The following is a 136,679-nucleotide window of genomic DNA, read 5'->3' as shown; positions in this document are numbered from 1 at the left end:
TTCCTTTGATTCAGCATATAGGATCATGCATCAGAATTAAACCAAATTCAGCATACAGGACCATGCATGAGGATTAAATTCTTCAGTTTGTTTATCTTAAATTTGCTGTTGTCAGGGAGTCAAAACCTATGATTGCCAGTTTGGCACCATGGGCTTCAGGTAACTGCTGCAACAGCAATAGCAGCTGGTTGAATCAACTAACAGCTGCAGTTGTCCAATCCTAGACAACGGGGTAAGATCATTTGGTTGCTAGGATAAGATTTAGTTACATCCTCTCAAAGATGGTTGCTTTCGTTATCTTTAGATCTTTCTGTTTATAAAGAGAGGTGATCACATTAGAAGTAAAGGGCAAGGAAGAACAAAGTTGGTTTCTTATCTTCTCCCTTCTTCTGCAATAGGGTTTAAAATACCCCCTCTACTATCGCAGGCAACAGCTCTGCTGGGTTGCTAGATGGGAATGAGCATCCTACCTTGGTCTCAGACCCATACCAGACCATGCCCAGAACAAAAATTGAGTAATCAACAGTGGTAAATTTAGCCCACCTGCAAGATTTTCTGCCTGGTCCTCTGTTAGCATTGCTGCAAAGCCTGAGAAGCCATGCTTGTAGCTGTATGCAATGGAGTCCAGTGCCTCTTCTTTGCTGAAACAAAAAATTGGCAATGGACAGGAAAAAAAATGCTGAAAGTGCTTCGAGATAGTTCTAAAATACATGTTCAAATTTGTTGAAGCAAGGTAGGCGGTTAATTTGAGAAGAATATACTCTTGGGATGTTACAACCAAAACCCCAAAAGCAAACAAACTCCTTGCTTCCTTTGGTTACCTTCCAAGAACTTTGGCAAGCATGTCATGGTGCGAAGCAATGACCATAGTAGGATCATCATGTTTCTTCTCACCCAGATACGCAATGTAGAGCTATGATGCATAGAGAAGCACAGAAATCATCTTTTACCATCAAACAGAATCCATGTATGAAATAAGATGTAGGGCGATGCACTGGGAATACTTTGCGAGATCCATATGTTCCTCTGATCATCACAAAGCACAAGCAGAACAGAAGGCAAGCTGGAAAACACCGAGGTGAAGGGTGGAGAGTCATGTTGGTATATGGTAGAATACGTCAGTTTGATCCAGTAGGTATTGGTATTTGTAGGTCAGTATGTCTTGCTTGGTGGCTTTTGTATATGCCAGAAAGAAATCCCACACTTAGATCTGTTTAAATAATATATCATCTTTGAAAAATGATGCGCTGCGATCACAGGCTCACAGCGTAAAACAAAAAAAAGCATATGTTCGCAGTTCGTTTTCTTTCTGACCAAGTGTCCTCGCCGGAATTTTCTACTGAACTTGCAACATGGATAGTATGTCCCCCTGTTCCAGCCTACAGCTTATCTTATCTTGCATGATTACTTCTGGCTTATCTTGTTTAAGCTAGGTTTTTTCTCCTTTTCATAAGCAGTGTGAGAAGCACAGACTAGAATTCTATCACCTATATGGCTATATGTCAAAGAAATTTGGGATTTGCCGTTGTGGTCTTGTGAGGGGAATTTGCAGCCTGGCGTTTTAGTCCGCGGGGAATCTTGACTATCCTGTCTTATGTCATTGAACATCTTCCGCTGGTTAACTGGTGGCCCATGTATTTCGCTGGTGCTTATGCTTATAAATCAAATTTAAATTTTAAAATTTAACTTTGGTGTTAATTTTAGAGTTTTACAGCATAGTTTATTTTCCAACTCTGTTTTTTATAGTTAAGATACACGTTATTTTTTGGTCCTTACACCGTTTTGCTTATGTTTATGAAAAGCAACAAGACGAGGGGAGAATTGGGGCATGTTCTTTTCAGCTTTTTTTTAAAAACTAGACCACCAGTCTCATGCAAAACGAAAAATGTGATTAGCGTATGATCATTTAAAAATTAAATATTAAAAGTTTGAAAAATGGATGACATACGTTTTCTAAACTACTAAATATTATTTTTATTTGGTAAAAAAACATATAGACTTTTATCATTTCTAATATAATTTTTAATTTATAGTAGTTAATTTTATCATTTATACCAATTAAATAGATATAACAAAATAAGAAAATCTTGCCACGTTAGTTTGTTGCAAGACTTCACTGCAATTTTATCTTTCGTTGCCTTGGAACAATAATGCTTTTGGATAAGATGGAGATGATTCTATATTTGTTGACAATTGGTGTATTGCCGCTTTTGTTTGGTGCTGGCTTTCTAAAGACATTTTTCTTCGGGATAATTAGATACATGTCATTATAAATTTGATAGTTTTGAAATATGCCATTACAATTCGACTAAATATGGTACTATAATTTTAGAACTATTTAAGATATGTTATTTTTAGATCAAATTGCTCTTTGCATGTGCCAAAGGCGCAGTAAACAACATCTGAGCAATATGATCCAAATTTTTTTAAAAAATACACCAAAAGAGTATGGAGTAGCATATTTCTAATAGTTTTGAAATTATAATGACATCCTTACAATTAGTCGAACTAAAACTAGCAAATTTATAATTAGCAAATTTATAATGGCATGTATCTAATTAACCTTTTTTATTAAGGCGTGCTAAAATTCGACTTTGGTTACGGGGATGGCTTGGTTTTGCCCTAGCCTGTAGGCCCATTTGTTTCAGATTAGACTTTTAAGTTGATTTTTTTTATTTCATATGATCCATAAGTTGGTGGCCTTTAAATCTTAAGTTAGATGGAGCACTACTTTTACTTCAAATAAAAAGAAATATTTTTTTGAAGATATAAAAAGAAATATTTTTACTTAACAAGATAAGAGTGGCTTATGACTTTAAGTAAGTTAAACAGAAAACTCTACTATCTATTAAGGCTTAGGTTTTTGCCTTATAAGCCGGCTCGTAAACCCAAATAAAGATGCATAATAGATACAATCAAATTTTGCAGAGAAAAGATCAAATAACTCGTAGAGCAAAATGGGCTGGGAAATCGGAGGTACGTGTCGTATGAAAAAAAAAAAACTCAAATTACGATTAAAGTTCGATTTTTTTTAGAGAGAGAGAGAGAGAGAGAGCACGAGCATTCAATTTACGATTTGGGCCCGTCCAAAGCAACAACCCACAAAAGAAGCCCAGAACGGTAGATAAATCAACCATCAGGGAGCCCACATAAGGCTGTCTGCTACCGTGCCTCGCATCGGCGGCGGCGGCCGGCGGGCAAGACCGCAAGGAGGAAACTAGCGGGCCGCAGCACATGCCAACACGCCGCCAGCCAGCCAGGTTCCGCGCCGGCGGCCGCCAACCACGCCGTGTTTGTTCCCTCCCCAACCGACGGGGCGACGCCTCGTCCCCGCCGACCGGTTTGGCCACCACGCCCCTTTGCCACCTGCGCCATCAGGTTAGCTGCCTGCTCTGCTCCTACCTTTTGTCTTGCTGGCTTCTTCCCTTTGTGTTATAGTTAATTCTTTGTAAATATAACTCCTACGAACACGAAAGCAAATTGTTCCTTATTGTGTACATCACAGTATATATTCATTAGTACTAACTGCTGCTACTAAGCAACATCAGCGTAGAAATCTCGAATTGTGATCCGGACCGCAATTGGGATTCTTGCAGTGTGGTGCTCATTGTACCAAGTCAGGCTTCCGAATGTGTAGTCTCCCTGCACTTCCCACAAAGGTGTGATGCTAACCTTGAAGGCATTCACTTTCTTCCTAGCATTGAAGACTAGGACAGACGGTTCAATAGTCATCTTAACTCCAAGGGGTGATTCTATAAAAGATTTGTAAACTGCATCCACTTCCCCGACATTAGTGACTGATCTCCGTATTTTTATTGTATGCCTCAGGTCCGGTATGGATATAGAGGGTAGGTTTAGGTGATAGGCTGGCAATGTTGTAATGTTACATATCTCATATTTCTTGATCTGGCAGGCAAAGAATTTGTTGTAATCCTTTGGATCAATGTCGTAAATCAGGCCAGGATCAGCAGCACCAATAGGATTTATGTTCCCTCCTCCGTAGTCGAAAGGGTCAGCGACTTTCCGAGGAAGCGCTTCTGCTAACATCGGCATGCCATGTTTGTCCTTTGTCGATGCTTTTTGCATGCAAAAAAGAGTAATTCATAGTTAAGAGTGGATTGATCAATATAGTTGCCTCATATGGATAGAGCAGTACCCACAGCCACACTAGAAATTTACCGGTGGTGACAATTGCTGATTTGAGAGCAGCGTGAGACCAGTGAGGATGTAGAGCCTTAAGCAATGCCACAACGCCCGCTACATGTGGGGTTGCCATTGATGTCCCCGAGTTAAATACATACGCATCTTTTTTGGCAGCTAAGATGTTGACTCCAGGAGCTGCTATGTCAGGCTGTTTCAGTAAAGATAGTAGTTATAATGAGGTTAGGAAATGCTGGTAACCTATGGAATAAATTCATTTAAAGAATCTTCTTACTAAAATGAAGACTGCCTAGACCAACTTCCTTTCAGCTTGTATACCTTAAGAACAGTAGGGTATTTGATGGATGGGCCTCTTGAGGAGAATATTGCCACCTTTGGAGCTGGGACTTGATTTCCTGTAATGCTACTTGCTGGTTCAATCTTAACAGTTGATAAGCTGCTTAAAAAATAAGAGCAAAATTATTTGGGAGTTCAAATAATTGTAGAGAAAATATACATGAAGCTTGGTGGTTCATTGAACATTTTCATGCCTTTCACTACCAATGTATGTTGCAACTTGAAATCCAATCTCAATGTCTACAAGAACACAGGCTTTGCCTTGGCAATCTTCTGTGCTCAAAAGAACATCTGTGGTATAAAGAGCGAAGATAAGACCAGACGCACCACCCTGAAAAACGCCTGCAAATACATCTTTGAAATATTTTCCTATCGGGCCAAAAGTTAATTCAGTGCATAGAACAACTTTTCCATTGATGCTTGTGCCATTTAACGCTTCCCTTGAACAACTGTAGACACAGACAGAAAGCTTCAACACTTAAACATGAGTTGGTATCTAATACTGTTAATCAGGAACTGGTATTAAACATACTTGCCGCCATTTACAAGCGATTCAAATCTGCTTTCAGTTTCGTTCTCTAACTTGTAATAGAATGATTGGCCCTGCAAATATGAAAGCATGTACTTTTGAATAGTAAATTCTTGAGGATGATTAGTGGAGCAAAAGGGCCCAAAATTCTAGCATAGATCATGTGTCTCTAATATGTAGTATGTACCACTAATGTTTGCTTGTTTCCCAGGGTGATGACGGTCGGAAAAGACCGATCAATCTTGCTCGCTGCGACTGTAATGACCCAAGGAGCTGTGTTAAAAAGGACTTGAGGTCGAGGGCCACTATTTCCCCCAGCATAAACAACAGTAATCCCATTCTGCACTGCATGGAGGGCACCAAATGAATCCTCGTCAACAACAAGTGAGAGGGATAGGATATCGACTCCATCGTGGATTGCATCATCAAGAGCTGCTAGTACTGCAGCAGTAGGAAGGTAGATCCCACCAGCATCACCCTCCTCCCACCCAACCTTATAAACTGCAAGCCGGGCTCGGGGTGCACCTCCACGTGCTACCCCAGCTCCCAGGCCATGGAGGTTTACTCCCTCTACCACTGCACCTGCTGCTGTGGATGCTGTGTGTGTTCCATGGCCATTGTGGTCCCGGGCAGACATGTAATTCTTCTTGAAATTGGCTTTGTCCAGGCCGGCTGCGTAGTACCGTGCACCAATGATTTTCCTGCTGCAGTTGGAGGGTCCCCAGGCCTGTCCTAGTTGACAGATGCCCTTCCATCGTGATGGTACTTCATCATATCCATGGTCGCTGAAGCTTTTTGATTCAGGCCAGATTCCTGCATCAATAGCATGTGTTGTCCTACTTAACGAATTGTTCTTTTCAAATTGATTCCATGAAAATGATGGACTTACCACTGTCAATTATCCCAATAATTATGTCTTCTCCATATTTGCTCCTCTGCAGAAGCTCACTGGGTGGTTCATAGTTCAGCCCGAGGAAATCCCAACTTCTGGTGGTCATTAGCTCATGCTTCTGATTTGGAGTAATACTGATAACTTCAGGTAATTCTGAAATTGAAAAAAGCATATCCTCAAAAGTAAAGCTCACAGTAAACATTCCATGTATTGGAATTGAATATTTGGGCCTTTCATCATAACTGATAGTGGAAGGTTTTTAACATGAACTATTTACATATAAGTTTGGTCAGCTAAAACTCTTCTGACCTGCCAGATGCTCAGCTTGGTCTTCTGTTAACATTGCTGCAAAGCCTGAAAACCCATGCTTGTAGCTGTAGGTGATGGAAGCCAAGACCTCCTCCTTGCTGAAATCCAACTAGTTCTATCATAAACAATTATAGATATATTTGATAATGTTAAAACAAGAAAGTGGCTCAAAGTTTTTTTTTTTTGAACGAATCTAAAAGGAAAAAAAAATCTCTAGAACCAAACTCCAAAACCTTATGAGGAACTTCTAAGGTTACCTTCCGATAATACTGCCGAGCATATCATGGTGTGAAGCAGTCACAAGAGTAGGATCATCATGTTTCTTCTCACCAAGGTACACGATGTACAGCTATATTAGACAGTCACAGAAAACATATTTTACCATTTGACAATCAGTTTTACGAAATCAAATATAGTACAGTGTATCATCCATACTCTGCGAGATCCGTGTGCTCTGACTAGAATAAGGCAAAAGCTAAACAGGAGGCAACATGAAAAGAGTTGAGAAGATAAGTGAAAAGCCATGTTGTGATTACTAGTTCATTTCAGTAGGTGGTGTTATTTATAGTCAAGCTAGGATGCACTATTTATTTCAGAAAGAAAGGTCAGAGATAGGTCCTGTTCGATGAATCCAATATCTGCAAACTCCATTATCTTTATCAATCACAGTGCAAGACATAAAGGATATTGGTTATGCTTTGTGGCTTAGTTTCCTCGTACCATCACAGTACAAGACAAAAGGATATATGTTATGCTTTGTGATTTTTTTGCTGGGCCGGCCCCAAGCCGGGGTGGCCTGATTTTTCATTAAGTAAGGAGGATTTACAAAGTTCTGTACAGAAAGCATTGACATGAGGCTGTCAATGGCAACCTAGTTCATCACATGACAAACCGGGTTGCAAGGCTCTAACATAAGACAAAAGGCGATTATATGTTATGCTTTGTGATTTAGTTCCCTCATATACCATCAGAGTGCAAGACAAAAGGATATATGGTATGCTTTGTGGCTTAGTTTCCTCGTACTAGTTTAACGGGTACGCCTTGGCGCCTTGCAATTGAAGCATGGGTTTTAACCACCATTTTGTCTCGTACCATACGAATAATAGGCTAAAATATATATATTTCATTTGTATGTTGAGAGGATAAGGACATTGCTCAATCTCCTAGAAGGCAAATTTCTTGATGTGCAATCCATTGGTGTGGTACATTTCTGACCAAGTTACATCATCAGGCATTTATTCTAAACAGTTGGTCAAACGTTCCAATCAGCAGAGATATTTTGCAATATATGATCATGCTTATGTGTCACCTGTTTTCCTCGACATTATTGAATAGAGTACAATGTTTCACCGTTTTACTAGTCAGTGCAGTGATTAGGCATTGAACAAATGGACTAATGGAGTACAATCTTTTGCTTTCTTGAAAGAGAAGTAGAGGGGGATAAGATATGAGAGATACAGAAACTGTTTCTTCAATGAAAGTCTTGCGTTGATGATTCTTCTTGATGGGTGTGGCTGAAACGTTGGCTCATCTGTATATTTTCTTCTTGGACAGTGAACATTTGTTTTGGCGAGTGGATAGTGAACCTTTCATGAAAGGTTGCATGAAGCAGACATATCAAGTTTCTCTATCTTCGAAGTCACGTGACTTTATCGCTGACATATGGTCCCGATGAACCCTGGGCATATATCAGTGATAAAAGGTACGATGTCTTTGTATGTGTATGAAGAGGATCACAATCTGAGGCAGACTAGCGTTTCTGTCTGTGAGCGTTTGCAGGGACGTTGCACGAAAGAAGCCACGGAGAATTGAAATGTCGTAACTGGCAGCAGAGCGGGTTAGGACTTCCAGTGTCGAATAGCTCTCGTTACAAGAAGTGTTGAGACAATATAGTGTGGTCAATTTTCATTAATTTTGACCGCTATTATCCACCGAAATATATAGGTTGTCTTAATGAAATTTCACATTTATTTTTTCGTCAACGTCAATTTTGCAAGGGAGAAGTTGGTATAATCCCTTGGATCAACTTCGAAGTTGCCAGGAGCCTAGGATTTTCTATATATATATTTTGCTAAGACAGCAGAAAAAAAGGAGGCAGTTCCATTTCATGAAGAAAGGTAGGGAGCAATTAGCAAACTCCCTACGTTCTAAAATATAAGCAAGTCTCTATTTTAAAATATAAGTATTTATAGATTATTTAATAGGGATTAAGGTTAGGAAGAAAAGTATATGGTGTCCAAGGGGGAGTTGGTGAGGATAAAATGGAAAAAAAATTCAATAAGAGGTGAGCGATGGGACAATCGGTGTCGCGAATAATTTTAAGAAACGCTTATATTGTAGGAGAATATACTATTGTCTGTATTTTAAAATGGTGTGAGGGAGACATAACATCGATAATAGTATTTTTCAAAGAGAAAACATATACATAATCTATAATCATGTAAGAGTAGTGGTGGTGGTGGTTGTAAGTGATGAATCTGCCACCTACCTCGTCATCAACTCTTTATTTTTTTTTGAAAGAAAAAATGGTTGTGGGACCATAGAGCTAACATATCAAAACTCCCACCAACTCTGTATAGAAATGGAATATGTGGCCTATATGTTAGTAACGAATTTATGCAATAATGAATGATTATATATGCAACAAATGATGATGATGTGTTAATGACATTTTTAATTAAAATCATGTTGCGATACATAGGGAATATGCTAGCAGAAGGGGAAAAAAGAGAGGGAGAGGGTGTTACTCCTTGTTCGAAACACCCTTGCCTCTTCGATATGGCTATCTTATTTTTTATGATACCAAATAATTTGGCTTCTTGTGTATAGGGTAACCACAATCATGTAGATACAGCAAATCCCGTGTGGTAACCGTGCTATAGTGTGGGTAACACTAATAATACGGTAATCACCCTAAATTCAAATATAATTTGAAAATAATTTGATTTTTTTAATCAAATTTGGTGTGCTTTTGCACGGTTCAACCACAGTTATTGTAACGGGCCGTTTTTTTAATAGTTGTGAATTAAGTAAATAATGAACAAAGTGTGCTTTCTATGTGCTTGTGTGTTCACTTGTTTGTTTAATGTAATGTTTGGAGAGATTGTAAACTTTTCATGCGTGTGTGTTGAAATCTGTCAACTAATAATTTTAAAACCAAATTGGTGAAACGTAAAATCATGAGAAAATTCTCAAAAGTAACATACCTCACAAATAGGCTACTGGATTTTTTTATTAATTTTATGAAATAATCTAGGTTATATCCAATTGGTTGATGAAAGATGAAAGATTATCTATCTTTTAATATTATAAATAATGAAATTAACTATTATAAAATAAAAAAAACTGTTTAGTAATTTAGAAAGCACATGTACAAAAGCTGAGGAATAATCTAGGGTAAAAGAACGCAGCCCTATTACCTCAATTAAAATTTTCAACTTAGACAAATTCAGAAAAGAGCTGTTCCGTTAAACAACTTTGGGCACCCACCAAATTCAGACCATTCTAGATCTAGCATTTCCGTTTCAGAGACGTGTTAACCATAGTACCATCTACCATCAAGAGGAAGAGAAAACCCTAGAACTCATTTAGCCACATGAAATGTCCACGAAAACATAGCTCTCTAATTCTGCTTGTAATAACCATCCTCTTAAGCCTACTTTGGAGCTTCACCATTTGAAAACCCTATCTAGTATAACTTTTCCATTTCTCCAGCTGAAAGACCACATTATAAACTAACCATATTGTTGATACCCCAATTTTAGCTAATATCTAACTCAACTAAACCATGCATGCAAGACAACTTCAAAATATGGTCATGATTTCGTCTCCAACAGGGAAATCAGAAACAATATCATTTATACTACTTTGCAATTTCACCACAATTTGACCACACCTCCTATGCTTTTTCATGTTGGACAACAAGTTGAACACCATCGCTTATACTCACTAGAATTTTGACATAATTTTATCTCAATCAAAATACTATCAAACCAGCCATCCAAAACCCCTAAACAATCACTGTTTCACATCCTACAAATTAATTTTATTCAACATTCATACAACCTAATGAGCCCAGAGGAAATGGGTCCCCCTGCACCATGTTCGTGTCTTCCTCGGTACAATGCACCGGTATAATAACTCTTTTCACCAAATTGGTTTTCAGCCCGGTATCAGCACCAAACAGATCCAGAATTGCGTTGATTGCCCTCACCTCTTCCTGAACTGGCTTGAAGAAGATGATCGCATCATCAGCGTAGAAGGATGCATTGGATAGCAGAGCAGTATTACTGAATGATCCCAGAACACCATTGTCACATGTAACAGAGAGCATAGCTCTCAACGTGTCCATCACAAGGATAAACAGCCGCGGTGACAGAGGGCCTCACCCCTTTGCCAGGTTTGATTGGTTGACCTAGGCCTCCATTGATGGTTACAATCCACTCAATCCATCTGTGGCCAAAACCTCTTGTTCTCAACAGGCTGATCAAGAATTCCCAGGACACTAAGTCAAAAGCTCTGGTGATGTCGAGTTTAACAACAATAGTCGGTTTCTTTAGCCTATGCTGACGCAAAATGAGCCTCTTCACAAACAGGAAATTTTCGTGTATCGATCGACCCGTGACAAAAGCTGATTGAGAACAGTTAGTCAATTAGTCACTTTTCAATCCATTTCAATTGGATGATCAGGGATAGATATACAAGGCAGGCATACGTCGCAAGCTGATAAACAGGGTAGATTCACAATTTTGTCCAACCCACTAGAAAATAGTACAATTTATAGATCCAAGTTTTTCTTCTGGGCAGCTTGAGAAATGACAGAAACATAGCATGCAAATGGAAGAACAGTTCTTTTGGATAAGTCACGTTTTCCGCATATAAAATCCATGTGCCTATATATATATCCAGTGTATTGGTTAACTGATGATATGCTGCAATCTTCCTGTGATTTAGACTTTGAATCCACTATGCCCATTTTTTAAAAAATATTTTGACTGAGATGAAACTGTTTTGTATTTTGCATTAATGCCTTTGTTTCCCTATTCAATTGTGCCGTAAATATCATTTTAAATATGTTAGACTTCCATTTCATTTTTTTTATTTTCAATGATCAGTTCCAAGCTATAGGGGTAATAACTTCGGGCTCATTCATTTTGGATGAAAATCAAATGATTTGGATTCCTAAGGAATAATTCCTATGAGTGTCATTCAGTTTGTAGAAATAAAGTGTAGAAAAAAAATTCTTTCCTATAAGTTGTACAGAAAAAACATAGAATGTTTTTGATCCACTCAAACCTCTTAGAAGAATTCTTATGGATTGATGTGTGCATGCATTCCTATTCCTACACATTTTCTGTTTCTATGGATTGAAATTCCTCCGAACCATACAAATCCTAAAATCACTGTCTCACTATACACAGTGTGCAAAAAGTCCATCTCCATAAGTTTTTACTCATCCTGTTTTAACATGCAATGCTATCCTTTGTTCATAAGTCATATGTTCGAGCCTTCGAGGCAAACTCTTTTAAACAATTTGTTTTATCATTATCTTCATTGTGGATATTAATTCCATTGTCTTATTATGTTATGCTCCATATGTGCATAGTCCTTATCTTTCTGTTATTTTATCAAAATACATCATACTGTGAGCTCATCTTGGATACTTTGTACTAACCAATCTGGGTTTTCTTAGGTAGGATGACATTGACTTTTTGTATGACAACTAATTGTTGTTAACACTTTGGATACAATACATTAATATTTAACATGAAGGGATAGGAAATGAAGCCCTGAACATTTCAATGGACTTTTTTGTCCTAGAAATAGTCTTCTGCCTAGAAATGGTCTTCTGCTTTGATGAGAAGTAATGTGTACACTCTTACTGTTGCAACTTGTTGACATGGAGAAAACTAAACATGATACTGTAGAACTTTACTTGTTGTCATCTCTGTCACCTTCTTTTGTAGCTAACTGCTCAAATACCTGAAGTTTCCGTCAAGTAAAATCGTGTGCGAGACTCTCTTACTATTGATTGCAAATAAACTTACAAAGCATGTTCGTATCATCTTGTGACTTGTTATCGCCCCTCTTGATCGTGTATTGCATGTGAGCATCTTAAGACCAAAATTGAACTTAACTGTAGTCATGGTCATGCTGCGTTAGGTGGGAAGAAAAACTGCATGATATTTCAACACATGGTATGGTGTAGACCTGGACTTTTTTATGTTTCTTGTAACCAACAGAACATGGTATGAAATTGGCCATCCATACAAATTAAAGTCATATCTGTGACAGAAACAAAATACATTGGCCAGCCAGTATTCTGGTGATAACGATTTACATAAAACCGTATTTCTGTGAAATTGATAGATCTTGTAGTTTTCTTTTATTGTTTCTTAGAGCACTGAGTTATTGCTTGCATGTTTCCCAGGTTATGCAACATCTGCATAGAAATCTTGAATGGTAATCCGGACTGCTATTTGGATTCTCACTGACTTCTTGTCGTTGTGCCAAGTAAGGCTGCCAAATGTATAGTCCCCTTGCAATTTCCACAGAGGTGAAAAACTAACCTTGAAGGTATGAACTTTGTTTGCAGCATCAAAGACAAGGACAGATGGCTCAACAACCATTTTAACTCCAGGCGGGCTCTGGATTTCGGCATAGTAAGCTGCATTTACCTCGCCTACATTTGTAACTGTTCTAGATACAGTGGTTTGGTCCCTGAGATCAGGAACTGCGATTGATGGTAGGTTCAGGTGATACCCAGGTAGAGTTGTTGCATTGCAGCTGACGGATGTCTTGATGGTGCACCCAAAGAACTTGTTATAATCGCTTGGATCAATGTCATAAATAAGGCCAGGATCAGCTGCCCTGTTTGGGTTAATGTTTCCACCTCCATAGTCAAATGGATCAGCGATCTTCCGAGGCACTCCTTCTGCCAGTATTGGCATGCCTCGTTCATCAGTTACAGACGCTTCAGTATGCAAAATGTAACAGGGGTTAGATAAATTCCGAAACGATTTAGAGGCCATGCTTCAAATTTATGCAAGCTAGCATGGTTACCAGTGGTGACAATGGCAGATTTTATTGCAGCTGGAGACCAATCTGGATGGATGGCTTTCAGCAGGGCGACAACCCCTGCTACATGTGGCGTTGCCATCGATGTTCCTGTGCCAAGTTGGTAATGGTCTTTGATGGCTGCTAAGATGTTGGATCCTGGTGCAGCTATGTCAGGCTGTTATAGAAGCAACAAGACCACTGGTAAGATCAGGAAACACCATGGCTTTCTACCGGAGTGCTAAATTGGAGTTAAGTACCTTGATAATTACAGGATAATCAATCGATGGACCTCTCGAGGAGAATGCTGCCACTTTTGGCGCTAATACTCCACCTGTGACAGTGCGTGCTGGCTCGATCTTTGCCACTGGTGAGCTGCTTTAAACGATCATGAATTTTATTGTAGGAAGTTTCGAACTTATCGTTGGGTAACTTTACTTTGCAGTTTGTTTTACCTTGCATCTCTGATATATGAGCCGATCCGATTTGCAGCGTCAAGGTCCACAAGAACACAGGCTGTGCCGTTGCAGGCTGTCGTGATGCCCAGGATATCAGTCGTGTACTGAGCAAAGATTAGACCAGATGCCCCGGCATCCAGGACGTTTTCCAGTGCTAGTTGAAAAAGGGTAACCGGTGTCTCGAGGGAGATGCACAGCACAATTCTCCCCGTCAAGTCCGTGCCGTTCAGATCATCCTTGGCGCATCTATCCACAAGAAAAACGACGCCAGCCACTTGGCTTCATATTCCCTAATTTGTTGATGGAAATTAAGCAGAAAAAAAAAACATTGGGGGTGTGAAAGTTCTTTTTATCATACAGGCCTCCATATTCCAGAAGTGCGAAGCTGCTTTCTGATGAGTTTTTCCCTTCGTAGTACATGGACTGTCCCTGCAAAATAGCCAGTGTTGCACAAGATCAGCAGCAGCTCAGCGCACACCATGAGGTTACTTATGCCTCGTACCACTATCTGACGCTTGTCCCCCAGCGTGATCACGGTCGGGAACGAGCGATCGAGCTTGCTTGCTCCGACGGTGATGACCCAGGGAGCAGTGTTCCTCACCACCTGCGGCGCAGGGCCATTGTTACCTGCGCCGTACACGACGGTGATCCCCTTCTGGACGGCGTGCAGCGCGCCGAAGGAGTTCTCGTCAAGCACCACCAGGGACAGCGACAGCACGTCCACGCCGTCGTGGATCGCGTCGTCGATGGCGGCGAGCACGGTGGCGGTGTTCCCGGACCCTGCGCCCCGGCCGCTGCCCCAGACGGACTTGTACACCGCGAGGCGCGCCCTGGGCGCGCCGCCGCGGGCGGTGCCCGCGGCCAGGCCGTGGAAGCTGACGGCCTCCACCGCGGAGCCCGCCGCGGTGGACGCCGTGTGCGTGCCGTGGCCGTTCGCGTCGCGCGGCGAGAGGTAGTCCATCCCGAGCTCTTTCTCGTCCACCCCGGCGTGGTAGAACCGCGCGCCGATGACCTTGCGGCTGCAGTTGCTGCTGCCCCATCCTTCCCCGACCTGGCACACGCCCTTCCACCGTGCCGGCACCGGGCCGTACCCTTCGTCGCTGAAGCTTCTTGACTCCGGCCATATCCCTGTGGCAAATGCAGCAGCTGCTGCCTTAGTACTGCGGTTGCAGCAGCAGAAATGGCGCCACCCACCAGAAACATTTTAGCGTCCGCTCTAAACTAACCGGTGTCAATAATCCCGATGATTATGTCTTCTCCGTAGTTGCTACTTCGGAGTAGTTCACTGGGCTTCTGGTAGTTCAGCCCAAGGAAGTCCCAGCTCCGTGTGGTCGTCGTCTTGTACCTCCTACTTCGCTGCACGCTGACGACTTCCGGTAATTCTGCAAACCACGCATGGTGAGCTTACTGGATACTCGTTACTGCTCGAACAAAACCAGAATTTGTGATATGTATGATACGAGAGCATTTTCCCAGATAGGTAGAAAACAGTGTTACCTCCTGCTACCTTTTAAAAGATGGTAAAATTGCTCTGATCATTATATTAAACCAAGAGCATTATTTTCCTTCTCGGGATGGGTATATCAGTTTTTATTTTATTTTATTTTATTTGTCCCCGGGGATGGGTATATCAGTTATTGGTAGGATCATCTGACCTGCGAGTTGCTCTGCCTGCTCTTCCGTTAGCATTGCAGCAAAGCCTGAGAAACCATGCTTGTAGTTATAGATGATGGAAGATAAGGATTCCTCTTTGCTGAAAGTTCAACATGGTCAATGGTCGGTTAAGCTCTTGAATTTCGAGTTTCCAAGTACAGATGGTTCATCAAAGAACCTTTGATGTAAAACCATAATGGTGAGAGGTGCAAAATATCATGTGATCGAACGGAGTAACTGACAGAGGTCACCTTCCAAGAATGCTCGAGAGCGTATCATGGTGGGATGCAACAACATCGTCTGGGTGTGCATGCTTTCTGTCACCTAGATACGTTATGTAGAGCTAATAACAAAGTGTGTTTAGAACATTTCTGAGTTAGTTTAATCATCTTTGAAAAGCAAATCGTAAAAGGAAGCATGCTAACCTTGCGCGAGCCGTGCGCTCTGATGATCAGCATCCAAAAGCAAAGTAGCAGCAGTGGAGCCAAACGTTGGCGACAAGTGTGGAATTCCATCTTTTTCCTGATGAGTAACTGTGGATTGAAAGGGCCAATTTATAGATGTCTGAATTGGAGGGGTCATATTCTTCAGGTCAACGAAGAATGTTTTTTTTTTTCTAAAGCGCTCCTTTTCTTTGGAATTTCCTAACTCTAATTCCCCCCATAATCTTCCCACCTTTTCACATCTTATGCGAATTTTGTTAAATAGTCTTTTCACATCTTATGCGAATTTTGTTAAATAGTAGGTTTTTTTTTATCATCCTCGAAAAGTACTTGGAGATACCAAAAATCTTAGTATAAACTTTTGATATCTCAAGATACTAAATTTTTACATTAAAAATATGATATCTTGAGTTATTTTTTCAATGATGATAAAGAAGTTCTAAATAGTATTGTATGATATTACTTTGTAGTTTTTTTTAACCCCATACCATTTAAAGACGTGAAAAATGTGTCCATGACAATGCAGCAATAAGTATTCACTTTGTCCCCAAAATATAACTACATTTGGATTTTAACACGGTATTTAAGATGTTAATTTGATAAATAATATTTATAAAAATGAGTTATATTAAATAAAAAGAGTTGCATATAATGATTTTTATTTTTGTTATTAATAGTCAAAGTTTGACCTATTTAATTTATCATTGTTATATGGGACTTCTATTGGGTAAAAATAGGCTAAACCAATTTACTCACATAAAACAAGATACATAAAACGAGGTAAGTCATTAGCCCATGATTAATTATGCATTTGTAAAAAAATTATATAGAAAAATTACTTTAAACTCACAAATAAATCCATTTCTATGTTTAAAGTAATTAACATTACATTTGTTTCACACTATAAGATGTTTTTGACTCTTTCTAAATTTATACGATACTAATATATTTATTGATGTAGGAACGAATCTAAGTAGGTATCTTATAATATAAAACACAATCATACGCTAATGATTTCTTCATTTTGCATTAGCAAATTGGTTTAATCCGTTTTAGCCTAAAAGAACTCGTTCTAAAAGTAGTTACTGCCTTTGTCCAAAAAAATTCATTTTTTAGTTTATTTGTCCAACATTTGACAATCTGTCCTATTTAAAAAAATTTATAAAAGCAAACTAAAAAAATTAGTCATGTTAAAATACTATTCATGCTTTCGCATCTAATAACAATATAAATATTAATCACAAAATATTTCTAAATAAGACAAAGTGTCTAACGTTGTATTAAAAACTGAAAAATAAATTTATTTAAAACAGACTGAGTATTCTTAGGGACGGATAATAACTACCTCCGTTTCATAATATAAGATTTTCTAGCGTATCCTAAATTCATATAGATATTAATAAATCTAGACATATATATATATATATATGAACAATATATATTGATTAATAGATAAATCTAAACATAGCTAAAACCTCTTACATCGTAAAACGGAGGAAGGAAGCTAAAAACAACATACCAAGTCCAATCCGCATTTTTATCAGCTTGCGCAATGACATCATGACGTGACAATACGAAACGGATTATATGCGACGACATACACTACCAGGCTGCAACCGCGTTTGACTAACCGGAGCATCAAACCTTAAAGTCAGCTAAATTACATCATCTAAGGCACAGATGGGTTCTGGAAGTTCACCACCAACCCAAGTGAAACTTCATTTTGTACTTTTCTTTTGCCGAAATTGATGACAGTTCCTAATTAAAAACTCTCATCATTCAGTTGGTGCAACAAGTAGCCTTTCTGAGGCCCCTTTTCTTTCTTATACGGATTTTGGATGCTTACTACAGCCTGGTAATCTGCTTTAATCCAATGCAAATCTACTTCGATCCCCCTCTTCACAAAGCATTCCATCAAACCAACTCGCATCAATTATTTTTTTTCTCATAACCCAAACCAAATCAATCCATTGACTTTAGCCCCCAATCTGCATCAAACCATTTTGCTAAAATGAGTCAGGGCCTATTCGGAGAAGGCGGTTAGTTATTCGGCGCGGAAAACGTAGTAATAGATTAGTATATGATTAATTAATTATTAATTATTAAAAAATATAAAATATATTAATATGATCTTTAAAAACAATTTTCCTATAGAAATTTTCCAAAAAATATATCGTTTAGCAGTTCGGTAAGCATGCACATGAAGAAAAAGAGGGTTAGATAACTTATCTAGGGTGGCCGAACATGGCCTCAATCCGTTCTTGTAGAATGGATATACGCATTTAGTACGTATAAACTTAGACCTAAATTTTTAAACTCGTGCTTACCGTAAAAAAATTAAATTTAATGGGATGATTTATTATGTATAAGGGCAACTTTATGCAAATTTTGATTAATTTTTACATGTGGGTCCACATATGTCTCTTCTCTTATGTGTTGGTTATCTAATTAAAGGGATTCATTTGCTCTTCACGGGCCAAATCCATTTAGAAACTAAAATCACCTAACTAAATTCAATTCATACCAATCCATTTGTCCCTATGACTTGACCAATCTATTTAAAGTAGCAACTCATTTACACCTAATCAAAGGCAATCCGAATTACAAACCAGCCCATTAGCAGACCTAATGCTTATGGACACTCCTTTCGAGAAAATAATATGTTTTGCGTAAATATTTTCTATATAAAATTTCACTATTTGGTTTTTTTGGATAAAAAATGTTAACTTTACCGTACATAATTCATTCATTTGTAACATCAAGTAGTTATAAAAGGTCAGATAATTCAAAAATCCAAAATCTCTACCCGATTCCAACCAGACCTGACCGCCTGAGTTTTGTCAGATTAAACAGGTCCGACAAAGAGCTAGTCCCTATTGCTCCAGAATAACAAATACTCCCATTCCCAAGAACTACTTAAGAAGAATGTTAGAAGATCAAAATACCTATTATTAATTAAAAATAGTATTGGTATGGGTGTAAATAAAATGTATTGGAATAAAATTCCTGATTTACATAACAATGGTTGCTATATTTACTTCATAAAATATTTCAGTTCTCCCTATATTCATTCAGATGCTAATGAATTTAAATATAATATAGAACATATTTATTGTTCTATATATTAATCTAAGATAGTTCTAAACATTTTATTATATGAAACCGGGAGAGTAAGAAGGTATAAAATACTCTATTTTGAAATAATATTCAAATAAATAGGAAGTCAGATTTATCTTGGGAGGGAGAGTATCTTGGTTCCACGATGAATGATCGAACGATGATCTGCATGCACGGTCCTTTTCCTTCCCAGCCCACACCAGAAAATTACGGGCCTTGCCAAACCCACCTGGAAACCAGAAACCAGGTGGGCCCAAGGGGCCCAATTAGGTAGGCCCAATCGGGTGAACCAAGCAGTCCGAAACGCCCACGAGGCCCAAGTGGAAGCTTGTGATGCCTAAATTTAACGCGACCTTGGACGAACTACTGCACGCGTCGTGATTCGCGGCTCGTCGTCGTGTCTCTTTCCTAAAAATTTCTTTGTTTTATTTAAGCCACCGGCGGTCGTGGATTGCGGCTGGAAGCGCCCAGAAGAGAGCTCTCTGCCCCGTGGTCAAGCCTCGCCGCGTCGTCGTCACCCTCGCCTTTCCCCTAGGCTTCCGCCGACCAAAGGTAAAACCTCCCCTTCCCCGACCGATCGATCTGGTTTTGCTGAGCTTGAAGCTCGACAGATCGTTCCCTGGTGGGGTTTCCCCACGCGTTTCGTGTGATCTCTCCCCGAACGAAGCGGATCTCGGAGGGATTGGGGTTATTGAATTTGTCGTGTCGTTGGAGATCGTTTGGCCCGATCGGCTGCTGGTGTTGAGGGTTATGGAGAGGGTTCGTTTGTTCTTGCTTCGACGGTAGATGGTTTGATTTTTTTTCCCCTTTTTAGGCGGATTCGCCAATTCGGGCGTCTGATTTTGGGGAAATTTTAGGTTAATAGGCATTACCTGTTTTGTGTTGGTCTAATCTGTTCATATATGAACCTATGATCCCGCTATTTTAGTTAGTCTTTGTAAAAGAGGCATTCGATCGATTTTGCGAGAAATTTTGCGAATTGAGAGTTTAATCTGTTCATATATAAACTATGATCCCGCTATTTTAGTTAGTCTTCGTAAAAGAGGCATTCGATTGATTTTGCGAGAAATTTTGCGAATTGAGACTTTAAATTTTAAATTGCGGATTGTGAGATGTGTTAATGATTATGCTTGATTCGTGTCAGGACGTTTTGATAATTCCATGTTTTGAGGAATTGCCAAATTATTGGTACTTATTGCAATAGCATCTCTGCTTTGCTTTGTAATACAACGTTGACATAGACTGCCGTGTTTTTTTTTTTTTGATTTCTCGCACATCTTTGTGGATGGATGCCATTAGCGCCTATCATGATATGATAAGAACTAGTTTTCTTTTGGTGACGCACTTCACTGTTTCTTTTGGTGATGCACTTCACTGGTTGTTTTCTCGCACATCTTTGTGCATGGATGCCATTAGCGCCTATCATGATAAGAACTAGTTTTCTTTTGGTGATGCACGTCTTGCTGGCTGCTGCTCCTATCATTTTGTGATGTGTGTTTGATGGAATGTTTGCAGCTCATACTGAGACAAAGGAATCAGCTTTGATCTGTTTAGACCAGTCAACCTCAACTAGCAAATTTCATGTCTGATCTCGACGTCCAGCTTCCATCTGCTTTTGGTATGCACACATTTCTTGGATATTTAATCATCATAATATTACCTGTAAACTTTAACGATTTGATCATTCTTCAATAGGTTCTACTTCTACAGAGAACAAATATCTATCTTTATTTTCTGAATTAACTTAGATTGCTCTTAGTTGTATGTGTCAACTACAGAATATTGATACCCAGCTGCAAGTTATAGTTTAGCATTGGATGTATGAGTAACTGGTAGTCTATTCTGATATCTGAGCATGCCCTGAAACCATCATTTGATAATATTGAAATCTTCCTTGTAGATCCGTTTGCGGAAGCCAATGCGGAGGACTCCAGCGTTGGTACTGGATCAAAGGACTATGTGCATGTGCGCATTCAGCAGCGCAACGGAAGAAAGAGTTTGACTACTGTTCAGGGCTTGAAGAAGGAATACAGCTACAACAAAATCCTTAAGGATCTGAAAAAGGAATTCTGCTGTAATGGCACTGTAGTTCAAGATCCAGAGCTGGGCCAGGTACAAAATAACAGTTCTGTTCTGCTGGATCTAAGTTGTTAGGTGTGGATGTGTATAATGATGGATGATCTGCTATCTTTGTAGGTCATTCAACTTCAAGGTGATCAGCGTAAAAATGTTGCGACATTCCTAGATAAGGTAATTTATATGATACCAATGCTTATCCTCATATTTGTTCAAATTGCCTTTATCTGATGAGGTTCTGTTCTGGCTAGGCTGGAATTGCAAAGAAAGAGAGCATCAAAATACACGGGTTTTAGGCCACACACAATGCCTGTGTGCTATTATATGATATAAGATATTGAAGTGCCTGAAGCCTTGTGATAATTCCACAGTTTTTACTACATATAAGACATTTGCATTAGTGTTGGTGTGAGCTCTTGGTTATTGATGCAACCTGTCGTTTCAATATGGTTTGTACCCGTAGCCTGTATGAAAAATCGGTTCTGTTACATCGTTTTCTGAATAATAGTACATTGTGTTTATCTAGTATTTGGCTTCTCATGCAGTCTCCATTTTCTTACACTATCGATTAGTAGAACTACTGCAACTGGGTAAATAGCTATTAGTAGTAATTAACCGGCTACAGCAGACAAAACTTTGTTGAGAACAATATACACACACCACACCATGTTCCATTTGTTCATAGGTGCCTCTGCTAATTAACCAGTTAACCGATACTCCCCGCGCTGCCGCCTTCCATGTCACGGCCGCACCGGAGGTGTATCTCGTAGCCGCAGGCGATGCACTGGTACGCCCAGCCGAGCCCCTGCTCCTCGCACTCGCAGCAGATGTACGGCCCTCCTCCCGACTTGTCGGAAACAATGCTCAGCTCGTGGCGATGGCCGGTGTGGCGCAGCGACGTCGGGTACCCCTTGGCGGCCTCGTCCTCCATCTCCTGCAGCAGCCTGATCTGCTCGTCGGTGAACGGGAACGCCATATCGAAGTAGAGGTTCACCAGGTTCCTGCCCTCCCTCGTCACCGTCTTGCCGTCGGGCCCTACCACCACCAGCATCGGGATCTCCCGAACGTCGAAGTACCTGGCCAGCGCCCCCGACGATGCTCCGTCGTCGTACGGCAGCGCCAGCCACGGCATGTCGCTGCAAGACTGCAGGTAGCCGTCCTCCTCCTTGTCCATGGGGATGTAGATTATCTCGAAGTCCTGGGCCTTGCCCTTCAGGTTGATGTATATGGCGGCCAGCTTCGCGGTGAACTTTATGCATGGCGCACACCGGTGAGCCGAGAAGTAGAGCCCTACCGTCTTCCCGACTAGGCTCGAGATGGGAACCTGCAGCCCTTAGCCACGGTGAGGCCAACAGCTGGATGCATGCTTTGGATCAACGGCAATGGCAAGTGCAAGCTCGATCTTGTGTCATGTGCACCGACACACAGCTGAGCTCTAGAACGACGCTCAAAACTTACCTGTTGCTGGCTACCGTTCACGTAGCCCTTCCCGTTGATAGAGAAGATCTTCTCCAGCGTCTGAGACGCGAACTTGCGCTGCTCGTCGGCCTCCAGCTCCGCCACCCTCGCCAACGTGAAGGGGAAGGCCCGGTCTCCGTAGCGGTGCACGAGCTCGACGGCGTCAGGCTGTATGACCTCGCCGTCCGGAGCGAGCACCACCAGCCGCGGGATGCCCTCCACTTGGAACCGCTCGCTGAGGCGCTTCTTGCACCCGATGTCGCCGAAGGGTACGGCGGGCCACGGCATGGCGCGGTGGAACCTCTCGAAGGACGGCCGGCTCTCGTCGCACGACACGAAGACGACCTCGAAGCCGGCGCCGTGCTCCTTGAGCCGGTGGTAGGCGGCGGTCAGCGCCGGGGTGAAGGCCTCGCACTTGGGGTACCAGTTTGCAGCGAAGTACAGCCCTATGATCTTGCCCTCTAGCTCAGAAAGCTGCACCTGTGAAGAACAGACCGCCATTCGTTTTTTTGAGTTTTGATCAGACTGTTCATTGTTAACAGAAATGGGAAACAAGATAGCAAAAGGTATGTAGCAGACAAAGGGATGCTGCACAGTACAGTAGAAGGAACCATACGAGGAGATTTGGGTTAGAGCAGGTACCACAGTAGACTATAAGCAAGCTACAGCACGAGTTCCAAGACATAGTATGTGTATGACATGTGAGACTATGTATTAATATTTTATAGATAACTATTATATAAATTGAGTATTAGATTGACTATTGATGAATTAGAGATAGTAGTTAGCTATACTATTAAACTTGCTCTTAGAAAGATGTCAAAACAATGGAGACAACAAGCACATTCTTCAAACAACAACTATTCTGATTATTTCAGAATACCAAATTGTCCTAGAAGCTGAAACCTGATTGGCTATTCATCTTCCATTTCACATACAGCTGGGAGACCGGCATAAACAACTGGGTTACTGAAAGATCGATGCTGTCTAAATGATAAAAACGCATCTCGTATTAATATTAGAACCTTGTTTTTGGTTTTACCTTTTTAGTTCTCAAAATAAAATAAAAAATCTCTAGATTTTTTATTTTATTTTGAGAACTAAAAAGGTAAAAAAATCTTAGTATAACACTATAACCTTGAGAGTTGGAAGTTGAGGCTCCTTAGAACTACCGCAAATATGTGAGGATCGGAATTAATTCTTTGGCAGCCTTCTTAGCTAACTTGTTTGAGATAGAGGTTAATACTGAAAACAATCGATGGGATCAGAGGACTTAACAACATCATCGTGAAAAGCTGATCATTAATCTATTGAGGCTAACCAAACATTCTTGAGGAGTTGCTTTGATCATACATATATTGATTTTTGTAATATCCATTCAATTCACCCTTTGATTTATATCCACCATAGCAGGTTCAAATCCACTCTAGAGCTAAAGGTGTTCTTACGGCAGTCTTTAAAACCGAGGAACAACAAACGAACTTTAACCGACAACAGCCGAGTAGAGACTAGAGAGTAGCTAGAGACGCAGAGGCAAAGCATGAACCGGACAAGCACAGCACCTCGTTCCCAGACGGAGAGATGAGCGAGGCCATAGGCAGCACAGAGTCTACGCCTCCATTCTCCCGCGCTTCTTCCTCCATCTCCGTCTCCCGGCCCATGTCCAGTGTTCCTCTTGTCCGCTTTCCCGTGTGCTCGATTTTGCTGGGCGCCAGCGGCAGCAGCAGCTGACCACCTCACCTCCTGCAAGACTGCGAGTAGTGGAGCGGTCTATGCAGGCGGACGCCCCGAATCACACCACATATTTTCTCCAAAAATAAATCAATCTCGCCGGTTTCATTCCTTTTTGACAGGGCCGTTCACGTCATTTCGGCCGGCCGTGACGACGTCCGTCCGTCGCTGTAAGCGCGCGGTGTGGCGACCTGCCGTTCGAGCAGCTGGCAGGGGCGGAGAGGCGACGGCGCGGAGCACGTCTTTTGCCGCGCGCGGGCCACCCGGGAGTACGTGGGGGGCTCGCGCGCGGAAGCGGGACACGCGGGGGCGGGGGGGGGGGGGGGGGGGGGGGGGCGGCGGCATAGTGCGCTGCGACTCCGAGACCGATCGGCCAGCTGCAATTTTAACGTGTTCCTTGGCTCGCGCAACGTTGGCCTCGTCCGGGCGTCACGGCGGTTGTTTTGCATTGCCAATCGCCGTGCGTTCGTTAGCCCACGCGCATGGAATCGTACTATCCGTGACGATCGTCTCCAAAGGTCTGGATCATGTATTGGACTGGACAGTTGAGGGAGCAAAAGGGACCGTATATATAGAAGATAATCATCATTCGAGATGGCAGGATTTTGCAAAGGCGATCCATCACAATTGGTGGATGAGGATTAACGACAGAGATGCTCAAAGTTGAGTCATATATCGTCATTGTTAATTAGTAATGCGCTACAGAATTAACCAAAACGCCTAACGTCTTCGGACACGTCGCGCGCTCTGGAAAACGCGGAACGGCCGTAGATGCGCCCGTCCACGAGATTACGAAAAGAGAGGCGCTTGTTCTGTCACCACCCCAACATCGAAAGAGACATGCACATCTTCCCACTGGCAGCCATGAGTACAGCGGCCATGATGCTTATAAGGATGCGGTTGCTCACTTGCTACAGACCACAGGAGCATGATTAACCGTAACCTTCTCCCCTTTTTATCTTCCAAGATACTGGGCTCCGCACGAACACGGCAGCTAGCTAGCCGTGCAGCTAGATGGTTCATCTCGCGTATGAATCGGATAACCAGTGGGACCGGCTCGCGCCTGTCACGCATGTACATGAGCTCACTCCTGTAGGCTGTAGCTGTAGCAGAGGCAATCAGCCAGGAGGCCAGGAGGGATGTGGTAATTGGTGGAGCTCCCCCAACCCACCTGGCCACCTGCCGCCGCAACTAGAAGGGGCACGTGGTGGTGGAGGATCTCGATCCTCTCTAATAGTGTACGCGCAGTGCTACTCAGTGACAGCTAAGCCGAATAGTTTGTGGGGCTCACCTGTCAATATGCAGGACTGCAGAGAATCCCAATAGATGTATGAAGGGGATATTAGTACAAAATGGATGGCCAGGTCACCGGCGTGACGTTGCGCTCGGCGCGGCTCGCATCACGTCAGGGTTGAGTCACATTGAACACCCATGCCGCGCACGGCATCGATCCTTTCCGGAGTCCGTGAAGTGATGGGGAATTTAACTATTTACCACTATTAAAAATGTCACCTCTTTAAATGTCATTTTTACAATTATTGTTACACATTTGCCACTAGAGAGAATATTTCTTAATAATTTGTCATTTCTGCTGACGTGGCATGCCAACTCGCACTACCAACATAGATTGGGATGTAAATGCCCATTTTACCCCTCGTGGGCCTCACATATGTGTGGATAAATTATGTAAGTCCTTGCTTGTGTACAATTAATATAGCAAATCTTGGACATACAATATTATGATATGAATTAATTAATAGTTGTTTACATATTAATATGCTTTTACAATATCGTAAATTTAGCAAAAAAAATTCTCAGATAATGATATAGCAGTAACAATCAATTAATTGTGGTGTGGTTAGGCATTATTTTTCATCTAAGCAATATTGATTTGCTCTGACTTGTGGGACCATAAGGGGTAAAATGGACATTTTAAGTCCTAATCCATTTTGGTAGTACAAGTTGGCAAGCCACGTCAGCAGATATGGCAAATTGTTAAGAAGTATTCTCTCCGATGGCAAATATGTAAGAAGAATTATAAAAATGGCATTTAGAGAGTTGTCATTCTTAGGAGTGACAAATAGTTAAATTCTCCGTGAAGCGACACGTACAATGCAACCAGCCGACGCACGTTTTGTCCTTGTTCCTTTCGTCACGCATCGGGAGGCTACAACCTACTGTACTGCCTACAGGGAGGCAACGGCAGGCGGGGGCAAAGGGGCAGAGGGAGGCAGGGAGCGAACGGGATTCTCTGCCGTCGAGTAAAAAAGTCAGGCATGTACAGTGTTTGTGACTTTGGTGTGGTTTCAGCCGTCCGATCTGCAACGAGCGCACAAGATCGTCGCTATAGTACCTATGAGCAGTGCATGTGCTATGGTGTATTCACTGTATTTTACTGTATCTACAGTGTTCGACGTCAGGATACCGTAGACCAAGACACATATCACTGTGCGGTTTGGTGACTTTTGTTTACAACGGTAGAGAATCCGGATTGGGCAGGGAGGGGGTCATTTGCCCATTTCCTCCTTCGCCACGAAGGTCTGTGAGCCTTTTTCACAGGGGAGCGGCACGCGGTGCTCGCGAGTCGTCATGGGCCACGACTACTCTGCTGCACGGCAAGTGTATCAACTACAACGGGCGCTTCTTTCGCCCTTCTTTTGTGCTCTTCTGTCTATCGTTTCGCGGGGACAGGTGTGAAGCGTTCGTAACAGGGATCAGGATTCTCTACAGTCAAAGGCACCATGCCTTTGTCACTGACAGGTGGGCCCAAGGTCCTCTGGGCCCACCTATGAGTGACAAAGGCACCATGCTCCTGACTGCAGAGAATCCCAATCCTCGTAACAGATGGTGGGGATGGGCGGAATGAACGGATGCAGCCTACGTCTATGGAAGATCTACTGATCAACGGGATGAAAACGTTCCAATTTTTTTCGAATTCCGGACCAGTTTTTAAACAAAAATCATCGATCAAAATTTTTCTAAAAATTATTGGAAACAAAAACAGATTTGGATTTTTTTTTCAAAAACAGTTACGGATACAACACTATCGGTCAAAAAACAGAATTGGTCAGAAATTTTCTGAAATTTTTCTCGAAATTTCTGAAAGCTCATATGGCATTGTAATGATAAAAAGTGGTATCCTCAGTTGCTAATATTTAGAATTTTGATGTACTGTTTTAAGAAAAAAATAAAAGCTTGATTTGTGGGTTTCTATAATGTGATTAATTTCCATTAGCATATTTCTCCGATTCATATCCGTCTCGTTTTGGTCTTCAATTCCGTTTTTATATCCAAGATTTGACATGGTTTTCGTCTGTTTTTATGCACACTGGTCAAGCACGTAGAAAAAGATTAGCGGCAATTAAACGCAAAATCGCCCAGGCCGTCGTTTAGAGCCGTCCCTCGTGGCTGACGGTTGTTTGCCACGTAGGCTTTTTGTTCTCCCAGAAGACGACAGGAGGTTAGATCTATGATTTTTTAAAATACAAAATTAAATTTACAAATTATTTAATAAATAAATCCAAAAATTTCTTAAATCTACCCCCACATTGTCATGACATGCCAACAACGAAGCCCATACACAGCACGCTAGGCCAGAAGCTGCTTGAGTGCTTGATAAAACGAGAAGGAAAAAGGCCATTACGAGTCCTGCAACTATAGGCCGTGTCCAATTATGACCGGGTAATAATAGACTCCCTCAAGCACCAATAACGCTTTAACTTACCTCTTTCTTGGTGGTTTGGATAAGGTATCGTCCTACATGTCATTGCGGTCAACAAAGCGCGGTGATTTGTACTACCAGCAGCATGGTAGATGTCTAGTCAGCAAAAATAATCTTAAAATAAATAGGGCGGTAAAAGAGGAGAAATAACATGTGAGTCCGACCTTTTAATTTTTTCCCTAATAACAAGTGGGTCTCATTAGCTTTTAAATTGTTTTGGGTGGCTGAACTGCCATTTGTACTGCTATACAGGAGTCACGTAGGATAGAACTCATCCTTTGCTAACTTTATTTCCATGTAGATGACATGTAAAACAAAACCACCGTGGATGGTAAGTTGATCCTGAATCGAAATTTGACTAGGGTTGCGTTCGGTAGGAGGAGGAAAGTGGTTAGTTATCCTTCGCGAAAAACGTATTAATAGATTAGTACATGACAAATTAATTATTAATTATTAAAAATACTAAATAGATTAATATGATTTTTTTTAAAAACAACTATTTTATAGAAAATTTTCATAAAAATATACTGTTTAATGGTTCGAAAAACGTACGCGTGAAAAACGGAGGTCAGATAACTCGCTGGGTAGCCGAGTGCGTCCTAGGTCATTCTTTCTATCTAGTTTTACGGTTGGGGAATACAACCAGACTCAGCCTGGAGGAGTCATGATGGAATTTTTCTAATCGAGGACGTGGGACTGTGGGAGTCGTGAATGGGCTAGAAGTGAAAGCATGGGCTGATTTCGATCTGTTTTGGTGGAATCATCCAGCAACTGTTCGGCATTAGAGTTCGTCTACTGTACAGGCCTGGTCTTTAGCTCTCCTACCACATCGGCCCTATTGGTATTGGTCCCTCGTACAGTCAAAAGTGTAACTCTTAAGGCCACAATGACATGCAAACAAAAATTGGTGAAACAATCCGACATTTCAACTGCTTTTTTTTAAGATAATGGATAGAACCCAGCCTTTTCTTTAATAGAAATTGTTGCATCCACTTATTACAGAGTTCTTTACTCATGACCAAAGATAATAAAGAAGTACTCCGTATAACTGTTAAATGACATGCATTACAGAGTAGCTCACAAAGGATGAAAAGACGACAAATTATAAGTCCACCAATAATGAAGATGGGGAGCAATTCAGACTGCTAATCCTCTAATTAAATCTCCACCCAAAGTTGAGAAATATTCGCATGACTGTTAACTACACATTCCTGCATGTAAGTTGAATGAACATCATACTTTTTGTAGGCGGGTCTAAAACTGAAATCAATGCATGTCACCCTGAAAAGTGCCTCCATATATAAGATTTAGTTAGACTTCTACCAAAATAAATAAACACATGATTACTGCTAAAATATAAAGCCCAACGTAAAAAGATACTCCCTCATTTGTTTAAACTGGTGTCATGAGGTTAATCGAGCGTACGCAGTCTTTGGGGCGATCTCTGACCTGGCAAGGATACGAGATTTCATTGATGCCACACTTTGTTCACATCATAAAAGAGGATTCAGCATTTCTTTCTGGTCACCTTTTCCCCATGCATGGTTCCACGTTTGTGGAAGTGTTCAAGATTGATGTTCTAGCGTGACACTGGCACCCAATAAATTTAATCAGGTTTACACACGAGTATTCAACCAATATTGCGGTTAGGTCAAGCATGCACATCATCAAACCTGCCGCTCCAATTTTGGGTCCCAGACAACGAGTTGCCTTCCAAGAACCTTTGAGTTCCTTTGGGCCGGAAAGTATTCTAAACTCTCGAGGGAATATCCCCTCATCTATTGTATGCTATCTAAATAGTCATTAAAATTTTTTTAAAAAATTATGAAGATAGATTAATATAAGATATAACATTACACAAACATTCAAGTTCAAATATGACTTCTACGATCCACAACAAAAATAACAAATTAAACTCTAAATAGTATACGTATAATCACAATCATATTTGTTATTTTTGTTATGGATTGTAAAAGTCATATTTGGACTTGCATGTTTGTATAGTGATATATCTTATATTAATCTATTTTCATAATTTTTCTTAAATTTTTTAATAACTATTTAGATAGTACACAATAAACGAGGGATGTCCCCTCACGAGTTTAAAATCCACTCCCTGTTTGGGCCTTAGGCCGCTGCACCATGAAAGTCGTTCTCCGTTTCCTGGGAAAAAAAAACATGGTTCTCATGAAACTGCCGCTTCTTTTTGCTCATGTTCCTTGATGTGTGTTGCGCGAGTGTTGAAACTTGGAAGAGTTGTTAGAGTTCTAACCGTAGATGTGATATATCTTTGCCTCTAATCTATTAGGAGTATGTTATCATTCCAAAACAAGCTTAATATTAAGCAGACTATAAATTCTCGCGCTAATTGAAGTGAATGAGAAAAATATTAACCATTTGATCAAGATAGATTTTAAGGCCCCATTCTTTTCAACCACTTTCTCCATTGCAAATAAGTGATAATTTTGGCTAATTTTAGATAAACTAGTACTCAATTGAAGCATCATTTGTGCCCCTATCTATTTACATTTGCCCCCATCTATTTACATTTTGCAGATAGAAGGATGTGTAATAAGAAAAATGCTACCGAACAGTAGCACGTTCCCTCTTTTTACGAACGGGCCCCACGCCGCCGCGCCTCCCACGCCCCTCCCCTCTTCCTCCCGACCTCCCCGTCGGTGCCCCTGCACCCACGCCGTCGCCCCTTCCCTTTTTCTCCCTACCTCCCCACCGGCGACAACCTCGACGACGGAGATGGTGGGTGGCGGCGGCTCGATGGTGAGCGACGGGGCGACCGTCCAGCCGTTCGCTGCGGAGACGGCGACGAGCCAGCGAAGGTGGCGCGGCGAGCTCGACGGGAACAGCGGGGCGACAGACAGCTGGATCCAAGCCGGTCGGATCTAGAGCGGCCGGACAAGCTCGGCGATGGCGACGGCGGCATGACGTGCTCGACGACGGTGGCATGACGTGCTCGGTGACGGCGGCGCGGTGAGCTTGGTGACGGCGACGACGACGGTGGCGACAATGACGAGGAGTCGCTACGTGTGATATGGTACTGTTCATGATACCACTACTACCAGATATAATATTGTTTAAGTATCATACATGGTACATATGAGATATCATGTTACTTGAAAGGTACCATACCTAATACATTTGAAGTATCATGTTACCTGAGAAGTACCATGTTACTTAGACAAGGTAACATGTCCCGTCTCAACGGTATACCATACCGTAGCGACCTCCGTGTAATAATTGTGCATGTTTCTTAGTCTGGTTTCTTTCTTTCTAATCCCCAAGGTAGTCGTTTATTTTGGGATACTTTTTTATTTTATCAAAATTGTCACTTATTTTGGGATGAAAGTAGCACTAGCTAGGTTATCGATGTTAGTTTTCTATATATGAAATAACTTTTATATATGGAATACATGTTCCGGGGATACATACATACGTACGCCCGTACACATACATACGTATGTCTCACGTACACGTGCAGTCGTAGCCCTTCATGCATCTTTAAGATCTGTGCTGGGTTAGAAGCTAATTATAATTTGTACCAACTAAATTGACTAATCCCTCTCTCTCCAATGATTGGTGCACATGCTACCTTCTCTTCCTTTATTTGTCTGTCCTGCTGCACCTATTCGAATTTTTTTTAATGTTTGGACTGCACAGTACAAGGATATGGGTGCTGCCATGAGCCCTTTTTTAATCACAATATATGCCCGTTAAGGCGTTAAAGGCATATCTCAAATTTCTTTTTTTGCATGTTTGCCACATATTCTCAAATTGTTTTATACAAAATCAAGACATCTCAAATTGGGTGGTACACATTAGGGCATGGCTGGATCTGCAATGCACAGTTATATATATGTATAACAAAGTAATTATCCACTGTTGAGCTATGCTAACAAATTTGTTGCCGTTGCATCTGCAATGCACATATGTTTTCCATTGGAATTGCATATCAATTAGGTTGAAATCGATTTGTTGTTTTAAGCTTAGAAGTTTTCATGCAATTAAATTATTCTGCACTTAAATACTGACAAGCTACCACTTTAATAAGAAAACCCCACCGTTAATTAGGTGGATCATATCTAAAGTTTATGTTAAGCAAAATATGTTATTGGAAATACCATTGGACTATTTAGTTTTTAATAGCATGGACTCTTTGGTTTTAGTTTCTTTTAAAGTTTTATTACTGCTAACTTTGGAATTAATATTTATGAATATTTAAAACTCTTGGACTCTTATTTTAGTATTAAGTTATTTCAAATTCAAGCTTAAAGTGATAAGTAGATGATTGTGATTAGAGTAGACCTTTCTTTCAATACAAACCACTGTAACATGATAAATACATTCAATATATTGTTGAAAATTTTAAGATTGAATGTACCAATAAAAATAGCTGTGAAACGCTCCGGGTGGAGACAAGTATACCTAATCGGTCATATTATCTAAAACTTTATTTGAGTTATACTTGGAGAAGAGTGCATATACCAGTACAAACTGAATATCCTTCCAAGAGGGGGCATCGAATATAAGTCAAACACAAGCCATATCGAGTCTAAGATCTACGAACCCATCTCGTTGATAGTCACCAACTCCATATTGCAACATAGTTTGATGCATACTAGTTGATAGGCTAGGCACAATATATTGTGGTTTAGGTTGCCGAACACACATAAACCGGAATAGAGTTATTACTCTTATTGAGACCCTAATGTTGTATAAACATTATTTGTATCTTATTCTCATTACTATCTCATGAATATCTTGGCATCATCTGAACCCCTGCATCTACAAATGCGATATCTCACCGGTCAACAACCGCAGTCACACTTCTCAAGTTATTAAATAATCTAGTTTTTTGAAGAAAAACTTTTGTCTTAAATTCCTTAAATATTCAAATAAATCCATCTATTAAGTTTGTTGGAAAAACAATGAGTATACTAGTGGATTTCTTGTGCAGTTTTGTGCAAACCTAGTTAAAATTAGAATTGAATTTGATATATAACTGTTGTCTTAAAACTGAAAATAGAATCAGATTTCCATACAACTATTAACTTCTTATCTATTGTCGTACATATAGTTATAGTTTCATAACATACTTTAAAAATAAAATTAGATTTGATATACAACTCTTGGATTTTTTAATAGATACATACAACTACATAAAGCAATTTACACCGCTAAAATTTGGACCCAATGTAATCCAACGGTCAAAGTTCTTTCATTTGCTCTAATTAATATCATAATTTCTATGTTTGAGAATGACCGTTGTGTTTTTAGCTATACTTTAAATATAACAGATAGATGGATTTTTCTGCACAAAAATAGACGGATTTAGCTGTCCACAGCACGAGTGAGCAGCAGTATGACACAGTTGTATGTCATTTTGTACCATTTCTTTCATCTAATTTGATCGGCAGAGCTTCTACCGTTGCTTTTAAAAGAACATGTAAAATAAGCTCAAATATAATTCTCCCACACGTGCGTCTCTAAAAGGAACTTTATCATATTGAAAAAAAATCAAACTTAAAGAATAAGAGAAAATAACCCACGTTTGCATGATCGATAGTGAAATAGGTGTACGTGTGCTTGTTGTTTTGGACCGATGATGCCTATTTCGCACACTGCAATACTGGATATGCTTCAGAGTCAGAGCAATGTATAAGAAAGCATGACAAACGTGAAAAATGCGAGCAGTGGATTACTGAGCCGATCTGTTTTTTTTTCCCTAGACGCTTCCAGTGAGTAAAAGTCTGTATGTTGAATAAGTCATTTGATAGTTTCAAAAAAAACATTATTTGATTTTTCATTGTTTGGCTGGTGGTTAAACTTTCTGCACTTCACTTTGCCAAATGTGTGGCATGCCATATAAAATGTTAAGTGTGGCCAACAATTTGTTAGCCACAGGTATGCCAAGATTAGAATAAAATTAAGTGTATGACGTGTGGGTTCCATGTGTTAGTAAAGTGTGGCATATAATTGTGATGATCAAGCAAACACTATACTGGCAAGCTATGATTAAGGTATGGCTTGGTAAAGTGCGAGTCATATTCGATAGAGATTAATGTCTGCACACAAAAAATGAGATATCAAGGCAATCCGTAAAATTTAGCACCCCAAACAGATAAAATTAACATTATTGTTGAGGCTGAGACTGCTGAGTCAGGTGACTTCCGGGTTGAGATTCTCCAATCGCAAGGTATGTTTTAGCGTTCAACTCGACAACCTGAAGTTTTACAAGCTGAATTGATTTGCTAATTAAAAGTTTACAGCTTTGTGCACTTTCTGGTCACAAAATAATGTTACTACAAGACAGATGCAACTTAACTACCTGCCAACGTGAAAAAATGATTCTCAGTTTTTCTTTGTCTAGAGCTAATGTTGTAATAGTGATGCCAGGAATGATGCTAGATTCCACTGTGTAGATGAGTAGATCATAATCAATTGTTACCCAAAAACAAGTTATATATATATATATAATATATATATATATAGTTGGCATTTGGCAAGCATCACCATTATATTTGTCATTTGCAAGACGCAGTTAGTGCACCAATCCTTTTTTTTAACCCATGCCAGTGCACCAGTCTAATTAAACCCTTATCCAAAGTTGGAGAAATTTCTTAGACTAGTTCTTGTAGTTAGAAGACAAAGTTAGGTTGTTGCACCTAGTCGACCAAACGGAATTGTTCTCTAGTGTCATTATCCTTTCTTCATGTGCCTTTCCATTTGCTATCTTTCGGCCAAAAACGTATCTTGTAACAAACGCCTTTGTGTGATAGTGTATCACTTTAGGGGATGACTGTTGGTTTTTTAATAGAAAAGGTAAAATAATATATCTATAAATAAAAAATATTTTAAATAAAAATTTTGTATATGTATTCTTAGTAATATAAAAGCCAAGACTGAAAAATAAACTTTGGAAACCTCAAAATCAACACTAAAATCAACACTAAATTTAAGGTTAAAAATTTAAATTTATAACGAAAAGATAGGATGGATGCGAACTATATATTTGGCCCCAAGAGGCGTACTGTGTATAGGGGCTTTGATTTTCATAGTTTGACTCCTAAAACATATGTGTATACTTCTCGTAGCATTTGAGTAAAGGGTTTCACCGTTTTGACAAATATACATAAGTATATGCTGAAATTTTAAGTTTACAGCTTAATTTTAGGGTTGATTTTAAGAATTTGTTTATTATGACAATTTTACAACATTTGTTTTTAGAACGATAAAAATAAGTACGTAAAAATTTACATATAAAATATTTTTTAATTACTAACGTATTGATTTAGTTATATTTATTATAAACGAAACAACGAGAGTTGCTTTCCTGATGCTTATTTTCCCCTTTGATGAATGAAGAACAAACGCCAACACTGAGATGTTGCGAGCACGTACGTGTGTTGTCTGTCAGCTGCCTGCGTGCTTTCGATAAGATTGAAGCGAGAGTTTGTTGTTTACAAGCACTAGCAAGAACAGACGATACGGTGGGTCAATGGTAACAAGTGGTTAGTGCAGCCTTCTACGCACTCTTGACGTCTTGGACACTTGAAGCGCACCTGGTTTACGAACCACGTTGGTGGCTAGTAAGGATGCCACGATCGATACGGTCTGACGCATCAGACGCGAGAGATATGCCGTTCACATCGATCCCATGGAGCCTTTTGTGCAGGAGCTGGGGTGAACTCATAAATCTCGGCTCTGCCAAAGTGAAGTTTCTTCGTGGCAATCTTCTTTTTATGCAATCACCATTCGAGTCAACTCCTCTAATACGAACTTCATTACGTGTTATCCCACCATGACTTGGCGTGGTGCGTTTTGAACTCTCGAGCAGGGATGGGGGTGCGGCCAGTTCATGCTGGCGCTCCTTAATCCTGGCAGTGGAATGAAATGAACGCCACCGACACGGAAGCATGTCATGTGGTCATTGCCTACGTACGATCGGAGCTTGGAACCCTTGAGCACCAACTCTCAACCACCAACGAGAAGTCTAGCGGTGGTTGACAGTTGCATCAGGTTTGTAATTGGCGTGATCACTAACCCGACCGGAGATGTTTCCGGTAGAGTGGAGAGTCATCCGGTGCACGCACAGCACAGGCCGTGCCACCAACGATCAACCGCACCGCACGAACTAACTGAGGCGACACCCCCCAATCATGGGCAATCTTGAGAGCCCGCGCGCAGCGATAGGACGTGCCCAGTGCAGTCCCCTTTTTCACGTCGTGCATCACACCGCCAGTCTAGCTAGCTCACCACGCCGATCAACGTCACGCGCACTATAGCTGGTCGGCGATTGCGCGCGCCACCGACGAGACGCCACCGGAACAGAACACGCGGTGGTCACGACGCCGAATTCGATCGGGTCCAGCCCGCCGCGGCTAAGCAAAGCGCGCGGCGCGGCGCGGCGTCGTGCCAGGTGGATCACCTTGGGCTTGTGGGTGGCTCGTGCCGCGCCCGTGCTGCGTAGGGAGGAATCCCCTCGAAAAGCCGCGTTCCCACGCCGCACGTCCCGATCCCACCTATGCGAGATCCCCCGATCCCCCACAACCCCCGCGTTCAGACCACCGCGCGCCCACCCGCCCGCTTTCCACCTCGGCGTCCACGTTGGGCTTGACCTCCACGTCGGCGTAACGTTGGGTGCTGGGCGGCCGCCGCGACAGACCGAGACCGGGCTACCTCGAAACTATAAAACGAGCGGCAGCGACGGCAGCGCGCAGCAGCGACGGCAGCAAGAAATCAACTCGGGAAGAGGAAGGAGATCATCTGCGCATACATGGGGAACTGCGCCGTCACGCAGCACGCCGTGTCGTGGGCCGACGACGGCGAGTGGGAGCTGCCGGAGGAAGGGACCGCGCCGACGAGCGGGGCTCACATGACGGAGGTGACCATCAGGATCACCAAGAGGCAGCTGCAGGAGCTGGTGGACAAGAGGGCGGCCGCCGGCGGCGGCGGCGCCCTCGGTCACCACATCTACAGGAAGAGCCGGCGGTCGGCCGCGGAGCTTCTGGCGGACATCATGAACGCCGGCGAGGTCTACCACCAGCACTACAAGGTGGCGCACTGGAAGCCCGCGCTGCAGAGCATCCCGGAGGCCGCCATGGAGTCATGACACGTCCTGCCCGTGGCGTTGCCAACTTCGTTTGCTTCTCTCCGGCTGCATCCTTGCAGCTTCGTTCGGTGGAGTGGAACACAGCTTTTTTGTGACGAACTTGTGTGATTCTTTTCTAGCTCAGATGCCACGAACGATGTAAATTAGTAGGCTAATTAAGTGCGCATAGATATAATGGCGTAAAGGAGACGATCTGTCATCCACAATCCATTACCGGGACATGGAAATGGAGAATTAATTGATGTGAAAATGCATGATGATCATATGGGAGCAATTAGACGTCCTTTTGTGCCTTGCAAAGCAGAGTATCAGTTGTTTCTTAACGGTCAACACAAGAGTTGATCTAAATGATTGGGTACTCTTTGGTAAAGTTATGGTGCCCATGCAGACAGCAGAACTTGGACTAAAACGTAATGGGAAACGTATCCTCTAACTTACCATTCTCTAACTTTCAGAAGCTGACCATAGGTACATATGTCAGTAACCCATGTTAGAGTATAGTACGTCAGGGAAGACTCATCCAACGTAGCGTGGCATTTTCTTTTGCTTCAGCACAGTACTAGATAATTTGGAGCAGTTTGGATCATTTGCATGCATCGTAAGGTTAGCTGATTTTACTTGTGAAACAATAGTATATTGACCATCTGCATTAGTTTTGCAAGACAACGCTTTCATTCACTCAATGTTTAGTTACCTACTGGCAGTTAGCTAGTCATGTTTTCCAGCTTTTTAAACAAATCCTGATCTGATGCAACGTAAAGATTTCGTAGCGTTAAACTGCGAAATTACGTACCTTTATAATGCCTCTTTCTTGAGATTTGATCCAAACAAACTCAGCACATCTGGGCATTAATTCTGAAAGGCCATCTTCACCACAAATTGGTCCAATACATTTTGCGTTGCTGACCATGTAAGCACTTGCAAGTCAAAAATTCCATAAACTCTAAACATATATCAGAGGAAATGGGGGCAGATATCAGTCGATGCTCTCACCAACACGTTGACAAGACAAAGTCTGCGTCGAGGGTTGCTCGATGTGCCAATCAATCGATTTAATTTCGAATTAGTGGTGGTGTTGCTGTCGTTTTGACCGCGGATAGATGGTGTTGCTCTCGCGACCACTACGCAACAAGGCTATGGAAATTGTATTGCCCACTGAAGTGTCAATTCTGATCAGCTTCAATGCAGCTGGTGGTTACGGATGAAACAATTATTAGGTGAGAATAAAAAAACTGGTCGAATTCGCCATACAAAATATAGTTTCATGGAGAAGGGACAAGGCTGACGCAGAAATGACGTAACAGTATCGCCTTGGCTCTTGATGCTTCAGCGTCTGCAATGCAGGACTGCAACCGTCTTATGTGGAAGTAGAAGTCTGCACATAAAGCTTTGATTATCGTAAAAAAAATGCCTTCTGCTTATACTTATAGGTAAGTTAAATTTTAAATCTTAAAATTTGAGTTGATTTTGATTTTTTTCATTGTAGTTTATTTTTAATTTTGACTTTTATTGCTATGAACATATATAAAAGTTTTATTCGTAATTCTTTTCGTTTGTAAATATGTTGTTTGTTTTTTTTAAAAAAAACAAAAAGATACCCCCCTTATCTACGAAAGTAGCCTCCACATAAATGGCTTGCTAGCTTGCGTGTATAAACATAAACAGTACCTGAGTACCAATTTGCTGCTATCCGTAGAATCTTGGAGCCTTGGAGAGGCAGACATCGGGCATGCATGTTTGTATGTTGAAGACAAGTAAAATGCATTTACTAGTAGTAATAACTCGGTCGGCTGTTTGATTTGGCCAATATGGTTCTTGATTTGTTAGATTCAGTCACAAATCAGACCTTTGAACTAGCTTGATGATACATAGGACCACTAATGCACAAAGATTGGATAGAGTATAATAGAATCTGAGATCGATAGAACAGACGAAGCTCCACCATGTGCAATCATTTCATCTAAAATCATAAGTTGTTGAGAAAATAATTATGCACACTAGCTCGAGGATAAGCCTGGCAAAAAAAAGCTTAGACATGGTTCACCCGCTAATTATCATGCTTTGCAAAGCTATCGACGTGGATATCATATCGCATCACACCCACTTGATGTTCTTTCGTTCTGTAATCCTTCCTGCGAAGACGAAGGCCGCAGTGCAGTTTAAAACTGGTCATGCTGGTAGCGGGTAGCCCGTAGACATCACCCGCACGGATTTTGATCGCGAGTTGCCGTTCCGAACTTATGCACGGAGCACGGTTTAGTTGGCCATTACCATCGGCGCTGGAGGGAGGAATCGTTACGAGATCCCAACCGCGACGGCTTCATCAAAAATCTATTATATATATAAAGTAACAGGAAAAAGGAGCCACACGTTTACTCTCACGTGCTAGAAAATCCCATATTAATCGAAAGAAAATAAGAGAAAAAAAAAGGTGGGATTTTTTTGGATCGGACAACTTAAAAAAGAAGGTGATTTTTCGGATAAAAAACTATTTTTTGAATCGGAGAACTCCTTAAAAAAAGGAACGTGAAATTTTTTTGATCGGACGACTCTAAAAAAGAGCGTGATTCTTTAGATAAAAAACAATTTTTTGGATCGGAAAATTCCTGAAAAAGAATGTGATTTTTTGATTTTTTAAAAGTGGAATCGACTAGGAAGTTTTTTAAAAAAGAAAGATCTATCTATTATATATAAATCTATTATATATATAAAGTAACAGGAAAAGGAGCCACCACGTTTACTCTCACGTGCTAGAAAATCTCATATTAATCGAAGGAAAATAAGAGAAAAAAGAAAAGATAGGGATTTTTTGGATCGGACAACTTAAAAAAAGAAGGTGATTTTTTGGATAAAAAACTATTTTTTGAATCGGACAACTCCTTAAAAAAAGGAACGTGAGATTTTTTTTTATCGGACGGAGCGTGATTCTTTAGATAAAAAATAATTATTTGGATCGAATAATTCCTGAAAAAGAACGTGATTTTTTGATTTTTTTTTAAGTGAAATCGACTAGAAAGTTTTTTTTAAAAAAGGAAAGATCTATCTATTATATATAAAGTAAAAAAAGAGAGCCACCACGTTTACTCTCACGGGCTATAAAATCCCACATTAATCGAAGGAAAATAAGAGAAAAAAAACTCAATTACAAAAGGAATAATGTCAACTGGACAATAGAAAAAATAAAAAAGAATCAACTAACAAATGAGATTTAATCCTCCAAGTTATACCAACAACGACGAAATAAAATATAAAAACACCGGTAATAAGTAATATTCTAATACTAAGAAGACATCACTAATATTCTAAAGATAAAGATGAAAAAATAAAGAGAAAAAATATATCATAGATATTAAATATCATTAGTTCATTTTATAAGTATGAGAATAGTAAAAGATCTATCACTTTTGCTTTCTGTACATATGAATTACTATGTCAATTAAAATATCAAACATATAATTTAGTCAAGTCAAGGCAAAGTTTAAAAATTATATTGCTAATTTTAATATTTTAAAAATAAAACATGAAAATATACATATAATTATGAATGAAAATTTTATAACGATCCTACCCACGCAATCTGCGTAAGCCATGCTAGTTTCCAATATATGAGATGGAGTACGAATACGGCGGAAGATCCCCTGGAAAAGCCGTGTTCACACACGGCAGGCACCGGCGGATCCTTCCTTCCTTCCTTGTTCCTTCGAGTTGGAAGAGATTCCCTCTCCCGGCCTTTCCCACCACCGGCCCACCGCCTCGCTCCTCCGACCAATCCTGGCCGACCAGCGCCCGAAGCGTGCGTCCGTCCCCATCGCCATCTGGATATCGCGGCCGTCCACGTGTCCCGTTGTGTCCCGAATGGTGGGTCCCTGCGCAACTCGGTCTCCGCACCTACGTCTCCACGTCTCCAGCCAGGTCCAAGTTGGCACGTCGCACTGAGCACCTCATGGTGTTCTTCCGGTTCCAGCATCCACACGTATAAATAAGCTCTCGCAAATGGAGCCAAGCGACCAACCAACCATTAAACCAACCAGAACACCGTCAAGCAACTCTCTAGCAGCGAAGAGCATACGAAGGCAATCTCGTCCGCGGCTTCAGATACTGAGATTAGATACACGCATCGATCTCCGGTTTCTTCGGTCGGGGTATGGGGAATTGCTTCAAGTCGCAGCGCGCCGCCGCGTCGTGGGCCGACGACGGCGAGTGGGAGGATGAGGAGGAGCGGCAGCATCAGCTACATGAGATGGCGGCGGCCGAGAAGATGGAGCGGGTGGAGGTGAAGATCAGGGTGACGAGGAGGCAGCTCCAGGAGCTGCTGGAGAAGGCCGCCGGCGAGGGCAAGGGGCGGCCGGTGGAGAAGGTGCTGGCCGAGATGATCAGCTCCGGCAAGGTGTGCTACGAGCAGGAGGCGGCGAGCCGGCATTGGAGGCCGTCGCTGCAAAGCATAGCGGAGGCTGATGAGTCATGAGTTCATGACAAGTCGTAGATTTAGATCTTGATTTCATAGGATCGTTTTATGTTCTTTGAATCTTTGATTGATCCTGTATGTGCATAGTTTTTGTAGGAAGATATTGTCTTTATTCTTTCGGTGATGTACACGCCATCAGACTGATTGAGAGGAATTGCTGGAATTTTTTTTTACTTCCGCAGATTTCTGTTTTAGCTCTGTCCATGAACTTGTGCTTACCGACTCAGATATCTCTTTAGTCACTGATGGGTGTAAAAAGACGACGAGCTTCACAGCTAGATATGAAAATATTAAGCCAAAAACTGCCTAGTTTCTTCGTGAATTTGCAATTTCGTTTCTCAAAATTAAGTCGGTGGTCAGAACAAAGCCTTCGGAAAGTAGCTTCCACTGCCTATAGCAATAAGACCGGCAAGTGAAGGCTCTATATGCTCAACTAGAGTTTCCAACCCTTTGCAACCGGCCAACCGTAGTCAATGGACACTGTTGCAGAAATGGACACCTAACATTAGCCCTATAATTTGTTAGGAAAATGGCTGTATCTTCCACACTGAATTGGTCCATTCTATATCTATCAGTGAAATGTTCCAAAAACCAAGGCTTGTATGGTAGGACCGCACCCTTCGCTATGCAACAAAAGGATCAAGTCTGCACCAACTCCAGATCGACTTCCTGAATGAGACGCATTGTCTCAAGGCTAAATCGGTCCTCAGTTCTTACCGCTGAATTTCACTCTTTCGCAGCGGTGTTGAAGAAGAATCCATCGTCTATTGGGCAGACGTACTAAATAGCGGATAGCAGGATCGAGTAGCGGGTATTATTTTCATGACTGGGTAAAGATATTATTTTCATAAATTTTCAGAAGGCAAATAAGATGTAGACTTAGTCGGTGTTCGTGATTACTCCGAAGGTCCAGATAGAAATCGAAGACCATGAAGTTTTTGTATAGAAATATTAGACCTTCGAGCCAGGGTCAGAAACTGGAATATGATGGGCATGGACCTATAAGATCAGAAGTTTTAAATAATCGAAAAAGTTTATGAATAGATGGAAGAATTGGTTGTCCTGCCTGCACCAAAGTTATGCTATTTGTAGTAGTGAACGCACGGCATGTTAACTTGAACTAATCCAAATCAATACTGTCGGGGTCCCAAAATCTACCCGTTCATATGCAGAGGACCATGGCGGCCGTCGTGGCGTCTGCAAAGCATGTGATGGGATCATGGGAACTAAGAAGATGCATTCGTTCGAGAGGTATTCACGGCAGAGGGATGTGCCCGGGATAATGACCCGATAAAGTCTAATGGATGATGTAAGGGCGTGTTCGGTACCCTTTTTTTTTTTAATCAGAAACGGAACGGTACAGTCAGAAATGTTAAAAATGTCAGTAATGTCCGAATTTCTAAAATGGAACCTGCAGAACGGAATTGTATCCATATCAGTCGAAATTCATGTAAAAAAACAAACGAGCTATATTAGCGTATATTGACCATACCACTTTATATAATCGTACACACATCAATACACCATGTCATTCATAGTCAATTAAGCACGCAAGGATATACACAAAATAAGTTCGATAATTGACAAAAGCTCTACGATATAAAAAATTGACGATAAGTTCGGCAAAGGATATACCACAAAGGATAATTGGAGAAGGGAGACGTGGGTGGGTCAACCGGACGCTGGGACCGATGGGGACGAGAGGGTGGATTGGGGTTAGTCGTCGATGTCGGTTGGGGCAGACAGCGGTGGATGTGTTTGGGCATCTAGTGGTTGTGCCTGGATGGGTTATGGGGTTAGGGGTTAGGGTTAGCTATAACAAAACTCATGTGCCAAGGTCATTTTGGGTCTTCTGATATTTTCTATAAAAAATGCTACTAGACTGCTTTATTGGAGCTAAATTGGGCCTTCAGAAATCTCCCTAAATTTTTCGGAAATTACCAACCCAATATGGGATAACGACAAAGCAGTCTAAGAATATTTCTATTACTAGATAAAATGACCAAGAACAAATGGAAACAACATCAGAAACGGATGTCCTATATTGTTTTCATCCCTAGTGGGCTCAACATGTCATGAGAGCCTGGGCTGCGCAGACCTAAAAAGAATATGACAATGAGAACGTGAGAGACAATTTTCCGACCGTTTTCATCCCTACAGGACATGGTCGCTCTTTCTCTCTCTCATTTTCTTTTCTTTTCTCCTCTTCTTCGTCGTGGTAATATACAACCTCCAGAGTGGACGTGGTGACTTATTTCAAGTTGTCTTTATATTACAATAGATAAATATATACATATCATTTTATATGCATGCAAGTTTAAATTCAATTTATATAAATTTTATAATTTGAGGTTTATGGTATTAACATATATGCTTGTCGTTTTTTTAAAAAAATCACAACTATTTTAGTGATATGCAAGAATTGAGGGGACATCACTTAGGTAAAAAGACATCTTAGTAAAAGTATAACCCTTATCACCTTTGAAATGTAAAATCCTCTAAAATATGAAAAAGGAACTATTGGAAAAAAACGTGACCTCTAAAATGTAAATGTTTGAAAACGTGACTACACATGATTGATAGACATAAAGAGGCACGAGTCACTTATCCACGTAACGTGCCTATCCCTGACGTACACGTGGCCAAATACCCAGACTAAGTATTTGTGCTCCCAATCATCCACACCACCGCCAAGTCTCCCATCAAGAGGGAATGTATGTCCTCACAAGAAAGCTCGAACGAACGGGCCACCTCAAGATTCGCTTCAGAGCCCATTCACACCAGGACGGCCCAGTTGGAACGCTCTCTCAGTCTATCGGCGCGTGGCGTAGGACGCGCCGCGCCAGCGTGTCGCGCCGAGGAAACTCACTGTCAACTTGTCAAGGCACAAGGCACGTCTAAGCTTTTTCTAGGAGGCCGGCGCGATGGAGAGGATTAGCTCCGCCCTCGCCACGTCGGAACCAAGGAATTCGCCTCCCCCTGCGTGACATCACGGCCGAATTGTATTTGCACTGGGTGTGCGCTTCGGCCTTCGGGCATGTGCGCAATCATCGCTGACCTGGCCCCGGTAGGCGCTATCTGGCGAGCTCGCTCTTTCCGGTCCCGCTCTCCCCCCGCCCGCCTCGACGACGATCCATCCCTTCCCAGCTATAAATAGACTCCCAAACCCATTTGGATTACATTACATATCGCGAGATACAGTCGTCGATCATCAAGGCACGAGCTCACGATCAAGCTAGAGCAAAGCTTAGCATCGAGAAAGTGGATGGGAAACTGCGGGGCGTCGCAGCGTGCCGTGGAGTCGTGGGCCGACGGCGACGAGTGGGAGGAGGAGGCGGCGGCGTCGTCCTCGTCGGAGGACGACCACCGCGAGAGGAGGGAGCACGCGGCGGAGGTGACCATCAGGATCACCAAGAGGCAGCTGCACGAGCTGATGGAGGGGAAGGCCGGCCACGGGAGGAGCCGGCGGTCGACGCAGCAGCTGCTGGCCGACATCATGAACTCCGGCGAGGTGCACCACCACGACCAGCACAGGGAGGCGCACTGGAAGCCCGCCCTGCAGAGCATTCCGGAGGCCGTGGAGTCATGAGTCCATCCATCTCGTCCCTGCTACTCCTTGGTGGTTAAGTTGCCGCTTGATTATTTGCGAAAAGATGTCGCCACTTTCCTCCATGTTAATAATTTCTTTTACAGGATCACATTTTCTTTAGTTTGCATCACGTTTAGTTCGGTGCTTACTGATGTGCATAGGTAAATAACATTTGGATAAAAGTTCGTTCAATTCTTCAGATAGAGCATGTACATAATTGTAGGTGAAATTGCTGTAAAAATCGTTTACAATTGTATAAAGATGCCAGATTCGATGAATATGTTCCATACTGTGAATTGCACATCGCTTTTGTTTGTTGACGTACGATTAGTTGAGCCCAAACACACGATCCATATGAAAGTTATGATCGAGTTACGTATATAAGTTAAATAGAAAGTTAGAGCGGTGAAGAGCTGAAGATTGTTTTCTGCTTTCCTTCTTTTTTTGGTGGTTATGCGTTTCTGGTTTCTCATCTTCTTCACGAGATGATCTGCGAACAGTCTATTTTCTACAGCTGAATGCGCCCGGCACCAAAAAAAAAAAGGCTGGTGTCCTGGTGACCTACACTTCATAAAAGGAAAGAAAAACCTGCAGGTTTAGATAAGGACGTAATCACGTATAATATCTTTCCTTCAACCAAAAAATCAAGCACCGGGTCCTGATCCAGGCAGGGAGAACCATCCCCACTGGACTGGATCAGGTCAAGTGATCGCCGATCGGGGCGCGCCGGGTGTTCGATCCATGGCGCGGGAGTGTTGATCTATTAGACATCCAAGTATTCGAGCCGGCGTCTCGGCGTGCACGCTAGCTACTGCCGGAGCGTCTCATCCAGGCGACCAGGCCGCCAGGCTACCGTGCGTGTTCTGCCTCTCGTCCGCATGATCAGGGCCCCGGGCCCATGATGGCGCGGCCTGCGGACGCGGTAGCGTACGCGGCAGGCCGGCGGCTCCACCACCGAGCTGTATCATATCCTTCGCTAGATTCGGCGGCGCCGCGCGCTCGCCTGGCGTGATGGGCGGCGTTGCGGCGGGCTTTCTTGTTCACAATCATGTGAAGCGGACAAGCCGTGGGGAGTGCGGGAATTTTGGCGGGGAAGTCCACTTGGATTCCTCAACCACGGATCGTCTTTTCTTACCGTTCCACAGCCATAAACCTGGCTATACAGTGTGCTCCAAGGCTCTAACTATCGAAAGTCAGGGTAAATCAAGTATCTGGATGATTTGGATGGTGGTATCATCCCTATGTGGTGTCTATGTGATGCTCAAATGACGAGAAAAAACAATTAAAGACTCAATGGAACCAATGTGTCAATCCAACAAATAATATAATACAATAGTCAACATGTCAGTCAGTCCTTTTCCTCTATACATGGATTTTTCCCTTTACCCTACTCTTCTGTTTATTGTCTCTAATAGGACGGAGCAACTCCTCGCCCTCAAACGATGGTATGCTTTCCCCGACCGTAGTAGCTTGTTGCACCGTTCTGCTCGCTCGATCTTTGTCAAGGGATGACATTCATGCCCTTATTTGCCTTTGTGGTCGCCAGCAGCAACACAATTGAAATCAAGAAGCTTAGGGTCTTTCCTTATGAAGCTCATCCTCAGGCCTTGCCACCCTATTGTCATTGTGGCGGGAGGGAGGCTTCTAGTGCCTAGATCTCTGTGGTCTTCACACACTTCTTGGTACCTTTCACCCTACTGCCAATAATATCCTATCAACTTTAGACCTAGCCTCCCCCTTCTCTCCCTTTTTGTTGGTGTTGCAAGAGTCAATGATATAGAAAAATCATGCTGGAATAGTGGGCAGTAGTGCTATGCTAAGCTTGTTCCAAGAGTGGCACAATTTTTTGCTTCATAGAGGGGATACTAACCCGCCTTACTGTCGTGCTGCCATCGTGGCCTGACCACGCATGCAAGAAGGGTGGCTAGCATGTCTCCTACTTCCTCGCCAGTCACTTTGCACAAACTAGGCCATGCACACTCATGCAGTTACGGTTGTAGGTACAGTAGAAGCACGTGTCCTCTACCATGGTAGCGGGACGACCTATTCAACACAATGACAATAAACGATGGAGCACCACTTGACATGGGCCTTGGTGGCTCCAGTGGCGGGTGAGATGTGACCGATGGGGTTCTATTTGACGCGAGAAAGATAAGTAGAGAGAGGGTAAATGAATAAGATAGCTAATTGACATGTAGAGGAGAAAATTGCTATTTTGTCATCGTCAAAACGTGGTTTCGCTAGAATAGCACTTCTAGTTTTGGATTCGTTATAATTCCATTCTCAAGCCAGTGCAACACGTTACAATACCATTTACATCATTTGATACAGAAGAAAATGTTCTTGCTCTTTATTCTCTGATGAGTTTACCAAATTACCTCAGAGAGTATAGATAATAATCTAGTTCAGTAGATCAAATTATGTGGCAATTAAAAAATTGAAAACAAAAAAATAATAAAACATATAATATCAAATAAGGTGGTGAGTCAAATCATATATTTATTACAAACTAAAATACATATAAAAGTAGAATAAAATTATATATGCACCAATACACCCCTTAATCATAATTCTAAATGCTCCAATAATATTTGGTTAGTTAACTTAATTAATATTTCATACCCACGATTGTAAAGTTTACGTTAGGATTTTGGATTTCCTCTACACTTAAATTTGCAGGATGAAAGTCTTTTTTTAAGTCAATGAGCTAAGGGCATAAATGTCATTCCAGCGTAAAAGAATTGCGCGGAATTGATTTTTTTTTTGGGGAAAATGAGGCAAATGACATTTAAGCGTGTTGTATCAGTTTGATAATAACATTTTAGGGGAGTCAAAACTAGAAGTGGAATAGTAGCAAAATCGCTTTCTAAGAATGGTAGAATAACAATTTTCTTGTAGAGCTACTATTTTTTTTTTTTTGAATGAACTGGTGAGATGCCAATTTCATAGAATAAAGATGGAGTAAATTGTACATGTGCAAGCACAAGGGAAAATTACAGGTTCAAGGCCTTTGGGCAAACTAGAAGGCAAGACATCTGTCCAAATATTTTGCTCCTGCCAAGGCCCATGTTCTGGCCTCCTCCTTAATTTTGGCTAGCAGACAGTTCATCGGAAGTTCCTAATGTTTGAAGATTCTACGATTCCTTTCGTTCTGAACCTACCAGACAACCAGCAGCATTAATGAACGCAAAGCCTTCTTTGGCGTTTCATTTGCGCAAGTAGTGCTCTCCCACCACTCGAGGAGAGTCGAGGCTTGATACCACTGCGTGGTGCGTGGGTTTTATCTGTTCACATGCCGTGGAGCCCCCAGCTTTCTCCATATTCTCTTCACATATCTGCATCCCATCAGGAGGCCATTTCTAAGTTCCTTCGACATAGGGGGCAGGCGTGGTTATTCTGCCACCTACGGGCTGCTAGTCTGTCTGAGGTCCAAACTTTGTTATGGATGGCTAGCCAAGCAAAGGGAGCTACTATTTTTTTTTATCTGTGTTTGTCTTACGTTGAAGTTCTATTGGTTTTTTTCTATATTTTTAGTGCAACATAAGCTCCACAATAGATACCATATTTTACTAAGACCAAGTCAACCATCACATATTCACAGAGAACAAAACATCCAGTTTAAAACTGCCAAGTGACTTAACGTGGATCGGGGTTTTGGTAGTCGAGAAATTCTCTGTACCTGATTTTATGGTCAAGAGACATGAACGAAACTCGATGCATACTTAAGAAATGGGGAATGTCAAGTGGGCCTTTTCATTTGGCGGGGAGGCCACCGTCCGTGCCCGTGGCGTTTGCACTCCAGGACTTGAGCGCTCGTGTTGGAAGCTGGGCCACTTGCGCTCGGGGCCGGGGGAGTTTGTTCTGTACGGATGGAATACGGTCCTGGGCTATTACTGGGGATCAATGGATTGGGCTGCTCCGACTATGCGTCAGCCATGACGTCGTACAGAAGAGGAGTATATACCAATCGAGGGATTTTTTTTATCCCCACCTTCACGACTGATGTGGGCTTTATTACTGTCACTTTCTAACTATAATACCTAAAAAAAATTGAAGCAGCTCGACTATTGTTCGTGCTCATTGGCCCAGCGACCAAATTGCTCATAGAATCCGGAGGGCGTCTTTTTCTTTTAAAAAAGGAAAAGACGAAATATCATATTTGTAGACGAAAAATAATTTATAAAAAAACTTTTACTTACAAATGTAGAGAAAATGGCTAAAAATAAAGTATGAGAAAAGAATTCTAAAATTAATTCTAAATTAAAAGTTTAAATTTTAGCTTACCAACATGAACATTATCGAAAATACGAGTGTGTTTGGCCTTATAGTCCAAAGTTAAACACATTAGCAACAAATGAAAAGATCAGAGCAAATGACAGCATGCTCCGCGTGCCTCAGCCAAGCATCTGAAATGTTGTTAATTAATATATTCAATATTTAGAGCACGTTTGACCCTTTGTTTTATAAAAATGATTGCAAAAGATTATGATTGGATTTATTACTAAATATAACATTAGTTAAAAATATATTTTCTTATATTTGCATGATATTTTTAAATAACGCAATGATAAAAACATGTAAGAAAAATCAAAAGTGTTTCTGAATAAACAGGGCTAGCTTATTATGCAGATTTGCTTTCCTACTTGCATCAGCAATAGTGTTATCTTGGGCAATAAATTCGTGAAACTTGAGTCCGGTTTTCCTTACCGCGGAAGCCGCCGAAGCCGTGGTAACGCGCTCCCGCGGATCCCGCACGATAACCGCAAAAATCACAAAAACCGAGATAAATTTAAATAAAAAAGAATTGAATTTAAACTCGTGTGGTTTTCGCGGCTTACCGCACGGTTTGCCGCGGTTACCGCGCAGTATGCCACGAAAACTGCGGTATCTACTTGCTGGAACAACACACGAGAACGACGGTTACCGCGCCTTATCGCACAATTTTTTATCAGAAACCATGGTTACCACGAGGAGACCGTGGGTGTGATGTCAAATGAAAAAAACTTTAAAAAATCTAAAAAAATACATGAAAGATAGAAAAATATTTTGTGACTATATTTATGATAATAGGCCATGTTATAGGGAAAACAAAAAAATTTTCACATGATATTCTCTAAATTTTTAATATATGTAACATACACATACACCGGCATATCACCCTTCACCAAATAATTCACTCCAATAACAATTAATAACAACTTCATTTTGATTGTTGCGTCACGACTATACCTACTACCAATTATTACGAATAAAACTATTATGTCTCTATACATATTTTCTATATATCTATCGTCGTATATTTGTATTTCAACATTATGTATCCTAGTGTCTAGTGTAAATTAATAATGACTCAACACAAAATATTCTTGACCATCTTTCTATAAAATATTACTTGCAATAGGCTATTTTTTAATTTTGTTTCTTGAAATACTCGTTTATGATTTTTAATTACGCTTGGAATACATTTTTTTCATTAATTTCTTTGACAAAACTACACTATATATCAACATATACCACATATATTTTTTCATTAAATTTATTCAAATTTTTTAAATTCTTCTCAAATTTAAACTCGGTTACCGAGGCTTATCGAAACCGTGCCTATATGAAGAGCACGGTTACCGCGGTAACCGCCGCGGTTTTAGCGGTTTTGCAAACTCTCCCTACTACCCAGAGGCTAAACTGCCCTCCAAGAAACACCAAAATTCAAGGACAGGAGAGCTACATATTTGCGGTTTTAGCGATTTTGCAAACTCTCCCTACTATCCAGAAGCTAAACTGCCCTCCAAGAAACACCAAAATTCAAGGACAGGAGAGCTACGTATTTGCGTACCAAACACCGCCACCCTCGCCTCCAGTCACCGCGCTGCTCGTTTTTCACACGGAACCGGATAAAATCAACCATTAAACCAAGCTCCTGACAGGAAACCCGCGACTACCTGCACCGCGCCATGGCGAAGAACTCCACGCTCGTCGCGGCAGCTCTGCTGCTGGTGGCAGCCTCCCTCGCCGCGGGGCTGCTCTACTCAGCCGCCGGCGGCAGCGGCGGCGCAGGCGATGTCAACATGCTGGGCGGCGTGCCGTGGCCCTCCCTGCCGTTCAGCCCCATGGACGCGCTCCCCCTTCTGCCGCGGACCGCGGCCATGGCGGCGCTCCGCGCTCTCCGCGGCGTGTCGGACATCTTCCCGGTGTTCGTCGGGGCGGCGCTGGCCAGGCCGGGCGCCGTGAGCTCGCCGCTGGAGTGGAAGGGCGCCTGCTTCTACGAGAACGAGGCGTGGCTGGTCTTCCACAACGACTCCGGCTCCAAGTACGGCGGCGGCACGCTCCACATCAAGGTACGGCCAGTTTCGGCATAAACTACCAACTACAATTTGGGCTCATCCGCTCATGCTAGTAGCTGCCAAGCTAAAAAAACAAGTGACCAATCGCTAGTTCCATAATCGATTCGCTGTTCTGTTCTTTCGGAGTCGCATTGGCGTAAGAAAAGATGAGATCAAACTTCGGGAAAGCCTCTGAAATTTACCCCCTTTTCGTTAGCGATTTGTGTGTCACTGTAGTCAATGCACCCGGTGGATGTGCAGCAGGGAGGGGGGACACGCACGCCTGAGCCCAGCTACTTCCGCACCTTCTTCCGTGTCCAATTTAGTGACTTATGACTGGGACACGTAGTTATGCACTGGAATAGAAATATTAACCAAATCATATTGTGGACCATCTCCCACCGTCCTCCTTTAAGAAGAAACAGATGGCCGTACCGTCGTAATGTAGAACTTCTCTTGTGGGCAAGATTTTTTTTAAAAAAAGAATAATATATTTTAAGGATGTAATTGACCAATCACAATTTTTTGGCCTCTAAAAGTCACTTTCACACTGGAAATTCACAATGGATTTTTTTGTGTGTTTTAGAAGTGACCCTACTAATACCAGTCTCAATGGAAGTTTTATGTAGGTGTTATGCATATTAACTAGGTGATACATCAGCACAAAATGAAATATTTATATGAAACTGTGAGGAGAGAGATGTAATTCATTTCATGACCATGAAGTATTTGAGCACCGTTACCAAGTTCTCGGTAAACGCAGTGAAACTTACATTGAGAGGCTCGAGGCGTTTCATGCAATCAAACACTATCTGCATACAATCAAACTTTCATCAGTAATTAAATGCTCTATTTAGTTTTAGAAATGGTATAATAAAACTTTGCACTATGAGTAGCTATTTCATGCATCGTTTTATCGAGTTAGCTTTTTTGAAAACTGCAGTGAAACTAAGCATTGAGACTGGTCTAAGGCTACACTCTATTCTATATTTTTTTCTTAGCATTTTACTTAGTTTTTGCACTTATGTTTCTCGAAATGCTAAACGATGCGTATTTTGTAAAAAAAATCAATATAAAAGTTTTTTTATCTTATATTTCTAAAATAGATTTTCAATCTTTATAATGATCAATTTCATTTTTATATCATTAAATATCTATTATAAAAATTAAAAATCTCCCATCTTTAAGCTATCTCAAACACTCACAAACCCTAACTAATGTTAAGAATGTCACGGCCCACTTGTTTAATCAGTGTTAGGCTCGTCCTATTTGTCGATGGCTGAACGTGTGCCTAAATTCATAATTCCTGATGTTTCGAACAAGATTAAATAAAACTTTGAATATCAATAAATTTTAAAATATTTATTTTAATAATACTAGGACAACTTGTATAGAGTAGTCTCAAATAGTATGTCATAAATCAACCATTTATTTTTTAATTTGTTATACCACAAAACTATAGTTAAAGATAGGTTTTAACCTTCGAAAATTGTATCGCTGTTAAAATGATATAAATTATCAGGAGTAATAATCATCAAGAAAAAAGATAACTTATATATTAGTGAAATAATGAACATAGTACGTTTGACATTAGTTAATTTCGATGTTAAAAAACATTTACAAATAATACAATCATCACAAGAAAACAATGATAAGCAACGTCTTGTTCATCGTCATGTTGCTTATCATTAAATATAAGTGAAATCGCTTACGAACAGTTAAAAATAATATGTTTAAAAACTTTTATATATTGACAAATTGACAAATGTAAACACCATAAAATCATCTGTAACATTGTTAATGAAACTCTTATAAAAGCAAAGACCGAAAAATAAAGTATGATGTAAAAAAAATCTCAAATCACCTCTAAATTAAAATCTTAAATTTCTGTTTATAAGCGTACATAGGCGCAAAAGCTTCACGAAAAAGATGAAGCAATATGTTGGCGATACTCCTTGTAGCCAACGAAATACGTCCAGCCAGTGCAAGTCGACTCGTGCAGTCGTGCAGAGTTGGAAACTTGCAAGCAAGAAGCAACATTTGATTAGCTGAAGCGACCTTGGGGAAAATAATTACATATATATTCGCTTTGGAGCCGCTGACTCGAGTGTCCCTTCGAGTTAACAACATTAATAACAAACAAACCCCTTCGACTAAAACTCCGTCACGGACGGGGCGGCAGACCAACCGACGCGGCCACGCTAACCTCCCGGACGGAGCCGGAGGCGGGCCCCAGCCCTAACCGGCGGCCATGGGAGGAGCCTCCAGCCTCAAGCGCCTCGCCCTCCCTGCCGCTGTCCTCCTCCTCCTCCTCGCCGCCTACCGGCCCTTCCTCCCGGGCCTCCTGGAGGCGCCCTTCCGCGCCCCCGTCCTCCCGCGCGACCTCCTCCCCCTCCTGCCCTGGCCGGTGGCGCAGCCGCTGCTCCGCCGCCTCGCGCTGCGCGGCGCTGCCGACCTCCTCCCGGCCTTCGTCGGCGTCGCGCGGGAGCCAAGTGATGGCGACGCCCCCGCCGCCGGTTGGAAGGGCGCCTGCTTCTACGAGAACCGGGCGTGGATGGAGTTCCACAACGGGACCGAGGGCGGCCTTGGTGGTGGTACGCTCCATCTCGAGGTGAGTGCCGGTCCCAAGCCCGCGTCCCACTCTTGATTCGGATGCGGTAGAACCACTCTTTCTCCTCAGTGGAGGGAGGCAATTGGGAGTTTGGGACTAGTTAGTTGCAGCCTGCAAGTTTCACCTGGATTTCGTTCAGTCCAGTCAAATATTTTAAATTTCGTCATGTAGCTTAGTGTAGATAGATCAGTGTCAGAATTGTTTCTATACCGCATTAGTAGATGGTATATGTTCGTTTTTTCTATTTAGGTATGGCACTAAACTTGGATCAAGCCTAACCTCAGTTACAGCAATCCATACCTTCTAACCGAGCATGCCCTGTTCTCCAATATGTATTCTGATGTCTTGGTTGTGGGTTGTGATTGGATTAGAGCATTCCCATTGCAATGACTAGCACAGTTTTTATAGAATTAAATAAGTTGCCACATATGATAAAATATGACGCGGCAAGTAAATAAATAAAGAAAAGAGGATGAAACCATGTCTTGTTTGAGACATGATTTCGGCACAACATCCAAGACAAAATGGGAAAGGAGTAGAACTAAATTCAAATATGAATTCGTAGTGTTTGCATTGGAAGAATATTATCTAGTACTAGTTTCTTTATGATGTGGAGGATATGGAAATCATGTCTAGTGTCTTGTATTGTGATTGCCCTTAAAGTCAGTAACTTGTTTCTGACTGAAGGCTTTGTGATTTCTTGATAAAAGTCAATTGTTTTCTGAAGGTTCTCATTTTTCAACACATGAATATTTCCCTTGTTTCTCTATTGATCTTGACACTGTTCCTGTTTACAGACAAACAAAGCTCACAGCTGGACCTGCATAGACCTATATGTGTTTGCAACACCATACCGTGTTACCTGGGATTACTACTTTGTCGGTCGAGAACATACCCTTGATTTCAAAGAATGGGAAAGCGAGGCTGAGTATGAATACGTAAGTCTCCACTGCAGTTGCTTTTGTTTTTAATCAACATTTGTGATCATTGATGCAAATCTGCATGATTTATACCTTAACACAGGTAAAACGCAAAGGAGTATCCATCTTCCTCATGCCATCTGGAACGATTGGAACACTTAGAGCACTCTGGGATGTTTTCCCCCTGTTTACAAACACTCAATGGGGTGAGAATGCAAATCTTGCATTTCTAAAGAAGCATATGGGTGCAACCTTCGAGGAACGTCCAAAACCTTGGGTGTCAGAATTAAATCCTGATGATATCCACTCTGGAGATTTTTTGGTTTTATCAAAAATTCGTGGTCGTTGGGGTGGTTTTGAAACCCTAGAAAAGTGGGTTACTGGAGCTTATGCTGGCCATACCGCAGTTTGCCTCAGGGACTCTGAAGGAAAGCTTTGGGTTGGGGAATCTGGTCATGAGAATGAACAGGTAGTGGTCATTAACAACTGTATTAATTTTTTTTACTCATTTTAATATGACCAATTGACTGCATAACACCGTGAGCATGGAAGGGCAGAAGAGAAAAAACAAGCTCCAGCATTCAGTTTTTTTTTCTTTTTTGGCAACATGCATGATAAACCCACTTTTAGATAATAAATGTCTCTAATTTTGGTCTGCAGTTGGATAGAGGTAATTGTGTGACTTATGTTGCTTTCACTGGCAGTTGTTTTAACTTTATACAAGGATAATTTATTTATCACGATAATAATTCTTTTTGTGTAACATGAATATTTTATATTCTTGTTCTTAACAGAATGAATTGACATAAATCATGGAAAACACAAAAAAGGGACATTACTGATATGCCAGCTGTTGTTCTATCTGGTGTATTAGTTATATACTGCAGAAAAGCTAATGTTATATTTTCCTTTGCATGGGGCATATTTGTTTGTCACAGACTAAGCTAAACTGTATTGATTTTTCAGGGAGAAGATATTATTGCTATCTTGTCATGGGAAGAATGGTGGGACTTTGAAGTAACAAAGGATGATTCGAACCCTCAGATTGCGTTGTTACCTTTGCATCCAGATTTGCGTGCAAAATTTAACGAGACAGCAGCTTGGGAATATGCAAAAAGCATGGATGGGAAACCTTATGGGTACCACAATATGATTTTTAGTTGGATCGATACCATAAGTGATAACTATCCACCGCCGTTAGATGCTCATGTGGTATGATCCATTATTAATGTTTCCAACAGCAAGCGTGCTATAATTTATTGCCAGATATTTTCACAGGCTCATTGCTTAGTTGATGGATATAGATATTAATATATGGTGCATAGCTAGTGGATTAATTCTAGTACTAGGTTTAGCAAGGGTTGCTTGCAAGGTTTTGCTATGCATTTGATATTTATTTGGTTCTTGTGGTAACTCAATTCTTATGATTGGCCTAGGTTGCTTCTGTTATGACTATGTGGAACAAACTTCAACCGGAGTATGCTGCTAACATGTGGGAAGAAGCCCTTAACAAACGGCTTGGAACTAAGGTTTGTTTCACATAGCACTTGTAATTTTTTTTGCTTGTATTTATTCTTCATGTTTGGGTACTAGATAATGGTTCATCAGAGGCTCAGTTATCGCTGAAGAGTCCTTCGGGGTCAAATGTTATGTTTCCCTCTTTTTATTAGTTCAAATCAAATGCACGCTCCATTCATAAATATAAGGGATCTATCCAGATACATGGCCAAAATCCCTTATATTTGTGGATGGAGGGCATAGTTATATCTATCATTTTTGACAATAAATGCTAGCATGGAGACTATCCAGTTGGACTATTGTAAGCTACAGTTATCAGGATCAGTAGTTCTTTTATATGGCGCAGAGGGAGGAAAGGCATGGTTTTGCTTGCTACTGCTGCTGCTGAGACAGGCAGAGTCCTAGTCCAGCGCGTAGTGTGTTCTGTAGTAGAACTGTAGTCAATGCTCAAGAAGGAATGCAGATTACTAAAAGTCTAAAATTAAATCTGAAGAATCCCCAATGCGATTTCTTCTTCTGAAAGTCCCCTCAATTATCTTTAAGAATACTTAGTTTGCATTAATTTCTCATTTACTCAAATCTACCTTGGGTGTAGATAAGGTATAAGGGTTATGACACAGCAAGGTACCATATTTTGTGATTTGGGAACCTGCCTGCAATCATTGAATAGTTTGAACTTCTGTTGGCTCTTTTGTTTCATAAGCAATTCTAACAGTGGATGGTTGCTCAATCCTGAGTTTTTATACAGCAAATAATTGCCTGCAGGTTTCTGCCAAATATTTTTCCCTTATAGTGTTATAATGGAGTTCAATGCTATGACTTTTTCTGGATAGTCTTACAGTGGAGCTATCTCTTTCAGGGTCTTGACCTACCTGAAATTATAGTGGAATCAGAGAAGCGTGGGACAACATTTGACAAATTGCTAACAATTCCTGAGCAAGATAAATGGGTCTATACTGATGGTCAGTCCGCATCATGTGTGGCTTATGTCCTTATGATGTACAAAGATGCTGGACTCTTTGACCCAATTTCCAACTCTATAGAAGTTACTGAATTCACTGTAAGTATTCTTGAACCCTTGTGTAGTTGCTAGTTTACCAATAGATATATTGTCATTCTGTAATCTATAATGCACTACCGAAGGATTTGAGTTATTTGAATTTCCTAATCGGTGCCCACGTACAACTTCTTATAAGAATATGACGTCCTTAAATTCTATGCAGATAAAAGATGCTTACAGTCTCAATTTTTTTGAGGACAACATGACACGGCTTCCAGTTTGGTGCAACAAAGATGACAGTGTTGAACTTCCCTTTTGCCAAATAAAGGGCAGATATCGAATGGAGCTGCCTGGATATAACACCATGCAACCATATGCTCACATGAATGAAAAATGTCCTTCTCTACCTCCGAACTATAACAGGCCAGAAAACTGCTGATCTGTTATATACCATGCCATGCATTCTCTTTGATTTATGCTGGTTTTTAGTTTGCACTTTAGCTGTATATATTGCTTTAGGTATGCTATTTATTCTTTTTTTTTTGTTATTACGCAAGTCATGTCAACTTCCGCAAATAAGGAAGATGGTGATTGACACATACATGTAGAAAATTTATGTTCGTTGTTGTATTGAAAATTTGAAAATGTAAACGAAAGCGTGATGCTACCTAATGAATGGTTTGAGACCTGAGCCATCCCCTAGCTGCATGAATACACCTATTCAACTACCATTTGAGCTTAAGTTTCAAATGGCTCTGCTACATTATGAAATTATTTCCTTTTTGTTTAATGACAACAGTGATTGTGTATGTATAGGCTATGCATGCGCAACTAGATACTGAACACGACCAACGAAAATATAAAACAGTTCATATATGAACATTGACCATTTGCATTTTTTATTTTGTTATCACGTTTTTTTCTTAGTTATTTTACTATCAACAAATATATTTATTTATTTCTAACATATGATTTTACTGTTAAAACAGAATAGGTGAGTCAGTGTGTGATGGTTTGTTGGATTTCAATAGTTGTGTTATGGTTTACTGGATTTCGAGTTCACGAAGAAATAAAATGGTTTCAATTGGATAATGCTCAGAAAATTTAATGATTCTATTCTTTTTACCAATAATGAACTTATAGTTTTTAGGAGCTTTTGATAGTACTCGAAAGTTCAGAGGGAAGGAAGATCTTAATGGCCAATTATAAATGGTAAATTCTGCTTAGTAAAAAAATGTTGGCTACTTCCTTGAATAATAACCCGAGTTAGTGATGCACAAAGTTCTCTTCAGAATATAGCATTCACGTGTTATACTTGCCCAATAATTTAAACCCATCCAAATTGGCGTATAGATAAACCGTTCACCGTAGTTTTGATAGTCAATGTTCAATAAGTTTGGTAAAAAATTTGTGGAATTTAACATAAATTGAATAATGATTGTTGAACGTGGAAAGGTTTGAGTATTAGATGTTCTAAACTGCTATATCTGAAGCAACAATTGGATCGAACAATTGCTCTATTAATCTTGTTTTGAAGTCGAATTAACCAAATGGTCTTCTTTTTTACGTTCGCTCATTCGACCTTTGTTTTAAAAAACAAACCAATCATCTGATCGTATTCCGTTAAACTTTGCTAACGGTGTTTACATAGCCAAAAAATACCACTGATGCTAGTGCTTATTTAACCCTGCTTTATAATCCACACACACCTCCGCAGCTTCTATTCCTCTTGTACCCAACCATCAGATGGATGCCTTCTACGTGCGTCGTCGCCATGCCAGATCCCTGCCATCTTGCGGTATTCCTTGCATAGCATTAGGAGAAACCACAAACGATTCTACAGTTACGTTGTATGAGTTGATTTGCGGATTTCTTTCTTCTTTTCCTCTCTCGTGGATTTTTTTTCTGTTCCTCCTTCCTATGTTTTCTTGATGTATGCTTATTTATTTATTCATTCATGTAAAGCTGATAGTGAATGGGTTTTATTTGGAGGAGCGATGCAGTGGTGACAAGATTTATATCTTTCATTTAGCATTTGATTAGAATCATTTTTTTACGCATAAACACATATGTTCATGTCACAACACAAACAAACGTCACACATTTCTCTATGCGTAATTAGTTATTTAATTAATAAGAGGTAGTCCACGTAATAGCTACTTATTGTTCTGGGTAACTGCAATGCTAGCTGTGAAATAATATGGAGATAATTATAGCTAGTTGATGGTTGTATTATTGACATAATGACATTGCATGCTGTTCTTTTACGATGATTGATTTAGGATAGAGAAAGTATATTAGTCTGGATTTTTATGCTATGAGAGATGCGAGATCACAATCACTCGTCCTGCAAATGATCGCTACAGCGGGGGCAATGCAATTTTTTCCAACATGTTGCCATTCATCACTCTCGTCAGTTCTCCGTTTCATGTTGCATCTCTCTCGCCCCTCGCCCACGAGGATCACGGCCAGGAGCTGCCTTAATTTTCAGTCGTGACAACTGAAGTGGCCCTCTACGGTATTCCATACGTTTTAGAATATTATCTTTATCCTATAATATACGAGATTTTAACAATATATTTTGCATAGCCAAAATACAGTATATTATGGATTAAGATAATGTTCTTAGATTGTTTGGCAGAATATTAAGGTTGGATTGAAATATACCGTTTTAATTACTTAGATGATTAATTTTGAATTTTGAATGGTTCAGATTCCCTATATAAAATTTTGATTGACTCGGGAATCATTGGGGTCATTGTTTCGTTTTTTTTGGAAAAAAGTCAAATGACATATTTGTAAATAAAAAAATACTCATGAATAAAATTTTTATATATGTGTAGGTTTTTAGCTATCTAAAAGTAAATGCTAAAAATAAATTATAATAAAAAGTCTTAAAATTTAGTATTGAAAATTTAAATTTTGGAACGACGAGGCTGGTTCATGCCAGAATAGCCATGAAAATCAGCCGAAGATATTTAAGGGGTGTCAATCGACGTATTTGCAAACTAAGATACTTTATGGATAAAACTTTTATATATGTCCTTAATGAGTTGAAAACGCTAATGCTAAAAAATAAACAACGATAAAAAAATCTTAAAACTAACTCTAAATTTAAGATTAAAATTTTAAATTTTAGCTTATAACGAAAAGACAGGCGTAATTTACTATAACATTTGAAATCGGAGTATTTTGTTCGCTATTCCTAGACCAGTGGCATCGTACTATTTACACTGTTCGAAATAATTTGATCTCGACATGCTGTCACATCCATGGCGCACATTAGTTGCTCGTGATTACTACCTCCGTCGTGTCCAACATTTTAACCATTGTATTATTTAAAAAAATATAAAAAACTTAAACAAATTAGTCACGCATAAAGTACTATTCATGTTTTATCATCTGGTAAGAATAAAAATATTTTAAATAAATTAAAGAGTCAAAACATTGTATAAAAACTAAAAAATAATCTTATTTTGATAGGGAGGTCGTAAGGAGTAAGGAAGTAATATGACACTGTCCTCCATTGCCATTCGGTTGGGCATCCAAGTCAGATTTTTGTTTTTCTTTTAAAAAATTTCAAATGACATATTTGTAAATGAAAATTAATTTATGAAAGATTTTATATATGTATTCTTAGCGATCTAAGAACAAATGTTGAAAAAGCAAATGTTGAAAAGTAAAGTACGATGAAAAAACTTCAGAATTAATTCTAATTTAAGGTTAAAAATTTAAATTTTATCTTATAACCATACACACAAGTGAAAAGATTAGGATTACAGATAGTCCCTCCTAGTGTATGCGATTCCACTCCTTTGCCACCCCAGTATTGTTTCAATATAAACATCCATGTCACGTCCTACAATATACTTCATCTTTCCTAAATATAAATATTTTTAAGATTTAAATTTTACAATATAATATAAGCATTTTCGCACTAATTTTTTATATTGTAATGATTGCAATGATTTCACAGTTGATTAAATGCATGGAAAGAAAATCTAATTACTTCAAAATTTAAAATTTAACCATTAAAAGACTGAAAGGGTATCTTTGACTCCACCTTAATCTTTATCAAACAATTTAAAATAGGGGTATTAAGTATTTTTAAAAGTTAACAATTGTTCTACAATAAACATTTAAATATCCATTAATAGTAGACCATTTTGAATGAGAAGTGATAAAATGTTTATTGTAGAAATTCATCACTCTGAAATTCATGCTCCTGGGTTCAAATTTCTGTAGGAGCATTAATTTCAGATTGGGTATTTGAGAGGCTAAATATCCTAGTTAGGCTAAGTTATAGAAAAAATGACTGCATATATCCGGATAGATACAGAGGCCGAATAAAAATACCCTTATCAAAAAAATTAATAAAATTTTCCCTCTACTAAAAGAGTATCAATTATTATCTTTATTTTCGTAAGCATTCTTAATGGACTTTTACCTTTATAGTACTAAAAGCTGCACAAATTATTATATAGATATATATAAACCCACATATAAAATTATATATATGTACATGGTGTATCTCTCAATTTTACTCTAAATCAGCTATATTTGTGAGTAGCCAGGTCGTACGATGGTGACGGTGGTGAATGAGAAAGTTCTTAACCACGTCTCATTTTCAATACGAATTCTCCGGCGCTAGTAAATAATCCAAATAAGTGTCTCTGCACGCCCACTTAAACCTACCACCGTTGTGGGGTCTGGTGATAACACAAGGCCCCTGCTGTGCCGCGTGTGGTGCGCTCTGGTTGGAACTGATATACGGTGCGGAGCGGTTGCTAACTTCTACAGCCTATAGCCATCACTGGACCTTGAATCCTGATTGGATGGTGCAGATCCTGCGTGAGTACCGTTCGTGACAGTGTGGACTACGTACGCGATTACTGCAGAATTTATTTTTATTTGCAGGCAGGTCTAACCATCCATTTAGTCGATCCAACGGCTATTAATTCTTCCTAGTGATTAACGTGAAATTAATGCACCGGATCTGAATTCCGATGGTTAGCGGCGCAGTTTGATCCGACGAACAGCATATGATCGATGCATGGGTTATTAGCAATGACGGATTTGGTGGCGAGTTCATCAGATTTGGTTAGATCTAGTCATCTTCTTGCTGGTAGTTAGCGATGGTGGCAGGCATTGTCCTCAACGCTGCTTTCTGACATCGACCATTGTTATTCTGTTGCTTCATAAGCAAAATATGCTATCCAAATTCTATGTATCACACAACTGTTTCGTATGTTTGAAATAAAATAGTCAAATAACTTTTGATGTTGTATGTAGAAACCAAATTTACCATACTATAACATTACTCATAACACAAATTTTAAACGAAGTAATTTGCTAAACACTAAAAATGTCTACTTTGCAGCAAATAAGATTATCGATGGCGATCGACCTCCATAATTAGCTAGAGTGCTAACATAATCGAAACGTCGTCCAAGCAAAAAAAACGAACAGAGCACACTGCACGTCTCCAGACATGGTTCGAGCAATTGGAAGCAAGTTGACTAAAATATTCTTTCTTCACTAAAAGATGAACAAATGGGACCTTCACCGTAACCACACAAAGAAGTGTTCAGAAAGAGAATATATCAGTGTTGTACGTAGCGGACTAAATCATTTAGATTAAAATAAATAATCGGTCATTAAATTTAAAAACGGATATTATCTAGATCCATAAACTTTAGAATTACATATCTTAAGTCCTTAAACTTAGGAGTGAATGTCCTGTCGAATCCAGACCGTGCTGAAAAATCATCTCTCATATAGTCAAAATAAGAAGGGGACGTGCTATATCCGAAACGTACGAAATATAGTAAATTTGGAACAATTATTTATTTTCTTGTTGGTTCCTTCTTTCTTATTTATTCAAAGTGAGACTCTTCCATTCGGTTCATTAGCTTTAGGAAAAATTGAAGCAACGGATGTCATTTGGATCCATAATCTTTTAAATTGCACATCTAGATCCACCATATTGGTTTAATAAATCATAGCCAGTCAAATCCTCATTTAACTAAAGTTGACCGCTGACATATCATTCCACGTAGATATTAAATTTGCAAACAACCCCGCCTATGGTCAACTTCAATCAAATAAGATTTGGACCGACTATAATTAAACCAAGATGACGGATCTATATGTGCAGTTTTCAAGTTTTTGGACTTAAATGATATCTGTTCTCAAATTTAAGGACTTACATGTGCAATCTAAAAATTTACAAACCTAAATGACATATGCTCCCTAGTTTAAAGACCGAGAAATGTAAATTTTAAGTTTATGGACCAGATGATAGCCGCTACTTAAGTTTAAGGACCGTCCCCCTCGTCAAACGGCTAACAACAGGCTAAATAACACTATAGCAGATAAATTGTGCAAGAGAACGAATAGTTACAACCTTATCAAACAGTTATGGCCGGAAATTTAAAACCCTAGAATATTGGCTGCATTTAAATATATTTTAGATTATGGATTTTTGGTGACACACTTTCAAACTTCTAAATGGTGTATTTTAGTAAAATATTTATATACTATTAAAGTACTCGTGCTTTACAACGATATATCAAATATTTCGTAGATTCTTTGAGAGGGGTGAACTTATTATTCTAGAGATGAAATAAGATATTAATAACACGTAGAAAGATTTTTTTTTTTACACTAAAGGCCATAGTGTAGTTCGTAAAGAAAACAAGGTGGTAAATTCACTGTCGCCACCACCATTGTCTTATTTTAAAGGAGTATAGATAAAAGCTTTTTATCTAACATTTCTAAAACATGATTTTTATTTACCAGTTAATTTTGTTGTTATACCATTATTAAATAAATATCATGGAATTAGAAAATATCCGAATACGAATTCTTCACTACTTTTAAAGGAAGCCATAGTTCATTAATTTGTTGTTCTATCATTCTGTGGGTCTACAGTTCGTTTCATTAATTTTCACACAGCAGCTATGGAGCCGCGTGAAAATGGAACTAAGGTGGTGTTTGTTTCTATAGGCTAAACTTTATTCCCTAGTCATATTGAATATTTGGATATTATTAAAAATAATAAACGTAGGCTATTAATAAAACACATTCATAATCTTGGACTAATTCACAAGACGAATCTAATGAGCCTAATTAATCCATGATTAGCATATGTGATGCTACAGTAAATATTTGCTAATTACGAATTAATGAGGCTCAAAAAATTCGTCTAGATTAGCTCTCATTTATGAAATTAGTTTTTTTATTCTATGTTTAATACTCCAAATTAATGTCAAACATCCGACATGACGTGGGGCTAAAAAGTTTAGGCCATCTAAACAACCCCGAATCGATTTACGCACTGGAGCTGCTCTGAGCTAGCCGACGGAGCCGTCGGTACTGCAGGGCAAGCACGCAGATCAGTGCAACCATCAACCATGGCCAACAACCAGCGACGCGTTTCTCCGCTTTGCGTGCTCCTCATCTGCGCCCTCGCCTCCGCAACCGTCGTCGTCTACACCGTCTTTCCGGCCTCGCTGAGCCCATGCGCCTACTCTCTGTCAAGGACGCTGCTCGCAGTCACTGGCCTCGACTCGTACGCCGCCTTCTGCACCGACGAAGCCACCACGCCGGAATTGCTGTCCGACGGCGGAGGCCGCGCCGAAACTCTCGGCGGCGGGCCTATTGTCACCGAGCTCCTGCAGTGCGGCAGGCCGAAGCTCCCGGCGAAGGCGATCCCTCCCTACCAATGCTGCCCGCCGGTGTCCGCGTCCGAACCAGTGAAGTTCACGCTCCCGGACGCGAGCGAGCCGCTCCGGACGCGGCGGCCGGCGCACGCGGCGGGCGCCGACCACATGGCCAAGTACGAGCGCGCGGTCGCGCTGATGAAGGCGCTGCCGCGGAGCGACCCGCGTAGCTTCTACCAGCAGGCCAACGTCCACTGCGCCTACTGCACCGGCGCGTACCGGCAGGTCGGCCACCCGGAGCTGGCCGTCCAGATACACTTCTCCTGGTTCTTCTTCCCATTCCACCGCGCCTACCTCTACTTCTTCGAGCGCATCGCCGGGAAGCTGCTCGGAGATCCCGGGTTCGCGTTGCCGTTCTGGAGCTGGGACGTGCCGGAGGGGATGCGGATGCCGCTGGCGTTCGCCAACGTGTCGTCGCCGCTCTACGATCCATTGCGGAACCCGAGGCACGCGCCGCCTAAGCTTGTGGACCTCGACTTCAGCAAGCTAGGGGAGAAGAACTTGACCGACGAGCAGCAGATACAGCACAACCTCAGGATCATGTACAAGCAGGTGCACTAATTAACTACAGCCATCCGTTGCTCTTGGTGTCCTTCAATAATTGGGGAAGAGTTTATCTCCTGCTTCATTCGGCTTGATTTTCATCTCTGAACTGCTTAAATGAAACCCAACAATTTTCATCTGTTAGCTCCTAAAAACTGGTGACAAAAATTTGCCTCGGTCAATTGAGTCAACATATATAGGGGCGGTTTGGTTCATATTGCCAAATATTGACTATGTTTGCCGCATATCAGGCTAGGTAATTTTGACAGAATTAGCATCTTCTTTGGTTCATAGCGACACTTGTAGCAATATTTTCTGTCAATAATTGAAGCCCCACGTGTTGTCAGCTAAAAAATATGGGATAATTTGTTTTTGATAGGCTTTTTTTTTTGACCACAACTTAAGTATTTATTATTATTTAAATTTTTATATTTCTAAATTTTAAAACTAAACCATATGACAACTTAGTTTTAGATTTAAACCATTTGATTACCTCAGTCCACCTGGCATGGCCGCTCCTACCTTCCCTACACCCACATCTTTTCGATTTTACGCATATATATATATATATATATATATATATATATATATATATATATATATATATATATATATATATATATATATATATATAAAAGATGGATGTCAATGATAAATCCGTGACTTTAATTACCAAAATTGTGCATATTTCGAACTAATCATAATAAATCATTCTTAATGGTTGAAAAATTGTACCCGACTAATAATTAAGTATTTACATTTTTTTTTCAGATGATAAGCAATGCTCCATTAGCCTCCTTGTTCTATGGCCAGCCATTCCGTGCTGGTCAGGCGGACAAGCCAGGGGCCGGAACAGTGGAGATCTACCCGCACAACACGATGCATACATGGACCGGCGACATATCCCTGCACAACGTGGAGAACATGGGCGTCTACTACTCCGCGGGCCGTGACCCGATCTTCTACCCGTATCACAGCAACATCGACCGCCTCTGGGAGATCTGGCGCGACACCACCACTGTGAGCGGCAGGCATGGCCACGCTGCCACCGTCTTCACGGACCCTGACTGGCTCGACTCTTCCTTTCTCTTCTACGACGAGGAGGCCCGCCTCGTGCGCATCACCGTCCGTGATGTGCTCGACATCGACCGGCTTCGTTATGCGTACGACGACGACGGAGCTGGCACGCCATGGCTCGACGCACGGCCTCCCCCTACCCCTGATGTGAATCGCGAAAGGAGAGGTGAGCTGCCGGAGTCCGTCAGGTTTCCGGTGCTCCTGAATGCGACGGTAACAACGCCAGTAAGACGCCCATCGGTGCTGCGAAGGGTGACGGAGAATGTAGATCTGGAGGAGGTTCTGGTGGTGGACGGCATCGTGACCGATGGCACGAGCACCGTCAAGTTCGACGTGTTCGTCAATGCTAGGGAGCATGAGAAGGTTGAGCTAGGCGGGCGGGAGATGGCCGGTAGCTTTGTGTGCCTGAAGCACCACATGAACGATGGTGAAAATGGAGAGGGGGTTGAGACCACAATGAGGCTGGCACTAAGCGAGATCTTGAAGGATCTTGGTGCCGAGGAAGACGAGAGTGTTGCTGTGACGTTGGTTCCAAGGTATGGAAATGTTAGAATTGGAGGCCTGAGAATTGAATACATCGTGGGGGAGTAAGATCACAACATGAGAAGAATTTTATAGCTGCACATAAAAAGTATGGTAACCTGAGGTACATTGTAACTTGAGATACTAAAAATTTATATTAAAATTCTTGTTACATCAAGGTATTTTTTAAGGATGGTAAAAAGGCCCTAGATAATAACATGAGTAATTTTATCATCTTTAAGAAGGTACCAGGAGGTACCACTGTTTTCATACCAAATTTTACGTAGACCTTCTCAAGGATGGAAAAAATGTTTATACATAATAGAACATTTTTTCCATACTTGAGGAGATACAACTGTTTTCTATATAAAATTTAGTACCTTTTAATATCTAAGGTATCAAGAGATACTAAATTTTATATAGAAAAAAATATATCTTCTGTTATCTTCTCAATAATGATAAAATTGCTCTACATAATATACATCTAAAGCGAGAACGATATTCGTTGTATAGACTCGATTCATATGCCATGCGTGAGTTCCGTACAGTGGTTGAAGAATATAGCAACCAAGTGTTATCATTCTACACGTAAGTAGGTAACCGTATTTTAAAACTCTGTTTAGGACTGTGGGTATTTATATGATGCATAAAGACTATTTGACCTTAATTCGCCTTGTAATGTATGGCTGAAATGATCCTCCTTCTTGGACCCGGAAAGAAGGTTGCACGAGCCATATTTTGTTGGTTTTTTACTCTTTACTACCATAGCCACTACAGCACAACACCTATTAGGAGGATGTCTATCCAAAAAAAACTCCCTCTATTTTCTATTCGATGTTATTGCCTTTTAATTTATGTTTGATCATTCATCTTATTTAAAAATTTATATAATTATAAATTATAATTTAATTTATTACTAAAGTACCTTTAAGCCATACTTATAGTTTTATATGTTTGCGAAAAAATGAATAATTTTTTCTCCTTGCCATATCTTTGAAAGTGTACCAACAATAATATTCTGTGCTTCATCATACACTCTTTGGAAGAGATGCTGTGCCCTGGATTTAACGAACATTACTAGAAATTACACATAGTAATGCGGTCACATATTGGAGCTTGGATTTTCAGCTGCCCAATTTGTATCTGGAATGGACAAGTTTCAAAGCCTATTTGTTTATTATGCTAAGGATCAAAGTCAAAAATAATTTGCATAGAATTCCTCTGTGTTTTGTTAAAAATAAGTCGGTGTAATTTTTAGCTGAAGTCATACCCGCAAACGTGACAGGGTGAGCAAGTAATGGAGGGCATAATAAGATATTAAGTAATGTACAATCGATAAATTGAGGCCACTATTTTCTCTGCTGATGTGAAACCTATGAACAGCTGAGTACCTTTGAGACTTTAGCATTCTCTGCAGAAAGATGCTGCACTATCATTTTTTTTTCGATAATGGAGATGCCGCACTATCATTGTGCCCTAATGATGAATATGCAAGAGATGCTGCAGGCGTTAGCTCATCAGTCATTTATCATTCCTATTGGACGTCTGACAATTTTATGGACACCTCTACTACTTGTTGTCCATATATGTTACAAAAAGATGACACTGCTGTCCTCTTTCTTCCAGATAATTCTGTCTATGGATTTGGTTCAGCAAGACGGGGACGGTAGATGCGCTAGGAAGCAAAAGTTTTACAGTGTCCATAAATTAACTGATGGCTTTCCAAACTGTAAGATTGGGAATATACATGCCAATGGAGAACACAGTGCTGCATTGGATGGTAAATCTGGTGTTGCAAACACTCCTCTCTTTGGAACTTGGACATGATCGCACTTTCATTTCATGGAACAGAATCTGGCCAGTTGTACATATGGGGTAGAGCATTAATTGGTGAACATGGTGATGATCGACCTCAGCCAGTCTTTCCCTCTTTGATTAGTTCTCAAGTGGCATTGGGATGGCATCATGTATTAATTTTATCTGGTTATGTGTGGCGCCCAATTCCTTTCCAAATGAAATATGTACTGGAACTGCTGTCAAATGAGTTAGCATTCTGCATTTACAGCAGGTGAATTGTACACAATTGGTGCTTACCGTCATCAGAAGCTCGGTCCTATGTGTCAAGTTCAGAGCCAATGCAGAGATTAAATCCCGCCACGTCAAGCCATGATCATGGTGGTAGTCCCTTCTCATTTTTTATTATGTTATGTCATATAATTGTATTGAGTTTTTAGAAACCAGTAGCGACTCGCTAAATAGAAAATATATTTACATATACAGTAACACACATTTTATGTGTTTGCCTAATAATAATTCCCAGAGATGTGCTTCTATGCTTCACGCACAAAAACATGTACGGAAATTAAAGCGTATCAATGGTTGAGATTAAAAGTTAATTAGCACTCTAAACGTCATTACATAGGGGCAGTTTTGTCCTAAAAAAGTTGAGCTCATACCCAGCACAGCGCCCCAGCCGGCCAGCCCTTGTCTAGGAGAACAGATCATGTTCTCCGTGGACGCACGCGCACACGATATTCTTTCTCTTCCGCGCGGCCAGCACCGGCGTCGCCCCCTTCCTCCAGTACGTTCCCTCCTTCCGTTAAATAACCATACACGACAAGATGCCATAGCTCTTGTTTCTCAAACATACATCATATTACTTTTGGCTGCAAAACCAGCAAAAGTCTCCTTCAAGATACCAAAAGTTAATCCAGGTTTTAGAAATAGCACGCGTGATTCCTCTCGCCCATAGTTCTCCTGGTGGAGTAATATTTATCGTACACACTCTGCCAAGGACGCTCCTCGCTGTCAACGGCCTAGACCCGTACGCCCGTCTCCTGCGCCGACGACGCCTCGACCTCCCTTCACTCTGATGGCGGTCACGTCGACAAGCATACCGGTGGCGCGGGCGGGCCTGTTGTCACCGACCTCCTGCAGCGCGGCAAACCGATGGATCCGGATGTCCCGGCGAACATCCATTGCTGCCCGCCGATGCCCGCGTCCGAGCCTGTCAACTTCACGCTGCCGGACCAGAGCGAGCAGCTCCGGACACGGCGGCTGGTGCGCGTGGCCAGCATTGATTAATGTATATTTTATATATATATATATATATATATATATATATATATATATATATATATATATATATATATATATATATAACAAATGATATAAAGATACAGTAGTTGCTTTGTTTCACAATATTCATCATGTTCATGTACTAACTATCAAGATGGCAAGGAAGCATAGCTACAGCAAAATTTGATATAATCAAACCAAATTTGACAGTTAGTAGATTGAGGATAGCTGCATTTATCTAATGAGAATACTCATGCCCCCATGGAAAAAATAACGTTGGCCTAACTGTTTGAGCTGCAGCTTAATTCTACAATTTGCTGTGTTCTTTTTTTCTTTTTGGACGAGAACGAAGATGAGAGATTTTTTTTTTTGACTTTTATGATACCTATTTAGTGGTATAAATGATGGAACTAATATCTAAAAAGTTAAAAATCTATTTTAGAAATAACATCTCTATGGAAGTTTTTTTACAAATAAAATACCCTATTTAACCATTCGGGATGCGTAGCAAAAGCTCTCATAAACGATAGTAGACTCGGGTGTTTTTTTCACAGCTTTCACCACTCAGGCTTGCCTGTTGGATTTGCTAAGAGTACAAAAGTCTAGGTGTCATTGTGCGGTTTTTTTTGTCAAACGACATGTTTACCAATAAAAAATAATTTGTGACTACAACTTTTACATATGTATTCTTAGCGATCTAAAAACAAAAAACCAAAAAATAAATTATAAAGAAAAAACCATAAAATCAATTTTAAATTTAAAGTAAAAAAATTAAATTTTGTCTTATAAGCATAAATAGAACCGAAAAGTTTATTTTTCATTGCTCCATTACTAACAAATGAGCCTGCATACCCTAGAGGGCTTGAAATCCAAATCAAATTATATGGGATATTATGCATATGGTGGGAGAAAGTGAAAGCAAAGTACTTTGTGGTTCCGTTTGCGACACATGGATAAATTGAAAGTCAAGTCTTTATTTCCTTTATTTTTATACGAAATCTCTCCATTTCAGGATTATGGGTGTCACGCGACTCACGCCTAACTCTATCTCGTTTAAAACCCGTACGATGTTCGTGTGAACGTCTTCCATCAGCTGTACTTCCTCCGTCCCAAAATAAATCAATCTTTTACTTTTTTTAGCTACAATGTTTGTCTTTTGTCTTATAAAAAAATTACGATTAATATTTTTGTTTATATTAGGTTATAAATCATGAATAGTACTTAAAGTGTGACTATTTTTTTAATTTCTTAAAAAAAATTCAAATAAGACGGGTGGGGCAGTAGACTGTAGTGGTGTGTTTCGAACTTGCGGAGTTCCTTTGAGCCATACCAGCATAGTGGCAGACTGGCTTGAAACAAGACATGTAAAAAGGACAAAAGCAAGAAGGTATCATTATTATATCGGTCTCCTGAACCGAACTAGTTTGTAACAAGTAAACATACCAGATAATAGTGTCCAGAAGGACCAGAACATATTTGGCAGATCTTCACTAAGATGTACTTTCAAACGCCCAAGTTATCCATGATAAAATTATTGTCGCCACGGTTGGGACTAGCGGATGCAACAAATCTCTGCTCAAGCCAATCGATCAAATATTGGTGCAGTTCCCGATCAACCACGTCTGCAGCATTGACAAGCATTCTGAAAAGACATGTTCAACGATTCGATTGAATCAATGGCCAACATTGTTCATCTGAAAAGCAGCAAGGGGAAAAAATCATGCTCTGACATTAAGGCCCCGTTTAGTTTCTAAAAATTTTCACCCAAAAACATCACATCAAATCTTTAGACATCTAAATAGAGTATTAAACATAGATAAATCGAAAAACTAATTATACAGTTACGTGAGAAATCGTGAGACGAATCTTTTGAGCCTAATTAGTACATGATTAGCCACAAGTGCTACAGTAACCTACATGCACTACTGACGAATTAATTAGGCTCAAAAGATTCGTCTCACGGTTTCCATGCCAGCCGTAAAATTCGTTTTTTCATTTTTGTCCGAAAACTCCTTCCAACGTTCGATCAAACGTCTGATGTGACACGCAAAAATTTTTATTTCACCAAGTAAACACCCCCTAATACTATAAGAGGACGTGATTAATATTAAACGTAATGAATGGAAAAGGGCATGCTTGTCTGATAAATGAAGGGTAATTAAATTCTGGTTAAAAAAACTTGACAAGCATTCAAATGAGTACTAGCACAAACAAAATGATCGTAGCTAGAGAAAATCGCAGCGCATTGTTTCCAGATTATTGTGTAAAGGTAATGAGATCAAGGAATCAGAAAATCACATACTATATAACCATTTATCAAGGCTAAATTACTGAAGACTACATCTCTCCACCAGATTTGTGACACAATTTCACATATGTATTCAACTGTCTGCCTAGTTCTTATCTATCCTGTTATATTTACTTCTCCAAGTACTACTTTAGTCAAAAATATTTGATGTTTACGACAAGATTTGGAATTTTTAAAGTTTGACCAAATCTTGTCCAAAACGTTAAACAGTTTTGACTGGAGAATACTATAGATCAATTAAAAATAAAGTTGTTTGATGTTTCTAGAAAACATAGACTAATCTACCTATGTGAATGGTGAACCCCAAACCGTTTCCAGGATGAGCCACATCATCTAGAAAATGTCAGCCGTTGGATGCACTAATAGACGAAAAAGGGTGAATCAATGTTGACCATAGGATAAAAAGCGATGTGGAGGGCAAAGCTCTTTGGAGGCTGACGAGATTAATCAGGAAGCTGCACGTTTCTTCTACTGCAAGCGGAGAGAGATGCAGAGAGGGGATATCAAGTACTTGCTGATTGATTGATTGCTTCACATGTATACTGGTTAGGATTCTCTCCATAGCATGCTGCATCTGATCAGTAATGCAACCCACTAATCAAAATTACCTACTCTATCCATTCCACAATATAAGCATAATTTTTAGCAGAGATTAAGATTAGATCAAAAAGAGTTTGTTGTCTCAATAAATAAGGAATAGATGGGTGGTGAGATGGTATGTGAAGGTTAAGATGTGAAGAAATTTAAACTGAAAATGATTGATGAGATAAATAGCACTGTGAATAGTGGTATAAATCCTTATATCATGGGAATAAGATTTAAATCCTAAAGTTATTATATCATGGGACAGATGGAGTAACTTACTAATCTATTGACCACCGAAACATAAAAAAATATTTCTAATTAACTATTGAAAATATATTGTATAAGTAAAATGATGTACATCAAAATCATCAGTTCAAATATATATCTTAGACTACAGCATCAGGGTATTTAATATAGATTAAGTTGAAAAGGTTGTAAAATGTATCAATAGTTCTTTTCATAAATCATGATATATCTCTCGCACTTCCTTCGAACCACTAGGGACTAGTCAAAATGCTCAAGGTTTGCACTGGGAGTTGATCTACAAAGTCCCAACATTTAGATTTGTACTGTATCTTCAAATAGATGTCGAATTATTTTGTGGACATAAGAACAACAAAATCCAGAATCCACCTCATGAGCTATACCATATTACTTAATACAGCTGAACTTATGCAGTTGGATTTACCTAATCTTTAAGCAGTACAAAATTTCATTAAATAGAATCATTACAGTGACAACGGTCAGCATAAGCAATGTTCTAGCCAGTGCCCTTGGGTCTTATACTATAATATAGACAGATAGACCAGATTTTGGAAAAGGGTTCTTGCTGGTGCATATATTGCGAAGGAATTCTGTAAGTATTTATATTCTTATGACCAGGAATATAGTTAAATGGAAGCAAACAAGATTCTTGTCACAAGTAACAAGATTGATCCTTGATACTAGAGCATGAAAGGAACAAAGTTGTCAATAGTAGTTCATTTTGAATTAAATTGGAAGAGACGAATGTCATGTACAGTTCTTCAAACGTCATCTTTTATCTGGAAAAACTACAAGCGTCAGGTACTTCGCTTCAAATAGTATCACGTGTATGCATCAATGAAAGAAAAAAAGTCTTCAAGTAGCTCATCTTGTGCATAACAACCCTGTGGAAGTACATCATTTTACCACAAGATGAACCGGAATCGACATTGTGAATCCTTTCAGATGTACAGCGACTTTCATGACACATATCGAAAGACAATACAATGAAACAAAGGACACGTGAAATAGGAAATCTTAAGAAACCAACAGAATAAGCAGCCAGAAAAATACCTGTAAGTTTGTCCATTTGCTGTTCTATTGAGGCAAAGCCTCCTCTACTTCCTTCCACGCTTCAGCCCTATCTGGGAATTTCTCCTTCATCTTCTCAATTATACCTTTTGCCTCGTCAACCCTTGAGCTTCCAGCAAGCCCATTCACAAGCATCTTCATGGTCGAAAAACATGGGACCCAATTCCTAGCTGCTACGTCATTGTACACCCCAACGGCAGCATCAAAATCACCACCCTTGCAAAGGTAATAAACAAGCGTGAAATAGAATCTACTGTCACCAACGAGTCCTTTCTTCGCCATCTCCTTGTATAGCCGCATAGCTTCCTCCAAATCCCCCTCCTTACAGAATCCATAAATCAAATGATTATAAGTTAACCAGTTCGGCTTTATGCCTTTCTTCATCATCTGATTCAGTAATGCCTTTGCCTCGCCACTGCGACCAATTTTGCACAGCCCCTGGACCCTAACATTGAACACTGGCAGCGTCTCGCCACACCGGTGCTTCTTCATGAGCTCAATCACCTTCCCTACATCATCAAATCGCTCCTCCTTGTAAAAACCAGCAATCGCTGTAGTAAACGTAGCGGCGGTGGGCTTCACGCCCTTCTTGCACATTTCATCGAGAACCGAGTAGAAGGACCTTGTGGTGCCGGACTCGGCGAAGGACTTGATAATGGTGTTGAAGGTCTCGGTGTTGGGCCTGACGAAGTGTGCATCGGGGAAGGTCTGGAAGACGCGGGCAGCCTCGGCATGATTTCCAGAGACGAGGCAGGCGAAGAGGAGGGCGTTGAGGGAGCGAGTTGACGGGGAGGACTTGAATGTGGATATGGCGTCGGGGAGGAGACCGGCCTGACCGTAGAGCGCGATGGCGTGGGGGGCGTGGTGGGGAATGAGGGAGGACGCGAGGTCGCGGAGGGAGTCCGGGGCGGAGGAGAGCTTCGAGGCAGCGAGCGAGAGGGCCACGCGGTCAAGGTGGGAGTCCGGGGAGAGCGCCGCGGCGCGGCAGATGGAGAGGATCTGGTCGGGGGGCGGCGGCGGGCTGGTCTTGAGGAGGGAGATGGCGAGGCGGCTCTTCTGCCGCGAGGTGAGCGGGGTGGATGGGGAGGACGGGTTAAGGATGGATCCTGGGGTGGGCGGCGGAGCTGTGGCTGTGGCCGTGGAGAGGCGGCGGCGCAGTACGAGGCGGACGGCGGCGGCCATGGCGGCGTCGGGTTTAGGGTTTACCGGTACAGGAATGGTGAAAGGGGAAACACTACTCAGATTGCAATTGAACAGAAAACCTTGGATGTTTAGTCTCACTGCTACGTGGCCCCTACGTGTCAGCCAACGTCCTCTCGTTGCACCGCTCCCTTTTTCTCCTCCGTTAAGAATGGAATTGACGATATCATCTTCCCAAATCCGAAGCCGTCCTTAATAGTAGCTTTATTTTCGTTATGATGTTGATATTTTTTATGAATGTGATATACATTAGTGAAGAGAGGGACGAAGTGAACTTTATCAGATAAAACTATATGTACATTGTTTTTAATATAGTTTGTTTTTAAATGTATTTTTTATTAAAAAAATTAAAACTAATGCCTTGTACGGATTATTTCACTTAGCTAAATATTATGTTGCCTATGTGCTACTTTTAAAAATATAAAATTAAAATCTCTTGCTTGCAAATGGCCTGAACTAGACCAACAAAAGACGGTAGAACTCGAAATGATAAAATTATAGGGTTATTGGTTGGTTTTATCAGGAAAAAAGTCAAACGACATATTTAGAAATAAAAAATAATTTATATGAATCCTACGTACGTGTTCTTTGTGATCTAAAAACTAATACTGAAAATAGACAACTTCAATAAATAACCCTCAAAATCTACCTAAATCTAAAGATAAAATTTTAAATTTAAACTTATAATTGTAAGAAAATACGAAAACATTGTAAAGACGAACAACAACTATGTTGCATAAGGTTTGCGGCTTGTGATGTATCACTCGTCATTCATGGGCTAAATTTCTAGAAGAAATCCTATAGGAGAGTGACGATCCTGTGGTCGGACAAATAATTTATTTGAATGGGTGACACATAAGTATGAATTGAAGGATGATATCATGTGGATTGAAGGGCAGAAAAAGTTAATTGCACGGTGGATTCATAACAATAATATTTTATCCGTGGTAAGATCTGCAGCGAAAAAATACCCGTCTCTCTCCCATCACGGGGGAAAAGGGGCCATTTCTTGAGCTGGTTTAGCATGGCTATTTCAGTTGGCCGAAGGATCATTTTCACACGCTTAAGCACCCTTCATTTCTGATGCAAACAAAGGAAAAAGAGAAAAATCCACTCATGTTTGGTGAGCATGTTTTCTAAACTACAAAATTGTATGTTTTTTTTAAAAATCTATCCAAAAGTTGTTTGAAAAGAAAAATGCTACGCATTGGATCTAGGTACAATCAAACGTAACAATGGGGACGGTAGGGGGCAAACGTAACGGTCTTCATGGGCCCCGAAAAATCATATTAATAAAAAAGAAATGTTTGATCGTACGAACTACAAACATCATATAAGATTCATCGTACGTATAGTAGAACTAGTTTAAAAAATCATATTAATTTATTTTTCAAGTTTACATTAACTAATACATAATTTATTATTCAATAATAAGATATTCTTTCCTAACTCTTAAACTCACCCTTAGAGTACTCGGTCAAATAAAATTGTGCAAGAATAAAACCAAACAAAATTTGAGACTAGAATCACCGTGTTTATTTGTAAATTAATCATCATTTTTCATCTCTAAGATTACTGATATCATTTTAGATAAAGGAAACTATATTCATCTTAATCAATTATATCAATGTGATCCCATCTCCATGAGAACGCTCCCAACAGATTCTTGATATCCAAAACAAGCAGTCCAACAAAGGTACTATGTTTTTTAATTCCCTATTTGCACGTGTAATCATAAATATCCAATTCTTATGTTTTTTTTCTATACTCCTGCAAAAGAAAAGGTGTTTCTGTCATTTTCTTCGAAGGAGTCCTAAATGTGCACCTTGGTTTGTTGGTGTTACACCCCTGTTAAGCCCGGTGCTCAAAAGGACAGACGGACAACAAGAAACGCTACTAGCAATCAATCAAACCACACGTGTAACAACAGTACCAATAATGTGGGCGGCGTTACCCGGTGAGCTGCATACTTCGGCGATCTGTTGGCCTGTTAATGCTTGCTTTTGTAGGCCGCCTTCCTCGTATCCTCGATGACAAGCATACCACGCGTTTCTTTCAATGGACTTCTTTTATTATTTTTAAAAAGTAACTAGAAATATTAAAAATTTTATTATAAAATTATAGTATCTTAACGTACATTATATCACAATATACTAAATGTTTACGCTAAAAAATACGATACCTCTCAAAGTACCTTTTTATTGATGATAAAAAAAAACTATCTTTCTATAAACTGTTCAGTCATACATATCGCTAATGCATAGTGGCCCTCGCCTCATAATATCCTACGGTGTCTTCAATCGCGTGGAACATGTACGCACATATAAACAAACTTCATTTTGTATGATGAGATCATTGAAAGATCGGTGACTAAGGTCTTGTTCGAAAGAGCTTCGGATAGCTATACAACTTCCCAAAGATCTCAAGAAGCTACTTAGCATATGACATTATGCGATTACAAAATTCAGAAAATAAACCATAAAACAGAGTGCAAGAACCAGCTTTTTCAGACATTCAAACAAACTGTCTTCTCACCGTATCCTTCTTGGAATATTAAGCTAGCTCCTCTAAACTGAATCTAAAGCTGGTTACTATGTGCCTATTGTGGCACCACGAAGGTGAAAAAACGTCCGAGACTTGAAAGACAGCAACCAATTCGCGTAGAAGACATCATGACAACAACAATCAACTAGTAGAAACGGTAGCCAACAAGCATGCACAGCGATCGATGACGATCCGGCGGTGTAGGGACCTCAGATATTGCTTACGTCGTTCAGTAAATGTTTAACTGTTCCAGGAGCTAGCTAGCGAGCCTGAGCCACCATATATACGGCTGTCTCTGCGCGCGGAGCAAAGAAGCAAAAGCACATACACACGTACACGTACAACCATGGCCAGCGGGTTACGCGTTGCGGCGCTCTGCGCCCTCCTCCTCTGCGCCTTCGCCGCGGCAGCCGTCGTCTACGCCGTGCTCCTGCTCTCGGTCTCCGCGAGCCCATGCGCCTTCTCCTCGATGTCAAGAACGCTCCTCGCCGTCACCGGCCTCGACTCGTACATCGTCCCCTGCGCAGACGTCGAGGCCTCGGCTGGAGAATTACTGTCGTCCAACGACGGCGGCGACGCCAAGACAATCACCACCGGAGGGCGGCCGATTGTCACCGACGTCCTATGCGGTAAACCCAACCTTCCCCCGAACGCGCTCCCGCCCTACCACTGCTGCCCGCCAGTGCCCGCGTCGGAGCCAGTCGACTTCAAGCTCCCGGACCCGAGCGAGCCGCTCCGGACGCGGCGGCCGGCGCACGCAGCCGGCTCCGGCGCGGAGGAGCAGCACATGGCCAAGTACGAGCGCGCCATCGCGTTGATGAAGGCGCTGCCCCGCAGCGACCCGCGCAGCTTCTTCCAGCAGGCGAACGTGCACTGCGCCTACTGCACCGGCGCGTACCGGCAGGCCGGCTACCCGGGGCTGCCCGTGCAGATACACTTCTCGTGGCTCTTCTTCCCGTACCACCGCGCCTACCTCTACTTCTTCGAGCGCATCGCCGGGAAGCTGCTCGGCGACCCGGGGTTCGCGCTCCCGTTCTGGAGCTGGGACGTGCCGGAGGGGATGCGGATGCCTCTGGCGTTTGCCAACGCGTCGTCGCCGCTGTACGACCCGTTACGGAATGCGAACCACGTGCCGCACAAGCTTGTGGACCTCGACTTCATGGGTGCGGAGAAAAACTACACCGACGAACAGCAGATCGTCCACAACCTCAGGATCATGTACAAGCAGGTGCGCATTGGAAACTTGAACATTAACTAACATTTTATTTCGAGATTAAGAAATTTAATTAAGGTAAATAAGCTTTTTTTTGTTTTGAAATCTTATATTTTGGATATGAAGAACTGCATTATTGAAATCGGTATTTTCCTTTTCAAGTTATATTAGGAAGAAATCATATACAGATATTTTAATACCAATTTATATTAAAAAGGTGAAAGTTGGGGATCTCGGTTCCAACTTTTATAATCTGATTTTTAATTAGCAATAAAATATAAATTGAAGTGTGGGCTTTATATAAACTCCAAATAAAAAATTGAAATGGTTATTTTGAAGATATTCAATTACCAAATATTTTGGAGATGACATTATGTTGACCTAGACATACCCTTGCAAATGGTCACGACTCTAGCTAAAATTCACATGAACATCTGCAGATATATGCTCAGAGTGAATCTTTGCCAATAAGTTTTGTACCCGACTAACAGATGAGCCTTTTATAACTTTTTTTCCTAGATGATTAGCAGTGCGTCTTTGGCCTCCTTGTTCCTTGGTCAACCATATCGTGCAGGTGAGTCCGACAAGCCAGGTGCTGGAACAATGGAGGTGTACCCGCACAACACGTTGCACGTGTGGTCCGGTGACATATCTCACCCCAACAATGAGGATATGGGTGATAACTATTCTGCTGGCCGTGACCCACTCTTCTATGTCCATCATGCTAACGTGGATCGTCTGTGGGAAGCCTGGCGCCATATCCGCAACAACAGCTTCCATGTTGACTTCACTGATCCTGATTGGCTCGATTCCTCCTTCCTCTTCTACGACGAGGAGGCTCGCCTTGTGCGCATCACCGTTCGTGACATTCTTGACATAGAGAAGCTTAGATATGCATATGATGGGGTTGACCTGCCATGGCTCAATGCACGGCCACCCATTACTCCCAACGTGAACTTAAGAAATGGTGGCACATCACCAGGGTTTATTAGGTTTCCTATCTACCTTAACATGGCGCTGACTACAGAAGTGAGGCGGCCACATGTGCTGCATAACTTGCCAAAGAAAATGATTCAAGATGAGGTGCTAGTGGTTGAGCATATTGAGACCGATGGCACAAGTATCGTCAAGTTTGACGTGTTTGTCAACGCTAGAGAGTATGAGAAGGTCAATCCTAGTGGGCGGGAGATGGCCGGGAGTTTTGTGTGCATGAAGCATAATGATAATGATGACAACTTGATTAGTAAAGGAGTGAATACCACAATGAGATTGGCATTGGATGAGATCTTGGAGGACCTAGGAGCCAAGGAAGACGCCACTGTTACTGTGAGTTTAGTGCCAAGACATGGAAAGGTTAAAATTGGAGGACTGCGAATAGATTATATCGTGGGCGAGTGACAATATGGCATATTGGCATGTGTGAACATCGGCCATCACTTAGTGCATACATATTGAGTAATCATACTAATAACCCATGCAGTTTGGATGATTAGAAATTGAGATCCGTCTCTATTTTCTTTAAAAAAAAGAACTGTATTCATTGTATATGTATGTGTACAACATTCATATGTGTGAGATCTACAACGAGGTAGGAGAAAATGTCAGATGGCGTGATGGGATTCTCTCTTCACACTTCTCTAGTAATGAAGGCGTTGTCGAAAACCTCTCTCTCATTAAGGTTAGGTCATTCACAGGAAGTGGTCGTAAAACTTGTTCAGCTTCAAAAGAACGATTGGCTTAGAGATACAAGAGGCAAGTCATTTTTGGCTTTATAAAAGCAATGAAATACTCTCTTTGATTTTTTTTACACCGTTGATCTTTTGATTTACGTTTGACCAGTCTTATTTAAACATTTTATCTAAATATATAAAATTATAAAATCATACTTAAAGTTATTTTAGTAATAAATCAAATCATAATAAAATAGTCAATAATTACATAATTTTTTCTGAATAAGATAAAAGAGTAAAACGTAGATAAAAAATCAACGACATAAAAAAATCAGAGGGAATAATTCTTGAGGTGCCTGCATGCACGGTGCAACCATGCCCTCTACGGTCAGTGTACCCTCAGAAGTCTCCAGGAACACCAAGCAACAGGGTGCACTATCAACAAATACAGAATTTCTAGTCAGAATTCAGCACCAGAAATTCAGCATTAGCTGCTAGCACTTGTTTGAACGTGCACACCAACAAATCTGATGACCTCGCGTATTTCACTTCTCCTTATAAGATAAACTTTAAATCTTCAACCTTAAATTTAGAGTTAATTTTAAGAGTTTTTTATCAAAGTTTATTTCCCAACCTTAGCTTTCAGATCACTAATAATACAAATATAAAAATATTATTCACAAACTATTAATCAATTATAAATATGTTGTTTGATTTTTTTCATAAAAAAACTAAACAAACAGCCCATAGATACTCTGCTACACCTGTCATGTGCCATACGGAGCATTTGCCCAGGGATACGTACGTCGCTCGCTGCTACCGTGCTACGTCTGTCATGTGCCATCCTAATCGTTCTCCTTCACTCTAACATGCCCATGGACAAATGGGAAGAAAGTGTCATCCCTGTTTTAATATACAAGTATTTTTATATTATTTACTATAGACTAAATATATGTTAAGTTTTTTATTTTAGTTAATTTAGTGGTTAATTTTTTAAATTATAAATTGATTATACTTCCTTTCTAAACATCGTATTTACTATGATATCAATATAATGATTAAAATTATAAAAATTAATAAATATTTATATTGTAATATAAAATTTAAATGTTGACGTGTTTACATTTTGTAACGGACAGCCATGCCATCACTCTCCCAACAGTCACTAGACCCAGGGAAACAGTCTTTATGTGCTTGTATATTATCTAATTAGTCAATAAAAATATGAAAAAATTTGACAAGATAGATTAATATGAGTATCACTTCACAAACATGCAAGTTTAAATTTAACTTCTACAAGTTGTAACAAAAAAGTCAAACAAAACTGAAACCAAGCATACATATTCATAATTATTTTTGTTATTTTTGTTATAACTTGTAGAAGTTGGATTTAAACTTACATGTCTGTGGAGTGATATAACTCATATTAAACAATCTTATCATTAGATGACATGCAAGCAACGGGTGTATATACATCCGTGTGCTAAAAATCTACTTCTCTAGACCTGACATATTGTCTCTCCCCATCTCCTCTCCGTGGCCCATGGCCCTAAAACTGGCCACGACGCCGACCGACGGGTGTAATGTACATCATCCATCTCATTTTCATTTTTTCCTTGTATATATATTTATAAGTTAATATCTAAATTTTTAATCTTAAATTTAAAAATGATTTTATGTTTTCTTCATCGAAATATATTGTTTTAGTCTTTGACTTTTTATTGATATATATATATATAAAAGTTTTATTCATAAATTATATTTCGTTTGCGAAAACAATCACCCCCATCATCTGCCGTGCCTGCCCGACATCTCCTCCTGACGACCTCGCTCCGGCCGCCAACGTGCTTAAGTGCGGCCCGCCGCCCTCGCCCGACGACGTATCGGTCCTCGCCCCCCCCCCCCCCCCCCTCCCCCGGTGCATACTACGTCGCCAAGTTCAACGGCGCGATCGCGGCCATGAAAGCACTGCCGGCGGATGACCCCCGGAGCTTCACGGCCCAGGCGAGCGTCCACTGGTGGCTACTGGCTGCTGCGACGGGTCGCACAGACAACACCGACGTGTTCCCCCGGGTGGAGCTCCAGGTGCACAAATTCACAACCTACGGATCATGTAGCGTCAGGTATATATGCCATGCGTGCAACGACGCAGCGTCTCTTCGAAATTCACCGGAGTGAACAGAAATGCGATGAACGTGAGGGTAAAATTGTTTTTTTTTTCCAGATGATGTTCTTCGGTAGCCCGTGGCGCGGTGACGACCGAACATCCCACACGGCCCGGCGCACATCTTGTGCGGCGACCCGGAGCAGCCGAACGGCGAGGCCATGGGCAATTTTTAGTCGGCCGGCCGCGCCACCGCCGACACACACCAACGTGGACCGCGAGGATGTGCCTCGACCCACGCCGCCACAGTGCCACACCGACCTGAGTACCTGATCGACCCCAACTGGGTCGATGCCTCCTTCTTCTTCTTCGACGAGAGGCCCCCAAGCTCGTGCGCGACGAGCTCGACATGTACAGGCTGCGGTACAGGTACCAGGACGTGCCCACGCAGTGGGCGTCCACCAGGCCGGTGGTGACGCGGCGGGTGAGGTCGACGTTGTCGCTCCTCAAGCCCACGGCGCGCGCGGCCGTTGCCGACAAGGCGATTAGATTCGATCCCCGTCACGCTGGACTCGCCGACGAGCGTGACGGTGAAGAGGCCGGTCTCGTCGAGGCGGAGCAGAGCCGAGAAGTTGGCCAAGGAGGAAGTGCTTTTCATCGGTGGCATGATCGTCGGAGGTGTACATGACATCGCTGTCAAGTTCGAGGTGTTCGCGAACGCCGGCGAGGACCACGCTGAGGTTTTTCCCGACGGGAGGGAGCTGTTTAGCAAATAAATTTGTGCACGGTTAGTTGTTCAGTTGATTTGGTCTTAGTTGCGTGATACTCTGCATGCCCTCCCCTGTTTTCTTGCTTTGTGTTATTCAGTTAGAGCACATGCTTGTTTCCTTTGGACTGCTGTGTGCTGTGCTTGATGTGTGCATGTTCGCATAATCGCATGGAGCGCGTCGTGCAACATGATTTCAGCGTTTGGGATGGCACTCGCACTAGTGGGCTCATGGCCGCGCATGTCGGAGGGCACAATGCCCACGATCTTACATTCTCGTCATTTTCAGTGGATTTTAAACTATATCCATTTATTTATTGTATACTATCCAAATAATTATAAATAAAATTAAAAAAAATTGTGAAGATTGATTAATATAAGATATATCACTACACAAACATGTAAGTTCAAATATGACTTCTACAATTTATAACAAAAATAACAAATATGAATGTGAGTATACGTATACTATTCAGAATTCAAAGTTATTTGAACCTGTTTGTGTAGTGATATATCTTATATTAATCTATCTTCATAATTTTATAAATTTTTTGTGAATATTTAAATATCATGAGGGACATCTCCTCGAGGGTTTATAATCCCTATAGTTAGCTCCAACAAATTTGGACAACTGCTGAAAATCTGGTCATGAACCCTGACGAACAGACCGAAGTACCAGTCAAGATCGACTTGTTGCTGTTACATCCTGCCTATGTGGTGTACATTACACAAGAAATTCAAGAGAGCACACAGTTGTTCAGCTCCTCCCTTTCCCATTATTCCCCTATGGTCACCTCTGCTTGATTTCATCGTCTGCCTTGATCTCTGAAACCATATCTGTCCTGGGAGGATTGCTACTGTTTCTGTCTCTGTTCTTGCGGGCGGCCTGATCCGTGTCTTCTTGGGGGTGATACTTCTGCTCGGCAAGAAACGAGAGTGCCGCGACGACGTCGCTGATCATCGGCCGGCAGCTGGCATCCTCCTGCAAGCACATGGAGGCGATCGCGAGAGCTTGGTAGAGCCCCTTGACGGGGAATTTCTTCTCCAGCAATGGGTCAGCCAGGGTCATGAATCTCTTCTTGTCTTTGACGCGAGGCGCCGCCTGTGTATGCACATGTACGCACGCACACAAAAGCCAATTAGAACGCACAGCTCGTAAATCAGTTTACGTAACTTGTAGGGTTGTAGTTCAGAGCAGTGCGTGCTCACCCAATGGACAAGAACCTGCTCGTTCGTCGGCCTCGCGGTGTCGATCGCGCGCCGGCCGGTGATGATCTCCAGCAGCACGACGCCGAAGCTGTAGATGTCCGACGTCTTGGTGAGCTTGCCGGTCATGGCGTACTCCGGGGCGCAGTAGCCGTACGTGCCCATGACCCGCGTGCTGACGTGGCTCTTGTCGCCGACGGGGCCGAGCTTGGCGAGGCCGAAGTCGGACAGCTTGCCGTTGAAGTCCTCGTCCAGGAGGATGTTGGACGTCTTGAGGTCACGGTAGATCACCGGCGGGTTGGCCACCTCGTGCAGGTACTCGATCCCCTTCGCCGCGCCCACCGCGATCTTCATCCTCGTTTGCCACGACAGAGGCTTCGCCTTTGGGGAGAGATCTGCACAAGCTTTGATCGATCAGTACTTAATCGATCGAATTCGAAGATGCTACCGACACGGCGATCGAGCGCTGGCTGTACCGAACGTAAGTACCTAGGAGATGGTCCTCCAGCGAGCCGTTTTGCATGCACTCGTAGACGAGGATTCTCTGGTCGCAGTCGATGCAGTAGCCGAGCAGCTTGACGAGGTTGGGGTGGTACAGGAGGCTGAGCATCAGCACCTCGACCAGGAACTCGCGGTTCCCCTGGAACCCGTTCTTGTCCAGCTGCTTGACGGCTACGATCTGCTTGCTCATGCATACGCGGCGCCATTAACACATGCAACACGTTTCTGGCATAGCATGCATGCGCGATCGAGTTTTGCGTGCTGGTTTGCATGAATTACGTACCTCGTTGGTCTCTTGGAGGTGGCCTCTGTACACCCTTCCAAAGCCGCCTTCCCCGAGCAGGTTGTTCGGGCTGAAGGAGTCGGTCGCGTTGCACAGTTGCCCGTACTTGAGCACCCTGCTGGGGATGTTCTGGTGGGTGATCCGTAGAATCCCCTCTGCCGCGTACACGTTGCACACATCTGCAGCATGCGTGCGTGCGTGCGTGCACAACGCCATAGCTCGTGCATCAGCTCAAGGCACGTCTTGGTTCTCTCTACGCGTTTGCAAAACGTGCTGCATGCTTTACCTGACTTCGACGAGATGTCGTTCACGAGGTCGGCGACGGCCTCGTTGTCGTTGCGCCTGCTGGCGTGCTCGCCGTCGGCATCGGCGGTGGCGGCGTCGCCGTAGTACTCCTTGGCCTTCTTCTTCTTCCTCCAGAACCGCTTCTTCCTCGACCTCTTCTTATCCGGCGCGGAGGCCGACGACGACGTCGACGCTTCCTCCTTGCCACGGACACCGCACTGCCGGCACGCGCCGGACGGGCAGCGGCAGGTGCACGGGCCGCGGAGGAGCGTCCTGGCGCTGCAGCATCTCCTCACCGCCGACGTCAACAGGTCCATCGCGCGCGCGGGACGCCGCCGGGATCGACGCGAGAGTGGGGGAGCACCCTCGAGCCGATCCGCCGGGTGCGGGCCGGGAGAATTTGTTGGCGATACTTCAACAGCGGCGTGGGCCACAACCCGTGGACGGGATTGTATGGTACAGCGAAGCTCCCTTTCTTTCTTTTTTTTCCTGGAGGGTAGGTTGGTTAGAAGGCAGGACCCAAATTTGGCAAAGCCATTGTTTGCTGTTCGGCCCTGTGCTCTCTGCATGTTGACCGTTAAAACTGCTCGTGATGTTTGGTCTTCACAAGATGGGGGAGGAATTTGGCATGACTTTGGTAGAAATTTCCCTTTGGCAATTTTAAAATTTTTAAAAGATGGGTGAATTTCAGTTTGGACCTCTTTTTTTATCTACAAATTTCACATTTAATCTTTTTAGCGTATATTATTTTACCTTTTTATTTGACTTTGAACCTCTTTTCCTTGACAATAGCTAAGCAAAGGACGACGACATAGCGGTGGAGATGACACGAGTGTGCCTAAGATGTAAATTATGGTGGAACGTTGAGATTGAGCTTTAGAAAAAAAAGCAAAGGGAATCCAAAGTTGAAAAAGACAAAAAAAATACAAAAGTGAAAACATATATTAAATAGGTCCGTGGTAAAATATACCGTAAAAGGAGACGATTCAAACTGGAGCTCCTTACTCCTCTCGCACCTTAAAAATGGACCAAAACTTATGCTAGAGAAGTAAACATAAAGCTGCAAACTATAGGCATATTTCCGTAAAACACTCTTCAAATATAACCCTAGACATATAATGTAACTACAGGCAGATTGCCTAACTATAGAAATAATAAATTACTTCTAAGCATATTTATAATGTGATTAGTAAAAGCCAATGGATTATATAACCGTAAACATTGAACCTCTCGCACCTGTAAACTATTGAACTATTTTATTTTTTTACAGAAACATTTAATTGAAGAAACATTATTTTTTGCAAGTTAGAGATGGAGAACCCCACTATAAATAAAGTTTCTAAAGAACAACGTACGTACGTCGTGATATATAAGAATTGTAATTTAAATTTACTGTACTCGTTATTATTGGTTATCGTTGATACATCATAATATATATAGCGATAAATCTGAAATAAAACATGAGTCTCAGAAGAATTTCATTTCATTTTGTTTCATTTCATTTCGGATGAAACAATTCAATATTCGTAGAATTCGAGAATTTTATTCTGCGCCTCAAACAGTAATTACGGTGTACTGGGCCCACTCACCAGCCACCGAGCACTCGCCTTCCCGATGGGGAGAAAATACAACGGCCGCCGCAAGAAGGTCCCCTCCCCCGATCCCGACCGCGACCCTGCAATGCTCCGCAGCACGCGGCCATGGCGCTCCTCAAAACCCTGAACCCTCTCCTCCGCAGAAACCGCACCCCGATCCCGAACCTCTGCTCCCTCCTCCCCCTCGACACCTTCCTCGCCTCCTCCTCCCCCGCCGCTGCCTCGCCCGCCGCCGCGCCCGCACCCTTCGCCGCCGCGGCGCACCACGGCGTCCCCATCCGCTCCGCGGGCCCGCTGTTCCTCTCCTCGCCCCCATGGATGCTCTCCCAGTCTGCCACGCCGCTCACCGCAGCGGCCGCAGCTCTCCGCGCCAAGCTCCGGAGGGCCCGCGCACTCGCCGGCGGTGGCGCCCAGGCTGTCGCGGACGCCGTAGGGTGGGAGCCCAGGCGGATCTCCAGAGTTGAGAGCGAGGTGGCAGGGGCGGTGCTGTCCGGAACTGGAAGCGAGCGGTTTCTGAATCTGCCCAATCTGGTGTCGATTGGACGCATGGTGTCGGGGCCGGTTATTGGATGGTGAGTATTCTCCTTGGGTTATATGTTTGCTTAACTGTGAAACGGATCGGAATTCTTAAATGATCCCATTTCATGGTTGGACTACGCCTGCAAAATTATAGGACTGTAATTGGGTTTAGCTAGTATTCCATTCAAGTAAAACTGTCTTGATTGTTTTAATAGTAGTTTTTTTTAGAGCTACTCTGTTTGGATCCAATCCTAAGAGTTTGCTACCCTGGATTGTAAATTTCCATGATCGGGTAGTTTTAATTGGTGCTCCCGTGCTTCTGGATTGGTATAAGTTCATAGAAAATATTGTTTCCAGTGAATCAGTAAAGTACTTCCCCCCTTTAAAAGTTAGGGCATGCTTAATACTTGGGCTTTTTTTACCATCCTTGAAAAGTCCCTTGAGGCACTAAAAATTCTAGTGTTAAATTTTGATGCCTCAAGGTACAATGTACCTTAAGGTACTAAATTTTTACACTAATAAATGTGGTACCTTGGATGGTAAAAAAACTCTTAATACTTTTATCTTGCATGTAGATCAAGGAGACTATGGGCTTGTTTGGCTGCCATTTTTTTGGTTGTGCTGTAGCTGTTGTTGCTGCTAGTAGCTGCAGCTATGCTCTGCAGCCATAAAAATTGCAGCCAAGCAGGGCTAATGAAAATGAGTAGATCACACCTCGTCATTTTCAGTAAGTACTACATTCAATAAATTCATACAGGAAATGATAAAGTGAATCTGAATATCCAGAGGAATAATACTAATCTTGCACTGGAGTGTGAAATACACACAACATTTTTTTTTTCAAAAGATCATTAAAATAACACCTGCAAAAATGAATGGAGGCATGCCTAAATTTCATTTCTGCACAATGCATCCTGCAAATGGAAGGGCGTGCAGCAATTTTATATGTACTGTGTGTGTATTTTTATATATCTCCAATAATCTAATAGGAAATTAGTATGACATGATATGTTCTATTGAGGCCTGGTGCACATTTTACAGTTTTATTACATTTCAGGTTAGTTTGTTGAGGGTGGCAAGCTTACCTTTGAATGCTCTACATTGATATGCTGATAACTTGAAATACTTATATGTGAGGATAGTGTAGGAATCTTCCAAGGCACAGCAATTTTCCCTTAAATTATAAGAAGTGGGATACAGGAACTTGCCATCAAGGATTACACTCTCGATCAAATAGAGGATCTGCAGCTTTATGTTTTGTTTTGCTTGATTAATCTGTAGCTCTTGATGTTCTGTCTTATCATATTATGTTTCAGATATAGTAGCCCATTATTTTTATAAATACGTTTTTTTGTTCTGTTCTGATTCTAATTAACCAACTGAGTACCTCAGGATGATTGTGAATGAATGGTATCTTCCTGCTTTTGGCACATTGGCTTTGTCTGGTGCAAGCGACTGGGTATGGGTTACATCCTATAATTATCAAAAGTTTGTAATGATGTTCATCATATGCTACTAACCTTACTCATTGTGGTTATTTGTTCTTTCACCATAGCTAGATGGTTTTTTAGCTAGAAAGATGGGCATCAATTCTGTGGTTGGATCATATCTGGACCCATTAGCTGATAAGGTTCAATTCCATACTTCCTAGCATTATGTTTCATTAGATTGTATATGTAATGCTAAATATATCTAGAATATTTATGATGTTTTAGGTGTTGATTGGCTGTGTTGCCATAGCAATGGTTGAAAAGGACCTCTTACATCGTAAGTAAAGCAATGTGTACCTGTCTGTCAGTTATGTTAGTCTGAGTTATTTTAGTATTTCCAAGGCAGAGCAATTGCTTTGCAATTCTTGCATCCCAACCTATAATACCGTTCCAGCTATGCACTGATTTCTGGTAGCTTATTTATTAATTGTTGCTTTATTCTCCTTTGAATTTGAATGAATAGTTTGGTCAATGAATCAATTAATTTCCATTTTCAATGGTGCTTGAAGCTTGGCTTGTTGGCCTGGTTGTCATCAGAGATGTGTTCCTTGTGGGTGGTGCTGTCTACAAACGAGCTTCCAGTCTGGGATGGAAGGTACTTTATGTTACTGAAACTTCAGGAGTTTTTAGATGATTTAAAATAGTATATTAAGTGCTGTATTTTGCCCTTGTGTGCAGTGGAACAGTTGGTCAGACTTTGTTAACTTAGATGCAATTCAGCGTGAGAAGGTCAAACCTCTTTTTATCAGCAAGGTATGGTTTTGTGTTATCAAAGCATTTGATCATTTTGGCTTATATACTTGTATGCCAAAGAATGACTGTATTTTGTGGGTCCAGGTGAACACAGTATTCCAATTGATGTTGGTTGCTGCTGCCCTCCTTCAGCCAGAATTTGGCACAGAGGAGACTCAGAATTATATTACAATATTGAGGTGATTATTATCCAATTTTATGTCTGCGCTAGTCTCTGAGTTTTTTACCTTAATTAAACCATTGAATTACCTGAAATAACACAGAAGCATTCCTGACACGGACATTTTGTAATACAAATCCAATCCTATACTTTTAGAATAAATATGTAAGTAGAAGAAAAATCAAATACAAGTAGGTGACAATTGTGTAAAGGGATGCAGGTAGAGCGAAACTTGATGGGCATTTTGCTAACAGAGTGATCCTTTATCTTTTCAGTATTTCATGCTTACTTATCCTTTTTTCCCCTTTGAAATGCAGTTGGACCGTAGCTTTTACAACAATTGTATCCACAGTAGGTTATGGTATCAAATACCATCAGATTAGACCAAGGACATGATGACTGTTGTGTGTGCTTTTTCATCGCTGATGATAATATCTCGTCTTCCAACTCATGTTGAGTCTCGCACATGCATTGAAGTTGTTAGCTTATATGCATGGAAAAGGATTGGCGAGAGCACTTCTCGTGGATTCAACGTTTATTTGTGAGCCTTCCATGGCCATGCAGTTGTCTGTCAACCATTTGGAGCAAGACATTGAAGGAAAGGCAAGACTTTGAATGAAACCAACTAATCTTTTATATTTTAGGCCTAGGAACAGTAGTTAGCTTTTAAAGTTCTATTTTCATAGCATCGCTTTGTTTTACCCATATCAGTTGTGACATCGGTGTACATATCTGTTTTGTACTACTGTTCTATAGAGAGAATCACGACTAATGGAAGTTGGCTGGTTGAGTTGTGTTGGCTTGTCTGTCTCTGGATGACTTGGTGAAAGATATCAGCCACTGGGTTCATAATTTTCAGGGCAGCATAGTTGTTTTACCCCTGCAGGCTGTAGACTTTAAATGTACTCTTATTTCACTGCACTTGCATTGAGGGGAAATATCAAACCTACGGATTTAAAAGGTTCTCCACTTCTCCTAATGTATATTGTTACTCAAAATTCGTTGTGGTCTATAGCGGCAATGTGATTTCGTGATCATGTCCAAAGCACAAATTATCACCTGAAAAAAAAAAAGCACTACATGGCATAACTTCATGTGAATCACATTGAACCTTGCTCAAGCGTTGAATTCGTTCTCAATTTCCTTGTTTTGCATCTCCAAAAAATGCTTTGTTTTGAAGGATATTTCCTTTGTCAAAAAAAAACTTTATTTTTAGCTTATTTCAAGTATGTATTTTGAAGACTCCTTGTTTTGAAGAGTACATAAACAAAGCTAAAAAAACTAAAACTGCATTTGTCTCGTATTTTATTAAACTTTAATGTAATAATTGTTCAATAACAAAGTCTTTGTAAGACAAACATTTGATATTAAATAAACTTTTTTTGGAACAAATGTAATACCTGGTTGGATTACCACCCTTTTATTTATTAATTTTTTTACTTACCCCAGTTTCATAATTCTTATCGTTGTTTAGACTGTGATCAAGCTTTTAAAACTTTAAATGTACTCTTATGGCATGTACAACATACATGACGATTATTAGATAACTCTCTATTGTTACGTGAGGAAATACAATAACATGAGAAAAGAGAAGTGGTGAAAGAGAAAATTGGTTGTTATGTATGACAACAGCTTATAGTTGACTCTTAGCATTTATTTAAGAAAATTTTATTACATGGGTAGACTAAAAGAAAGGAAGAGTAATAAAAAATATATTTTGTTGTATTAACGAAGAAATCATACCCAACTCTATTTTTAAACATACGCATATAAAATAAGTTAATGTTGCTAACGTAGATGAGTCAAGAGTCAACACTAGGCTCAATCTTTGATCATACCCTAATAACTATTAAAATATTTAGTTTGAAACACTAGAACACCATATATAAATAAACCATAAAGATTACTTTATAAATAGTAAATATTTATTTAGTTATTATATATTTTAATAGAAAATTATAGTCAAAGATAAATATAGAACGTATTATTTAAAATGATAAGAATTATTAAATTGGAGAGAGTAACTCCTTAATTCCCTCCCGCACTTCCATGCCCAAGAGTTATCCCATAAGTGTAGATATTCTGCGGTTGCTATTGAAATCGGACTTCCCTGAGGCAATGTTGATTTTATCCGTTCATTTTCCTATAAGCGGTCAGAAATGAAATTTAGAGAGTTGATCAGAAAATCTATCTAGGTTGATGCACATACAACTTGGGCTTTATCCTACTGCCATCATATGGCCGAGTTTCAGAATGCGAAATGTAACTATTAATCCTACTACAATTCCCAAAACGTCTGAGATATATGACTAAAAGCGAGTATAATAGGTGATGTAAGTAGACTCAAAAATTATCACATCATATTTATGCTTACATGAAAGAGGAAGAAAAAAACAGCCTACATATTTATAACCACTATATATGTATGAGAGATAGACCATGCATCGTTAATGTAGCATATATTTGTGTTTAACTATATAAGTTGACTCTATATTTACTCTTAATGACATGAAAATTTTTTAAAGTTAATAGTTAGCTCTTCTATTGTCCGCTATGCCATCCTTGCTCTATGCAGGTCCTTCAACTGGCATGCGCTGTGTGCCAAATTGCCAATTCGACCAGAACCAGAACCTCGGCGAACCCCTGCCTAGATCGCTATCGATGGTAGCGACCGAAACTTGGGGTCAGTTCAAGGGAGCCTTCCGATCAAATTGGTAGCGGATACGATTTTTACTCGGAAACAATCGCGAGGAATTTTCACGCAGGCCCTTCTTGAGTTCAGTCGTGGGCTTCGTTTCTCTTGCTTGTTTGGCCCAGTAGCTTCGTATACCCGTATCAAGGAGAACCTAGCCGCTCGCCTCCGCCGCCGCCGCCGCCGCGATAAGATGGAGGTCGACAGGGCCGCGAGCTCCGGTGCTGCGGGGGAGTCCTCCTCCGCCGCCGGCGCGATGGCGGTGGAGAAGCCGCGGTTCGAGGCGCTGGCGCCGAGCGAGATGAGCGGCGGGAGGCCCCAGTTCCGGAAGGTGCCGGTGCCGCAGCACCGGTTCGCGCCGCTGAAGAAGGCGTGGATGGAAATCTACACGCCCGTCTACGAGCACATGAGGGTCGACATACGCATGAACCTAAAGGTAGCTTAGCTTAACGCAGTGCCAAAACTATCTCTTGGTTGTACACTTGCGATTCTGTTCGGTGGCTCAAATTGCCTTTTCGTGTAATATATAATATACGGAGTATGTGGTTGCGAATTCCGAATAGTGATACCTGTCCTGCCAATTAGACAGCAGGTTGCAAATTGACTTTCGTGTTATCCAGGGTAATAGTTAGTACGAAGTTAATATATGGGTGGTGCTACAGGATATAGCTGATGCTGTTCAGTGAATTCCCAGTGAATTAGGATCTAAAAGAGGCTCTCTTTTGTTGCCCTTCCTTTATGAACATGTGAATGCAATGCAGAAGGAACTAGATTAGCATTAATAATTGTTTTAAGATTGTCAAACCATGTCAAGTCAGTGAAGGCCAATGACACAGAATAATTGCAAGTCACGAGAAGAACGCAAACTGTCTTACAAACCCATCCATCATTTGATTGCGTAGATAAATTGGTTTATCCTTTACTTTGTGAGTTGCAATTGTTAGCTATTACTGAGCTCAAATGGTTGCTACTATGTTTTCTCCTATGGTTTCTAGGTTAGGCAAGAACTACCATCAATGCTTGCATCATTATTCTTCCTGAAAAAGAAAATCATACATTGTCATTTTCATGTTGAATGACCGCTTGCTTCCTAACAAGGATACTCTATAATCTGTTCCCATTATCCCAGGCGAGAAGGGTGGAGCTGAAAACAAGGCAAGACACACCAGATGTGAGCAATCTTCAGAAGTGTGCAGACTTTGTGCATGCTTTTATGCTTGGATTTGACATCGCGGATGCCGTTGCATTGCTTCGCCTCGATGACTTGTATGTGGATTCCTTTGAGATCAAGGATGTGAAAACACTCCGAGGCGAGCATCTGTCACGAGCTATTGGCCGCTTGTCAGGGAAAGGAGGCAAGACCAAATATGCCATTGAGAATTCTACCAGGACTCGCATAGTTATTGCTGATACGAAGATCCACATACTTGGATCCTTTGTTAACATTAAGGTTGCTCGGGATTCACTCTGTAGTCTTATCTTAGGTTCTCCTGCTGGCAAAGTGTATTCGAAGCTAAGGGCTGTTTCTGCTAGGTTGGCAGAGAGGTATTAAATGAGTGTTAATCCGATCATTGAGTCATATAGTTGCAGTTTTGGCCTAATATACTAATATGTTTTACTAGCTGTGTGCGGGCTATATTTATTGTAATGTTCTGATGAGCAACCAAATATATGCTAATTGAATTATAATGATATGCCTTGTTTCTATATGGTGAGTATACCTTCTGTTTGGGGAATGGTGCTTCATGCAAAATATTTGGCTCCAGTTATGTTACTGAAATAAATGCAGTGCCCATTGAAACACGACAAATTACTTCCAAGAATTGTCGCCCGGTTTGTCAGAATCTCATGATGCTTCATCATTCTGTTGTTTTCTTGTTTGACCAGAACCACATTAATTTATTGCTATGTCATTAAATTGGTGATGTTCGTTTGCTCTTCAAAGAGCTTAGAGCATCCTAACAGCTCATTTAAATTTAATTATCCATATCTTTATTTGGATGATTATCTAAAGCAGTTTGATCTTTTATATCTCTTTATATTTTAGCAACTCATTCATATATTGAGGATAAGAGAGAACGTCTAAATATAATTTTTTTCTCTCCTAATATGAAAGACATCTAAAAAAATAGAATGGATGATCCGTTGGAGCTTAACTTTTACTCTCTATCCTTTATTTTTAGAATGAAGGATGAGATAGTTGATCTGCTAGAGATGCTCTCATGTTTGTCGATTTAGAACCTTGGATGCCTGCAGTCTGCATCCAACGACTAAAATTATTTTTTACAGCTTGTTTGTTTCGTGTTGAAGTCTAGAGATGAATTGTTGTTTGGGAAGTACGATAAATTGAGAGAGAGAGAGAGTCTTTTAAGCATTATGATCTGCCTTGCTGAATCCCATCGTTTCCAGGTTTTAGGAACAGAATTGACACTTCCAATGTTCCATTTCAATACCCGATAGCCCCAAAATCAATTCCATTCCAAGGGTTTTCAAGAAAAAAAAACATGTATGGTTGTAAAAACAATTTAACCGTTTCTGATCATTTTCATGACTTCATCCTTATATGTACGATCCCCAAATGAATATGACACACGTTAGAATATACACCCTCCGTCTCAAAATAAACCAATTCCTACGTTTTTGGATTGAATTTTTGACTCTTCGTCTTATTTGAAATTTTTTATTAATATTTTTATTGTTATTACATGATAAAACATAAATAGTACTTTGCATGTGACTATTTTTTTTTCAATTTTTTAATAAATTCTTTAAATAAGACGGATGGTCAAACGCTCAAAACCCAGAATCTGTTTTTTCTGGGACGTAGTAGTATTAGATAGATTTCTCTCTTGGATAAACATATTTCCAAGGGCTTTCCTGAAAATTTTCCCAGGACAACTTTTTACCAGGGCTTGGCAAACGATCGAACACCTTAGTGGCAAACCTCTCCGATGCGCGCTCTCCTCCGCCTCCGCCGCCGGCTGCCTCTGCCCATATCTACGAGGGCCTTCTCGCCGTCTCCTCCTTCCTTTGGACCCCATGAGATCCCCACCGTCTACTCCTTCCTCCAGCCTTCCGTCTTCGCGCCGCGGCCGAAACCCCAGCCGCCGCCGCCGCCCACTACGCCTCCCGCCCCAGGCCGCGCACCCAAGTCGCTGCCCGTCGGCGACGCCGTCGCGCTCGAGGACGAACTACTCGCCGCCGTCTCTGAGGACCGCTCGGACGACGCATGGCTCGCGTTCAGGTCCCTTGCGTCGGCCTCCCTGTCGCTCTCGCCTCCCGCCGCCGCGGCGCTCGTCTCCCACCTCGCCGCGGCGCACCACCGCCTCGGCCTCAAGCGTGCATTCGCGGCCGCTGTGTTCCTGCTGGAGAAGAGCCCCCACGCGGAACCCGTCCCGGAGGCCGCCCTGCAGGCCGTCTTTACTTCACTCGCCGCAGCGGGCTCCGCTGCTCCGGCTCTGGCCCTCGTGCGCGCTCTTCTGCGCTGCGGGCGCCGACTCCCGCCTTTCTCCACCTGGGGCTCCCCGCTTGTAGAGGTCACGCGCGCTGACACGGGCGCCTTTGCAGCCTTCTTGAAGGTCTTCGACGAGGCCTGCAAGCAAGTGGTGGCGGAGAAATCCCCTTCATCGGCAGCGGCAATCCGTCCTGACCTTTCTTCCTGCAATGCTATTCTTGGTGGCTGCTGCCGCCTGCTCGGCTCAGTCACAGACGCTGAGAGGGTATTGGAAACCATGTCGGCTATTGGAGTGTCACCAGATATGGATAGCTTTGGATGCCTTGCGTTCTTGTATGCTTGGAGAGGCATTCCAAGCCGCGTCGATGAGCTCGATAACTTGCTGGATGCTTTAGGATTCAGCAAGAAGACTTTTTTCAAGAATTTGATCAGTGGGTATTTGAAAAGCTGCAGCTTTGAGTCAGTTTCATCAGTCATTCTTCGTGCAGTGGAGGAGAGAAGAGTTGGGGATGGCAGCGCATTCGATTTGGAAAGCTATACAGAGGTTGCACAGTTTTTTGTTGATAGTGGGAGGATCAGGGAATTAGCTCAATTGATCATCAAAGCACAGGAAACTGAGTCACTTCAGCAATCGCTGGCGGTTGAGGATTCTGTTGGGTTTGGGATTGTCAACGCTTGTGTTGAGCTTGGCCTATTGAACAAAGCTCATAGTATACTCGATGAAATGACTGCTCAAGGAGCGTCTGTGGGGCTTGGTGTATATTCCTCAATCCTGAAAGCATATTGCAAGGAGCAAAGGACTGCAGAGGCTGCACAGCTCGTCTCAGAGATTAGTGCGGCAGGGATACAGCTTGATGCTGGCAGTTACGATGCTCTTATTGATGCTTCTATGACAGCCCATGATTTCCTATCTGCATTTTCTCTCTTCAAGGAGATGCGAGAGGCGAGGCTACCAGATCTTAGGACAAGCTATCTTACTATAATGACAGGCTTGACAGAGAACAACCGTCCTGAGCTTATGGCATCATTTTTGGACTCAGTGGTTGATGACCTGAGGATAGAAATTGCAACGCATGATTGGAACTCAATAATACATGCCTTTTGCAAGGTTGGCAGGTTAGAAGATGCTCGAAGGACATACCGAAGGATGGTATTCCTGAGGTATGAACCAAATAATCAGACCTACCTTTCGCTAATCAATGGGTATGTCTCAGCCGAGAAATACTTTAGTGTGCTTATACTATGGACAGAAGTGAGGAGGAAGGGGGCTGATTTCAACCATGAGTTAATTGATGCATTTCTGTATGCATTGGTCAAGGGTGGATTTTTTGATATGGCAATGCAAGTGATTGAGAAAGCACAGGAGTTGAAAATATTTTTGGATAAGTGGAGACACAAACAAGCGTTTATGGAGACTCACAAAAAACTGAAAGTAGCAAAGCTGAGAAAGCGAAATTTCAGGAAAATGGAAGCTCTGATCGCATTCAAGAACTGGGCTGGTCTTAATGCATGACCTTAAAATCTTTTCAGTCTATCATGATTGACTTATTGACACGTGTTTATCTGAGATGGCATCCCAAAGTCCTTTTGGGAGTAGCAGCAGCGGACCTTCAGAATTGAACAAACAAGGGGCTTTGTGATCATGTAAATTCTGACAAGGTTGGTGCACTTTTGGTTTCTTCTTTTATTTCAAGTAATACATGTTTTACTATAAAGGCTGACTTGTCTGATCTCTGTACTAGTTTTAGGCATTTACACTGATGTGATCTCCAAACCAATGAATCCTAAATGAGTTAATAACAAGTTTGTCCTGGAATACTCATGCAATGCATAATTGTGTTCATTTGGTTCATTTAGCCATGTGTCTAATCCATTCACTTATCTTACCATTAGTCCATTCCATGGATAATGAACTTCTGCTGTCCAGTTTACTAACTAAAATACTCTATATGCACAAGCAAGTAGGCAAAACTGAGTAAGCAGCTCATACGTTGCTGCTCTCTCGTAGTGTTGAAAAGTGAAAGGAGGAATAGCCACAATAGTTGATAGGCCCTCAACACTAAAATTGAAACAAAATTGAAGTCACAGAAGGAATGTAAGATTTTTTTTTTCCTTTTCAATCTAAAAGAGAATGACATCTTGGTCTATATGCCATCCAAAATCGAGCAGATTGCTAACTTGTGCAGTGAAGGTTTTCAAAACCAGTTCCCTTTTTTAAAAAAAACGGTTTTCATAACCAAATCGGCAAGCAAATGGAGGTAATTGAAGAGGCAATTTAAGTTCAAAAAAAGCATCCATAGAATTCCGAATCTGCAAAGCAAACTGCAAATTGATGTTCTGAAACAGCAAACATATAAATTAAGAAGCAACATAGGTTCTAAAATAGCATCCACACGAAATCAAATGTATCTGCGAAGCAAACTGCATGAGTACATGGCAGTCGACATCCAGCAGCCATGCTACATTATTACAGCAACGACATGATAAGTTTTGTCTTAAAACATTATTACAGGTCACTGACACGACCTTGAAGTTCATAATTCAGTGAAAGAAGGAGAGGCAGGGTGATCTGAGCCGATGAATCCCCCTCTCATGTTCCTAACTTGCCTTGCATCTGTGCATGGCCTCCTTTATTCTCCCTGTACAAAACAGAAAAATAGTTCATCACCAGCTCTTACATATATCAGGAATCAGATTGAACCCCATTGCCTAGTTTAACATGAAACTTGTCAATAAATGATTACCTGGGAAATGTTTCAGAATCTAGGCATTGAACGGGCCACTCCCGTAGATGTCCGAGTGGTCTTCCATCAGTGTCCTCTTCATGATGCCGATGGTGTCAGTCATGAGCCTGATCGCCGACGTCACGGACCGAGGATACATGCCATTCCCGGTGGCGAGCTTCACCGGAATCTGGAACCCCAGGGTCATGAGAGTTCCCCCGACATCGCCGAGGTCCATGCCGCTGCTTTCCCGCGCCGCCTCGCCGTCCGGGAGGAGGGAGAAGCCTGTGGGGTAGAGGGACAGCCCGCTGGCCCCGGACGGCAGCTCGCTGGGGCCCAGGACCATCGTGTCCATCAGCTTGCTGTCGATGGGGGAGTAGACGATGAACGAGCCCGATACGTCGTAGCCGTTGTTCTGAAGGATCATCGTCCTCTCCTTGTTCTCCCCCGGGGCGCGCTGATTAAACATCCCACATTTGTCGAAGTCAGCAGGAGCGGCGGCGCGAGGTGGCCGGCGGTGAAGATGGGCGAAAGCTTTCGGTACCTTGACATGAAGGACGGTGACAGCGTCGTCGCTCCCGACGCCCCTGGCGATGGAGACCTCCTCCTTCACCGTGCTGCCGTGCACCAGGACGTCCCACTGCACGGCCGGGCGAGTGATCACGCGTGAGTTCGTGGCTATCCCCTTGTTAGTATTTATTTCTTTCTTTCGACTACGTACCTTGGAGCGGAGAGTAAGGTTCCTGAGCAGGTCGAAGATTTTCCTCATGGGCAGCGGCAGACGCAGGGACGCGCTGACGGACAGGACTGCATTGGTGCTGCTGCTGCCCTCGGTGATGCCCCTGTACGCGACCCTGACGTCCTTCTCCGTGCCGGCGCCGATCACGACGGTCCAAGTCCCTGCGCCGGTGGCGGAGACGCTGCTGGCGTAGCTCGCTAGCAGGTCGTCTGCTAGCTTCATGAGGTTCTTCCTCCCCTTCGTGCTGACTGATACACACACAACAACAACAACAATGACAAAAGGACGGTCACTTTGTTCACCCAAGCTGGAAACGGCTCTCTGCTCTGACAGGAATGATGTAGTTTTGAGAGTTTCAGACAAGGAAAGGATTTGCAGGTTGCCATTACCTTGTAGAGCAGTCTTGGAGAGATAAACATCTCTCAGACGAGCAGACTGCCGTGCCATGGTCGCCACCCAGCGGCGAGCTCCGAAGATGAGTCCATCCAGACATGGCTGGTAGAGCTCATGAATGCCGGTGTCATCCACACGGACGTGCTCTATGGCAGCGACCTGCCAAGAAGATCATACAGAAGATCAGACACGGGATGAAATATGACAAGTAGAAACCAATTCTTGGCCATTTTCCCCTTTGTGTCTCACAATACCTTGCAGGCGTTTGGCCTCACGGACCGAATCAGAAATCCTGATGGCATTTTACGGCATTTTGAGAGGCCACTGCCGTTGTCCAACGAGACGTCAACGACGACCACTGCTCCCTCCTCCAGCACCTTGCAGTAACGCAGGAATGTGCATTTCCTAGTCGGTACCAGGGGCGATGGAAACATCATCTCAACAGTCATCTGTTCTCGACAAAAAGAAAATGTCAGAACAAGTACATAAATATCACCTAAAGGTTAGTACTTCTGCCTTTGCCTGCACTATATTTGCCTAGTTTTCGTACGGAAAAACTCATCCCTTAAATCATATTACATACCAGTTGTATAACCCCATTATATCCATCATTAGTCGGCCAGGAGTAAATCCGGTTTGTTACTGCTCCGGAAATAACTCCAGGGAAGAAAGTCCGGTAGCTATACTGCAGAGTTAAATTTGAACATCAAGATCACATTGCAACTTATATTATCTAGAAAAAAATGGCATGTTCATATTTGCAATGTTCCATTAAAATCTATATGCCACTTACAGGATCCATGAGAAAATCCACAATGCTTTTGTGGTCCATCATGACCATAGCATCTGCACGGGTAGCCTCTGTCCTGAATCCCAAGGCATTGGCACCGTCACCCCCAGGATATGCTTGCTGATAAGCTGTCATGTTCAACGTTTCAAAAGAGTACCCAGGGACGGGTAACCATAGAGCGACATGGGCTTCGGCCAAAATAATCAATCCATGCATTGCGTTTTTGGCTAGTTCAGCAATCATTTGGTGGTCATGTTGCCCTGAAAATAGGTTCTCTGCTGATGAATCAAGTTGGAATGCAAGGTTTGCATTTGCTCCATTTGACCGTGCAATCTGCCAAACAAGCCTCTCAGCATTAGTAGAACTCAAGATACAATCTTTATAGGACTTTGTAGCTTGAGGTAGTATTCCATACAGACTATTCAGGATATATCTACAACAAGGGTTACAATATATAATTCTGAGTTGTGCAAATAAATGAATCTCCTTGGGACCATAATTAACATGAATATTTGTTGGTCGAACATTTCTTTTAAGATACTGAAATGAAAATCAAACATGCCAAATATTTCTGAAGTAAATATAATCTAATATGGAAGGTATCAGATGTGTTGTACCTCTTGCTGCAGCCACTCAGTTTGCCCCTTAATCCTTTCCATCTCAGCGGCAAGCTGGTTATGTACTGCTGAATTACGGCAAGTGAGGCATATCGCATAGCAGTGGGCTATCTTAATCCTCCTGTTTTCATCCCTCAGAATTTCATTCTCCACAGTCAACTTGTAGTTATCTTCCTTCCAGCAGGTAGTCTACATTGTGTCATGGAAAAATAAAATGGTTTACTAACTATATGTGGAATGTAACTGTCAGTTCTTTGCTGGGTACTTAAGAAGTACAAAATATAGAAATGTATAACTGAAGAATTGATATGACAGGGTAGTAATAATGATCAGGAATGAGATTATTGCATTTTTTTGGACAAGAAAAAAAAACAGTGCAACTAGAAAGGACTTGGGAAGTTTTTGTACTATTTTGTTCAGAATTGGGTATGGTTTCAATGGCGTATCGAAGTGTCCTGGTTGATAAAAAATGGCCATATATTTTTCTAAGATAGTGAAATAAATATCATAGCTTCCGTATCGTATGACGCACATAGTCGAAAAATTGACTATCTAGTGAAAAAAAGAGATTACTGTAATGGTTAAATAATGGATAGCTCTTTTGTATCATGGTCCATGCGGCTGCAATGTTTTAGGACAAACCTTTACTTGTGTCCTCTTATTCTGAAACCAAAACTTCACTTGATCTAACCCAAGACCTGTCGCCTGACTCAGATGCCTCTTTTGACCCTCATCAGGATGTCCACAGATGCAGAAAAACCTGTTCATCCAAGAAAAATAAAGACAACAACACAAATGATCAGATTCTCCCCAGAAAGGAGTCGCCATACTGCAACATAGAATTAACAAACAAGGGATACCCACAGCCTTGTGATGATTAACCATTTTTTTTGGCAAGTGTATTTTCAGCAGAATGCATAACAAGTGGTAGTAGTAGAGATGGATATACTTAGAAATACTTTGCTGTGGTAGAAATAATAAACTGTTAACTCTCAATAAATGATGTGTGCTTCAAGAACCATACCCTTCAATTATCTCCGACTGTTCCTTATTGAGCCTCTGTAAACGCCTCTTCTTTCTCTCATGAGTGTTGTTGCTGTTCCCGGCCGACGAGCCTGAGCCAGCCTCAACTGTTGCTCCGGTTTGCTCCACATCATTCTGTTTAAAGAAAACAATATGCTGTCAGTTATAGATTCACAAATCATTAGAAAAATTGTAGCCCTCAGTCAGAGAGCTAAAACATATATTACTCCGGCATGGTGAGCTGAACATATATTTTCTTAAAAAAAATAAAGCCATCAGAAACTGAAAAAGGTTAGAAAGCATCTCATAACATGCCAACATAATATTTATTTCTCACCTTTGTTAATTGGTCATACGCTGCTTTTCTATCCTTCCTCATTGACTTACATAAGTACTTAGGTACATGGAAAAAAGGAAATTTATGCTAATATCTACACGTATATTGTCCTATAGCGTACAAATACACCTGTCTCTCGCACTGCTGCCAAATAACATTTAATAAGGGCATTTGAATTGAAATGGCATAAGTACTAAATAATTCTTACTAATAATATTCAAAACAAAAAAATATTTACACCCTCATCTTTTTACTTTTTCAACCTTAGATTTAGAGTTGATTTTGAGGTTTTTTTCATCATAGTTTATTTTCCAGTCTTTGTTTTTAGATTATTAAGAACACATATATAAAATTTATATTTATAAATGATTTTTTAAAATATATCATTTAGTTTCCCTCCAAAAAGCCAAACAATCACCCCCCATAATGTTCTTTTTGGTATTATATACCACATGAGACTCCGATATTGACACAATCTTAGTAAGAGAAAAGAAAAGGTAAGCATACATTGCTCATAAAGACCCTACATTCTTACATAAACACCAAAACGACCAGGGCGGGATAAATAAACTAAAACGAACTTCTCTAGGTTCCACTATGCGCTGGAGCTAGTTTTACACTTTTATTATATACTCTTATGTTTTTTAGAGTTTGTTTGGAATGTATAAAAGATCAGGAAAAAAAGAACGTGACAAAATCAGGAATCACTTATCCTACATGAGAAAGAAACAAATAATTGCGTTAAAAGTGTTATTTCATTATACCAGAGGAAACCCAAGGGATTGTAAGTTAAAAAGTTACATGTATGGCATAGATCTCATATACCAAATGTTCTTCAAAGAATTTCCATGGGAGTTTCAAAGGAATTCTCTTGCCCTTCCCCCCTTTTTGATTATAACAAGAAAAAGAAAGCATAAAAAACAGATATGATGCATAGAGATTTAGTGAGAACACTTACTAAAAAGATGAAGTTAAAAAGGAGCACATTCTGTGTCGTTAAATATGAAAAAGAAAACCATTTAATCCTTTCATCAAACAAATATAGAGAACATATAGAAAACCATTTAATCCTTTCATCAAAAAATATAGAAAACATATATTTAGAAAAGTAACCGAACAATTTCAAGAGCATACCAAGTATACCACTAGAGACTAAATAACTGAGCATGATACCAAATCCTCAAGATTCAGCTCACTATATGCAAAGATAATCGGCTGTCTATATCCATAAGTGGATATCGACAAGTGAATATAGAGGCCGGATTTCTATCAATCATCTTAAAAATATGCAAAGAAACCAAGCAAACATGGTGCCAAAGAGACTTCTTTTCAAAACATAAGTATGTCCTTCTGTTCTCTCATTTTGTGAAAAATCATTCTTCTATCCCAACTCTTTAGAAAAATCATGCACAAAATTTACAAGAGAATACCAAGCGTGTTGCAGCTCCACCAGCAACACCATTCATGGGGGCCATGGAAGATAAGTTGCCCCCACTTTGTTGTTGATTCATTTCCATCTCTTCAACCTTAAGGTTGTAAATGACTCTCGGTGTTTCTTTCACCCAAACCCAGTGTATTGTTCTATATCTCCTTGTATTTGCCTTTGCCTTGCCCTCTATTTATACAGCCTTTGCCAGAAGGAAAATATTATTATATTATTTAATGGTGTTTATCTGTGGTCCTCACAATTTTAAGTTGGCATCAACAAAACAGAAACGCTCACTTAAGATGAGTAAAAAAGATAATTCGTTGCTCCTTGACAAGGTGAGGATGTAAGTAATCTCTTTACAGTAAAAATATATTTGTGGGATTTTTGGGCTTGTGGCTCCCTAAAAGCATCAATCATGCCAACGCAACGAGTGTGCTTAGTGAGGAGATAAAAGTAACTATTATTGTTAGCTAGCTAGCTAGGTGATGGCAGTTCATACCCTAATAGCTATATAATTTTCAACAATTAGCATTTGGGGATGTTTTACCACTTGCTTGTCCATTCCTTATGCAGAAATTATTTATACTGCATTATTTTCGAAAGAAGAAGGGATGGAAATGACTGTTGAGGATGGACAGCCAATTGAGTAAAATCTTATGAGAGCAATATACCTGCTAAGAATGAAAATTGTTTCAATTTAATTACATATGAAAAATATGGTTTGTAACACAATAATGTGAAATGAAATATAAAGTATCTTTTACGAATTGGGCGATAAGTTGAACTAGGAGAAAGGCTGGCCCAACAGTTTAAAGCGTCTTCGAATATAGAAGCCTGGCCAAAGGCCATAGAATTATGATGGGCCATTGCGTGCGCTGGTATTTGGGTCAATCATTAAAATAGTTTTGGGCTGGATACGTTGCTAGAACAACTATTATAGGCCAACCAAAATGGTGGACCGAAAACTTTTTAAAATTTATAGGAGTTGTCGAAATATAAAAAGATCGGAAAAAAGGCTGATGATCTACCTATTGATCCATTCTTGGTATTGGATCATACTACTCATGTTTGGGCCAATACTTTTTTCCTTAGGCGGATCGGTACGTTTAGAAAACACATTTTTGAATTTTTCGAAAATAGACATGATAAACCACTATCCTTTTAACCTGTTTTTTCATATATAGAATGGACCCTTAAAGAATTGTTGCTCCTGGGGAAAAAGCCTGACTTAGTTTTACCTTACTTTTACCACAATAACAGCGAATGAATCAATTATATATATATCATATTGAATAGTAACACTTGTTACATTATTATACCACATATTAGGAACAAACTTAATCAAGCCGACAATGAGTACATCCTCGGTAAGGAAAGCATCCGCGTGACCTTGTTATGCTTGATCCACAATTCCACATCAACACGACCGTCGTTTCAACAAAACGAATCAAACGAGTGCATAGAGCAGCGTCCCAATGGCCGCGCCGGCAATGCCCGCCGCCGCCCTGGGGTGCACCGCGGCGTTAGTGGACTGCTCCGGCGTGGGCGATATCTCGATGCCCGACGGAGGCGGCGGGGACGGCGGCGAGTTCGGGCTGGTGGTGGTGCCTGCCGACGGGGCCTGCGCCGGCGCCGTGCCATTGGCGGCGCGCTCTCCCATGACCACGACGATCAGCTTCTCGTTGCGGTTGCAGTTGTCCTTGTTGCCGCTGATGAAGTAGAACGGGCCGGACCGGGTGAAGGTGAACACCGTGTTGCCGTCGGCGAACCTGTCGATCGGCGAGTTCACGTTGCAAGCGTCGTACGAGTTCTTGTCGACGAGCAGCACTGAGTCGTTGCCCGGTTGGTAAGAGAACGCTGCATGCAATTAGAAGCTGATCAAAAACCAGTGATTGATTAATTAGAATTTTCACTTTCTACCCCCAGGGAGTGAATTACTGAACAGCGTGACAGTGTCAATATTAGTCAGTGACAAAAGAATCGTTGCTAATTAACCACACGGCTTTGATACCAACTTGCTATAGTAAATGCTGCAGATGTTTCCGAATGCAGGTTGATATGCTCGATCGGATGCAGGCTTGCGGCATTGAACGCTGCATGCATGCAGCTACTCAAGGAAACCGTCACTCCATCTAGCATCTGTCGTGTATCGCAACGGCAGAGTTGAAATTTTTGCTGGGGGGGAAGGGAGGGAAGCTTCGCGGAACCACACCGGCCCCGGCCGCGGAGGGGTTCATCAATGCAGTGGGAGATAGAGATGGAACGGCGACGTAAGCTAATCTAGCCATAAGCCAAGACCAAGAGTGCTTTGATTAAGAAAGAGTTGGAGATATGCACGGCCGGCCGGTCGCCACGGTCAAGGGGGGAGAAATCGAACGGGGTTCAAAATTGTGCACAGTTGTCAGGCGCGCGACTAGCTCATAAAATACAGCAGCTAGCGTCCCTTGTGCATGCCATCCTGGCAGCCCAACGTCGCAGCTGGCAGCCGATGGCCGTAGTTCGATGCTATGGACGCGGATGATGTGTGCTTCGTTCGGCTCCATGCAATTGATAGATAGAGCAACGTCTATCTATCTATCTATCTATCTATCTACATCCCTTAATGCAGTACAAGCGACCGGGCGGTACGCACGAAGAGAGAGCGCGGTCAAGGCGGGGAGAGGGGAGCGTGCGAGCGTGCGTTACTTACATATGGCGTCACCGACGCTAAACCGGTTGTGCTCGGCCCACTGGTTGTAGGCGCTGACGTTGCTGGCCTGCTCCGGGACGCGCCACTCGCCCGTTCCGCCCGCCTTGAACACGAACGCGGACGCGGACGACGCGGTGGAAACCGACGCCACCACGCACGCCACCACCACCACCACCACCCAGCGTTGCATCATCACCCGCACGCCCCCGTGTGCCATCACGCGCCGCTTGCTTGCTTGCTTGCTACCTGGCCGGGTTGGTTTTTTCCTCGGGCCGCGCGCGCGCGGCGTGGTTACACAGGTGTTCGTTGTTTGGATTACTGGAGACGAACGGGTCGGGTGTTTGGGGTTGCGATCGATAGAACCGAGACGGCGAAACATATATACGTGCGCAAAAGTATGTAAGGAGGAGGTGTTTGTACCCCGATCGGCGTTGTGCGAACGGTTCTTTCCGTAAAAGCGAGGGGACGTGATCGCGAGGAAGTGGAATATTTTTGCGCGCTTTATGTTCGGGTGTTCGGGACGTGCCATGATGCCTGCATGATGTGACTTTGGGTTTTTGTGTGCTCTTTATTTACTTCTTATATTTATTTATATTTTTGTGTTTGCTGGCACGTACGCGAGCTTTGGGGAATTGGAAGCTATACTTTGCTTCCTACGAGTTGAGGAATATTCGTGTCTTTGAGAGCAGGTTTATGTGGTTTTTTTTATTTACTAGCAAAAATGATTGTGTGCTGCAACGAGACAGCGAATCTCATGGGTACTTGGATGGTTACATGGGTACAAAATCTACAAATCCCTTAAAAAAAAATTCATGCTGTTTAAATTTATATTAAGGTGAATATCATAACATCTGTTAATTTTTAATGCATGGTCCTATCTCAAACTGCGTAAATGGAAATGGTTCGAGTTATAGCTTTTGGTGTGCGCGACACGAAAAAAAAAAACAAAAAGGGTTGGAGGCGAGTAGCTTCTTGGCTAACCTTTTACCTACACATGCGGGGCGATTAGTTGGCTTTTTATGAAAAAAAATCAGCGACATATTTATAAATAAAAAATTATAAATAAAATTTTTATATACGTATTGTTAGCGATCTAAGAGCCAAACCTAAAAAATAAATTTCAGTGAAAAACCCTAAAACAACTTTAAATTTAAGACTGAAAATTCAAATTTTGGCTATAAACATATATGCACAAGTAAAAAGACGAGGGTGGTAACCACATGAGGCATTAGCATATTATTAATTAAGTATAATTATTACAAACTCGATAATTTGATTTATTTGTTTTTCCAAGCAAATTATATATAGAAAGTATTTAAAAATAAATGCATCGTTTAGCACAGCAAGAAGCGTCCTCACGTAATATGCTAAATCAATTATGCCATCGTCTACGTACTGATCAAATAATTAAATCAAATTGCACAATTTTTCTTGGCGGAATACGTTTGAACCGACTACATCTAATGCTCGTGACTCGTAAGAGACAAACTTTGTTAGGGACCAAAATGTCAGTGAACAACGCATGTCCTTCCTCCATCGAAAATATAAAAATTTATAGGACTCGAATGTTGTCCTATAATATAATTATTTCTAGCACTATTTATAATGTGCAATACTGTTTTTTTAATAAGGGGATGATTATACATATTTGTAAATAAAACATAATTTATGAATAAAACTTTTATATACATGTTTTTGAAGATCTAAAAGCCAAGGCTAAAAATAAACTATGATAAAACCCCATAATCTATTTCAAATTTAAAGTTGAAAGTTTAAATTTTGGTTGATAAGCATAAACAAAAGTTAAAAATGATGTCATAACTTTTCATTCAAATCACATCCCATCCTACCGTCACATATTCTTTCAAACTTATTCATTACTCATTTATTAAGGAATAGCAAAATATTTTCTCTTTAAACTTAATATTTGTTAAATAACCTAGAAATATTTATAATTTAGGATTTACTAAGGAATAGTAAAGTCTTTTCTCTTTAACCTTAATGTATATTAAATAACCTGGAAATATTTTTATTCAGGGATGCACAGAATACGCACGAATCAATGAAAACACATATTTTTGTTTTTTGAAGCAATAGAACATTACATTCAAATGAGTGGGGCCTATGGTAATTTTTTTTCATCACTCGGAACCCATGCATTTAGAGTTACCAGGGCATTCATAATGCAATGACTAGTATAGTGGCTACATAATTAAATGAATTATCACATAGGATAGATGATGATGGGGCAAGTAAGTAAATACAGAAAGAGAAGGAAATCATGTCTTGCATAAAACATGGTTTCACACAATACCCAACACATGATAAGAGATGAGTAATATTAAATCAAATGTGAATTAGTAGTGTTTGTATTGTAAGAGATGCGTCTAGTACTAATTTCTTTATGACATGGAGGTTATGGAAATCATAACTAGTGTCTTTTATTAGGACTGCTCTTACAATCGTGCGTGTATATAGATACAAGACATGGGGGGCTTGCACATGACTATGAGCTTGGATGGCCGTTCATCCAATGAAAGAACCAATCTAGTCACCCTCCCGCATGCATATGTTTGTCTTCTACCCCCACACGGGTCGGTACCACGTTCCCTCTATTATGCGAAATGAGTCGGACGACGTACGATTTAATTTTCACAATAGTAGAGAATAGAGAGATATAAAGATATAGATGTATTCTTTTTAGAAAAATACAAAAATATTTCTTTTGCAGACTACACACCCAAGCTCACTAGGAGGGTTATTTTTAAAAAATGTCCTCCTAGCATGTTGCCTTTTACGTGACAAACATGCGTTGGCCCTTCTGGATGACTGGCCAATGGTGCCTGATATATTTGTAGGCACCAGTAATAGGACTTTTTTCTTCGGGTCACAAGAGGGGTGGACCTGTTTGCTGATAGAGTGATAGGCTAAGTGGAGTGGTGGCCAGGAACATACAACCGATGCCCAAAAATTCGGTCTATTCGGGTTCAGGTTCGTTCTTTATCTCATGTTAGTTTGCCCATCCCTACCCATGGTATGGGAGGAGACCTGACAATTTTCCAAATGATCCCCTTAATGCCACTAGCATGGCATCTTTTAGGATGCCACTAGTGTTATTAAGGGAGTTAGGGTATAGATATGTAAATGAAAATAAAAGATGTTGATAATGAGTGAAAAAATAAGGTGAAAGTAATTAGTTACAAGAATCAATTATATAAATACGTGAAGTTAATTTAGTAATGAGATGAGAGCATATATTCTAGTTGTCAATTGACATTGGTGTGGACTAAGGGGTTGAGTGTATAGATCTATAAATGATGATGAATTATGTTGATAATGAGTGAAGAAATAATGGTGAAAGAAATTAGTTGAAATAATTGGTCATGACGTTAATTTAGTAATGAGACGAGAGCTTGTACTCTAGTTGTGAATCAATGTTGATGTAGGCCTAACCTTGATGGCACCACCAGAGAAAAAACGCCCTACTATTGTGCGTTAAGGGGCTTTCTACATTGGATGGCTCCATCTCCTCCCGCATGACGTTTTGTGGGCTTTTGCAAGTGCCCTATAGTGCTGTAAAATCTACTAGTTGGTGTTGAGGTGCACCTACAAATATATCGAACATAGTTGGCCCATTATCTATTGGGATCCATGCTCGTTTGTCACGTCACAACAAACTCCCACTAAAGAGTGGCGTTTTTTTAAAATAACCCTCTACTACTGGTTGTGTTCTTCTACATAGATTTTACCTCAATTTTTATGCGTGTGCTTCCCAAACTACTAACAACATATATTTTGCAAAAGGTTTATTTATAGAAGTTTATCATCTCATATTTCTAAAATATATTTCTAACTTTATAGCTATTAATTTCATCGTTTATACTATTAAATATGTATCACAAAGCAAGAAAATCTTTCATCTCCATCTAAGTCCAGAAAAAGAACGCAATGATTGCAAGTTTTTGAAATAAAAGTATATGTCTGATTTTCTTTAAAAAATATAAAAATAGAGACTCGTTTATATGGGGTTATGAGGCGGGCCAGGCCGGAGAAATACTCCAAGGAGCCTGGAGTGGAGTGCCTCGTGGGCCATCTTGTGGGCTGATTGTTTCAAGCCACGAGTCCAAATCAGGTCAGCTATTGTGAAGCCTTTCTACTTCGGCTTCTTTGTGGGCTGATTGTTGCAAGCCGTACGAACAAAAGCATTTCTATGCATCGTTATGGGCCGAGCTATATTGTGCATTGTGCATTGTACAAGGTTCAGTAACCTCTTCTTAGCTCTGCCTCTCTTAGCTTCTGCCTAGTTGTCGTCGTTGTTTTTGTTTTCTGTACTGTTTTGCCTATCTAGCGTCTGTTCACGATGGAAACTTATGTAAGAACTATTTCACATCGATGTAATAAAAGCTACATTATTTAATCCAGTGGTTATTATGTATGTACGAACTTAGGACCAATTTTCTATATACATTGTAATTTTACCCGATTACTTATACTTCCCTAAAATTTATTTGTTCTTTTATATACCCATGAGTTTTTATTTAGATCCCTTACATGCACTTCCCAACCTATATAAGGACTATTCACATCGATGTAATAAAAGCTAGTTTATTTTAATCCAGTGTTTCCTCAGTATGTACGAACTTATGACCAATTCCCTGTATATCCTTGTAATTTCACTCGATCACTTCTACGTCTTTGAGATTCATCTGATCTCTTATATACCCCTAAATTTTTATTTAAATCCATTACATGCAAATTTTGTTATTTGACCATTAGTTTGATAGTTAGCTATTGTACAAATAATTTTGTTGTCGTTGGTATATTGTTAAAAGTCAGAAATGTTTAATGTATAAGTTATTTGAGTTATGAAAAATAACAAGGGATAAATTACTAAATATTTTTATGAATTTTAAAAACAATGAAAACTTAATTTCGTTAAAAATTCAAAAAAGATTATTGTGAAATATCAAGCTCCATCAAATTTGAAAATTACTTGTTAAAATATCAAGCTCTGCATCAACGAATATATAGTGAAAAATCTTTGTAAAAAGGGTTGAAATTATTTTTATCTCAAATTTAAAACATATTTAAAATTTTTAAATAAATTTCAAATCAATTTGATGAATTTTGTACATCTTCCCAAAAAATTAAACCTAAATAAAAAATAGTTTTAGTTCTCAATTTTCTGGTAAACTAATGTACGGATTTAATCACAATTTGAAAATTTAAAATAAAAATAAAAAATTGTTTTTTAAGCTTGACATTAAATGGTTCTATCACTTCTATTTTTGTTAAGTTAATTTTTTCACATGAAAATTTATGGAGTAAATAGTACATAAGTATGCGAAAGGAGTAATATAGTCATTTTAGAATATTTAACGGCCAGCTGATAGACAACTAACGAAAATAGGTATGTGTGGGATCGAGATGGAAACTGAGAAGGATGTGATTTGGTAAAATTGAAGGATACAAAAGGATTTAAGCAAATTTTAGGGATACGTAGATAATTTTCTTACCAATTTATGTATCTTAGATTTTTCTTACCACCTTCGTGTTGAGTATTATAAGGTTATCTTTTTTGGTTTTGAGTTTGGTTATAACTCAAAATTTAAATTTTTAACTTTAAATTTGGAATTAATTTGAGATTTTTTACTGAAATTTATTTTCTAGCTTTGACTTTTAGATCGCTATATGAGTATCAAAATTTTATTCATAAATTATTTTTCGTTGGACATATATCGTTTAACGTTTTTTTTTCTTAACATCCTAGAGATGAACATGCTAGATTCTGACCTCCAGCGGTATAGCATTTCACACCACATTTTTTTTTATCAAACTTTGGTTAAAATTTACTGTTTTAAATTTTAATTCTCGAAAATCATTAGAAATTTTACTCGAAATGTAATTGCGTTCCACGTTGAGACCTTATTAAATCAGTGCATCCCACCCAAGCTCCACCCGCTTCACAATGATGCCCATCGGACACCGGTAGTGGACTGGGAGTAGTAGGAGGAGGATCAGATCGAATCTCGTTCTTCAGATTGGCTAGCTGTACAGTACGAATATCCTGGTAAAATAAACTCGCCGTGGCGGCAATGAGATGGTCACCACTTCGGCACTTCCCCAGACACCGGTTCACTGCCGTGCTCACGCCCTCGGATTGAACGAACTGGTCCAAGACTCGGGAGTCGTCGCCTGCGTCAGCGCTGGGCGGGCGCTGGTATGTGCTTCTTCCACCGGCTGCGTTAGTGTTTCTTCCTTGCTAAGGATTCTGCAGTATAGTCCGAGCTCTGAGGTAGCCGAGTAGCTGACAAATCTTGCCAATTTGTCCATTCCGTATGTCTTGCTGTCTTCTCCCTCAAAAACTCTACCAATTCGTCCGTTTCTTGGTAGGTGTCCAGATTCCCCTGATGCACGCCCAACAGTAGTATCTTGTCTGAATTGCTTCAGAAATTAGTCCCCAATCGGCACCCGCTCCTATCCCATAGCCACTCAAATCCATCAGTTCGTTTCCAAATCGAGTGCTTGCCCTTTTATGCCACTAAAAATCGGAGCTTTCTTGATAAAGATCGAGGCCTTTGGTCGCCGGAGATGGAGTTCGTGGCGTCCATCGTGGACGCGGTGTTCCGGCCGCTCAAGGACTACTTCGCTCGGACGTTCGGGTATGTCATGTCCTGCGGCGACTACATCGACATGCTGGGCCACGAGATGAACGAGCTCAAGAGCAAGCGCGACGACGTGAAGCGACTGGTCGACGTCGCCGAGCGCCGAGGCATGGAGGCCACCAGCCAGGTCAAGTGGTGGCTCGAGTGCGTCGCCAGGCTCGAGGACGCCGCCGCCCGGATCGAGGAGGAGTACCAGGAGCGCCTCCGCCTTCCCCCCGAGCAGGCGCCCGGTCTCAAGGCCACCTACCACCTCAGCCAGAGGGCCGACGAGATGTTCACCGAGGCGGCCAGCCTCAAGGAGAAGGGCGCCTTCCACAAGGTCGCCGACGAGCTCGTGCAGGTCCGCTTCGAGGAGATGCCCAGCGCGCCCGTCGTCGGCATGGACGCTGTGCTTGAGAGGCTCCACGCGTGCGTCCGGCACGGCGACGTGGGCATCGTCGGCATCTACGGCATGGCCGGGGTAGGCAAGACCGCGCTGCTGAACAAGTACAACAACGATTACCTCGTCAATTCGCCGGACATCAATGTCGCCATTAACATCGAAGTCGGCAAGGAATTCAATCTTGACGACATCCAGAAAATCATCGGTGACCGCCTCAGCGTATCGTGGGAGAACAGAACGCCCAAGGAGCGTGCGGGAGTACTCTACAGAGTGCTCAGCAAGATGAATTTTGTGCTGCTACTGGACGACCTCTGGGAGCCACTCAACTTCCAGATGCTCGGAATTCCTGTACCAAAGCACAATTCCAAGAGCAAGATCGTTTTAACGACGAGGATCGAGGATGTGTGCGACCGCATGGATGTCCGCCGCAAGCTCAAGATGGAGTGCCTGCCATGGGAGCCCGCTTGGGAGCTCTTCCGCGAGAAGGTTGGTGAACATCTCGTGTATTCCAGCACGGAGATTCAGGAACAAGCGAAAGCACTGGCGATGAAGTGTGGTGGACTGCCGCTCGCGCTCATCACCGTTGGCCGGGCGATGGCCAGCAAGCGGACAGAAAAGGAGTGGAAGCATGCCATCACCGTGCTAAAGGTTGCCCCATGGCAGCTTCTTGGCATGGAGATGGATGTTCTTATGCCTCTCAAGAACAGCTATGATAGTTTGCCCAGTGACAAGCTAAGGCTCTGTCTACTATATTGCTCGTTATTCCCAGAGGAATTCTCCATTTCTAAGGATTGGATAATAGGGTACTGCATCGGTGAAGGTTTTATAGATGACCTATACACTGAGATGGATGAGATATATAACAAAGGACATGACCTTCTTGGTGTTCTCAAGATTGCCTCTTTGCTGGTGAAAGGTGATGATGAGGATCATATCAGTATGCATCCCATGGTCCGTGCCATGGCTCTGTGGATAGCATCAGACTTTGGCACAAAAGAAACCAAATGGCTTGTTCGCGCCGGTGTTGGGCTGAAGGAGGCACCAGGTGCAGAGAAGTGGAGCGACGCCGAGCGGATTTCTTTCATGAGGAACAACATTCTTGAACTGTATGAGAAACCTAATTGCCCCTTGCTGAAGACTTTGATGCTACAAGTCAACCCTGCACTGGATAAGATATGTGATGGCTTCTTCCAATTCATGCCATCTCTCAGGGTGCTAGATTTGTCACATACTTCTATTCATGAATTGCCCTCTGGGATCAGTTCATTAGTTGAGTTGCAGTATCTTGATTTGTATAACACAAATATCAAATCACTTCCAGAGGAGTTGGGAGCACTGGTGACCCTGCGGTTCCTGCTGCTTTCACATATGCCACTGGAATTGATCCCAAGTGGCGTCATAAGCTGCCTGAGAATGCTTCAAGTGCTGTACATGGACCTCAGTTATGCAGACTGGAAGGTTGATGAAAGTGGAAATGGTGTTGAATTCCAGGAGCTTGAAAGCCTACGCAGGCTCAAGATACTCGATATCACAATACAGTCGCTCGAGGCTCTGGAGAGACTGTCCTTGTCATATCGCCTTGCTGGCTCGACGAGGAATCTGCTGATAAAGACATGTGCTAGCCTTACAAAGATAGAGCTTCCTTCAAGCAGACTCTGGAAGAACATGAACGGCCTCAAAAGACTGTGGATTGTGAGCTGCACCAACTTATCGGAGGTAATCATCGACGGGAGCACAGAAACTGATCCCAGGTGTGCACTACCTGATGTTAGCTTGCAAGCCCGTGGAGATCTTTTAAATGCCGAGCAGCCCATCCTTCCAAACCTGCAAAATATCATTCTTCAGGCGCTTCATAAGGTAAAGATCATCTACAAATCCGGATGTGTTCAGAACATAACATCATTGTACATCTGGTATTGCCATGGGCTGGAGGAACTGATTACTCTCAGTGACGAGGAACAAGCAACAGTAGCAAACAGTAGCGAACAAGCTGCAAGAATTTTTAGAGACATCACACCCTTCCCTAACCTCAAAGAACTGTACCTCCATGGGCTGGCAAACTTCAGGGCGCTGAGCAGCAGTACGTGCGTTCTGAGGTTCCCCTTGCTGGAGAGCCTGAAGATTGTTGAGTGCCCAAAGCTGAAGAAGCTCCAGCCATCTGCGGGTAATCTGAATGCGGTACAATGCACAAGGGAGTGGTGGGATGCGTTGGAGTGGGATGACGCTGAAGTCAGAGCGTCTTACGAGCCACTGTTCCGTCCACTGCACTGAATCCAGTTGTAGTTATCAGTTCCTGTCACCTGCTACCGTTTGCTTCTCTGAGCGTTGTGTAGTTCAAGGGCTGTGTTGCCGCACTTGTATGATCTTATGAGTTGTGCGGATTTACCCTTTTTGCACAGACCATGTTCTACACACGTGTCAGGTATGGCAGTAGAAAAACTCAGGCCAGTGCTACTGGAGATGTAGATGTAGCTAGTGAATTCGGAGCAGCGACAATTTTTTTTGTAAATTTTCTTCTTTTGATTATACAACGATGACTTGTCATTCACAAACGGATCAGATTATAAGTTCATAACAGCATGATTGTGTAAGACTTAGATCCGAGTGACTGAATCTGACATTATGCACACGTCTTTCAGGACTCTCCGCATCAGTTAAAAATAATCAGGTAAAAATGATCTAATGTTATTGCGCTAGATTTCTGCCTAGTAGTACCAGAGTATGTCCCGGCCCAGCGATTTGCGCAACAGCGCTAGTGTATTTGCAGCCCTTGGTAACACGTGAGTACGACGTGGCAGTGGTGCATGAGCATTCAGCTAGCGGAACGAACTTAAGATGCACCTTCCGATCAGAATGATTTCCATCATTAGCATGCTTTATTGCTTTTATTTACCGATAATGATTACTCGTACTAAGTATTGGGAGCAACAGAATGCATGCAAACATGGCAACTCGTACAAGATGTCAGGTCAATTATATGCTCTAGGACGCCGCGGTGAGAGAAACGATCCATCGACAACAATCCAGAATCAGAGCCCGTCGTTGTAGGTGACGCCGGTGGCGTTGAGCCAGTCGCCGCCCTGGATGAACTGCCCCACGGTGAACTGCATGGCGACGCTCCGGTCCGTGATGACGCGGTACCCGGGCCAGCCGACGCGGGCGGCGGTGCCGGCGCCGGGGCCCTGGTTCTGGTACTCGCCGTAGAAGAGCGTCTTGAGCGCGAAGTCGCCGTTCCACGCGAGCCACCCCGCCGGGTCGACGTGCGCGTCCAGGTAGGACAGCATGTACACCGTGCGCGAGTACTCCTTCCACGGCCGGCCCAGGAACGTCGGGAACTGCTTCGCCACGGGCGCCAGGTCGGGCGCCGGCACGACGCGGCACCGGTGGACGGAGGTGCCGGTGTTCTGGTTCGGATCGGTCCGGCCCTGCGCCGTGACCGCGTTCTTCTGCGCCGCCGCGGGGCGCCGCGCCGTGAGCACGCAGCCCTGGAGCACGGCCGCCGCGTTGCCGAACACGAAGTCCACCGTGCCGGAGACGGCGCAGTCGCGGTAGAACTGCCGGAGCTGGTGCGCGTACAGGGTGTCCTGGTAGCCGTCCAGGCTGCAGCGGTTGATCACGGCGCGGTCGGCGCTCGCGCGGAGGGCCACCGCCTGGTGCTTCTCGGGCCCCGCCGTGTTCTCCACCCTGAGGTCCTGGAGGATGATCCCGTCGCCCGACAAGGCTGCACACGTTACGCATCCAAGATCAACCTCGTCAGTATTCACCATTTGTACATGATGTCTCTGCTTGCAGCCAACACAGGAAAAATCCATGCAGACTGTTCATGTACAATTAAGTGATGTAATTAAGACGTCGTGGTCTCGTGTCAACACGTGTGGGTGTCGCTATCTACTTAATTTGACCGTTAAAAATTTTAGGCTAGTGGAAACGGAAACGGCGCATTTTTTACTGTTCATGGATTAGCTAGTGCGTGGAGATGGCTGTTTCAGGCTCCGGTTTTGAACTCGCCGCGGTATTCCAGAGTCATTGTATGCCGCTGCTAATTAAAATATTCCCAATTTATAATAATTATTTTTATATAACTATGTCAACTTTTAATTCGAGGATGTACTTACAATGGTTCTGCTGCACTTCTACAATTAAAAATCTTGTTAGAGACACATTTACGTGTGTGTGAACGTGTTATCCGTAGCGGTGGAGCAATTAATGGAACACGTACCATGCACATATGCAAAATTAAGTACGTCTACGGTGTGATGTGATGGCTACCATTTAAGCCAAACAACCAATGCCGACGAGGTAAGTGCTTGGCCTTTGGGGACAACTACGGATTAGTATACCCGTTTGTGTGTAGTGTGTGTATTGGCACATCGATGTCTGCACATGCACCAAGTCACCAACAGGCAACAGCCACTCCAGCCACTAGCTGTCCTTATTTTCTCCGCTCATACTATATTAGTCAATGAGTGAGATTACGAGATCCACTTGTTGATTCTTTTCGTTTGTTTGAAGTTGGTGCTAACTGTTTAATTACTTACTCATGATCCAATCGTACCTGATCTGCTTGGCTTACATGGTTCATAATTATTTACAATTATTTAGTAGAGATTAATTAAAAATAAATAGAAAATAATTGATAGGATAAATAATGCCATGAATAGTGTTATAGTTGTTTATAAGGTGGTATATCACTGCACTATGGTACGGTGCCTCCTGCAACACTGACTGGTACACCAAAGCTGACTATACCAACCAAGCAAGAAATGCGTTGATTGATCCAGATATCCATGCAAGTTAAGTATGATATATGCACGCGCGAACGTTCATAAATCATCGTTTGATTTCCCATTTTGAAAAAGGGTTGCATTGCGCAAAGTAATTAAATATACGGTTTGTGAAAAAGTCTCGGTATCTTAGATGGCATGAGTGCGAATTTCAGAAAGTAAAGAGAGACAAAGGACAGAGAGCCAGCGAGAGCATCACCTAGCGTGGCCGAGTTGAAAGTTGTGGCGCCGTCGACCACGTTGCGGCTGCCGGTGATGACCGTCTGGTCCATGCCGTCACCGACGATCATCACCTCGCGCTTCTTCTTACCCACCTCGAGGTTCTCCTTGTACACCCCCTTCTTCACGTAGATCACGTACCGGCTCTTGCCGCCGTCGGGGGCCGCGTCCACCGCCTCCTTTATCGTCTTGTACTTGCCGCTCCCGTCCTGGGCCACCACCACGTCCGCCTGCACGGCGCCCGCACCTGCTTCAAGGAGCGCACGGTCTCTCGCCGGCACCCACGACGGGAACCTGTCCACGACCTCGGCGAGCACATCCCGAGCGCCGCCGACGGCGTTGAGCACGGCGAGCGACGCGCTCGCGAGGGACTTGAGTGGCTCCAGGTGCGCCCCCACGGAGTCGCGCAGCGGTCCGTCGGCGTCGAGGCCGTCCAGGCACGTCACGTGGTCGGTGAGCACGGCGCTGAGCCACGTGCGCGCGTCGTCTCCGTCGCCGCCGCCGTCGGCCGCGCCCGCGGCGTCGACGAGACGGTCGCGTGCGAGCCCCATCAGCTGGACGCAGTCCTCCAGTGCCGCGCGCTGCCTCGGGTCGCTGGCGCGCCGGCGCATGCCCGCCACCGCTTCGGCGGCCGCGTCATGCCGGTCAAGAGACGTGGCGATGATGGCGCGGAGGATCTGCGCCGGGCGGCTCGGGCGGTGGGCGTGCGGTGACGACGCTAGGACGGCGTCGGCGACGATGGTCTGGCACGAGGCCGGGTCAGGGGAGTTCGCGCAGAGGTCCGGGGCCGTGGGGGTGAGTAGGAGGAAGGCGGCGGCGATGGCTAACGAGAATAGCGTGGCCGATAGAACTTTGCATGGGTAGGCGTTTCCGGGAGAGGGAGAAGAGAGGAGAGGCTCGTCGCTCTGACGCATGGTGGTCACACTGTCATGTACCTCCGTGTGACGACGAGTGAACATGTTAACTACTGCACCTGTTCTATTATGTAGCGGCTCATGATGAGACTTAGGTCATATTTATACTGGTAGGGACTGAGATTTTTCTCGTGGTTACACCTTACAATGAACATGATTATCCAAAACCATCACATCGAATCTTTGAATGTATTAAACATAGACAAAATAAAAAACTAATTACACATTTTAAGCCTAATTAGTACGTGATTAGCCATAAATGCTACAGTAACTAATATGCGTTAATGATGAATTAATTAGGTTTAAAAAATTCATCTCGTAGTTTACAGTCTAGCCGTGAAATTCATTTTTTCATTCGTGTCAAAAATCCTTTCGACATACGATTAAATATCTGATGTGATCTTCGGTAAAAACTTTTGCGATCTAGACATGGCCTTAGTACCAGCAGCGAGCACCACTGGATGCATTAATTGCTTTCAACTAGACAAGCTCAAGGTAACGAGATATTAAAAGCACTGGTTTTTCTTTGCCGTCGCCGATTCCGAACCGAGTAGCGCTGCAGCTCACTGAATGGGTTGCAGCGTTGCCCTGTCGGCCGGTGGATATGCTACCCGTTCCGCTTTCCATTCAGCCACGTGCAGTTCACTGTGTTGCCCCCTCGAAGGATGATTCCCCGTTGCCAGCACGTGGTTTTGTAAGGTAAAGATGTACCGCGTGAGTTGTCGATTGGTTTTTTTACTTCGGCTTTAAAATAACTTTCTTTTCAAAATTAATTTTGACTAAAAAACAAAGTTATATTATGATAGAAAAATAGTTGTGACGAGGTACTCCCTCACTAAAAAACAACTTTTAATTGTGCATATTAATATTTTGAGGTTAACTTTTTTTGGACAAGGAAATAATATGTATCCATTTTTTTAAAATCTATACGGTTGGTACCGTTGTCGTAGTGACGATCCCGATGAGTTATACTGTTGTAGTGTTGTTGTTAAGCTGACCCCAGCAGTTTGGTTAGCTTGATGTAAGCCAATTTTGAAGCTACTGTGCTGATTTATACAGTGTCGGAACGAAATACCGATGGAAAATTAGAGCATGTTTAACGGCTCATCTATCTTATATTTCTCTATAAAAATAGATAACGAATGGTAAAAAAAATATGGTCTAACAATTTATCCAACAGACTCTTCAAATTTAGAGTTTCTCTCTCCTTACTGCAAAAGTGCAAATGGATACGCAATATTATTTCTTGAGTAGTACGTGCTTAAGAAAAAAAATGTGTAGTTGATATATATTAATAAAATATCGTTAGATGTGATATGGAGGATATAATATAGATAGTACAAACATATGTGGAGAAGAAATTTTTTTGGGATGATAATTCAAACAGAGATATCAATGATCAAAGTTAGATGATATGTTAAGCATGCTTTTAGGCCATCGTTTCGCGTTGGCTTATGTCACCGATTCCGATCTGGCCACTAATTTCCTTTGTCAAATTGATTTCATATGATGGCCCAGATAGATAGACAATATCACGTGCATTCACCAGATCCCATCCTGTGAGATTAATGTCTGAGCTGTCAACCGCAAGCATAATGTCTGAATTTTCAGAAGAGACTTAAATTTTCAAAATATATAGTGGGGTCTCAGTGTGGGGAGAGGATGTGCCAAGTAGCTTTGAATAGGGCCATTTTTTTTTAATTTCAGCAATTATTTGATCTTCAATGTTATGAAACAAATATGTATTTTAAATCACGCAGCCATAAAATCATATTCATAGCCCATGTGAAAACCGACAAAACTATTTATAACAATTCATTCCCCCTCACTCTCCCTTAGAGCATACACAGTGCGGTGACCTGTCAAGTCGCCAGGCCACATCGGATATTCCCCTCCAACTCAGATCAGCTTATGCCCTTACAGAGCTCCTCATTGTCTCTGAGGGCACGCTTGCCTCGTCAGGGGAGCACAACTTTTGTCAGAGAGGGTAGAGCGGAGCTGGCGAGCGGGGAGCACCTCCGCCAAGACACGCCGCCACTGCCAACATCTGTCGAGGGGAGAACGCCTCCACCAAGACACCCCATCGCCAAGCTCCACCGTAGGGACACTAGATCCACTGCCCCCGAGATCCGCCATGGGGGAAGCGGCTGCCGCTAGGACGCCAGATCTACCAAGCTCCGCCGCTCCTGAGCTATGCATGGAGGCAGACGCTACTGAGATCCACCAAGGGAAAGTGGCCTCCGCCGGGACATGTCGTCACCAGGACTCGCCGCCGACGAGATTTGTCGTTAGGACGAGAGAGAGAAACGGAACAAGAGAGAGGGAAACAAGGAGACGGGGGAAAGAGGGGGGAAACGAAGATAGCGGGAGCCAGAGATAAATAAAAAAGGTTTATTTAGGTCCCACCTGACACACCCTGTACTATGAGGGTAGTATCCTATACGTGGCTTCATCCTACATGACACCTCTTTTTTTTCATGAGATCACTCCATAGAAAAGCTTGCATCGTACATGTCTTTATGTGCTCCCAATGAGTTTATCTATGGTTCTGTCACTCCATATTCACTCCGTTTCAGGTTATAAGTTGTTTTTGATTTTAATAAAAGTCAAACGACTTTAAGTTTGACCAAATTTATAAAAAAATAGTAATATTTAGAATCCAACACACATATTATTAACGAAACTAATTTAGTTTTGTATATATTATTATATTTGTCAATATAGTTAAAGTTAAAGTAGTTTGATCAAAATCAAGACGACTTGTAATCTGAAACAAGGGAGTATATCAGTCGTGGGTACCATTGCTTATAGCCCACCATGACCACCTTCTTTCTGACATGGAAGTGATCGATGTACATACAGCTCTCCCCAACAAACAGTTGTCATGACTACTAGCTTTTGATGCACCGGTTCTCCGTCATCGCCGGCGCCCCCGCCAAAGCACGTTACATTCAGGTGTAAGTTTGCACAATTAACGGTCTATGTTGGACCTTCTTGGTGGAGCATCTTGGGTGGAAGGCTAACGATGGATGTGAAAGTGTGTGAATGATTGATCGTATTCCAAGTGTGGGTACAGGAGTACATATATACGCGCATGGGTGGCATGCAAGCCTACCGCAAATAGCGCAATCACATCCACAGATCAAGGCCTAATTACATCATGCTAACACTCCCCCTCAGTCTAATCTGAAGCATCACTAATACATAGACTGGACCGAAACTCCTGGAACAAAGAAGTAGGGAGGCCCTTGGTGAAGACGTCGGCGTACTGTGATGTCGTAGGGACATGAAGAACTCGAACGTGACCGAGGGCGACCTTCTCTCGAACGAAGTGGAGATCAATCTCAACATGCTTTGTACGCTGATGCTGCACAGGATTACTGGAGAGATATACAGCACTGATGTTATCACAATAGACCAAAGTGGCACGGCGAGGAGGGTGCTGGAGCTCAAGAAGCAACTGTCGTAGCCAAGTAGCTTCAGCGACACCATTTGCTACAGCACGATACTCGGCCTCTGCGCTGGACCGTGAGACCGTGTGCTGTCGCTTGGAGGACCATGACACCAGGTTATCTCCAAGGAATACTGCATAGCCAGAAGTCGACCGTCGAGTATCGGGACAACCAGCCCAGTCGGCATCCGTGTAGACAACTAACTCCGAAGGGGGGGAACGGCGCATGGTTAAGCCAAAATCCGTGGTGCCTTGCAGATACCTCAGGATGCGTTTCAGAGCAGCGAGGTGGGGCTCCCTGGGATCATGCATATAGAGACAAATCTGCTGAACTGCAAAGGCAATGTCCGGACGTGTAAACGTCAGGTACTGAAGAGCTCCTGCTAGACTGCGGTACTGAGTGGCATCACCAACAGGGGGTCCATCTGCAGATAGTTTGGAGTGGAGATCAACAGGCGTGCTGCAAGGCTTGCACGCACTCATCCCGGCGCGCTCCAAAATATCCTGAGTGTACTGCCGCTGGGAAAGAAACAGTCCATTTGCAGAGCGTGTAACAGAAATGCCCAAAAAATGATGAAGCTGACCCATGTCTGTCATAGCAAACTCATGCTGAAGAGCCCCAATAATATGACGAAGGAACTCAGTAGAGGAGGCAGTGAGGACGATGTCATCCACATAGAGCAGCAAGTAGGCAGTGTTGGACCCGCGACGACAAATGAATAAGGAGCTGTCTGACTTGGTTTCAACAAAACCAATGGAGGAGAGATATGAAGCGAACCTATGGTGCCATGCACGAGGTGCCTGCTTCAGTCCATACAAAGATTTGTTGAGCCGACAAACAAGATCTGGGCGAGAGGAGTCCACAAAACCAGAGGGCTGCACACAGTACACTGTCTCGGTGAGGGTGCCATGTAAGAATGCATTCTTCACATCTAACTGATGGATGGGCCAGTCCTGAGAGAGAGCCAGAGAGAGGATAACTCGAACTGTCGCTGGCTTGACAACTGGACTGAATGTCTCATCATAATCGAGGCCAGGGCGTTGAGTGAAACCCCGAAGAACCCAACGAGCCTTGTACCGATCAAGAGACCCATCTGCATGCAATTTGTGTCGGAAAATCCACTTGCCAGTGACAAGATTGACGCCGGGAGGTCGTGGTACTAGACTCCAGGTGTCATTGGCAATCAGGGCATCATGCTCAGCTTGCATAGCGGAGCGCCAGTTCGGATCCGCCAAGGCATCTCGAACGGAGCGAGGCAACGGCGACATTGGGACAGCGTGGAGGTTGAGGCGATCCACAGGCTGTGCAATGCCGGCTTTGCCACGGGTACGCATGGAGTGCTCGTTGACGACAGGAGCGATGGAGACCGGCCTAGTGGAGACCGTGCGCCCGGTGGCCGCAGTGCTGCTGGCAGCAACCTGTGCAGGATGCACAGGGGCAGCAGCACCGGCCGGTGGCGCAGGGGCGTGGCTGGAAGCAGCGCCGGTGGATGGCCCGGCGGGGCTGGGCGCCTCGGGCCCAGCGCGCGGCTGTGGTGACCGCGGCACGGCGCTCGGTGGCGAGCGAGGGGGCGCGGGCATAGCACTCGACGAGTAGGGAGGCGCGGGAGCTCCAACAGCCCCATCAATAGTACCTGCACGGACAAACGGTGCTCCACGAACAGGAGCGGTGAGATCACTGTCATCTAGGAGGAAATCCAGAGCGGAGGATTCCATGGGTGAGGTGGACATGTCGGCGAAAGGAAAGAAGGATTCATCAAAAACGACATGTCTAGAGGTAAGAATGCGATTCGACTCTAGCTCGAGACAACGATAGCCTTTGTGTTCCGAGGAGTAGCCGAGAAAGACGCAGAGGGATGAACGAGGAGCAAGTTTATGGGCTGCTGTAGATGACATGTTGGGGTAACAAGCACAGCCGAAAACTTTAAGGTGTTCATAGGAGGGTGGAGTGGCATGGAGGTGGAAGAAAGGGGTGGAGGAGGCGAGTGTTTTGGTGGGCAGCCGGTTGACAAGGTAAGTGGCGGTGTGGAGTGCCTCAACCCAGTAGACCGGAGGAAGACTCGCCTGAAATAAGAGTGAGCGCAAGATATTATTAATGGTGCGAAGGGAACGCTCAGCCTTGCCATTTTGCTGGGATGTATAGGGACACGACATGCGAAGGGCAACACCGTGGGAGAGAAAGAACGTGCGGGCCGGGGAATTGTCAAATTCACGACCATTGTCGCACTGGACGCTCTTGATGGTGGTGCCGAACTGGGTGCGAACATAGACAAAAAAGTTAGAAAGCGTGGCAAATGCTTTCATGGTATCAGAGCGGTTACGATCCGCTACTCTTCCGCAACCCATACCAGCGCCCGCCGCCGATCCGATCGCCACCACCGTCGCTGACTCCATGTCGCCGGGTGTGTCGCCGGTCTCATCGCCAGCGCTGCCGATCCGATCGCCTACCCCGTAGCTGCCCTCGACACCGGGTGTGGCCGCCGATCCGATCGATCCTGCCTCCGCTTGATCTCCTGCTGTACGTGCTGTACGTGGCTGTACAACTCCCGGCCGCCGTCGTCGTCGTCAACGTGCTGGACGAAGTTGTACGTGCTGTTCGATCGCCTGCTGTACACATCGCCGGGTGCAGCCGCTGCCGCCGATCGCGCATCTCTTCTCGTCCCGTGCCGTGAGCGCGCGGGCACGTGTGCACCAGCCCCGCGACCACTCCCATGGCGGACGACGACGACGCGGCTGCCACCGCAGCGGCGGCACAGGAGGCCGAAGTCCGCGCCGAGGCCGAGCGCCGCACTGAAGCGGCGCGCCTCCGCGCTGCAGCCCTCGACAAGTTCGAGGCCGCCCATGAGACCATCTGGGCGCAGGCCACCGCCGTCGTCAACGTCAAGGCGCTGATCCCCATCATCCTCGACAAAGTGACCAACAGCTACACCAAATGGCGGGGCATGTTCCTCACCGTGCTCGGCAAATATGCCCTCGCCCCGCACGTGCTCGAGGACGAACTGCACCCCGACCGTCCGGTTTGGGTCCAGACTGATTGTGTTGTGCTGTCATGGATTTTCGCCACCGTCTCCAGCGACCTACAGCAGTCGCTCATGCTTCGCCAACGCCGTGCACGCGAGGCATGGTGCTACCTCGAGGACGAATTCCTCGGCCAGAAGGAGTCTCGTGCCATTCTCCTGGAGACGCAATTCCGCAACCTTCGTCAAGACTCCATGACGATCACTGATTACTGCCGCAAGCTGGAGACCATGGCTGCATCTCTTGCTGAATTCGGTGATCCCATCGGTGATCGCCAGCTGGTCTTCACTCTCCTTCGCGGCCTCAGTGGTAAGTTCCGCCACATGGTGTCTATACTGAAGCTGCAGCGTCCGTTCCCGTCGTTCGCCGAGGCCCGGACTCACCTGCTCCTCGAGGAGATCGACATCGACGCTCGCCCACCGTCTCCACCTGCGGCCCTCATCGCCTCGTCGCCCACGCCACCGGCTGGTGGCCCCGGCCGCCAGGCGCCGGCCACTGGTCCTCCGCGCACCGGCCAGCACAGCCAGGCTGGCGGCCAGCCAGGCGGCCAACGCAACGGCCGCCGGCGTGGCAAGGGTGGCCGCGGACAGGGCCACCAGCCCGGTGCTGGTCAGGGTGGCCAAGGCTCCTCTACAGGCGGTTACGGCGCCCCTGGCCACGGCGCATCCGCTGGCCAGGGTGGCGTGCACGGTGTGCACCCCTCTTGCACGGTGTGCACGCTCCAGATGTGGCCGTACGGTGGCCGCCCACCACCAGCACCACCGGCCTTCGCTGCTGTCCCGCAGTACGGCGCACCTTTTGGTGGTGCGTCCAGCGGCGGTTTCTACAGCCCCGGCTCCAGCTACCCGTTCACCTACGGGGGAGGATCAGCGCCCTCGACACCGACATTTCAGGGGGCACCATATCAGCTGCAGGCTGCCCCCTGGAACCCGGCACATGGAGGCGCATGGAACCAGGACTCCTTGGTGCAGAATTTCAACACCATGACGCTCCACCCCCCGGCACCTTCGGAATGGTACGCCGACTCTGGTGCAGGCTCGCATATGACTGCGGATGCTGGTAAAATTTCCACCCTATCCTCGCCCACTTCATCTACACCTTCATCTATCATTGTGGGCAATGGTGCTTTACTTCCTGTCACTGCCGTCGGATCTCATATTTTTTCTTTTCCACATCGCAATCTAGTTCTTAACAATGTCTTAGTTTCACCTCACATCATTAAGAACTTGATTTCCATTCGTCGTTTTACCACCGACAATAACTGTTCCGTTGAATTTGATCCGTTTGGTCTTTCTGTGAAGGATTTGGAAACCAGGAACGTGATCGCCAGGTGCAATAGCTCTGGCGACCTGTACCCATTTTTTCCACCAGCTACCAGCACCTCCGCACTCCTCGCTGCACCCACCTCGCTATGGCACCGTCGTCTTGGGCATCTTGGGCACGAAGCTTTGTCCAAACTCATTAGTTCCAAAGTTATCACTTGTAATAAAGATGATAGTCATCATTTATGTCATGCTTGTCAGCTCGGTCGTCACACTAGACTTCCTTTTGGTTCTTCCAATTCCCGAGCTCCAACTAATTTCGATTTAATACATTGTGATCTTTGGACATCTCCCATTGTCAGTGTGTCGGGCTACAAATATTATCTTGTCATTTTAGATGATTGCTCTCACTACATTTGGACTTTTCCGCTCTGATACCATGAAAGTGTGTGAATGATTGATCGTATTCCAAGTGTGGGTACAGGAGTACATATATACGCGCATGGGTGGCATGCAAGCCTACCGCAAATAGCGCAATCACATCCACAGATCAAGGCCTAATTACATCATGCTAACAGGATGGACCGCCCTGCGCTAACCAGGTTGCATTGACATAATACATGAGAAGGATCAAGGTGGTGTGTGGTGGTTGTTCATGCAAGGTAGCTCTCCAAGTCGTGTATCATAGCTCCTTTTGAGTTGGGGCTCTCATGCCGATCAACTTCTCCAATTGAGTTAGCCCGTGTTCGGCACCACCGCTTAGTTAACTAAGTCACCCTCGTTTTTCACGTACACGTTTTCTAAACTGCTAAATAGTGTATTTTTTGTAAAAATTTTCTATAGAAAAGTTGTTTTAAAAAATCATATTAATCTATTTTATATTTTTTAATAATTAATAATTAATTAATCATGTACTAATATATTACTACGTTTTTCGTGCCTGGGCATAAGTTACGTAACCGAACATAGTGGCTTAGCTTTGACGGTCGGCACATGAGCACTTTAAATATAATAAGGCAAATCCAAGGGTTCGACTGAGCTTAGGGGAAGTGATGGTTGGGCTTATTTAGGGAAAATGATATATTTGCAAATTAAAAATATTTTGTGAATAAAAATTTTATATACATGTTCTTAGTATCTAAAAGACAATGCTGAAAAATAAAATATAATAAAAATTTAAAATCTACTCTAAATTTAAGATTAAAAATTCAATTTCATAAACAGAAGCTCTTAGAGTTCATAAAAAGACAACATATCAATTAAGGATAAGAATGCAGGAAATGATATAAAGCAAATCCTTTTGAGTATCTAGGATCCACGTTTCTAGAATGTCATTTTAACTTCTTTAATAAATCTAGATGTCATATTTTGGTTTCTAAGCCCCATTTTTTCATTTACTTATGTTTATAAGCCAAAATTTAAATTTTTAACCTTGAATATAGAGTAGATTTTGTGTTCTTTTTATCATAATTTATTTTTTAGCCTTAACTTTTAGATCGTTAAGAATATGTACATAAAGTTTTTGTCCACAAATTATTTTTTATTTTTAAATATGGCGTTTAGCTTTTTTTTTCCTAGATAAGCTAAACAATCGCCCCTATAGTCTTGATCAATAATTGCAATCCTAGCTAGAATCAAAAGTGTTTTTCGTTTTGGGAGGAAACCTTTGTCCTTCCTTTAATGTGGAGGAAAATTTTTAGATGTTTGATTACATCCGTAAGTATGAACTTTAATATCCAAAAAATTGTATATGTGGATATGCTTTTAATAAAATCTTTTTTGTCAGGTTTACTATTTTTACTTTAGTTCCTATGTTTCTTAAATAATCAAGTATTACTCCTAGCCTTTCGATTTAGTATCTACCATATCATGTGTTAAAAAGCATTCCCATGTTACATACTCCCTATGTTTCGTATTGTAAGCCTTTTTTATTATGCTTATGTATCTACTGATGGATGTATATTGTTTGTATATATGTTTAGATTCATATTATTTATATAAATCTAGATAATTTTAGAAAATCTTCTATTATAAAACAGGGTAGTACATTTCTGTGTAAGCCTTTCTGTGTAATGGTAGAAAAATACATTTCTTCCAAATAGATGACCAATGAACCGGTAGCACGTATAGGGCTGGAATTTTAATATTTTGGTTCTTTTAAAAAACTTATTTTATAAATAAATCCATGAAAAAACTCATTTCATAAATGGACCTTTTTGACCATGCCAACGTCATTGGCGCCGTCGTTGTATATGACGGCGCCAATGACATTGGAGCCATCCTCCTGACAACAGACATAACATTATCATTTGGAGGATGGCGCCAATGTCATTGGCGCCGTACTATACAACGACAGCGCCGATGACATTGACGCGATCAAAAAGATCTATTTATGCAACAAGTTTTATTAAGGGTCTGTTTTTCATAAGGACCAAAATGTCAAAATTGCAGACGTACAGGGTGCATCTGTGTGTGTAAATACGATATGTGTTCATGTATGCATATGTTTTCTATGCAATGGAAAAAGACACGCATACATGATGTATTTGTGGCTGTGTTAATATGGTATATGTTCATGTTTTCTATGAACTGCGTTTTTTTGCTGGATGCCGTTGACTTTTTTATTTACGTTTGACCCTTTGTCTTATTTAAAAATTTTATCTAAATATACAAAATTATAAATTGTACTTAAAGTTAATTTGATAATAAATCAAATCATAATAAAGTAGTCAATAATTATATATATATATTGAATAAGACGAATAGTCTAGATCGATAAGTCAACAACGTCAGAAGAAAAATCGGAGGAAGTAATATAGAAAAAAAAAACGGTAGCACATGGAAATTTCCATTGTCCCATGTAATTGCTTAACGACGAGGAGAAGGCTCGGTACGGCTATTACCCAACTTATTTTAGGATGCTACAAGAACGAAATATATATAAAAAGAAGAGAGAACGAAAGCAGAAAAATAGAGACGGAGATGCTTCTCGCGTCTATATGGCCCCAAAGCATACGAGCACCCGGTTCCTTTCGGTAGCCACACGCAACCTGTGCTAGCCGTAGTTGAGGCGGAATATGTCGTTCTGCACGAAGAAGCTTCCCTGCTCGTTGGGCACCAGCTGAAACATCTGCGCGAAAAACTCTTATCAGAACACAAGATCGGACGTTTTTCCGGACTGAAAAGCAAAACAAGAGAAAGGAAATGGCGTCGTGTCCTGTGTGCATTGGTCAGTGATTGGCGCCAAACTGCCAGCGACGTCACCTGCATGCCAACGGGTTCCAAGACTGGTTTGGTTACCTGGCTGAACCTGAGCTGGTGCTCCTCGCCGGCGAGCTGGAGGTTGCCGCTGACGAAGACGAGGATGCCGCCTGGGAAGGACGGCGTGGGCTGGCAGTCGACGGTGCAGACGGCGTGCCGGCATTGCTCGAAGGGCAGCGCCGCCAGCTTCCGGCCGATCTCCTCGGCACCGGCCACCATGTGGCCCTCGAAGGAGAGCATGGAGGTGTGGCCGTAGAGCGCCGCGAGCGCGGCGCGGTTGGCGTCGAACGTCTGGTAGTAGTACTCCACGAATGCCCTGGCCACCACGTCGTACTGACCGCTCCCGCCGCCGCCGCCGCCGCCGTTGCTGCCCTCCTTCCCCTGCCCGTCCATTGCCGCTGTCTCCGCGCGCCGTCTGTATCTAGCTAGCTATCGGTGCGCCCCTCGACGAGAGCAGAGCACAAAACGCTCCACGACCGCGCCGGGTATTTGTATGCGCGTTGCCGGATGGGACGAACGAATTGTATATTGGCGAAGAGTTGTGTCGCTCACCTCTGCTTTGCCTTTCTTCTCTTTTCTCCATATATTGGCGTAGGTCGCACGCCCACGTCGTGTACGCGAGTGCGTTGGAGGTGGAGCCACGGGAGAGCGCGGACGCGGAGCTGGACGAAAAGCAGAGGCGCTTCTGCTCAAGAGACAAAGGAAAGGGCATGAGAAAGGGGGGGGAGCTGGGAGAAAAGCGGCAAAAGATTGATGGATTGCTGGCCGCGTTTCTGACAGTGATTTGATTGGAACGAAATGCATGTCGTATCAAACTCCAACCTTTCATCCGAAGTACTGATCCTTGCATTGCTGGCTGCCTTCGGAAGATGCACGCAAGGAATCCACAGATCACAGGTGGTGGCCGATGACAAATCTTGGCCGATCACAGGTTATTCTACGCAAATTCTTAACCACGAGGAGCCGGGGATCATTTTGCTTTTCATTCCGATGAGAACATTTCTGTAGACCTATCAGTTTTCCACGTGAGGCTGACAAGGCGAGGAAGCGCTTGCCGGCTTGCCGCATAGAGCCCTCGACCACCAAACTAAATACACACCGAAAGCGAGAGGTTGCTTTCGGCCACGGAAAAGGCCCCCGACGATCAAGGTGCCGCCCTCGCGTGGTTTGCACAGCGGATGAGCGGAAACCGCAGCGCTTTCACCGACCACACGAGATGAGTCGATGAGAATATGCCGATGGATCGCCATCGAGCCGCCGCGCGCCGGACACGGCCAGCAGCAAGGCCGAAATTACGTCGCGGGCTGGACGGCTAGGCCGAGGCCTTTCAAATTCATGGCTACCGATCCCTTTTGGCCCATTGTAAAGTGTGTCTCCTCTTCCCTTCAAAGGAACGGCCCAATCGCATGCCCGGTACCCGAAGGATCTGTGCGCAAACGTTTGGATTGGCATTATGGGCCTCATGGCATGTAGTGGGGTCCGGGGCAAATAAGTCCTCTGCTCTTTGCATGCGTTGGTGCAGATCTTTCCCCTATACTCTGATTTTTACCATGAATCAGATCTGAATTACACCCGCAAACATAACAGTTGCCATCATTATAAAATCTTTTGAGTATAGGATAAGAGTCCCAAAAACAAATTTAGGAGAAGAGAAAAAAAACAAGACGAACACCGCAGCGGCAGGCACGCTACTTAAGATAGCAAGATAACAGCCAAAACGCGACATTTGGTTGATTTTTATTAGACAGCAAGAGCTTGGCTAGCAAACGCGCCTTGCATCAGGCGGCGTAGCTTTCGGCGATGTCGGCGAGGCAGCGGGCCAGCTCGTCGGGCCTGGAGAGCATCACGACGTGGTCCGCGTCGATCTCCTTCACCTCGTCCACCGGGGTGTTCCCGATCATCCACCGCTGGTACCCCTCCGGGATGGCGAGGTCCTGCCTGCAGACCACGTACACCTTCCGCACCGCGCCGTAGCGCCCCTCGGAGAACGGCGGCTGCGCCTGCAGGTCCTCCACGAACATCGAGCTGACCCTCAGCAGAGATCCCGCGAGCGTGATGTCCTGCAGAGATCGGGCAAAGACGAAATGATCGATGAGCAATTTCAGCGCGCGGTATGCATGCTCCAACTGAATTGATTGCACGTACTGTTCTGCGTAGCTGCATAGCTACTGTTGTACCCTGTCTGTGTTTCAATAGGCAAATAAGTGGATTTTTTTTGGTATAGTTTGATCATTTGTATTATTAAAAATTTATGTAGTATTATTTATTTCGTTGATATTGGATTATTACTAAATGTATTTCATTGTAACTTGTATGTCTTCGCATATTTAGATAAAATGTCAAATACAATGCCAAAAAGTTAATGACTTCACCTATTAAAATACAATGGAGTAAATATTTGCTCTCGTTATTATTTGGGATTATGTAGCAGGATGTAAGTACATTGTGACTTCGATTTCTGGACCTTCAAGATTTAACAAAAAATCTAGGTCGCTTGAAAAAAATTATCGATGTCGTGGGGTAACACCGTAACACAACTTATATGAAATTTATAACGTACTGGGCTATGATTACATAGTTACTGTAGCACCTCCAAAAGTTTTTAAACAAAATGATATTTTTAATAATCCCTTTCAAACAAACTTGTTTGTAAAGTGACCAGGTGCGTGGCGGATAGCTAATTGACAATTTAGCAGCTATCAGTCACCACAGCAATATCGATCACCTTTAAAAACCGGAGATTCCCTGTAGGTATTAAAAATAAAGAGAACAATAAGTGTTTCAGCAAAAATAAATATCAGTTTGCAGTAAGCATTTACTTGCACTGAATCATAATTACCATTTTTTAATGGATCTGCAACTAGATGAGGTGCGTTTTTTTTCTCTTTTATAGCGCCCATGTATGAGTTAACGAGTACCACCATCTTGCGGGTTGACTTGCTATTTGCCAACAGCCTCATCATCTTGCTTTTAAAGCATGAACGGAACCGCTTATTGATGATAAAAAAACTATATATATATATATATATGTCAAAAAAATAAACTATACCAAATAATCTTAAAATCAATATTAAATTTAAGTCTAAATAATTATATTTTAGCTTATAAACATAAACACAGTCATAAACGAAAAACAAGAGAGTGATGAGCACTAGTTCGTGTCGTCTTATTTGTGAACATACATTTCTAAAGAAAACGTGGCCTGAGGGCTACTTGGCTAGTGGACAGTTTATCATGGATCCGCTAGACAACAGAGCATCAATCTCTTTCTAGCTCCTCGTCCACCAAAAGAGACATGATGGGGTGGTATTCTAGCTTATTCGGATAAAAACCAAATAAAATATTTATAATAAAAAATAATTTAAGAATAAAACTTTTATACACGTGTTCTTTTCGATCTACGAGTTAATAAAAAAATAAAATATGATAAAAACATCAAAATATAAGGTTGAAAATTTAAAAACGAAAAGACGGGATTGCATACGTTTGCCAGCAAAACAAAATTGTAGTCTCACTCTATCCAAGTTTCTTGAGGCATTAAGATCCACCTCCATAGAAATGGTGGAAGTGCGTCCGTACGTACCTCTGGCGAGCACAGCTGCATCAATTTTTCTTGTGCAATCTGTGGCCCAAACAACATGGAAGTGGGGAGCTTGCCCTCTGCGTCCTGTGGTTTCATCTCCGTGTCCATCCAGTCCAGCCACTTCTCATCGATGAACTTTGGGAGGAAAAGAAAAGGTATATACATGATCAGGCAGGACAGTGGTCAACACACAAGAAGCTACTCCGGAGAGTAAAATTTCCTGACAAGGCAGAGTAAATCGATCCATAAATTGAGCTAGCCTTTCGAAATTCGAATGCTCCTCATCTGATTGGATTGTTAGCTTTTTGACATGTATAACAGTATAAGACCTTAGCAGCAGTAAATAATTTCCATTTTCTTTAAAAAAGAGAGAGAGAGAGAGAGAAATGTTTGCAGGAGAAATCCGCAGCAAGATAGGCGAAGAAATGAGCAATCGTCACCCTTTCGAGCACGTGCGACGGCCGCGACGTGTGGTCCGGCATGAAGGCGCAGAGGAACACGGCGACGGCGATCTTCTCGGGGAACAGCTCGGCGGCAAGGGCGACGTTGACGCCGCCGAGGCTGTGGCCGACGAGGACCACCTTCTCCCCTGGCGGGAGGGAGCCGAGGAGGGCCAGCAGCGGCGCCGTGTAGTCGCGGAACGTCGGCACCTCGCGCAGCGGCCGCGGGTCGACGCCCGACGCGCCGAGGTCCGGCGCGGTGACGCGGTACCCGGCCGACCGGAGCCGCGCTGCCACCTTGAAGTAGGACCAGCCGCCGATGCACGCGCCGTGGACAAGGACGAGGTGCTTGCAGGCCATGTCGTCCGCCATGGGGTAGTAGTAGGCTAGTAGTTAGCGTTGGAGCTCGGCCGGGATGGAGGTACAAGTACGAGAGAGGACCCTAATAAAGTGGTCCAACTGCCTGCGATGACGGCCTAACTAGAAATTAAGAGATGGCAAAGGGACCCGTGACCCGAGACTCGATGTATGTTAGGGTATAAGTATAAACTAAATATATCACCCTGAGTAAGTAATCGGACAATATCTTCACCTGATGGGTACACGGGTATGAAAACATTCTTAGGATCTCATACCCATTTACCCATGAGTAACAAATATCTGCAAGTTTAAATGCATGTCATTATCTAATTTCAAATTAGCCTAGCCCAATTAACCAAAATCTTAGATATGTAAACAACTCATACCTTTTCCACCGCACTATATGAATCTATGATCGATGTCTTAAGTATCTAATGTCTACTGTAATATACTATATAAAATCTATGTAATTTAGATTGTTTTAAACTATTGCAGGTATATGG

The 136,679-nt window shown here is 42.4% G+C and overlaps 22 protein-coding genes, 1 long non-coding RNA gene and 1 pseudogene across 37 annotated transcripts in view; 13 read left to right on the top strand and 11 right to left on the bottom strand.

Moving 5' to 3' along the window:
* Positions 1–1,255, bottom strand: part of LOC102707822 — a 4,193-nt pseudogene extending 2,938 nt beyond the window's left edge.
* The window catches only part of LOC107305134, an 11,840-nt gene extending 3,571 nt beyond the window's left edge, over positions 1–8,269 (top strand). For 5 of the 9 annotated variants that reach the window (XR_001551234.2, XR_005811274.1, XR_005811272.1 and 2 more), the window contains 5 exons: positions 116–232; positions 5,238–5,483; positions 5,694–5,854; positions 5,968–6,065; positions 7,782–8,269. This is a non-coding gene — a long non-coding RNA (uncharacterized LOC107305134). The remainder of the gene's footprint in view (positions 1–115; positions 233–5,237; positions 5,484–5,693; positions 5,855–5,967; positions 6,066–7,781) is intronic. The other 4 variants (XR_005811275.1, XR_005811273.1, XR_005811276.1 and 1 more) reach the window with 3 other exon arrangements.
* LOC102707536 (subtilisin-like protease SBT3.5) lies at positions 3,037–6,752 on the bottom strand. 2 transcript variants are annotated; one of them, XM_006644775.3, is made up of 10 exons: positions 6,663–6,752; positions 6,485–6,576; positions 6,228–6,325; positions 5,916–6,071; positions 5,214–5,839; positions 5,030–5,100; positions 4,692–4,946; positions 4,480–4,597; positions 4,180–4,351; positions 3,037–4,076 (listed from the first exon to the last, which is right to left on the bottom strand). In XM_006644775.3, the coding sequence occupies exons 1-10, from the start codon at positions 6,750–6,752 to the stop codon at positions 3,535–3,537; spliced, it is 2,220 nt and encodes a 739-aa protein (XP_006644838.1). In that variant the 3' UTR covers positions 3,037–3,534. The 2 variants fall into 2 exon arrangements, with proteins under 2 accessions (XP_006644838.1, XP_040377462.1); XM_040521528.1 differs by lacking the exon at positions 6,663–6,752 and having other exon boundaries at positions 3,038–4,076; positions 6,228–6,342; positions 6,485–6,553.
* Positions 8,270–12,390: 4,121 nt separating the features above from the next.
* Positions 12,391–15,913, bottom strand: LOC102713789 (subtilisin-like protease SBT3.5). Its single transcript, XM_040529990.1, has 10 exons — positions 15,820–15,913; positions 15,646–15,737; positions 15,397–15,494; positions 14,968–15,123; positions 14,244–14,869; positions 14,100–14,170; positions 13,739–13,987; positions 13,544–13,658; positions 13,290–13,461; positions 12,391–13,200 (listed from the first exon to the last, which is right to left on the bottom strand). The coding sequence occupies exons 1-10, from the start codon at positions 15,907–15,909 to the stop codon at positions 12,659–12,661; spliced, it is 2,211 nt and encodes a 736-aa protein (XP_040385924.1). The 5' UTR covers positions 15,910–15,913; the 3' UTR covers positions 12,391–12,658.
* Positions 15,914–19,353: 3,440 nt separating this feature from the next.
* On the top strand, positions 19,354–21,558 carry LOC102707260 (protein translation factor SUI1 homolog). 2 transcript variants are annotated; one of them, XM_006644774.2, is made up of 5 exons: positions 19,378–19,506; positions 20,470–20,572; positions 20,855–21,066; positions 21,151–21,204; positions 21,282–21,558. In XM_006644774.2, exons 2-5 carry the CDS (start codon positions 20,536–20,538, stop codon positions 21,324–21,326), a joined length of 348 nt encoding a protein of 115 aa, XP_006644837.1. In that variant the 5' UTR covers positions 19,378–19,506; positions 20,470–20,535; the 3' UTR covers positions 21,327–21,558. The 2 variants fall into 2 exon arrangements, with proteins under 2 accessions (XP_015688349.1, XP_006644837.1); XM_015832863.2 differs by lacking the exon at positions 21,282–21,558 and having other exon boundaries at positions 19,354–19,506; positions 21,151–21,261.
* LOC102713511 (probable nucleoredoxin 2) lies at positions 21,474–24,208 on the bottom strand. Its single transcript, XM_006646340.3, has 3 exons — positions 24,051–24,208; positions 22,489–22,968; positions 21,474–22,354 (listed from the first exon to the last, which is right to left on the bottom strand). Exons 1-3 carry the CDS (start codon positions 24,147–24,149, stop codon positions 21,737–21,739), a joined length of 1,197 nt encoding a protein of 398 aa, XP_006646403.2. The 5' UTR covers positions 24,150–24,208; the 3' UTR covers positions 21,474–21,736.
* A 12,473-nt stretch (positions 24,209–36,681) lies between these two features.
* Positions 36,682–37,340, top strand: LOC102706984. The gene has a single exon (XM_006644773.2). It carries the CDS (start codon positions 36,732–36,734, stop codon positions 37,065–37,067), a length of 336 nt encoding a protein of 111 aa, XP_006644836.1. The 5' UTR covers positions 36,682–36,731; the 3' UTR covers positions 37,068–37,340.
* A 3,745-nt stretch (positions 37,341–41,085) lies between these two features.
* LOC102706701 lies at positions 41,086–41,817 on the top strand. Its single transcript, XM_006644772.3, has one exon. It carries the CDS (start codon positions 41,212–41,214, stop codon positions 41,530–41,532), a length of 321 nt encoding a protein of 106 aa, XP_006644835.1. The 5' UTR covers positions 41,086–41,211; the 3' UTR covers positions 41,533–41,817.
* A 2,911-nt stretch (positions 41,818–44,728) lies between these two features.
* On the top strand, positions 44,729–45,405 carry LOC102706426. The gene has a single exon (XM_006644771.2). The coding sequence runs from the start codon at positions 44,798–44,800 to the stop codon at positions 45,119–45,121; it is 324 nt and encodes a 107-aa protein (XP_006644834.1). The 5' UTR covers positions 44,729–44,797; the 3' UTR covers positions 45,122–45,405.
* Positions 45,406–51,000: 5,595 nt separating this feature from the next.
* Positions 51,001–58,192, top strand: LOC102706146. Of its 2 annotated transcripts, none has more exons than XM_015832595.2 (7): positions 51,001–51,456; positions 54,850–54,990; positions 55,076–55,441; positions 55,939–56,184; positions 56,409–56,501; positions 57,350–57,550; positions 57,714–58,192. In XM_015832595.2, the coding sequence occupies exons 1-7, from the start codon at positions 51,073–51,075 to the stop codon at positions 57,927–57,929; spliced, it is 1,647 nt and encodes a 548-aa protein (XP_015688081.1). In that variant the 5' UTR covers positions 51,001–51,072; the 3' UTR covers positions 57,930–58,192. The 2 variants fall into 2 exon arrangements, with proteins under 2 accessions (XP_015688081.1, XP_006644833.1); XM_006644770.3 differs by lacking the exon at positions 51,001–51,456 and adding an exon at positions 53,582–54,052.
* A 6,713-nt stretch (positions 58,193–64,905) lies between these two features.
* LOC102705861 (polyphenol oxidase, chloroplastic-like) lies at positions 64,906–67,539 on the top strand. Its single transcript, XM_006644769.2, has 2 exons — positions 64,906–65,766; positions 66,529–67,539. The coding sequence occupies exons 1-2, from the start codon at positions 64,906–64,908 to the stop codon at positions 67,423–67,425; spliced, it is 1,758 nt and encodes a 585-aa protein (XP_006644832.1). The 3' UTR covers positions 67,426–67,539.
* Positions 67,540–71,720: 4,181 nt separating this feature from the next.
* On the bottom strand, positions 71,721–75,906 carry LOC102713235 (pentatricopeptide repeat-containing protein At1g61870, mitochondrial). Of its 2 annotated transcripts, none has more exons than XM_040520244.1 (2): positions 74,645–75,906; positions 71,721–72,076 (listed from the first exon to the last, which is right to left on the bottom strand). In XM_040520244.1, exon 1 carries the CDS (start codon positions 75,842–75,844, stop codon positions 74,669–74,671), a length of 1,176 nt encoding a protein of 391 aa, XP_040376178.1. In that variant the 5' UTR covers positions 75,845–75,906; the 3' UTR covers positions 71,721–72,076; positions 74,645–74,668. The 2 variants fall into 2 exon arrangements, with proteins under 2 accessions (XP_040376178.1, XP_006646402.3); XM_006646339.3 differs by having other exon boundaries at positions 71,723–72,128.
* Positions 75,907–78,731: 2,825 nt separating this feature from the next.
* Positions 78,732–81,393, top strand: LOC102712958 (polyphenol oxidase, chloroplastic-like). The gene is made up of 2 exons (XM_006646338.3): positions 78,732–79,634; positions 80,139–81,393. Exons 1-2 carry the CDS (start codon positions 78,753–78,755, stop codon positions 81,015–81,017), a joined length of 1,761 nt encoding a protein of 586 aa, XP_006646401.2. The 5' UTR covers positions 78,732–78,752; the 3' UTR covers positions 81,018–81,393.
* A 3,415-nt stretch (positions 81,394–84,808) lies between these two features.
* LOC102705579 (probable serine/threonine-protein kinase PBL23) lies at positions 84,809–86,859 on the bottom strand. Its single transcript, XM_006644768.2, has 5 exons — positions 86,436–86,859; positions 86,150–86,328; positions 85,855–86,044; positions 85,369–85,760; positions 84,809–85,261 (listed from the first exon to the last, which is right to left on the bottom strand). Exons 1-5 carry the CDS (start codon positions 86,749–86,751, stop codon positions 84,950–84,952), a joined length of 1,389 nt encoding a protein of 462 aa, XP_006644831.1. The 5' UTR covers positions 86,752–86,859; the 3' UTR covers positions 84,809–84,949.
* A 1,183-nt stretch (positions 86,860–88,042) lies between these two features.
* Positions 88,043–91,927, top strand: LOC102705298 (CDP-diacylglycerol--glycerol-3-phosphate 3-phosphatidyltransferase 1, chloroplastic). The gene is made up of 8 exons (XM_006644767.2): positions 88,043–88,601; positions 89,941–90,007; positions 90,104–90,178; positions 90,264–90,315; positions 90,548–90,633; positions 90,717–90,791; positions 90,876–90,970; positions 91,269–91,927. Exons 1-8 carry the CDS (start codon positions 88,135–88,137, stop codon positions 91,345–91,347), a joined length of 996 nt encoding a protein of 331 aa, XP_006644830.1. The 5' UTR covers positions 88,043–88,134; the 3' UTR covers positions 91,348–91,927.
* Positions 91,928–93,771: 1,844 nt separating this feature from the next.
* Positions 93,772–95,379, top strand: LOC102705023 (RNA-binding protein PNO1). The gene is made up of 2 exons (XM_006644766.3): positions 93,772–94,079; positions 94,773–95,379. The coding sequence occupies exons 1-2, from the start codon at positions 93,837–93,839 to the stop codon at positions 95,193–95,195; spliced, it is 666 nt and encodes a 221-aa protein (XP_006644829.2). The 5' UTR covers positions 93,772–93,836; the 3' UTR covers positions 95,196–95,379.
* Positions 95,380–96,594: 1,215 nt separating this feature from the next.
* LOC102704753 (pentatricopeptide repeat-containing protein At1g69290-like) lies at positions 96,595–103,374 on the top strand. Of its 2 annotated transcripts, none has more exons than XM_015836581.1 (2): positions 96,595–98,756; positions 103,097–103,374. In XM_015836581.1, the coding sequence occupies exon 1, from the start codon at positions 96,595–96,597 to the stop codon at positions 98,608–98,610; it is 2,016 nt and encodes a 671-aa protein (XP_015692067.1). In that variant the 3' UTR covers positions 98,611–98,756; positions 103,097–103,374. The 2 variants fall into 2 exon arrangements, with proteins under 2 accessions (XP_015692067.1, XP_006644828.1); XM_006644765.3 differs by lacking the exon at positions 103,097–103,374 and adding an exon at positions 99,610–99,865.
* Positions 99,651–105,236, bottom strand: LOC102712689 (homeobox-leucine zipper protein TF1). Its single transcript, XM_006646337.2, has 12 exons — positions 105,150–105,236; positions 103,384–103,517; positions 103,002–103,119; positions 102,360–102,548; positions 101,746–102,075; positions 101,536–101,637; positions 101,207–101,401; positions 100,949–101,111; positions 100,542–100,807; positions 100,365–100,460; positions 99,842–100,277; positions 99,651–99,736 (listed from the first exon to the last, which is right to left on the bottom strand). The coding sequence occupies exons 1-11, from the start codon at positions 105,234–105,236 to the stop codon at positions 99,861–99,863; spliced, it is 2,097 nt and encodes a 698-aa protein (XP_006646400.1). The 3' UTR covers positions 99,651–99,736; positions 99,842–99,860.
* A 1,175-nt stretch (positions 105,237–106,411) lies between these two features.
* LOC102704467 (early nodulin-like protein 3) lies at positions 106,412–108,117 on the bottom strand. The gene is made up of 2 exons (XM_006644764.2): positions 107,838–108,117; positions 106,412–107,005 (listed from the first exon to the last, which is right to left on the bottom strand). Exons 1-2 carry the CDS (start codon positions 108,052–108,054, stop codon positions 106,596–106,598), a joined length of 627 nt encoding a protein of 208 aa, XP_006644827.1. The 5' UTR covers positions 108,055–108,117; the 3' UTR covers positions 106,412–106,595.
* A 5,723-nt stretch (positions 108,118–113,840) lies between these two features.
* Positions 113,841–117,527, top strand: LOC102704192 (disease resistance protein RPS2-like). The gene is made up of 2 exons (XM_040528317.1): positions 113,841–114,057; positions 114,406–117,527. Exon 2 carries the CDS (start codon positions 114,429–114,431, stop codon positions 117,153–117,155), a length of 2,727 nt encoding a protein of 908 aa, XP_040384251.1. The 5' UTR covers positions 113,841–114,057; positions 114,406–114,428; the 3' UTR covers positions 117,156–117,527.
* A 211-nt stretch (positions 117,528–117,738) lies between these two features.
* On the bottom strand, positions 117,739–120,858 carry LOC102712414 (pectinesterase-like). Its single transcript, XM_040524554.1, has 2 exons — positions 119,868–120,858; positions 117,739–118,605 (listed from the first exon to the last, which is right to left on the bottom strand). Exons 1-2 carry the CDS (start codon positions 120,844–120,846, stop codon positions 117,914–117,916), a joined length of 1,671 nt encoding a protein of 556 aa, XP_040380488.1. The 5' UTR covers positions 120,847–120,858; the 3' UTR covers positions 117,739–117,913.
* Positions 120,859–126,963: 6,105 nt separating this feature from the next.
* Positions 126,964–128,692, top strand: LOC121055591. Its single transcript, XM_040528445.1, has 2 exons — positions 126,964–128,329; positions 128,572–128,692. The coding sequence occupies exons 1-2, from the start codon at positions 126,964–126,966 to the stop codon at positions 128,607–128,609; spliced, it is 1,404 nt and encodes a 467-aa protein (XP_040384379.1). The 3' UTR covers positions 128,610–128,692.
* A 2,639-nt stretch (positions 128,693–131,331) lies between these two features.
* Positions 131,332–132,332, bottom strand: LOC102703631 (nuclear transport factor 2B-like). Its single transcript, XM_006644762.3, has 2 exons — positions 131,833–132,332; positions 131,332–131,662 (listed from the first exon to the last, which is right to left on the bottom strand). The coding sequence occupies exons 1-2, from the start codon at positions 132,184–132,186 to the stop codon at positions 131,588–131,590; spliced, it is 429 nt and encodes a 142-aa protein (XP_006644825.1). The 5' UTR covers positions 132,187–132,332; the 3' UTR covers positions 131,332–131,587.
* A 962-nt stretch (positions 132,333–133,294) lies between these two features.
* Positions 133,295–136,282, bottom strand: LOC102703351 (salicylic acid-binding protein 2-like). Of its 2 annotated transcripts, XM_040522540.1 has the most exons (4): positions 135,817–136,282; positions 135,377–135,511; positions 134,633–134,756; positions 133,868–134,538 (listed from the first exon to the last, which is right to left on the bottom strand). In XM_040522540.1, exons 1-4 carry the CDS (start codon positions 136,186–136,188, stop codon positions 134,483–134,485), a joined length of 687 nt encoding a protein of 228 aa, XP_040378474.1. In that variant the 5' UTR covers positions 136,189–136,282; the 3' UTR covers positions 133,868–134,482. The 2 variants fall into 2 exon arrangements, with proteins under 2 accessions (XP_040378235.1, XP_040378474.1); XM_040522301.1 differs by lacking the exons at positions 133,868–134,538; positions 134,633–134,756 and adding an exon at positions 133,295–133,853 and having other exon boundaries at positions 135,817–136,262.
* Positions 136,283–136,679: the final 397 nt, after the last annotated feature.

This window comes from Oryza brachyantha, chromosome 1, assembly GCF_000231095.2.
Source record: "Oryza brachyantha chromosome 1, ObraRS2, whole genome shotgun sequence".
Lineage (NCBI taxonomy): Eukaryota > Viridiplantae > Streptophyta > Magnoliopsida > Poales > Poaceae > Oryza > Oryza brachyantha.
Note: the sequence above shows the minus strand (reverse complement) of the source record. Positions and strands in the feature narration are given on the sequence as shown.

Excerpts from the sequence above, each read along its gene's own strand:
- LOC102707536 (XM_006644775.3), bottom strand. The coding sequence starts at position 6,752 with ATGGCTTTTCACTTATCTTCTCAACTCTTTTCATGTTGCCTCCTGTTT. Across the intron at positions 6,326-6,484 it reads CTCGGCAGTATTATCGGAAG|CAAGGAGGAGGTCTTGGCTT; the intron begins GTAACCTTAGAA and ends GTTGGATTTCAG. Across the intron at positions 6,072-6,227 it reads CCAAGCTGAGCATCTGGCAG|AATTACCTGAAGTTATCAGT; the intron begins GTCAGAAGAGTT and ends TTTCAATTTCAG.
- LOC102713789 (XM_040529990.1), bottom strand. The coding sequence starts at position 15,909 with ATGGAATTCCACACTTGTCGCCAACGTTTGGCTCCACTGCTGCTACTT. Across the intron at positions 15,738-15,819 it reads GAGCGCACGGCTCGCGCAAG|CTCTACATAACGTATCTAGG; the intron begins GTTAGCATGCTT and ends CTTTGTTATTAG. Across the intron at positions 13,201-13,289 it reads ATCTGCCATTGTCACCACTG|CGTCTGTAACTGATGAACGA; the intron begins GTAACCATGCTA and ends TGCATACTGAAG.
- LOC102707260 (XM_015832863.2), top strand. The coding sequence starts at position 20,536 with ATGTCTGATCTCGACGTCCAGCTTCCATCTGCTTTTG. Across the intron at positions 20,573-20,854 it reads CCAGCTTCCATCTGCTTTTG|ATCCGTTTGCGGAAGCCAAT; the intron begins GTATGCACACAT and ends TCTTCCTTGTAG. Across the intron at positions 21,067-21,150 it reads AAGATCCAGAGCTGGGCCAG|GTCATTCAACTTCAAGGTGA; the intron begins GTACAAAATAAC and ends CTATCTTTGTAG.
- LOC102713511 (XM_006646340.3), bottom strand. The coding sequence starts at position 24,149 with ATGGGCCGGGAGACGGAGATGGAGGAAGAAGCGCGGGAGAATGGAGGC. Across the intron at positions 22,969-24,050 it reads TCTCTCCGTCTGGGAACGAG|GTGCAGCTTTCTGAGCTAGA; the intron begins GTGCTGTGCTTG and ends TGTTCTTCACAG. Across the intron at positions 22,355-22,488 it reads TGAACGGTAGCCAGCAACAG|GTTCCCATCTCGAGCCTAGT; the intron begins GTAAGTTTTGAG and ends TAAGGGCTGCAG.
- LOC102706984 (XM_006644773.2), top strand. The coding sequence starts at position 36,732 with ATGGGGAACTGCGCCGTCACGCAGCACGCCGTGTCGTGGGCCGACGAC.
- LOC102706701 (XM_006644772.3), top strand. The coding sequence starts at position 41,212 with ATGGGGAATTGCTTCAAGTCGCAGCGCGCCGCCGCGTCGTGGGCCGAC.
- LOC102706426 (XM_006644771.2), top strand. The coding sequence starts at position 44,798 with ATGGGAAACTGCGGGGCGTCGCAGCGTGCCGTGGAGTCGTGGGCCGAC.
- LOC102706146 (XM_015832595.2), top strand. The coding sequence starts at position 51,073 with ATGGCGAAGAACTCCACGCTCGTCGCGGCAGCTCTGCTGCTGGTGGCA. Across the intron at positions 55,442-55,938 it reads CTGGTCATGAGAATGAACAG|GGAGAAGATATTATTGCTAT; the intron begins GTAGTGGTCATT and ends TTGATTTTTCAG. Across the intron at positions 57,551-57,713 it reads TAGAAGTTACTGAATTCACT|ATAAAAGATGCTTACAGTCT; the intron begins GTAAGTATTCTT and ends AATTCTATGCAG.
- LOC102705861 (XM_006644769.2), top strand. The coding sequence starts at position 64,906 with ATGGCCAACAACCAGCGACGCGTTTCTCCGCTTTGCGTGCTCCTCATC. Across the intron at positions 65,767-66,528 it reads TCAGGATCATGTACAAGCAG|ATGATAAGCAATGCTCCATT; the intron begins GTGCACTAATTA and ends TTTTTTTTTCAG.
- LOC102713235 (XM_040520244.1), bottom strand. The coding sequence starts at position 75,844 with ATGGCCGCCGCCGTCCGCCTCGTACTGCGCCGCCGCCTCTCCACGGCC.
- LOC102712958 (XM_006646338.3), top strand. The coding sequence starts at position 78,753 with ATGGCCAGCGGGTTACGCGTTGCGGCGCTCTGCGCCCTCCTCCTCTGC. Across the intron at positions 79,635-80,138 it reads TCAGGATCATGTACAAGCAG|ATGATTAGCAGTGCGTCTTT; the intron begins GTGCGCATTGGA and ends TTTTTTTCCTAG.
- LOC102705579 (XM_006644768.2), bottom strand. The coding sequence starts at position 86,751 with ATGGACCTGTTGACGTCGGCGGTGAGGAGATGCTGCAGCGCCAGGACG. Across the intron at positions 86,329-86,435 it reads CGACATCTCGTCGAAGTCAG|ATGTGTGCAACGTGTACGCG; the intron begins GTAAAGCATGCA and ends CGCATGCTGCAG. Across the intron at positions 85,262-85,368 it reads AGCAGGTTCTTGTCCATTGG|GCGGCGCCTCGCGTCAAAGA; the intron begins GTGAGCACGCAC and ends GTGCATACACAG.
- LOC102705298 (XM_006644767.2), top strand. The coding sequence starts at position 88,135 with ATGGCGCTCCTCAAAACCCTGAACCCTCTCCTCCGCAGAAACCGCACC. Across the intron at positions 88,602-89,940 it reads TCGGGGCCGGTTATTGGATG|GATGATTGTGAATGAATGGT; the intron begins GTGAGTATTCTC and ends TGAGTACCTCAG. Across the intron at positions 90,634-90,716 it reads CTTCCAGTCTGGGATGGAAG|TGGAACAGTTGGTCAGACTT; the intron begins GTACTTTATGTT and ends CCTTGTGTGCAG.
- LOC102705023 (XM_006644766.3), top strand. The coding sequence starts at position 93,837 with ATGGAGGTCGACAGGGCCGCGAGCTCCGGTGCTGCGGGGGAGTCCTCC. Across the intron at positions 94,080-94,772 it reads ACATACGCATGAACCTAAAG|GCGAGAAGGGTGGAGCTGAA; the intron begins GTAGCTTAGCTT and ends CCATTATCCCAG.
- LOC102704753 (XM_015836581.1), top strand. The coding sequence starts at position 96,595 with ATGCGCGCTCTCCTCCGCCTCCGCCGCCGGCTGCCTCTGCCCATATCT.
- LOC102712689 (XM_006646337.2), bottom strand. The coding sequence starts at position 105,236 with ATGGAAATGAATCAACAACAAAGTGGGGGCAACTTATCTTCCATGGCC. Across the intron at positions 102,076-102,359 it reads CTGAGTGGCTGCAGCAAGAG|ATTGCACGGTCAAATGGAGC; the intron begins GTACAACACATC and ends CTTGTTTGGCAG. Across the intron at positions 100,808-100,948 it reads CTCCAAGACTGCTCTACAAG|TCAGCACGAAGGGGAGGAAG; the intron begins GTAATGGCAACC and ends TGTGTGTATCAG.
- LOC102704467 (XM_006644764.2), bottom strand. The coding sequence starts at position 108,054 with ATGGCACACGGGGGCGTGCGGGTGATGATGCAACGCTGGGTGGTGGTG. Across the intron at positions 107,006-107,837 it reads TAGCGTCGGTGACGCCATAT|CGTTCTCTTACCAACCGGGC; the intron begins GTAAGTAACGCA and ends AATTGCATGCAG.
- LOC102704192 (XM_040528317.1), top strand. The coding sequence starts at position 114,429 with ATGGAGTTCGTGGCGTCCATCGTGGACGCGGTGTTCCGGCCGCTCAAG.
- LOC102712414 (XM_040524554.1), bottom strand. The coding sequence starts at position 120,846 with ATGTTCACTCGTCGTCACACGGAGGTACATGACAGTGTGACCACCATG. Across the intron at positions 118,606-119,867 it reads TTTCAACTCGGCCACGCTAG|CCTTGTCGGGCGACGGGATC; the intron begins GTGATGCTCTCG and ends TAACGTGTGCAG.
- LOC121055591 (XM_040528445.1), top strand. The coding sequence starts at position 126,964 with ATGGCGGACGACGACGACGCGGCTGCCACCGCAGCGGCGGCACAGGAG. Across the intron at positions 128,330-128,571 it reads GCATATGACTGCGGATGCTG|GATTTGGAAACCAGGAACGT; the intron begins GTAAAATTTCCA and ends CTTTCTGTGAAG.
- LOC102703631 (XM_006644762.3), bottom strand. The coding sequence starts at position 132,186 with ATGGACGGGCAGGGGAAGGAGGGCAGCAACGGCGGCGGCGGCGGCGGC. Across the intron at positions 131,663-131,832 it reads ACCAGCTCAGGTTCAGCCAG|ATGTTTCAGCTGGTGCCCAA; the intron begins GTAACCAAACCA and ends TTTTTCGCGCAG.
- LOC102703351 (XM_040522301.1), bottom strand. The coding sequence starts at position 136,188 with ATGGCGGACGACATGGCCTGCAAGCACCTCGTCCTTGTCCACGGCGCG. Across the intron at positions 135,512-135,816 it reads CGTCGCACGTGCTCGAAAGG|TTCATCGATGAGAAGTGGCT; the intron begins GTGACGATTGCT and ends TTCCTCCCAAAG. Across the intron at positions 133,854-135,376 it reads TGCAGCTGTGCTCGCCAGAG|GACATCACGCTCGCGGGATC; the intron begins GTACGTACGGAC and ends CGATCTCTGCAG.